We start from the raw sequence: 144,179 nt of genomic DNA, 5'->3' as shown, positions 1-144,179 counted from the left end.
AAGTCACCCGTGAGCCGGCTCACAGAGGGACACGGTGGGTTATGTTTGAGATGCGCTGGGCTTGAAAGATCTGGAAAATCCAGGGGGTCACAGCACGATGTTGGCCCTGAGTTGCAGTGGACTTTTAAAGAAGGCTCTAACCTCATCTGAGGCATCAATCCCTTTAAGCATGGTCCCTAATAAACTGTCATTCAACTTGAGGTTGGCATTTCTTAACGACAGGAACATTCCCTATCCTCTTACCAATTCTGTGGTGCCACGAACACGCCATTCATCTGCCTTTTGTTCTGATCCCAGGCGAAGCGGGCATATATTTTTGGATTCATCTCTCCCAAAATATGGAGCCGGCTGGCATGAGTGTTCTGCTCTATGTGATAGTTATAGATATCACTCTGTATTAAAAATCAAAGCTGTCATTCTGCTTTGGACAACTAAATGAAAACCATCACTTTCTGGGTGCTGTGGTCTTCTTTCTAGGTGCTAATAAAACTGTCAGGTTCACCAAGTAGTCTCAGCCTGTGACGTTGTTCTTTGGGTGACAGCCAATCAATGCCCCCGGCCTACCAACAGCCATGTCCTCTGCCTATAGCCCTTGAGCAGCCCATTCTCCCCCCCTCCGCCTGTTGCACCTCCCAGCAGCCTCGGTACTGAACACCAGGTCAGACACAAATCTTGAGGAGAAAACTGTAATCGGAACTGATTACCCTCTTTCCCCCAAAACACTCTCAACATCAACTACAAAATCCCTTAATTCTGGTTTAACCTCAGCCCACAGGAGTTCAAGTCCCTGGGCCAACCATCATCACCCAACTTGCTATCCCTAGATGGATCTGTACACCCCAAAGTTGGTTACATCTCCCATGCCTCAGTGAGCTCCCCAAACCCTTCCAGAGGGCCCTGTGGGATATATGATGTGTCATCAGCAGGTTCCCTAAATACCTCAGACTCTGCTCTGAACATTCTCTTCATTTTCTTGTTCTTTCTTGAAATGGAGAAAATCTCCAGGCGTTGCCACCTCTGCAGCCCACAGTGTTCCGTGTTTGCGTGAGAATGCGTGTTCTGTTGTTGACTGGAACGTTCACTAGGTGCCTATTAGGTCAGTTTTCTATGTCTGTGCTTAAATGGTCTATTTACGTATTGATCTACCCATTGTTGAAAGTATGGTATTTAAGTCTCCAATAATTATTGTTCAATTGTACGCTTCTCCCTTTAATTATGTCACTTTTCGATGGGGCTCCTTTATGGGGCACACATGCTCTCAGATGTTGTAACTTACTAGTTCACAGTACAGTTTCTCCATCTTTCTCCTTTCAAACTGCTTGTATCTTTGACTCTAAATTGCGTCTCCTGTAGATGTCACTTAATTGGGTTTTAGTTTTTATCCTGTCTGACAATCTCTGTCGTTTTTGTTGGAGCGTTTAACCCATTCACTTTTAATGTTACTACTGATACAGCTTGGAGTAGGTCTGCCATTTCATTTTTATTTTATTTTATTTTATTTTATTTATTTTATTTTATTTTATTTTATTTTATTTTATTTTATTTTACGGTTGTCAGTATTACAGATGTCTCCCATTTTCTCCTTTTTTTTGCCATATTTTGTTTTCTACTTTCTCATGACTTTTTGTTACTCCTCTGCTGATTTTTTTTTTGGTAAAAAAATAATTTTTTTCTAATATAACATTTTACTTCTCTTGATTTTTTTTCACCCTGTTTTGTTTTTAGTTATTTCCTTAATAGATGCTCTAAGGCTTACTACATTCATCTCAATTTACAGAATCTACATAAAATATACACCAACTAAATTCCAGTAAGACATAGAAATATTATACCTGTGTAGCTTTATCACCTCTCACACATTTTGTGTTTATTTTGTTACATATATTATATCTATACATTTTATCTAAAATTCATGGAGCTTGTCTGTAACATGGTGAGAAGCAGCATTTCTTTCCTTATGTAGAGTTATATCCAAATCATTCAGAGCCATTTTTTTTCAAATTATGTATCTTTATCTCTACAGCGCTTAATTATAACCACTTTTACAGCATGTCTCACTCGTATATTCCTCAGTCCTATTCCCAATATAATCTAATTCACTGTGGGCTAGCCAACTGTGTCAGAAATTGGAGGGTATTTCCCTCTGAGCACATGTTGTATTGTCAATTTTGTAAATTTTCAGCATGGTGAGCCACTCCAAAAATACATAAAACACTGGGCACTGACAGATATTTATTTTCTCATGCCAAACCCATTTTATTTTCACATGTAATAAAAGATGCCAATGAAAATTAGCCATTAGTTGTTATTTCTTTATTACTTATGCAAGCATCAATATTATTCTAATCCTGCCTAATTAGTTTCAATTTGTCACTCAGGATAAAAGCAATATGTAAACATTCATTTAGAAGTCATTATGTCTCTTACCCAAAGCTAGGCTACAATATGCTTAATTTTATGAAGTAAGGGCTGAATTCATACACATCCCATTTTTATGAAATATTTATTAAGATCACTGCTGTTACTGTCACTACTACTGCTGCTGCTGCTACTGAGAAAGAAATCATGTATGGGAGAGGGTATTTGCAATCATCTAGATTATTTTTCCAACTCAATATATTAACACATCCCTAGACAATTCCCAGGAGATATGTTCTTAATAGAGTGACCAACACTGACCAAGAACATTTTAGACTTCCTGTAGATTTTAGTTCCTAGAACAGTATGAATTACTTTATGGGAAATAAGTATACACATCAGGAATAATATTAGAAATAAATTAACAGAAAATACCCTAAGATTACACATAGAATACATATAAAGCAGCCCTGAAAACATATGGACTATTGTAAATATTATTCTTATTCCAAAGATAAAACAAAGCACAGTTTTAATGACCAAAGGAAGAAAGAAGATGTCAAAGGAAGAAATGACACCTCGAAGCTTTCACACCGGGAAAGACGGAAAGGGGAACTCTCCAAGTCCACACCAACACATTCGGACGGTAAAGAAAGAAAGCTACTGAATTACAAATGTTGGGATCTGCATCCCTATTGTTTGTTTGTTTGTTTTTATTCACTCTCTGAACATTACTTTTCTCATCTGAAAATTCAGGATTAAATTACGATAAATCATTAAGAATTGTTAGTCCAGTGCCTGTCATATAGTAAGAGCTCATGCAATATTTTGTAATTTATTTTATTATTTTATAACTTCTAATTTATCAACATATGTACTGTATATTTTTTCCAAAATAGAATATCCTGAAACTGGCACATTTTCTTTTTCATAAAAGTGATCAAATGAGGACACAAAATTCTATACTACATTATATAAGAAGGAGAAATTTACAGGATCTAAAAATCCCAAACACAGTTGAAATTGTCTAAAGGAAATGCTTCGACTATATTCCTGAGCAATGTGGTTGAGGTCATGGAAAAATGCTCTGCTAAAAAAGTCCATGTCATTTCATTACTACTGTGATTGAAATATTTAGATGAACAGGCCATCTCTTGAGTAACTCCTTCAATCGCTCCCCGGTAAATACAGGGTGAGATTCAAGCTTTATGGAAAGCAGCCGAGCCTCTCACCACCGGGCTCTGTCTTCCTCCATTCGTGACTCAGTCAGCGTTCCTGACACAAAGAACGACTCGCCCGCCTAAGCGCAGTCCTCCTCATACCACCTTCATGATCTCCACGCGGAAAACCCTCTTCCAAGCCTTTTTCTTACCTCTTTAGTGAACTCAAACACACTCTTCTCGACCCTTTCAGGTATTTTATTAGTTGATTTTAGAGCGTGTGTTGATCACCTACACACACTATCCCGGCATGATGACAGGTGCACCATTGAAAGGGTGAAGTTCATGCCCTTAATAACCGATGATCCGGTAACAGTCGCACATAAAGGCAAATGATTTCAATATAATGTATGTGTTTTGAGTTTTGGGTGTGCTGAGAGCAAAACAATGGCTCTGATGAGGGGCCTGTGGGCCACCCTGAAAAGTTAGGGAAGCTTCCAGGAAAGATGCTGTCTGGCATCTTAGAGGCGGGACAGCCTGAACCAAGAGGGGAAAGTACAGGCCATTCTGAAAACCATTCTCCTGTAAGTCCTTCCCCAGTAGAGCTGACTCTTCTGCTAACTGTAGCCATTAATGCATCATAAATGATCTAAGTATCTTCATTACAGTGTGTGCAGGACATACTTCCTAAAGTAACCATTACACTGTAAATCAACCTATTGATTTATGTGTCTCACCTTACTAGTCAGAGTTATGTCCTTTTAAAGTTATTATCTTCTTTTAAAACCCCAGTGATTAATATAGGCATGACCACATAGAATACATAGTAAATATTTAATTAATGCAAACGATTGAGGCCCATGGGATACTCATTCCAACAGTAAAGCAACAACCAATGTCAAAGTATAAGACCTTCACTTTAAAACGTGAGCTGGAGAGGCTATAACAGAATAGCACGTCAACATCTATACTATTTCACTGATACGGAAGGAGGCTCACCCATCATAAAGCTGGAGAGCCCTCTTAGAGCAGGGTTGTACAAACAGTGTCCACCTCTAAGGCTATTCTTTCCTGATCACAGGAAATACCACAGGTAACAAGCAAAATCAATAATCAGGACAGGAAGAAGTGCACTAAGGACACAGAAACGAGGTCTTCAGAACTGTTTTGTTTAAGAAGAACCCACATTGCAACAGGTGAACCAGGTGGTTGTCAGCAGTCATGAATAGACTTGTCTTTTCTAAGCAAAGCATTTGAGATATAACAGATTTAAATATAGTTAGAAATAGAAATATAGTTAGAAAAAACAGAAACTCAGCAGGTTCCATTCCATAAATAATGGCTTGGTTCATTCCACAGTCTAAACAAAAACAGAAACAACAATGTTAGCAGTGGTACTTGTCCTTTACTCATAAAAGAGAAATAAAAAACATATGTGAGCTGAAAGTGTGAGAACTAAAATATTTCAATGGATATACATTTTTTCTAAGACTATTTACAACGTCTTCTTTCTACAGGGTTCAACTTTTAAATGGAAAGAAATGCATCTCACTTGAAAAAAAAAGATTCTTAAAAATGTTGATTAACATATTTGATAAGTTTTAATCACACTTGAAATTAGGTAGTTTCTTTGTGATGGGGAAATAAAACTAATAAATTGACTTAAAATCTTTAAGTCCCTGAAGCAAAGCTCACTCACTACACTGAACAATCAAATCCTCGATAGCTACTTAAATAAATTTATATTATTTTTTACTATATAAGAAATATAATCGATGTAGAAAATTTGAAGCATACATTAAAATGATAAGATGTAAAAACATTTGCTCTTAACCACACCATCCAGAGAAAACCACTATAATATTTTGTGTAGTTTTTTCTACTTTCACTATTTTTGTTTTATATTTTTTTAGCTTTTTTGCTACTTGTAATCTCTATTTTTATTTTTTCAAAGTTATTTTTAAAATTTAAGTTGCAAAATTAATGCAACATTTTTATAAATATACCCTCTTTAACAATATGTCTTAGAACAATAAAATGTGATCAGTCCTTTCCAAATCATGATTGTGCAAGTTTATAGTTTTAAGATATTTCCGCCCTCCAAATTAGACAGTTTTATCATTTTTTCTATCATACAGTCAATGTTTGCCTAGGTTTATCCACACATTTCCCAATTTCATCGTGCATCACTCCATCTCAGACCTAGGAACAGTTTTCCTTCTTCCTGAAGGACATATTTCTAAAGTTCATTTACTGAAGATCAGTTGGTAGTGAAATCTCTCTGCTTTTATCTAAAAATGACTATATGTCACCTTTGATCTTTTAAAACTTGGTTTTTTTGCACTTACAATTAAAAGTAACATTTTTAGCTTCTGCATAGCAAATGAAACCATCAATAAATGAAAAGTCAATCTACTGAGAGAAAATATTTGCAAATCATATATCTGATAAGGGTTAATATGCAAAATGTATGAAGAACTCATAGAACTCAAAAGCACGCAAAAAATCCAATTGAAAAATGGGCAGAGGACCTGAATAGACATTTTTCCAAAGAAGCCATACAGGTGGCCAACAGGTACATAAAAAGATGCTCTATGTCACTAATCATCAGGGAAATGCAAATGGAAGCCTCCTTGCCTATCACCTCGCACCTGTTAGAATGGCTGTTATTAAAAAGACAAGATAAATGCTGGTCCTCGCCAGCACGTGGAGAAAAGGGAACCCTTGTGCACTGTTTGTGGGAATGCAAATTGGCGCAGCCACTGTGGAAAACAGCATGGAGGCTCCTCAAAAAATTAAAAAGAGAGCTACCTTCTGACCCAGTGATCCCACTTCTGGATATTTACCTGAAGAAAACAAAAACACTAGCTCAGAAAGATACGCGTAGCCTCATGTTCACTGCAGCACTGTTTACAACAGCCAAGACGTGGCTGAGTGTCCACAAACAGGCAAATGGATGAAGAAACGTGCTATATAATATTATTCAGCCATAAAACAAGAACGAGACCTTGCCGTCTGCAACATGATGGAACCCCAGGGCATTACGCTAAGTGCAGTGGGTCAGAGAAAGACAAACACCACACGATCTCACTTACACGTGGAACCGAACAACAAGCAACAAGAGCCACAAAAGGAGAACAAACAAAAAACCAACGACGGGAACAAGCCCACAGTTCCCGACAGCAGTCTGGGGCTGGGCTAAATGGTGAAGGAGTTAAAAGGTTCAAACCCCCGGTCATGAAATAAATAAGCTGGGGATATAATGTACAGCATGGTGACTATACTCAGTAATACCGCACTGAAGAGTTGAAAGTCGCTAAGAGAGTAAATCTTAAAAGTTCTCATCACAAGAAAAAATATTCTATAACTATGTGCGGTGATGGATGTTGACTAGACTTACTATGGAGATCATTTCACAATGTACACAAATATGGAATTATTATGGTTTACACCTGAAACTAATATAATGCTGTATGTGAATTATACCTCACTAAAAAATACATTTAAAAAACTAACTCTTTTCAGGTTTTTGAAGGTATTATTTCACTGATATCTGGCTTCTCTTGTTGTTTAGAAATCACTTGGAAATCTGTCACTCATTTATTAGATGCTACATTCATTTAGGTGGCCAGCTCCTTGTAAACTGAATCATTACTGGGTGCTATGACACTCCTTCCTCCAAATTATCCAGATAAAGTATTTATTTGAGCCTACAAAGCAGGACTCCAATTTCCATTCTCCAGAGAAAACTGCTCTCCCAACCCTGCCAACTTGTCAGCCCCCTATCTAAGCAAGGGTAGCATTCTCCTGCCCTAAGGTGCTCTCAAGGAAATAGTATGATGCCATCCAAGTCCATTCCATTTTCTAAATTCCCAACCCCATTTTTACTAACTCCCTCTTTTGACCCACACCATTTTCCCCCGCGGTTGGGGTTATCAGCACAGATGTAAGGCTTAGTCTAAGGGGCAATAACAACAGCAATCTTGCTAACGTTTCTTCTTAGCCCCAACTCCAGGCAGCTTCCATGGGATTTCACAGGTAAAGGACAAGTCGCACAGGAGCCGCCAAAGTCGCGGCCCTAATTTAGCTATTTGGAGTGAAGTTATGACCTAACCCAAAGTACCTCAAGCACAGTTCACTGTCAAATACAATGGTACTGTATATGGCATTTTGCTTGCACAAGAAAATAATTTACCCCACATCCTGAGAATATCAGGTCAGGAAAAATGAATGAAAAATGTGTAAGTAGCCCGGCCAGGCATGGCTCAGCAGTTGAGTATCAACATAGGATCCAGGAGATTGCGGTTTGATTCCTGGTCAAGGCACATGCCTGGGTTGCGGGCTTGATCTCCAGTAGGGATGTGCAGGAGGCAGTCGATCAATAACTCTCTCATCATCGATGTTTCTCTCTCTCTCCCTCTCCCTTCCTCTCTCTGAAATCAATAAAGACATATTAAAAAAAAAAAAGTATAAGTAGGTAAGGATATACAGTGTTTATTCCCATTCTCCCCTATATCCTGCAATCTCCTGATCCTAGAAAAGTTTCCAATAGATTCCTCTCATAATCAGTGCACTATTTAAACACCTACGCCAATCCTTAAAGGCTTTTTACCGGATGTTTGATTACCGAGTGTTCTGATGGCCCCCTCTGCTTGAAGGGGGTAAGGAATGGGGGTGGCTTTGCATGTCCCTCGCCCATTCTGCATGCTAGTAGCAATAAAAGGCCCAGCTCGATCAGGCGTGTTATGTCCATGTGGGCTGAATAATAGAGAATCTATTGTTCCTAACTTCTCCTTGTGTTCACCCAAGTTCCTTCTGCTACAGGGTGAGTCCGAGAGCACAGTAGGTCTCAGTCCTAGTTAACCACCATTTGCAGTTTCCTGAGGCCCCTGAGGAAGGTGGGACACAGTTCACTTGCTCAGTGTTTGCAGGCCTCCTGTCCTTGGAATCTCACTCACAGCCATTTCTAAGTGATTTCTTGCCCCGTTGCCATTGGGTTCTGTTTCCTATTACTTCAGCCATTTCATCCGGTGCAACTAAAAATGTGCTTTGACTTTGCTCATTAGTGAATGGCAGAGCCCCCAGAAACTTGCTCATTTCAAGAAACCCAGTGAGCGGCTCTGGGGACCTAACTGGCCTCTGCCCAAGCATTCCAGCTTCCCAGGGCCCTGAGTTTGCGTATTTTGTGGGCACGCACCTGACCCACTTTATTCTCTCTCTAATTCACATGGGAATTTCCATAAATAAGTGCCTCATGCAAGGGTATCTTTACAGTCTAGTTATTCGGGCTCATCTGCCTGACAATATCAGCAAGGCCATCGGCAGAGAGGAGGGGTGTCTAAATGAGGAAGATGGCCTCCTAGTCTCTGAGTCTCTTGCTTTATGGCAGGGTCTGTAGCAACTTACTTTTCACCTTCCGAGGACTGTCCCCAATTGCAGCAGCCCACATAATTCTCAGAATGTCAAAGACAGAGCTCAGCTTTGGAGTTGAGCTGGATGTATCCATCAGACTCTCTTCATCACATGGCTGACTATGTTCTTAACTCCTTTGCCTTCTTCCTCTGAGAAGCAATTCTCATGATATCATCATATATTTTACTAAGTTGCTCATAAAAGTCAAGTTCTAGTACCATCTCGTTGCATATGGCAATAGGCTGGTGACTTAAAATGTCCATGTGGCAAATCAATAACTGTATGCAGAATGCCATTACACAGGAATGCAAATCGTCCCGGGTCAATTTAGGTATTGGGATTGATTGAAAACAAGTTTGCTGGTCGCTCTGTAAGGGCAGGCCATGTGTGGGCTATTGCACTTTCTAGTCCCATGAAGTCTTTATCACAACAGGTACCATGGAAGCAATCGGTGAAACCACTTAGTTTAATCCTGGAGTGTCTATGGTCAACCTCAGGAACCATCTGCCTTAAGAAGGGGCCAGATAAGGGACAATGGATTACAGGGCTGCTGATTAATCATTTGCTTCCTAACAGTCAAAGTGCATCTTCCTACTCACAGAGCTGGAGAACACACTCTCATTTTCAAATTGCTGACATCAAAGGAAGCATTATATTGACAACATCGGGCTTAGGATTCTAAAAATATTGGCTGCATAAGCAAGATATGGCACCGCAAGTTAAAAAAAAAAAAAAAAAAAAAAAGCGTATCTCTTTTTTCTTTCTCTGCTTTTACATACATTCTACATATAATGAGGCAATTATCACTGTAGCCAGGAATAGGTTGTTGGTCCACTTTCTTAAACAAGAATTCTTAATCTATACCTTCTCACCAAAGTATTATCTCTGTCTGAGCTAAATATGTTTCAATCCTCTTAATTTCCTTCTGACTTACATCAGCAAATGTATTACTAAAAAAGTAAAGCATTTCATTCTCTTATATTTTTAAATCCTACTTAAAATATAGCTGGAAAGAAAAGAACCCATTTCTTGGCTCTGCTAAAGGATGAACCCTAACTCAGAGGAACATGCTTTGTTCTCTGGCAGGAAAAAGAACTGGGCTTCTCTGTCCAAACATAGTTATTGCTTAACGCTGGTGGCAATTTTATAAAACTAATGTGATCTAATATTCGGGGCTCCTCGCAGCTTAATGAATTGACTGAAGACAAAAACTGACACCAGGCCATCACTACTCCAGGTGCCCGGGAAGTATTTCGGGGCAGGATGTTTGTGCGTGATGTGATTTTGTAGTTAGCGTCTCTGGGGCCTAGGAAAGGGGTAAATTCAGTTTGGTTCCTTTCAGATTCATTGCTCTCTTACTTTTCCCTCTTCTCTGCGGTGTCGACAGAGTCCTCATTTCCTAAGGAGTGGTAAAATAATACCCTGTCTTTGGTTTCTGCAGACCTCCTTTTTATAGATCTGCCTTTGCGGACTGGACTCAGACGGCACTAAATTTAAAGGTGTGCACTCTATCGCACCGTAAACCAAACTGTCAAGTGGGGGAGCCCATTTAAGCACCCACGCCGCCAGGCCATTTCCCCATAAAGGAAGCGTCACGGGAGACAGTCAGACATTTATTTGGCAGAACTAATTTTACCTTCTAGTGGGAGGCTGGCAGCGTCCCGAGCATATTTGCAATGGTCTGTTATGCCCCTTCATGCAATGCTTTGGCTCCCCTTCCATTTAATTAGTTCCTAATTGTTCTCTTGTTAAAAAAAAAAAAAATAGAATTTTGATCATAGAATGACTGAAGTTGATTTTCATATAACTTTTTTATTGTCTTTCAATCTTATAGTTTTGCCTATGATTTAAAAATGAAATAATTCTTTATTGAATTTCAGGGTATCCCAGTGGAAAAAATTATAATAAATGGGTGTATATACAAAGAAAATATTTTATTCCAAATATATTCAGAGGATTTTTTCCAAAGTACCTAAGGAATCCTGAGAATAAAGACATTTTCTCCAAATATTATTTAAATTCCTTTAGAGCCATGACTACACTAGAAGAGAGGATTTTGCTGATAATGGGTGTGGCTGCTTTACTCTGATGTCTGCATTTGAAAGTGAACATCTGTGTGCCAAAGATAGAAGCATTTGCTCTATCGAATGATCTCAGGGGTCCAGAGGCAAGGTCCACACTGGCATTAAATGAAAAACCTGAGCCATGTGTGAATTAGATAATGAATTTGGAGCCTTAACCAACAGCAGCATGATGCTCCAATGATTTGATCTCGTTGGTATAGCCAACAAGGTGAATTTTGCTAGTGTCTGCAGTGAGCAGTGTGAAAGCAAGTGATAGCCATCCTAATGCAGGAATCTTACTAGAGAGAAAACGGCACCTGGGAACATAAATTAGACAGCAACATAATCTACCCATATTATTATTATTATTATTATATATATCCCCACATATTCCATAATATTTTCACTATAACTATCTTCTCCTTTCTTTCAATTGCCTTCTGGCCTTAAGTAATGAAACGGGCAGGGGCCATTCAGGTCTATATGGGCAGATTTATTCTAAGCTTTGTCCTGTATGTCAGATATTGTTACTGGAATAGACCTGGAGTAATATTATGTACCCATCCCATGCTCTTTAAGAATAATTTTAGTGTCTAGGGTATAGATATATTTTTAATGCTGTAGCTATTCTGTTAAAAATCAAAATATACTTTAAACCTCCATGAGACTGAATTGGGGGAATTTTATGACCATATATTAAACTATTTCAAACACATGAGAGGAACTTTAAAAATAATGAAAAGAATTCTTGATATAAGATGATTGAATGAATAAATAATTTACCAGATTATTCTTCCTACATGACAGGAAAAAATACACTATTTTATTCACTCACAAAATGTTAACTTTTTAATGTAATCATTAACTTTTTTATTATTTTTATTTTTTTATTTTTATTTGTTTCTTTATTATTGAAAGTACTGCAGATGTCCCCCTCCTTTCCCCCCATTGAGCCTCTCCACCAGGCATCCCCTCCTCCACCCCCAGGTCTTCCCCACACTATTGTCTGTGTCCACAGGTCATGTGTATATGCATCTAAGTTCTTTGATTAATCTCCACCCCACTCCCCGTCTTCTCTCTGAAATTCAAAATGTTTTTTTGTGTTTTTTTCAATTTTTAAATTTTTTTTAAATTTATCTTTATTGCTGAAAATGTTACAGATATCCCCTCTTTTCCCACCAACCTTTCCACCCCGCACCCACCCTCTGCCCCAGCAAAACTGATTCTTCACACTCTGTGCTGTCTCACTATTCTTTGCCTAAATAGTAAGATGCTTTGTTTTGCTTTGATGTCCAGGAAATAGTATCATTAAGACATTTTTGGTTTTCATTAAGGGACAGAAATAATGACCCTTGTAAGTAAGATCCTAAGATCTTAGTTTCTACTCACTGTCCACCCTGGTCATAAAGTTTGTTGAGTGTGAAACTTCAAGGAGGACTTCCAAGTGCTTGAGCTTCTGTCCTCAAATCTTTTCAGGGTAATCAGAAGTTATAATAATGAAACAGCAAACTCAAGAACACCCTGCCTTGCTACTTTCTTCCCAAGCCAAGATTGAACATTTCCGATGATGAGAGTAAAGAAATGTCATTCTCTTGGATGCTGACTAAGATTTGGATCTCTGAATCTTAAGCATGTTTGCTCCTCCGTCTGATCTCCCGGCACTTTGAAAGGTTATTTTAAATCTATACTAGTCTAGGACTTTCATATATTTACCTCTAAACAGGGGAGAAAACTCTTTTCCATTAAAACTCTGATGTCTCTTTGAAGTACAGCTCCAGTCAAACCATGTATACTTCAAAAAAACACATCAAAGCATCAGCCAGAATTGATACGGAATGGCTAGTTTGATATCGAAGAACTACTTTGGATTAAAATGCCCAGACAACAGAAAATGTGGGTTTAACTCTACGTACGTTTTACATAACGCACAGGCACATAAATAACATGGAATTTATGTATATATATATATGTATATATGACCTTCCCATCCACCAGGATTGTAAATAGGTGTTGTGACAATCATGATTAACATATTTCTATAAACTCCATTTAGTTTGTAAGTTTTCATGAATATGTCTTACCAGATTACTTAAGCAGCAATATTTTCCTGTATATTTTCAGGACAGCTGTATACTTGTTTCCTTTTAGCTTTTTAATGTCTGATTTTCAGGAGCTATATTCTTTTTTTTAAAAAATTATCTTTATTATTGAAAGAATTACAAATGTCCCCTTTTTTCCCCATTGACCCCTTCCACCCCACACCCACCCCCCACCCACCCCCGCCCCAGGCCCTCACCACACTATTGTCCGTGTCCATGGGTTATGCATATATGCATACAAATTCTTTGGTTAATCTCTTCCCACCCACCCACCCCCACCTTCCCTCCGAGATTCCTAAGTCTGCTCCATGCTTCTATGTCATTGGATCCATTTTGTTCATCAGTTTATTTTGTTCTTTAGATTCCACATTATGAGTGAGACCATGTGATGTTTGTCTTTCTCTGCCTGGCTTGTTTCGCTTAGCGTAATATACTTCCATCTTTATATTTGCAACCAATTTATTACCAGTAGGATGAATAAAGATTATTATTTTTAAAACTAGAAAATAAACTAATCAACAATATAGAGAGTTTGATGCCTTGCTTGAAGGACGACACTTACACTGTAAAGGTCTGTGTAATTCAGACATATGCTACTAAAGCATTCGCCCCTGCGACTGGCTTCAGTGATGACACACACCTTCCTGGTTATCCTCCTGACTCTCTCCCTTTCTCATCCCTCTCTGACCTCTAGGTATGAGAGTTCCTCAAGGCCCCATTCTGGGCTGTCATCATATTTTTGGGGGGGATAGGGGAGACTTTCTTCTAGATAATGTTATCTGTTCCCATGGCTATAACAGAATCTATATGTCAAGAACATAAAACCTAATCCGCAGTCCAATGGCCTCATCTGAATTTCAGACATATATCTAACTTTCTATTTGTAATAATATCTCCTTTGATACTGAAAAGCAGAAGAAAAACAAAAGAAAAACATACAGGAGAAATAGACCAAAAAAAAACCACCCCAAAAAACAGAACAAAACACATCCCACACAGATCAGTGTATCTTCTTGGGCAAACCCCTCTCCAGTCTTTGCTCTCTCAATAAGTGGCACCACTATCCACTAGCTGCTTAACTTGGACATTTGGAAGTCACTGCAGTATTTCTCTTTCTTTTGCCACCACAATAATGCATCACCAAGTTCTGTCGCGCCAAATTGTCTACAGTTTTTCTCACATGGCCATCTCTGCCACCACTTACCTGGTACAAACCACCACTGTCCCTCGCCTGGGCCACAGCAATAGCTTCTTGTCTTCCAACTTCCACTCTCGCTTCCCCCTCAATCGTCATTCACTGAGTGATCTTTGAAAAAGCCTCACGCCATTGCCATGCACAATGCTGTTACAACTACTCTCGGTATAGGGACCTTCCATATGGAAGGCGTGTGTCCCACCTGGGCCTTTCTACCCTCCCTACCTCTTCTCAGTCCCCTGTTGCTTCTTCCCCTGTCTCCAGTCCCAAAAACCATCTCTGCATCCCTTAGTTTCACCAAATGCATTCTCACCGCAGGGGCTTCACTTCCACATTCTCTACATGAGCACCTGAACCGCACTTCCCGGTCCCCTTCCATAAAAGACCTGCAACTGCTACTCAACTCTCAGCTCACAGCTTAAAAAGAACTTTACAAAGAACACTCTCCAGATAACCATTCTAAAGACGGATGTCCTAATTCTGCGCTGTCACCGAACCAGCACCTTTCAAATATAATTCTCCCTTATCTAATTCTCTATCATCGTCTGCCTAAAACCTATTTATGTTTTAGCTAGTATAGTCTCAACACAGAATATCCTTCTGTCCTTTTAGTAGAACTGACGGGGAAGACATTCCCCCCCCCAAAGGTTTATACTTTTTCATTCAAGAAGATAAGTTCCCATGAGAGAAAAAAATAAATTACACTGGAAGTCATTTTCAATAATCTATGTTCTTTACAAGGGAAGGAGGCAAAAGCAATTCTTTTGGAGATTAAACACTGAAGGCGATGAGCTTAATCGGAAGATCACGTCAAGGAGCTGGGAGCCCTACTCTAGAGAAATGGTACCTTTGTGCAGAGTTACAGAACGGGAGGCAATTCCCAACACCACAGGCATTCTCAATTTCAGGAGCGAAACTTCCTTATAGTCCTCTATTATGAGTTCACTTTCTTGTTAAGTAATGTGCAAAGTAAATCATAAGTAAATCTATACCTTGAGAGTTAAGGGGGAAAAAACAAAATTCGCATGGAAAAGAAATAATAAAAGTGGAATTAAAAAAAAAGAGAGAGAAATGAAAGGCACGGTCCATTTAAGTAATAAAAGAATTAGTACATTGAAAAATATGAATATTATTCAAATGCTTTCAAAAAAGATAAAGTAGAAAAAGAAAAACCGAAGCAAGGGAGTGGGAGACTTCATCAACGTAGACAGGAAGACCTAACATAACTGTTATATTACAGTTTTGAATTCTACTCTGACCTTCTTGGCAGCCAATGTGGAAAGAAAGCTGGTAACTACCCGCATAACTCCTGAACAGACAGGAGAGGGCAAGCCAGTTCCTCCAGGAAACCTGGGTTCCCGCGGCCCTTTCCTGTTGGACATCCGGCTTTACAATGAAGACGGGCATCTAGAGGACAGAGCTTGTGACACTTCATGGCAAGTAGACCCATGACCTTGAAACAGTTGCTCAGACGTGTCTTCAACGAAAACTCAGGCAGTAACAGTGGGACAATCTAACCAAGGCCACTCTGTGATCAGTGTCGGTACGAAAGCCCAGTCTGATCTAAGGCTATGATTTAAAGTATCAAGATCAGCGATTTGGCTTAGAGCCTTCAAGAAGGTTAATAAGTATTACTTCTCTCACTCTGGCTTTTTATAAGAGTTTGGTATCAACTATTCTGAGATAACAAGGGCTTATTATATAGATAAACTGCATAACAGGGCAATTCAAATTATTGTTTTTCCCCTTTCCTATCCAAGTATAGAAATTTTGCCGTCTGAAGGACAAGACCTTTACTGTAATTGGTACAGGGTACCTGTCTGCCTGGGCTGAGCAGTAGGAGATGGGCAGGTAGTGGGTAGAAAAGGTGGTGAGTGAAAGGAGAACGAGAGACAGAAGTGTAACCCAGTGACCCGGACCTCAGGAGTTACTTGATGAATTTCTTTATTCCACATTCCTATTCCATTCTGTTTACGAATTTTGCCGATTTTATTATCTTTTTTTCAATATTCTCTTTGAATATAATCATAGTATTTTAATTACTGTCTTTCTCCAGTACTTGATCTTCCCGAGCTAATCTTTTTATCTCAGCAAAACAAACAACAATCTGGAGGAGAGATTTCTGTGTACTGAGTTTGAAAATAACAAGCCTATTACTATTCAATGATTCCCTCTCCACAGTAAACACTAAGGGCCGGTCCACTGAAAGGCAGGGAATATTTCTTTTGTGGTGTTGGTTCATTTAGTCGCTGTTTAGTCACCCTGTTCATGAAAATCATTAAAATAAGACTGTCTGCTGGGCCTTAAGGTCTGTCTCATGAACGCCTGAGGCATGACTGGTTAGCACGGTCGTGCTCCATCCATCACCCCTGGTATGTGACAGCCTCTTCTCAACTGATAAACAGAAAATAGTCTCTCCTCAATACAGAGACTCCCAAGGGCCCCTATAGAAACCAGTTTTTTTTAAAGACCACAGATCTACTAAGGAAGCAAAAGGAATTAGCCAAGAAAAGGGGCAACCCCAGAGAATTTCCTGGGAATATCATGCTTTGCACATAATTGAGGCTCACTAAAAAAATACTGAACAAGAAAGAAAGAGATCATGTGGCAGTCTGGCTATCAACCAGGGAGAGAGAGATTCACCATTAGGAAGCCAGTAACCACCTGTCTAAGAAGATTGACGGAAGTTATTTTATTATTTGAGGATAAAAAGCATGCTTAATGTGTCCCTCTCACAGTAGTAAAATTATGATTTTTGTTCTTTTCAGCAACTGAGGAACACTGACATTGCAAAACTGTTCAATTGTTCAGATCAATTATTCCTTCCTGGTGCCCATGTGATTCCCATTTGTTATCTGGTCATCTGGTTACTTACATAATTTCATATGCAACTTAAGGTGCTGGCTGGAAATCCCAGGGGCAAAGTTTGGCAAAAGAAGACAAAGTTGAAAAACAAAGATCTTGTGACATTTTGGTTTCTCTTTTCGTAAAGACTGACGTGGCTGGCTTGGCACTTCATTAGGCAGATCAGCGCTGACTGCTACCACTTGAGCAAACGAAAGAGGCGTGAGAAGCAGTGGACAGCCCGGCGCAAAGGCGGTTAGTTCTAGAAATGCCAACTAACTAAAACCTCACGGGTCCAACTCAGCCTCATCACAAAGAGGGGCACCTCCTGGGACAGCTAGGAGAAAAGGCAATTCCCCGAGCACTTCTCAAGTCAGGAAATGAACACAGGCTTCTAAGAACCCTTGGGGTGTGTTTACTGTCTTTTTGCACAGGGTCCAATCCATTCCACTACAGGAGGCTTGAGGAGACGCTAAACTGACCAGAGGCACATCCGGTCTGGAGACCAGCTGGCATCTGCAGGGCGGCCTGGCAAGCTGGCACCTGGGAAGACAGAAGACGCTCTGTGCGGAAGGGCTGGCCGTGGCTACGTGGGAACAGAAGGAAGGCCACTTTCCACTCCAGGGGCATGTGGTCTAACCAAGCCTTTGCCTCCCTCAATCGGATAGGATCACAAAATCATCTTTTTAAAGTGATGTCTCAATACTGCTAAATCCTTGCTCTCTGCTTTTTTTTTTTTCCTAGACCCTGTGCTGACTGTTGCATGTTTATTACAAAAGCGTTCAGATGATGTTATGAAAGTAACTTCACCGCACGCTGTTCCATCTGGTCATCACGTCTGCACAGGACACGGTGGCCGCCTTCAGTATACACTCCAGGCTCCTCGGCATACTGACTAAGAGCCAGCGCTCAGAAGTCTGGTGCCTAGGTCTAAATTCTGATCCCACCACTCGCCAGCTTGATTAATTAAATTCCCTAACCTTCAGTCGTCCCATCTATAAATGCAAACAACAATGACACCGATCTCATATATCACTTGTGAGGACTACATAATGCGTTCATTGCAAATAACACAGTGTTTGGCACTGGCAGTAAAATTAATCATGATAATTATTAATTATTTTGCCCAATCATCATCGGCAACGTATTTTATCCCACACCTACCGCATGTTACTCAATTAGATTAGGGAGAATAGCACATTTTACAAGGGACACTGGGTCAGGGGCAGAAGCATCTGAGAGGCAGCCCCTAGTCCCGAGAAACACAAACTCAGCCGAAAGAATCCCCTCCTTACAGGTCCAGACACTTCTGACCGAGACTAAAACATATCCCTTTGTGGCTCACTGTATCTTCCTATTAAATGATACAGTTCCTTTGTTTTACTGTCAAATAACAATAACTGACAGTGTTATACTTCTAGCAACTGTTAAAAGGTTTTCAAAGCATGTAATCCAAAGAAGAAAAACACTGTTTATTTAATAGAGATATATCTCAAATAGTCACCAAGTGGAACATATAAAAAAGCAGCATGGTAATGATGAAACATTAGCATAAATAATTGCAGATAAATAACCAACATGACGTGCATATGAAGAAATACATAATATTAGATGTATGAGCCTATAAAATAACTTTAATGTGGAGATACAGTAACCAACTGCAGGTTATTATAGAAGAGAAATATACCTGACAAACAGAGAAAACCCATCAGCTTCCCCAAAAGGGGGAATTCTCTGCTTGGTTCTGATCAGAGGTACCAGTAATGAAAGATTAATACCCTGGAAGATTAATAGCATCTGAAAGTGAAGACATTCTTTGTATCCCCTTTGCCTTCCTCACCTCTAATGTAGGTGTTAATGAGTACTGAAGTGGACAAAAGGCAAGAAATGATATAAGGAAAGGGGGCAAACTGAATCTTCCCCCTTGAATAATCTGGCTTGGTCTTCAAGGCCTTCCCTTCCCGAGAACCTCAGAAAACAGATATGCTGTGACAGGAATTTTCCACGGCGATTTCTGCACAGAAAGTAAATATTCATAGAATAAGAAAAATGTTGCTTACACATTTTATAAGATGATCTCTAGGAAAAGTCTATCTGCTGCTGGCCAGCAGTGGGCACATATGAGTTGGGGAGTAGAGGGAAATATGTTCTATATTTGGAGAGAGTAGGGATATGTATATTATATCTGTATATACTGAATGTGTGTGTGTATATATATATGTTTCTATTTGACTTATATATATTATAGAGTATAAAATAACATATATGGAGGTGGACAGGTCTGCTGCTTTCATTAACTGGGACTTTCAGAGAACAATCCCCCGCTTCCCGTTGCTCATTCCCCACCGTCCACAATGACTGTTACCAAGGAAATTAAGAGCTCTGGCTCTGGAACACATTCCTGAGAAACGTGTCAGAGAAGCTAACGAGGTACAAAGAATTCCATGGGCTGATACAAAAGCCAAAACAGAAATGCCAGACAGAGATTCACCAGGCCAGGGACACAGGAAACACGCTAAAACTTCATCTTGGAAGGCAAACATCCAGAACGTATGTTATTCAACAGTTAGCTTTAAAAACTATAAAGTAAGCAGCAAACTGCTGAATAAAATATGTTACATCTTCTGACCTTGACAGGTACGTGTTTATATGTACAAAATATATAAAGCAATGTTTTTATTTGGCTAAAATTTGGGAAAACTGATATCAAAGTTGAATGCATCTAATTTGCAAGTCCCACTGCAAATATGTGTTTTACTTAAGCCCCCTAGTTGTTATAGATGATGCTCATTAAAATCTGAGAAGTCCTCAGAAAGAACACATGAAGTAACCTGAGGGGGGTACAGAAAAATGCCTCCGAGATCAAAGAAGACAAATGACCCCCCAAAAAGAGAATCACCAAAGTCCCTAAACCTGCAGGAGTGACACGGTGGTCTTCTAACTGCACCACAACAATTAAATTCAATAATGACCGGCAGCATTTCAAGCTAATAAAAGTTCTAATGCAAAAAATTCTAACTAGATCTACCTGGATTCAAGGTAACAGGTTACTTCATGCGCACAATATTCAGAGTTTCCCCAAAGAAAACAAAAGATTGCTAATTCTCATTAATGAAACTCTTCCTACGGTCTGTGAATTGTGCCCGTTTCAGAGACCTGCTTTCGCGCATCTGGGGACATGTTTTCTGACTACCTACCTACCAAATCTCCAAATCTGATATTATTGTTAAAAAGGTAACACTGGTACCATAGGTGTCACTAATCCTTTTACAAAAAGGCATTCCTATTCCCAAAATACTATCTATCATTTTCCACGTCGAATCCTTGGCTTTCCAGAAAGCATCAAATTATAAAATTTTACAAGTTACTTTCAGAATGGCATAGAGAAATATTTTAGGGAATCCTGAATTATGTTCAAAGTTTACAAATGTGCCTGGAGCTTGGACTAGAAAAAAAACCTACTCAGAGAAAGATATATTGAAGCTACTAACCAGAAACCGTACTCTCCAGGGATTGAGACTCCAGATATGCTCTTAAATGTATGTGTTGTTTTATAGTCATACCATTAACACAGACTCGAACAGGACTGGATTGGTCCTGTGGGTGGAAGTGTTAATTCTTTCAACTGAATACTTATCACCAAACAATAGTTTTTATACAGATTAATTGACCTACTGTTCTACCTCTAACAACAACAAAAAAGCATACTAAAACTACAAAAAAACCTAACATGTAAAGTAAAAGGTGATTCAATTGGCATTTCAAATAATATGACAAATCTAAGAATGTTTATGCCTCCAGTGGGACAGTTCTAGAAGAGATGGCTCACCTGCGTGCATTACAGACAAATAAATCCTACCTGTCTCTTCCAGAGAGAGAGCAATGCCAAGATTTATCTTGCATTTATTTGAAAAAAACTGGTTTCCTTCCTTAGAGACTGGCTTTCTGGCCCTCGGAGTGAAAAGCATCTCCCAGGCCTTCAACCTTTGGACTGCGGAAGTTGTTTTTATCCGAGTGTCCTTGAAGAACACCAGTGGCCCCCTGGGGTCATGCTCTCAATGACTCAGCAGGCCCAGAGTTCCTTGACAATCCAAAAAAGTTCATGTGAAAAAAATCTAGTAAACTGAGATCATTCAAGCAGAATCCACCACTTTATTGAAGCTATTTTCAAGGATATACAGAGACAAAAACCCAGCATCTTAAACCTTCCCGTCTTTGTGATGGGGTCCTATAGATGACTCTCTCCCCCCAAGTTTATGTAGTAGTCCTCTTAAAATACTGTAGGCCAGGCAAATAAATAAGAGAAGAAATCTTGTTTCCTCCTTTCGTTTGTTTTTGTTTGTTTGTTTCTGACTCTCAGCTCTTCCTATCATGAACTATGTCGAAAGAATGCATTGATTCCCTAGAGGGAAGATGATAACTTCTACTGACTTTTGCTATAATATTTCCTACTTTAAAATAATTTATGAACTAATGATTCAAAAAATTCATAGTCATCTCTGACCTCTTAATTTAACAGGCTCTCCCCAATAGCCAGTCCACCCAAATCTTACTAATCACATAGTTAATGCTAAAAGCAGCAATGATTTAAAATCTGAATTGTTCTCAACCAGCTATATGCATGTTCACTCTTTATTATTCTTCATTATCAAACTTTGGTATCATTTTTCTAGATTAATAAAATGGAAAAAATAATAGAATTGTTTTCACTTAAATGAACAAAAAGCTGTTAATATGTTCTGTATCTTATAGTTTGCTTTCCACAAAAACCTTCAATAAAATAATCTACATATCCTATAATGGGAAACTATTTAAATAAATTATAATACATTCATAAAATTCAGTATTTTACAGCCTTTATGTACCAATAATTTATACGGCACAAGTAAACGCTTTACAAAATAATGTAAATATGAACTAAATTGCATTTATGCATATTTTTATTCTATGTATGGAGAGAAAAAAAAAAATGAAAAAGATGTAGAAGAAGAGCCTACTAATGGGGAGGGAGTTTTGTTTAGTGTGATGAACATAAACTATACTTAGCTTTTGGTTATGGCCGCTCAACCGTAATGTACTTAAAAACCACTGAAGTGTATGCTTTAAGTATCCGGATATTACCGTATGCGAGGGGCATCTCAATAAAGATGTTAAAAACGTCAATACGATTATTGCAAATAATTTCATTAAAGTACAATTTACATAAAATGCCCACTTTAGGTACACAGTTTGGTAAATTGTAACAAATGTTTACACTAACAAAATCAGCATCTGCTTCCGGAAAACCCAACCTACAACATGGCCTGCACGTTCCTCCGGTCTCGCTTCTTTGGCTCGTGATTCTTTTTTGTTTTTCACTTACAGCTGCCTGAGGGACAAAGGACGAAGCCCAGCGCTGGGTTTCTTCATAACTGGTTCTAACGCGTGAACCCCAGGCCCTGACCGAAAGAATGCCCGCTGCCCATCCGTGAGATGCTGCACCAGCTGTGAACCCTGCGTTAGCAAGAGTTCCAGCTGTTACAGCTTAAACAGCACCACACTGAGACACCCCTTCGAGACACCCCCAAAGTCCCGATTGGGTTTCTTTCGAGTGCTACTCAGGGATTTCCCTCAGTGGCAAGGAAAGAGATGTAGGCCTCAACTATCAGAACAGAGCAAAAGGGCGTTGGTGCCCTTCACTTTTGACAAAGCGCAGACCCCACCCGGTGCAGAGCCCACGTGGGCACCGGCGGCTCTGGGTGCGAGGAGCCGCGGGCGGTCTGCCCTGCCTCCCCCTTGGGCTTCTGCGTCGCCCTTCCCTCCTCCCGATCCCTTGCTCAGTGCCGAGCCAGCCCCGGCCAGGCTCCCCTTGTGCACGCCCTGCGGCATCCAGAATTTGGCACTTACATCATGCACATAAAATGTCAGTGAGCATTTATATTAATAAAAATTACTTATTGCTTCTCATCATTTGCAGTCACACTGATGTGCAGAAAATCAGATCTGAAAGAACTGAGTCACAACGATTATACATAATATGTGCGGTATTTTGTATATTTATTAATTAAATGTTCCTCTACCTAGAGCATTATTTAATCTTACTAAACTCACTGTAATTGGTTTTCTACCTCCAAGCACATCCTCTGCTTCATAATTAAAGTGCCAGTCTCTCAATCTCGGCTAAATCCAGGCCATAAAACCACAGAGAGCAGGGTAGTGAAGGTCAGAGACTTTCTAGAGCCCAAGGGGCAAAAAGAAGGGATCTGAGACAATTATCAGAACTCCAATCACTGTCAACAGAAAATACAGACAAATCCAACTCCCCAAGTGCCCCCAGGTTTTCTAAATCACAGCTACGCACACAAATACACTGACACAAGCACAGAGTGTGCGCACACACGCAAGCACATGAATACACACATGATTCTCTGTATTTCTTTAACACCAAGGAAACAAGTGTCCTGAATTTGCTAGAGGGAAACTAGGATATTCAAAGGTGTTAGGAAGAGCAATAAACATGGGGAAATGTTATCCTGCAACTAAAACACACCTTTTGTTCCTTCTGCAGGGATATTAAACACACACACAGAGACAGATCGCCCCAGATACCCTTTCATAAGGGCATAAAGAGCTCTCGACACCATCACTATCCCTGCGAGCTGCTCCTTCGCACTGAATTTCCACGTGAAATTCTCTCCTTTACTCTCTCGCTGCTGAACCTCGGAGGCGAGCGGGCACTGCTGGCGTGGCCGGCACAGCGCAGTCAGTGCAAATGCTTCACCGCGCGCACTTCCCGCTCACCTTCACCCGCCTCCGGAGGGGAAGCATCTGGCAGCTTCGTTCTCCACCGTGGGCCAAGCGTTGTCCACGGCCCTGGGACTCTCTCCCTCCCTCGTGTCAGAACCCCCTCAGCAGGAGTTAACGAAGGAGGAAATAGGGCATGAGGCCCAAATATACTGCTCTCTCTCGATCCGAGGACTCAAGGCTTTGAGGCATATTGACCATGAGCAGGTAAAGAGACATTTCCTGTCACATGTCATCACTTTTGTGGCACGGATTTACACAGGGCCATTAGCCTGTGAGAACAGAGTATCTTATGCACAATATGGGTTAGACAGTGTTTTAAAAGAGAGGAAGAGACGGAGATAGAAACATCAGTGATGAGAGAGTCACTGATCGGCTGCAGCCCGCAACCCGGGCATGTGCCCTGACCGGGAATCGAACCCCGACCTCCTGGATCCTAGGTCGATGCTCAACTGCTGAGCCACGCCCAGCTGGGCCATTTTCTTGACTTTTGAACTATTATCATTGAGCACAAATAGCATGCCTATGCTATAGAAATTTCTAAAATTTGGTTATTTTACCTTTGAAAAGCATGGGGCCATTTGAACTGAAATTATGAAAGCTCCAGGCTCCCAAATGCCCTTGAGAGTAAGGATCCCAACTGGAGGCCAGCTAACCTTGGACAAAATGAATTTGTGAAACCAACAGGTTTTGAGCAGTTGCTGAAGCCTAGAAGCTGGTAGGAGATCACCTAAGGTGATCAAGGTAATCAGGAAACGCCCAGGAAAAAGCAACATGTAGACCACTTCCCTCAACAGCCCTTTCAGTTGCAAACAATGGTTGTTCTGCATGTAGCACTAGTGCCCCTGCCCTCCGACGTTCAAAGCTCCCATTATAAACATGAGGTCTTGCTGGTCGGCAAGTCAGCATCATCCGTCTCAGCAGCCCTGACTGCGATGTCATCATACTCCCACATGCAAGAGAACTGAACCCTGACCGACTTCAGGGATCTGCCCGATGACTTAGATGTCTTGGGACGAAGTGAATGGACTCAAAACTCTTAATCCATTTGACAATGAGATACCATCTTCTCCCAGGCCCCTACCACCATTACGTAGGAGGTCGAGGACCTTCTGGGACTGAGTACTAGAGACAATATGGACTTAACACTGACATTCTCCTTGGTCTTTCATATTGAACAATGCACAAATTAGCATCCTTTGTGTGGACCCAAACCAAAAGTCTGCATGGGAAGCCATCCAGTCTCTGTCTTTGTGCGCCCATAGCTCTAATGACCTCTTTGAGCCTCTAGGACTGATGACTTTGCCAACTGGGCCTTTGTAAAAAAGAGGCAGCCTCAATGCAGGGGCAACCCCTCGGTATGGCCTCGTTGTCTCCATGACATGACTGCCAGGATTATTTGTTTTGAAAGGTGGTTATTAGCTTGCCACTGGGTTCTTACTGAAACAAAATGCCTGACTTTGGTGTGGGTTATTAACAATTAGCAAGGTAGGAAGGATCCAAGGAGCCTCACTTGTCAAATAGAAATGGTACATTCAACAAAGCAGCTAGTCTGGCCTTGGCCCTCAGATCTCCTCCATTTTACTTAAAAAGTGACTATAACAACCCTGGGAGCAATTTCATCCCGCACAGTGCTGACTTATAAGAAAGCTGCTGTGTCTGTGGGGCCCTTAATTCGCAGAGGGGATCCCCTAAATGTCTGGGCCCAGTTCACTGATGGTTTCGCTAAGCTAAAAACTGATACCATTCACTGGGCTCTGCATCTGTTAACCTCAAGGCCAGCAGTGAAGAATAGAGAATGTGTGGTCGCTCTGCTCAGTGGACAGAGCTCAGGGCACTTGCGTAGCTCCGGCCAATAGGCCAATATTCACCTTGATGAAACTTGTTATAATTCCACTGAAGTTTGGGCACTTGCCAATGGCCCTGTGTTTGGTCTGCCACTTGGAAAACTACAGACTGGCAGATTAATACTCTCCTCTTTGGGGCCATGAACTGCGAAAACTAATCACAGTTACTGATCAAACCATCTGGATTTTTCATGCAAATGCCCGAGTTAAATGCCCTTTATCTGATGAGACCAACTGAACTCAAGCTGCTGTTTGAGCCTGCATCCCATAAAACACCCCCATTTCTCCCTGAGCACAGCAACACCTCCTCCCTCACAGACGGTTTCTGATGGAGACATACTCCTACTCCATGCCAGGCTCTTGACTTCTGGAAAGGGTTGACCCCTTTGTCAACTAGTGAGGGTGGCCATATTGCATGGGGTACTGCTCCTGTCTGATCCTAGCAGATTTACAGCCCCACACGTTAACCTTCTCTCGGTATTATCAACAGTTTCTTACCATAGTTGACACTTTTTCAGGTCATGGCACTGCTAGTGGGTCTGATCAGCCAACTCAGGTCACACCACTGTGGCCTGTGAATTTAATTTGTGTCATGTGTCTGGCTTAGCAAAATATCTGCAATGTGATACTGGTGCATATTTTATGATAAAGTCCACAAAGCAATGGACTTTCCATGCCTCCAACCATCAATAGGTATCTCTGCGCCTTTGCAAGCATATGGTGGTGTTGCTATTTTGATTTTAGCCACTCTGATATTTGTGTAAGGGTGCATCACTTTGGTTTTAGTTTAAATTTCCCCAATGGAATATGTTGAACATCTTTTCATGTGCTTATTTGTCATCTGTACGTCTTCTCCAGTAACATGTGTCTTCATGCTTTTTGCCCCTTTTCTAAATGACATGCTCCTTTTATTTGTTTTTTTCTTCTTGAATGTGAGATATTCCTATATCCTATATTCTATTCCTATATCCTGGATACAAACACTTCATCAGATATGTGGCTTTCAAATATTTTCTCCCATGGCAAGACTGTATTTTTATTCTCCTCACTGGGTCTTTCTGAGAGCAAAATTTTAAATTTTGGTGAGGTTCAATTTATCAATTTTTTTTTCCTTTTTGGTGTCAAGGTTTCGATAGCGCTTTGTATATTCTTAGACCCTGAAGGTTTTCTCCTATTTTGCACATAAGTTCTATAATTTTGCATATTACATATAAGTCCATAATCTATTTCCCATTAAAGTTTAGGTTGAGGTTTGCTTTTTTGCCTACAGATGACCAATCAACTGAGCACCATTTACTGAAAGACTATCCTCCTTACAATGAATTGCTTTTATGCCTCTGTCAAAAAATCTATTAGGCAGATTTGTGTTGGTATGTTACTGGGATCTGTACGATCTTTCTCTTCATGGGTTTTTAGGCTGTGTTGTTGGTAACTACACATTTAGAATTATTATATATTCCTGGTAGATTAATCATTTTATGATTGTTTTATATCCCTCTATGTCTCTAGTAACTTGCCATAAAGTAGACTTTGACCATAATATGACTGTCATTCCCCTTAAAGATACCTTATAACTGCTTCTCTCTCTCAGATACCCTTTAATCTCATGTCAAAACACCTTTATTTAAAGTAAAGTATATCCTGCTCAATATTTATACAAACAATTATTGTATTTTCCATACTAACAACTGTGAACCTACTTTTGGCCCACCCTGTGTTATTTTCTTGTCTACTGCTGCTTGGTAAGATTTCAAAGAATCAGAGAAACAAGTGTGTGCATATGTAAAGCTTAAGGGACTAAAAAAGAATCTGTATTTTCAACAGCATCACTACATTACTGACATATGCTACCACGTGGTCTGCTTGATCTCAGTCCTACATAGAGAATATCTTACTCTAGGCAAGTTATATTGAGGAAGAATGGTTATCACACTGGGATATTTGATTTTTTATTATGGTGACATTGGAGCACATCAAAAATGAGCTGTCTACTCTTAGCAATGAGACAATTAAGGTAGAAGCCAAAGGTAGGACTTGATATTTCAATTAGTAGTAATTGGTAATTGTAGCTCCAGGATAAATAATAATAAGTAATATTTATATAATACTTAGAGATTGGAAATTATGTTCATAAATTAAGTCTTCCCAGTAAATCTTTTATTATGACATTTTACAGATCAGGAAAATTAACCTTAGAGGAATTGAATAACATTTTATATCACATCAGATCATAACCTAAGCCTGAAACTGGAATGCAGATCTACTGAATGTTAACTCTGTACTGACATACAAAAGAGAAGACAGACTTCCCACCTTTCCGCAACTTCTCATGAACGTGATCAAGTTGCCACTAGATTTATATATGTCTTACTTGAAACGGGATGAGCAAACATCACTTGGCCAATCACTCTTACTATTACTAAATGTGCTGCTAGGCAAAGGTCAAAATAAAAAGTGATGAGTTTCATTTGTGAAAAATTCTTAGAGGTAAACAGCTTTATGTATCTTTAACAGTGTCAACTCAAAGGAGGTGTTAAAAAAAGAAGAAGAAGAAGAAGAAGAAGAAGCTTACTTAAAATGTTTCAGCCAAATCATAAAGGCTCACATTGCTAGGCATATGTCCTTGCCCAGAGGGAGGAGGGACAGACATAGAAGTTTCACTGTTTAGCTTAAAAAAGAAAACACAGTATGTTCTTAGCTAGTGAATTCCATGAAAACATTTCCATCTCTAGAACGTACATTATGGCCTGATAGAAAGCCTGTACCAGCTGAAGCTGTTTAAAACTGTCCTAAAGTCTTATTTATTTTCTAAGGGCTTGATTCTGTTCCCAAAAATGTGTCATACTTTTATACCATGTCTTAGCAGAATTTTTCCTAGTAGTGGCTCAATATGCACATAAAGTCTATCACTGTGCAAAACATTTAAAAATCAATTGTGTTCATGGGGTATTACTATATTAAACAACGATGCTTTACAGTTGAGTGTATTTGCTAGAAAGTAGAAAGCGAACATTTTCAAAGTTATCATTGAAATGTTAGCACTAGGCAGTGTTTTCCCATCTTAAAGCAATAGTTTAGATGAGGCTGTCTTATCACTATTAACAAAACATCTGTTGGAGGTTCAGCAATTAAGACAAATAGTTTCCTCTCTACTTGTGTGATGTGAAATGAAAGTTGGGCTATCGAGAGAAGCTCAGGCCATTCCACGTCCGAAGCTGCCGGAGGAAGGGGAGCTGAGTGCTGGCAAGCACGCTGGGCTATGGGCAGCTTAGGGCTAGGGCACCCTCTGCCAGTCACACTGAGGCAGGGTCAAGGCAAAACAGATCCCAGCTGCTCCACGGGGTTGCTACTTTAGACCACAAGGAAGCAACTGTCTCTCTTAGAAGCAGAAAATGAGCTGATATAACACTTTTCCTTGTTTCTCAGTAAACTCTGAGTAACTGCAGGATGATGGCGATGCTTGTGATGACATAAACCCTTCTAAAATTAACGTCCTGTTGGAGGTGATCCTCTCTCAGGCTTAATGATCCAAAAATGTACCTCACACATTCTTCATTCTGAATCACCGTTTGATTAAATGTTATCAATGATGTCATTCAATTATCTCAAATGATTTAAATCTTTTTTCCAATAATTTAATATACAACAGTTTTAAAAGAAAATCACTATTAAAATGTCTCATTTAAATCTTTCTACAAGAACTGTTCTACTAGCACAATGAAAATCAGGACTTTATTCTGCAATCTAATGATAGGCTTAGAAATAAGCTAGATTTCCTGCATATCCATACCAAAGTGTTGAATGTCCTTGGAAGTTGTAATGCACATCTAAGTTGGCAATGTAAAATCTCCTGACCTCTTTGTGACTTTCCTGAAGTGAACTCCTTCAATGAGACCAATGACAAGAGAAATGGTCCATGCTGGATTGATATTAAGGCTCACCTCTTTTCAATTCTTTTTTTTTCAGTAGTCTCAGAGGAGGGAAAGGATCAGACATGCTCTCTTAATTTCGTTTCCTGGCAATTAACTCCCCGAATAACACCAAATAATTACAACCATAACATTGCAGAGAAAGTTAGAGTGACGGTAAATGTTGCCAAGCTGTGAACTTTGACAAACGAGCCCCTGTCAATGGTGCAAGGCTGACTGCCACACACCCAGTGACATGCTCTTCACTGATGCTCGGAAGACTTGGCAAAGAAGACAACTCATCAAGCTGGAGGAAAATCTAACTTTTTGAGGTAGGACACTGTGTTTGGGAAGTCAAGGGCAGGAGAAATAGCACACAGAAAGAATTATTCATTAAGAGTGAAACCAGTAGTACCCCAAGTTAGATATCTATGCATTTACCTGCCTATTTGTTTCTCTATTCATTTTATTTTCTTTTAAGGGGGGAAAGAAAGAAAAAGTGGATAATCGTCCCATGTTGCTGTCCCCAAGGGTACACAGCAGGACGGCCCTGAGTTTGTGCTAGTAAATAGAAAAAGGAACATTCTGTTTGGCAAGCCGATGACTGAGTATCTCCAGGTTCTCAGTGGTCCTCAAACTCCCTCAAACACTGTCAGACAGAAAGCAACTCCTCCCACACGAGTACACCTACTCTTTCTTTCCTTCATGGGGAGAGTCTAAATTGGGTGAGTGTTTTGACCTCAGCTTTGCTCAATTCCCCTTCAATTATCCCTCTTTCTTCCATTTGGGAGGTAATGAGGTTTAGAAGAGGTCATAAGGATGGTGCACGAAGGAGGGGATTAGAGTCCTCAGAAGAATAGAAAGAGATAGACCAAAGCTCTCTCTTCACCCATATCAGCAGCTTATAAATGCCTTCCCCTCAAAGAACCCAGCATTAATATTTTAATTCAATAGTATATGGGTATTTGCATTCACTCTTTTAACATTTCTTAAGAAATTTTAGTAAAAAATGAACAGTATACCTACTATATTCAATTTTGTCTCTTTCAATAAACTAACAATTAAATTATCGTGAGACAGTCATTATTGTAGATTTGGGTAAAGTTGTGGCTATTAACGTTAACTGTAGATGTATTTTTCATTTAGAAGCAAATGTTCAACACTCAAATACTGATAAAAAGAGCAAGGATTTTTTAAATGTTGTTTTCTTGATTGTTTTAGAATTATTAAGTTTGGCTTTTAGCTGTGTCCAAAATTCAATATTATGTCTCTCTGCTTCTAACTATATTTATTTCTTGGCTGTATTTGAGCTCAGTTATTTGTTATTAATTTAAGTTTCATATATAATAACTAATAAATTATCTATATATGAAATATGTAATAAATTACAGTCTCTTTGAACAACAAAAACAACCACAATCATAAAATAATCTACCTAAACATTTCTTCATATTTTATAATGACTCCGAAGTCTTCAACAACTTCCATATTATCATTTTCTAGGAGCTAAATGATATTATGATATCTGAGATATCAATATGTTGACATTCTAACAAAGTGTAAGCACAGAAGTTAAATTTAGAATCTTTTTATATTCCTGAAATGTGCACATGAATATTTTTTACCCCAATGTTTAATTTATCCTAAACTGTGTGAGTCAGAATAATCCTGAAAACAGTGTTTTGCCCAAAAATTAATCACTGAAAACTCTATTGTTTCAATAAATTCTACATTTTTTCAATGTTCTCAAAACCTGTATTTACTTCCTTTAATCATTTCACTATTTTTTCACCATTTTCCAGACAAGAAAATAGATATAGAAAGTTTTAAATTAAATTATGTTCAGAGTCTGTGCATTTTGAACCGATAATGTTTCTCTATACTCCTATCTCTTACAATGATCCGCAGAATAATTCACTCAAAATATGCCTTGTTTCCAGGCTGAGTCCGTCATGTTTATCTTAGAGTTTCACTATTCCTTACAAATCAGATTGCTCCATACAAAAAACCCTAAATTTGAAAAGTTATTTCCATAAATTTCAAAATGACAAGCTGAGAAAAGTCTGAAAATTAATGAGTTAGAAGATGAATACAAGTTAGAATTTTGAAAAAACTTAAGAATACGGATTCCTATGTAAATGTTTTAGTTTCATTCATTTGAGATTCTACCTTTGGTATTGAAGATGGCACTTTTTAACACATTAATATTTCATGTGGTTCAAAAGCCCTCCCGAGAATTGTTTTCTAATTACATTGACTAGGGAGATCAAAGAAAGCTACAGTGTTGATAATTTTGAGAGCCTACCCCATTTTACTTTTAGTTTATAAGTTGAGAATCGTCTCCTTTATTTATCCTTGCAAGCTCAAATATTAGCTAATAGAATCAAGCAAAATAACATAGATGTAAAATGACATTAATTCAACCTAGATGCATAAACATAAGTATTTTTAAACAGAATGGTAATAACAGAATAAATGAAGTTGTAATTAAATGCCAAATATTTTTCCTGAAAATTCCATCTATACAATTAACAATAAAATTGATATTGTCTTCATTCCAGTCTACAAAAAATCCACTTCATAGCTATTGGGGAGAGAGGTAGCTACTAGAAAGTTATAGATTCATAACAGTTAATAGTTTTCAGAAAGCATAGAATCTTAAAAATTAATTTGCATAATAAAGAAAAATGTTTATCACTGAGTCATTGTGCTTAGAGGTCTTATAAAGATTTCATTATTTTATTATTGAATTTATTGGGGTGACCTTAGTCAATAAAATTATACAGGTTTCAGGTATACAATTCTACAATACATCATCTGTATGCTGTTGTGTGTTCACCACCCCAAGTCAAGTCTCTTTCCATCGCCACTTATTCCCCCTTTACCTTTTTCTAAGATTTGAGTCTAAGAAAAAAAATGTATTTTGTTGCAAAAAAAAGTTTCATGTTTGACAATTTATTTGCTCTCTTACCCAAGTATAGAATCCGACCCTAAATCTTTAATAACAGTTCATATCAACTACAACTATGTTGTCAGCCATGAATGTTCTAACATAAATCGTACATTTGCGCTTTCCACTTGATTACGTAAATAAATCTTTTACAAATATGTTTGTACCACATCTACAAGGAGTAACAAGAATTAAAATATATACCATATATTGGAAAGATACTTATTCAACTCTAATTCATCTAAAATTACATTATTCAGTAATAAGAAGGGTATTTAAACTTCATTCACGATTTTTTTTTAATTTATCTTTATTGTTGAAAGTTCAAAGTTCAGATGTCCCCCCAACACTGTTCCCTCCACCTTCCTCCCGCCGCCTCCCCAGGCTTTCACTACACTATTGTCTGTGTCCATGAGTTGTGCATATATGCATATAAGTTCTTTGGTTAATCTCTTCCCAGCATTCACTCTTATAGTGTTAAGAGCCAATTATATGTAAATGAAGTAAAATCCTGTGATAACACTCATCATGAATATTATGAGTTCAGATTTAAAATAACTGACAATTCGTTCCCAAATCCTAAGAACTGCGGGCAGATTAGCTGTGCAGCCATGCCTGACCCATTTAATTAAAGGCACAATCATACTATCCTGCATCCTAAACAACTGAAATGCTTTGGACTCTAATTATGTGTTACGTGTTACGGTGTTTTATTGTTTTATATGGTGTGTGTGTGTGTGTTTGAGATTAATATTTTCATTGTACATAAGTGCTTTACAAATAATTTTCCAAAGTCTTTCTCACACATTTAAAATAGGTGATGATTAAGAATGTAACTGATAAAGAAGCATTTTGAGAAGCAGGCATTTAAAGAACAATCCAGGTTATATAAGGAAGCTATTAAATCTAGTGATTTTTCCCACATTTATTTTTTTTCTGGTTTCACATCAGTCTTATGTACTTTAGTCACTTTATCCACTTTTAATACTTCAGGTGAAGTGTATATTCTATAATTATTTCCTTGATAGTATCCTATCCCCTTTTACTTACCAGCACATAAGCCTCAAATGACCTAGAATTTACTTCTGAAAGGCATCGTAGTACAGAAGAAAGATACAATGTGGGAGTGTTTATTCCCCATTCTGATGCTTAATGCGCATTTCAGTCATTAATTTGAAATTCTGCCTTTAGTATTCATATTAATGACTGAGATTTGATATATATGTAAAAATCAAATAATAAATCTACCCTAATTCACTGGGTCAATGTAAGTAAAAAAATTAGTGACATTGCAAATAGGAGAGACTAGCTTTAGTTTGAACTATACAGTTTTTTTCCTATTGAAACAATTACCCAACATAGCATTTATAAGGAGTTGCTTAAGTTCGAAGCACGGCACCCTGTGTTATGCCTGTAATTGAACAGGGCATATGCAGAATCTCCCTCACAAAGCTCATAAGCTCACGGTCAATGTCACTCAGGCCCATACTTAGTGCTGGACCCACAGGAAATAGAAATTGAATGTGCTATACTTGCAGCTATAGTCTGTTCTGATAAAATATATGTTTCTATTACACAAATTAGATCTTATGTGACTGTTAAATTGAGTATTTGTCAGTTTAAGTTGAGCGCTGGGTTGATCCACATACAGTTGGAAGCTAGAATCCTAGAATCGTTTGGATAGAATTCTAACCTTCGGTAGGAAAAGAAAAGGCCCTTAGGTGGCTGCAGGGCAGGCCAGAGAGCTTTTAGCTATGCAGAAGCTCTGTCCACACAGACACGCACCTTGCTGTCACCCCTGGCAGCTCACACTTTCTCCTGTACTCGGAGCTCAAAAGCTACCATTCTGACACTATATAGGGTGCCCAAAAAAAAAAAAAAAAAATGTATACACACTTTAACAGCTGATAGCTCTATTTTGAAAATAAAATGTATTTTAATAAGCACTGCCTTTATAATTATTCAAAGTGAGTGTATATGTTTTGGGGGGGTACACCCTATATTTTACTGAAGTTTAAAGCCCCGGAAACAGCACTCAGGTACCTGGCTAGACTCTCCAGGTTACTTGCTTTCGATAATATTGTGGATATGAAGCTGCATATATTTTGAGTGGTCTGGCTAGACCCTATTTTCCCATGAGACTTGTATCACAGAATGTGTGATTTCTTTTTTTCAGGAAAGCCTATATTCTTTTATTAACAAAAACTCCTATTTCCTCAATTTGGAGTAGCTTCATTAGAAAATATTTGTAAGTGTACTGTCCCAAATATAATTAAACTTATTCTCGAAATAAGAATGATCCATTTAAGTAACAAATAACTGCTACTTGCTGACTTAGGCACAGGTTTATAAAACAGGATGCTCTAGGCTTGGGTTGGGTTCCCACTCAAAGGAAGCATGGCCTTTACAAGGCCTGTTGACGGTGGGAAACAGCTCAGTAGCAGTATGTGGGTGAGAGTCAAGTCCATGTGGGTCATGTCCAAGGTCAAAATCAAAAGGGATCATGGAAGCAGGACCTTCTGGAAGGAAGGCACACAGGGAGCTGATGTGAAACAAAAACTGGAGGCCAGGGAAGCAGCTGTAAGTCTGGGCAATGGGAAGACAGGCAGAACAAGTTGAACTTAGAGAAGTTCAACGGCTCTTCTCGGAAGCAGCTGCTTTCCACCAAACTGTTTAGAATAACATCACTCCAAGTTCAGCGGGCAGGAGCTCCCAGCTTCCTCCAGCACCTGAATCTCTCTCCACGCCACGTGTCGCGTGCTCAGTTACATTCACAGTGCTACATAAATGTTTGTACACCACTTGGGTAACCAGTTACTCAACCATTGTGGCACATGGCAATGCTGTGTGAACAGCCTGGCCACCGACCATGGGACAGGGGAGACACAGACACCGGAGAGAAAATGCAAGACACTGACTCCCACAGGAGGTCTGGGGAATTGTTGTCACCAGAGAATAAGATAGATGAGGGAATTCTTGGCGTTACGACGCTCTGATAGTTGCCGACAGAGCAAAGTATTAACAGGACAGAGTTCAAGACTTATTTTCAAATATATAACATTTCCAAAAACCTTTACAGGCCATCGGCATTCTCCATGTGATTAATAATCAGGTGTATATTTCTTGGGCGGTTTAACACATGGCAATTAGTCACATGTGTGAGTAAATCTAAGATTCAGTTCACATCAGAGAAATAGCTCAGATATTAAGCAAGAAATTTGGACCATAAAAGTTACAGTACAGACTGTAAGTTCTAACATGATGTCATATCTGGTTTAATTTTTACGTTGTTTAGTTATTATTTTTCCCTTGTTGACTGAAGGCTTACTAGAGATGTTTGTTCTTTTGGCTGCATAATACCCAACTCCCCTTATATTCTATCTATTTGGAGGACATATAAGATACCTCCTGTTCATCACCCACACCTCTCTGCCAAAGGCTTAAAACACAAACGCACAAAACAAAACCTCGAGAGATTTAAGGCTACAACATGAGTTCTTGTAAGTAAAGCATGTTAACTACGGAGTAGCATTTGCCATATGTCTTCTTTCCCTGAACTCCCTTCAGGGAAATCTTTTTCTGTAATCTTAGGATAAGCAATACGGAAATTCTACTGAATTCCATCATCTACCTGTAGGCATCCAATTCCAAATGGGGTCTGTTGCTTCCAATGAGAGGAATCACCCCGGCCAGTTTCACTGGGTAACACTTCTTCTATGGGTTCTGCTCACAAATAGTTCCAAGTCTCACCGACCACTGAGGATGTTGGGATATGGTGGAGACCTAGGACTTCTAAAGTAAAATCTTGCCCTCTAGGATTGTCTACCTAAATAATGATGTCATGTGCTGACAGGGGCAAATGTGTCTGTAGGGAGCAGTGTGGTGCATCACACAAACACCCATCTTCAGGGCCAAACACTCACTCACTGAGCTGCTGGGAATATTCCTCCCCAGAAATTCCCTTCACCAAAGGAATCTGCTTTGCTTGGGGCTATAATTCTCTCCAGTACAGCCCTCATTCAATGCTTGGTTGAAGTAGGTGTACAAAGGCCTGCTCCCTTTCTTCTCTTCACAACTCAGGCGCTATGTGGACACTGTCTAGAATCAGGAAACACTCCAGGATCAGAAAATTGCCTACTTTTCAATGTTTCAGAAGAGTTTGTGTAGAAATAGTATTTCTTCCAAAGTGTTTGTTTGGTAGAATTCCCCAGTGAAGCCAGCTGGGCCTGGAGTTTTGCCTCATGGAAAGAGTCTAAACTACAAACCCAATTATTTTCGAATAAATCCTTATAGTTTCAAGGTATGGTGTTCACGTGGGTTCAGAAATAGTGTTTGTTGCTTGTGCTCCAGTGTCCTACAGGTTTTAAAGGAATAGGGTTCTTTGACTCATTTTTTTATCCAAACCCTCACCCCATTGCTCTGTTCTTTCTCTCCTGTCGGGCAAATGTGGAGAGTAGGTTCAGGACTGGCAAGCACCGATGCCATTCTATAATCATAGTTTCTTCCTTTAAAACTAATCTCTAGCCACTAGGTTAATCTTGTCACTCTTGATTGTCTCTTTCTTTAGGAAAGTTCTATTTTAGACTTAATTTCCCAGAAAACAGAGCTTGAGGTCAAACTCACATGGTCATGCTTTATTGAGAGTAGGGTTCAAAGGAAAGAATCAAGAATGCGGGGGAAAGAAATGCAGGCCATGAACAGAAAGGGTGCTAAACACAAAGCTGTAGGTATTTGAACAGGGCATACCATCGCAGGAAAATAGAGCCACTTTCCCAGTTATCCAGGATATCTTTAGGAAGGGTATGTGTGAAGAGGAAAAATGAAAAACCTTATCTTCTAGTTCCTTTATATCACTTGGTTTGAATTGGTCCCAATGTTCCCCAGAGGGAGAACCCCTATTCCAGATTGTCTTTCTCAGATTCCCTGGGACTTATCTGAGATATGCAGATGTTGTGTGTCCAATCACACTGAATCTGGAGTCAGGAGCTGCTGTGGTTCCCTCCAAAACCCAGACATTGCCACCAGGAAGGCTGCCATAGATCAGAATAGGAGGTGAGGCTGCAGTGGCTGGGTGGGACTTCATGACCCTGTGATGGCCCAAGGCTTCTCTGGGCCTCTGATCCAGGAAGCAGGGTAAGCCATCAAGACTAAAGGGGCATCTAGGGTCAAGGTTATCTGGCAGGGCAAATAAATCCAGGCTCAGGCAAGTTCACTCTGAGTGGCTTCTCACAGAAACAGGCTTCTGCTGAGCCCCAAACACCATCAGTTCCCCCTTACAGTTTCCAGATATGTCTGCCCAGAAAATAAACAAAGCTACACAGATTATGCTCAAGTCAGGAATTCCTGGCCAGAACCATATCCAAGATAGTGTGGCTCAGCAGTTGAGCATCGACGTAGGATCCAAGAGAGGGTAGTTGGGTTCCCGGTCAGGGCACATGCCCGGGTTTCAGGCTCGATCCCCGGTCAAGGGCGTGCAGGAGGCAGCCGATCAATGACTCTCATCATTGATGTTTCTTTCTCTCTCTTCCTCTCTCTGAAATCAATAAAGATTTTTTTATTTTATTTTTTTAAAGAAGAAGACAGGGTGTTGTAGCAGCTTCATAATCTCAGATAAATTAAGAGCAATGTGGCACCTTGGGTTCGGGTTTGGAATTGAAAAAAGATTTGTATTAAGTATGGTTCTTGAACGCTGAACTCTTCCATCCTTCGTAAGCTGGTTCCACAGTTATCGGAGCACTTTCCATGATTCTGAACTAAACATCAATTTAACACTATACAATGTTTTTGCTTCCCTAGTCTTATTCCACTGAAATTCTTCAGCAGAATGCTCTCTAGGACTATTCCTATCAGCACTCTAGCTAGAACTGGAAGGGGGACTATCATAACAAGACCAAGATTTTGACAAGAGTAATGTCATTTTCAACACTGATACAGATGTGTGCCCTCCGACAGAGGGCGCCCTCTGAAGCAGTAATGTAGACACTGTCCATGGGGAAACATCGATCCATCCCACCCTGGGGTGGAACAATGGAGTTCTCTTTCTCTAAACCTAACAACAACATACATTTGGATAAAGAGTCTCCCTAAGTTAGATTTTTCTGAATAGCATCTAACCTCTTTGAAAGACTATAAAACTTCCTTTGAGAATTCAAGAATTTTAGAAAAACACTCATTCCCCCTCACTTAGTCTGGCTTCAGTGAGAGTTTCTTGCTCTTTTCCAAAAGTTTATATATGCATTTTAAGGACTAAAAAAGATGGTGCAGACATAAACTTTTGCATCCATTTTTTCAATTCTTCATCTTTGCAGAAATTTCTTATGAGTGTCTAAGTAAGTCATTTTATCCTGTATGCTGAAGACAAATTCTCACTGATTCCGACAGAAATCATTGGGGTAAGTTTAATTCTGCATCCATTTTAAAAGCAGACTACACAGCTGGGACCTCTCTTAGGGGCATCTGTAACACAAACTGCCTCCTTCTCTCTGTGGACTCATCACGTCAGGCCGAAGACTCATGGCCTTTGGCTGCCACAAAAAGCTATGAATATGTAATACAAACGGAAGCTCAAGTGTCCCCAGTGAATTATGCTGTGAAACAATTTATTGCACCTACCCGAAGATTCATTCTAGAGAAATAAAAAGACCAAGTTATTACTGAGTTTTCTTTCCTCTACTCAATATTTCAAGTGAGGGGGAAATGTATAGAGTGATTGTTTCATTCTTGATAAATGATAAAAAGCTGTGAAATTCCTCCCCACACTTGATTCCAGAATTTTGGGGAGTCTATAAAAACCATGTAGAACATCTCGCATTCCATAACAAACCATCCTGAATCTTCACATCTCAAAGACAAACTCTCAAATGTTTGCCCTCCTTCTCAGTTCTCCAAAACAAAGGCAGGCTATAGATGGAATACTATTTGTTGGAAGCTGACATCTACATCCATCTGGGGGAGAGGGTTTGCATGACTGTAATTTTTTGCCATACCCATAGCTGTATGCATCAGTGAGATGTCATTAACTGAATTAAATGAAACTGCTGGGCCCAGAGGTTCTGGCTATCACCATACCTAAAACCTATGGGAAGTATGTGATTCCATTACAAACACTAGCAAAAATGTCTACAAAGAAACAAACAGCAACCAGATAAAAAGCATTGATTGAATTGCATTCAACCTGATGCAGTTAATCTTTTAACCAGCAGGCATAGGGTGGTAAGCAGTCTGAATGTATCTATTATTATTAAATTAAATTGATGCCGGCGGACAAAAGGATGTAACAAACACATAGACATAATTCAATTAACAGCCATTGAATCGGATTGTTTAGATGAACTGCTTGCCAGAAATTGTTAATTATCCATAGCTGCAGAATACCAAATCAGGAAACATCTTCTAATTAACTATTAGACATCATCTTGTTAATTCTACACTGCTTCGTATTTAGAAATGACTAAATTATATGCATATGTTTTTATGTTTTCCATTCAGTTAAATCAATATGGATTGCCATATTTATTTTAAAGATGAATCAATTCAGGAACAGTCAAAGAAAACCAACTTGTGCAAAAATATGCTTAACTGATTAGAAGACCCATGGTTCTCAACTCAGGATTACATCACCTATTGTATATCACATTAGTGATAAATAATTTTTCTTCCCTTCCTCATTTACTAGATTGTCTCTCTTCTGCATGGACTAAGACACTTGGCCAAACCCTTTATCTATGCAAAGATATTTTGTTCTTAGACCTCATACCAGAGTTGGCATCCTCACATTTCATACAGGAGCTTACATTTCATTCTTCCATCCTCAAACAAGAGTGCAACTTCCTCTGATTCCCTGCAACTATGTCTGGTTAACCCATGGAAGCAGCCAATGGAACTGTTGAAGAGTTAATACCTATCTCTATAGAGTTAGTCTAGAATTCCAGGGGAAAAAGTATTTTGTAAAAGAAGAATAAATTAATAGTAGTAACTTCTTAATGCTTTTGTAGAAAGTAATATAATTATCAAGTGTAAACATGAGGCCACTCAATTAATGCTTGCTATTTCTGTAGATGTTGTTGCTAAGGCCTATCATGAGGTTAACCCATTCCCTTACATTCTGTTCATTTATTAAAATAAGATATGTAAAACATATTACAGGTTCTCCCAAAATTATAGTTTTGAGCATAGGAGAGATATACCAGATTAGAGCTAGGAATTATTTGTTTTAAAATGTCTATGTGAGATAATAAGTATTGTTCAATTTCAGTATCTCAAGTATTACTTCTTAAAAGTAGCTGTGTCTTGGTAACCACAAGAGAGTTATAGTGGTCCCAGTGCTTCTCCTGCAATGCTGCCAGGAGCACTGAATGCCAACACACTTGCACCAGTCAATACAAAGCCAGTGCTAATTACTCACCTCCTTTCATTTTTAGGCCCCCAGGTACCATGTTTAAATTAGAGAAGAAAATTAAAACAACTGTGAAACAGAAAGACCTTCCCTAATCTTGTAATTATTCAGTTCTAGGCACTTGTCTTTTACTCCAAGATTCACTTGTTCCTTCCTACCTTTATTGACTCAATAGTTAACATTGCAACAATCATGAAGATCAGGGGGACTAAGAGATTTAGGAAAAGGAGCTAAAAAAAGCTAATAATGTGTGTGGTTGAAAGTTGTATAAGGAAAAAGTTACCCATACACTATTGATTGAAATCAGGTTAGTAAAGACATTCTGGAAGGCAACTGGCTGTAAAATAGAAATCTAAAGTATGAGTGTGTTATGAGCAATGTGTGGAAAAACAGAAACACACACACATGCATACACAGAGATTTTTTTGCTCTTGTGAGAGAATTCTAACTCCAGCTTTGGTAAAAAGAAAGATTCACTGATTTACCAAATGGAGGAATAACATCAGAAGAAAGCAAGACAACTGCTTGGAAATATAGGACACTTAGGAATAGAATGTTATTTCCAGTACATACTCTAGTCTGTCTCTCTCTCTCTTATCTGTGTGTGTGTGTGTGTGTGTGTGTGTGTGTCCCCCTCTCTCTCTCTCTCTGTCTCAATTCTCTCCTCACAGTCTCCTAAACATAGAGGAAAGCACTGCCCCTGGCAGATCCCAGCCTTTGCCGTTCGGAGCATCCACAACCAGGGAAAGAACAGGTAATTCAGAACAAGTCCCCGAAACTGCTCCAAACAACTGTGACAAGGAAATCTTGCTCTTGTAAGAAAATCGCTGATTTCAAGGTTTATATCTATATGGGGGTGGGGGTGTACAGGAGAACCTATAGAAGTAAAAAGGAAACTAGGCAGAAAACATATGTGATATATGTATTTTATGTATTAATATGTGATGTAATATATCTTACACAAAATTCAACACAATTGGATTGGAGAGCTAACCATAAAACATAAGCAAAAGCCCTCTATTAATCATATAAAGTATCTCTATGAATTTTTTTGTTCTTTCCATGAATTTTTGATAGGCAAACATTCCTTTACGTGGCACATGAAAATAGCTAACTACAAAGCTGGAAAAATTCGACTACATTAAAAGAGGATCTTCTTATATTCACGTTTGCACTTTCAGAAATTTGGGAAATTCTCTGTCATTTTCCCACTTTTGATATATATGAAAAAATAGCAAGAACAAGTGCCAGGGTGCTTACGGAAGCAAGAACTCAGAGTGAAAAAAATCAGACAAAAATGAGCACCAACAACCTCGCAGTGGTGAGAATCAACTGAAAGCAATGACAGTTTAACTCCTGATGTTTCCAATGTTGTTGCATTAAGCCAAGGAAAGCAGTTGAATGGAGGAAAATGCTCTGGTTTCCAGTGACCCAGCCTTAGAGGCATCACTGTCATGAAACAGCCTTGGGACAAGCAGGCCCACTTCAGGCTCTGCTCTTGGTAGAAAAGCACTGAGAGAACTGGATCTTGGTCATGATGTGGGGGATGGATAATGCTTTGGGGTTCCACCTGATTTTTTGCTGAGATAAGTGAATCTGAGAAATAAGCAGTTGTCAAGCCATTTTTCCATGACCAGTCACCCGATTCGCATCTATCCTCAGCTGGAAGAGCAGCGCTGGTGCCTTGAGCTTGTGCTCCCTGCTATGGGTTCATGAGTTGTGGGCACATAGCCCGCCCCTCAATGCCCTGCATTCATTCACAACACTCCAATAAACAAGCTTATTTTTAGGAGAATAGTTCTAAGTACTTAATTCTCAGGCCTATAATACTGAGTTAGAGATAAACTGGAAAGGCTATATCCATGATCCACCATTCGTCTATTCTAAATTACTCGGTGGGCAACCCAAGTAGCTTCTACTAGTTACCACTTAATAATCAAAATAACTGGCAATGATAGGAATAATCATTAAATCCCCGCCAAGATGATATTCAGTGAAGAAACCAAAACACATGAGAGTTCAGCATCGAAGCCAGAATCCGAGCACAGGCTTATTAGACTTTAGGCCCCTATTTTCATTATTATTATTATTATTATTGGAATCACCCTTTTCTCTTACATATACAACTTCTCATACATCTAGGACAATGAATAAAGAATTACTCACACTTGTTCCAAATAACTAAACCTTACATCATGAAATAAACACTTGTCATATATTAGTACCTTTTATTTTTAATATCTGTGTATGGTTCTATATAAATGTGATTTATAAGACAAATAACATTAACTGGTTACTTACAATAAGACAGGGATAAAAAGTAAATGATTACTTATTTGCATTTCCTATTTTATAGGTATTTTAAAAACACAATATTGAGTAATATCCAACTCTCCCTTATAATCTGGGGTCAATTGCCCTTCAGGTTGCTTCATCCCTGCAGGACCTGCTGACTTGAACCTGAGCTTTCTGAGATTCTTCTATTTGCTTTCCGTAGGCTCATCTTCAGGCTATTAAGCAGTTCATTCATTGCTATTCTCAGTGAGAAGCTTGTATGTCTCCCCATTCTAATTTGTTCTTTCTAATTGCCTACCATCTGAGATCTTGTATAATCTTGGTTGTTAGACTTGTGTGTAAACTGAGATAAAACAGAAGAGAGTTGTACGTTGTGTGAGAATTAGAATTATCGATTTCAAGTCTTCACTTCGACTTCTTCCAAATATTTGAGTCTGTCTGTGATATAAAGAAGCAATACAGAATTAAAATAAATGAAAGTAAATTGCAAAAGAGAGATTTAAAAAATATTGTTGGAGGTTTGCAAAAAAATTCATTAAGAATATAAACACTCACCCTGGCCAGTTTTGCTCAGTGCTTAGAGCATCGGCCTGTGGACTGAAGGGTCCCAGGTTCGACTCCAGCCAAGGGCACACACCTGGGTTGAAGGCTCGATCTCTGACCCTGGTCTGGGCATGTGCAGGAGGCAACAAATAGATGCATCTCTCTCACATCGATGTCTCTCTTTCTCTCTCTCTCCCTTCCCCCCTTCTACTCTCTCTGAAAAGCAATGGAAAAAATATCCTCAGGTGAGGGTTAAAGAAAAATATTTTAAAAATAGAATATAAACAGTCAAGTATTAAGGCAATTTTAGTAATCTCCGGGAGCTACCTCCCATTAAGGAGCAAAGCACACTCTTCGAAATGCCAGACTTCACTGCACCCCTGCGGTGCTAAGGGAGGAACCACAAAACCATTTCTTTGAGCATCAGTCTCACCTGGTCAGGATTTGTTTCTGCAAAAGGGAAGGGGTGGCCCTCCACTCCAGGAAGATGTCTCCCCATCCGCTCCTGCCATTCCCCACTCCTTTCCTTCATTTTCTCAAAATGGAGAAAACTTTCATCTAATTATTCAGACTACAGAATATATGAAGCCATATATGCTCATGTGCAGAAACCATCTGGATTCACTGGCCTCCTGCCAACATAGGAGCCTGCGACGGTCTAACTTCATGTGAGAAGACCCAAGAGGCCTCCGTATGGACGGCTTTGTCATCGCCTCTGCTCTCCCACAGAGAGAGGGAGACGCCGACCCAAGCCTACCTTTGGAAGAAGTCAAAGTGAAGACTTGAAATCAATACTAATTTTCACGCAAAGTACAACCCTCTTCTGTTGTTTCATCTCAGTTTACACACAAGTCTAGCAACCAAGGTTATACAAGCTCTCGGAAAGACACTGGGACTATTTTTTCTCCACTTGAGCACTTTCCTAGGCTGGCAGCGGGCAGTTCTTTCAGGCTCCGGGGCTACGAAGGCAACCAGAGGACTGTACTTTTCTCAAAACTGAGATTTAAACCTTAACGGAAAGAGCGGCCCGTGAAGGCCTCCAACCTCAGGCACACGCCTGGCGCTGCGCTCTAGGGTTCGGTGCTGCCCAGTTTGACAAGCTGACTCTCATTCACTCGTGTTCCTTTCCCTAAGCTCCCTTGAAGATTTCATCGCAAGAGGGGCAGCTGGTAGGACGGGACCTGAGAATTCATTCGTTCTACAGGCAAATACCATCGGACAAATCACAGCACATCCAAACCCCAGCCTCACTTCAAAAGCCTCTAAGCTTCACTGAGTATCTGCCACTGTGCCAGCAAAAATGAGTGTGAACAGGTTTAAAGCATAAACAATGAACGAAAGTTTTTATACTTGTCCATTTCGTTTAGAGAAATGATACCATTTTATTAATCTCCGCCTTAAGGAAAGATGAGAAAACCCCACAAACCACGCTCTGAATGAAACACACTATACTTTCTAATGAAGCTTGCTCGGTCCCTCTGCTTGTTCAGTTTTCCTCCATTTGTTATAAAAAATAACATTTTCATCAGCCTATTTCACAGCAAAGTCAGAAGACCTTGTGACAAAATATGTTTCCAGCTAAAGAACAACGTTCATTAAAACCCAAGTTCCCAGAAGGCGGGAACCCCGGACTCTATCTGGGGTCCATTATACTTAATGCACTTGCTTTTTGGGTACCAGTCATTTTAATGATAACGCACAGTGTCTACCAGCAAAACAGCGCTTGTCGTCACGAGGCTGCTTGGAAACCCGCAGTTGAGAGATTGTAACAGAGGCCTGTTGTCTCCTATATACTTCCAGCGGGAGATAAAAATGAATTGCGAATGTTTTCCCCACCATGATGGACTTACTATAAGAAAGGGTAAGAAATGTTTTAGATTCCAGTCACAACTGGCCAAAAGAGAACATAAAAATAGCTGCTTACATGTCACAAAGGCACAGGGCATCCAAAAAGGGACTTCTAGCCAAGAGAAAAATAAGTTGTTGTGTTAGAACCACAGTGTCCTCGAAAAGTCAAAAGTTGTTGCTCTAACTAGAACTACAACTGGAGGCGGAGAGAAGGTGCCAAAGCACAGACACGGGGCAGGTGTTACCTGTGTGCAGCTGCTGCCTAGTAATTCACAGTTTGCAGAAGCCAATTTCTCAGCGACAGAGAACTTGAGTCTACCCACGGCCAAGAAAGCTTTCTGTCATTTGAACAATTCTGGGAATGGGGGAATAGACACTGTGCCTTCTCCAATCCAGAAGGCTCCAGGGAAAACCCGAACTTATGTGAGACGGCAGGAGAGACCCGACGAGGCAAGTAGCTATGCCTAGGACGGCTGCAAACTTTGTAAGATCCAGCACAAGCTATTCCAGTTCTCTACCTCTCAGTGCCCTAATACGAGATTACAGAATTAGATAAATCACCCCAGCTTTCAGATTTTAGGATTCTAAGCCATAAAATGTGAATAAATACTGGGAAATCTTTAATATTTAATAAGTCATATCCCTCCATGCGATCTCCATGCAGTAAGTAAGGTGACTGATGTATTCAACGTACTCGGACAAACAGGTGATGGCAAGGAAGGAGACAGTCTCCCCAAATCCAAGGATTACACTTTGGAAGAACATTAATAAATTTGCTCACTGGGAAAACTAAAATTAATAACAGGAAAAGTTAAGTAGAGAAACAAAGCACAAATGAACCACGGTGCCAAGTTTCCATGGAAACTCCGGAGAGTAAGCATATATATCACAAACATCACGCTGAGAAAAAAACAAACAAGTATTATAAGCATAGGTTTTGCTAGAATTTAAAGGACTTTTAAGGTCTCTAGCCACTATCTGTCAGACAGTACTCTCTAAAAATGATTGTTCCATCAAAATTACTTGATGGCCTGTCCATTGTTTCACTGAGGTTGCGCCGATTCCTGAGCATCACACAGGCCTAGAAATGGAAGAATACCCGATTGCATGTTGCCCACTCCACCTGATGACACTTAGCATCCCTACCCACAGGCCCCTCTATGCCCCCCTTTTCTAACTGTATAGCTCATGCGTGATAATCACCTATGTTCAAAGTGTGAGATAGCAGTTTACGTGACACAGGCGGCAATGCTCAAACTAGAGATGGGATCTTACCCCCAAATCCTAGTCTCACATTTGTAATGAATCTTTTATAACCATGTGATATGGAAATTCCCTAAAAGACAAGAAAAGGCAATTAAACCATGCCCTTCTCCCCAAAAAGGAAACTCTCAGACACTCCCCATTCATGAGACTCCCATGTCCCAGGGGAGACCCCGCTGAAGAGAACATCCTCTGAGGTCAGCGGGATCCCACTGCATATTAGAGCCAACTGCTTTGACATTATTTTAAGATGAGAAGGAACAGGCTAACTCCAAAACAGATTAAAGTTAACAGAACAGATGAAAGCCCCATGCTAACCAATTTAACTTCTTACCGGACAGGAAACGGAGATGAACTCCAATGAAAGACATGTTTTAGACACAAACACTAAGCAACTCGTTGGTCTGGATTCACACACCATGCTCTCCACCAGATCAAATGGTGGATTGTTCTCTATGGTATCCAAACTCAGCGTTAAGGGACTACGGGAATTATTTACCAAACGCGCATAACAACTTCCCTCCGCCACAGAGTAGTTTCTCATATCCATAGTAGTGAGTTCTAGCTATTTTCCTTCTCTGTGCTTTGTCTCCTTAAATCTTCTTTCTCCTATTCTTTCTTTCACTTGATGAATAATCATTGAAGAGTAACCAGGGACGGCCACAGGACTAGATACTAGACAATTAAACTTCAGTAAGATATCATCCCTGCCCCAGTTAGCTTTACAGGGGCAGAGACAGACAAACATGTAAATAAAACATTCAATGGATCTGGTACATGTGCAATGATAAAAGTATAATACTGTAAAATTGAGGAGTGCCAAGGAATATCCAGGCATTGATGTCCGTGGGCAGCGTGGAGGTCAGAAAACCAAAGGGGACGGTGACCCCGGGGGCCCCAGGCTGGGAGGTGAGTTGGATGTGGGAGTGAAACACCACAGTCAGGCGATAATACAAAACTTCTGATCCTAATTACACTAAAAAGTTCTCTGCTTGTAAAATTTAATAACTGTAACAAGTAATTATTTTGGTTTCCTCTGATCCATGAATTGTTCCTTTTTTCCCCTCTCCTTTTGAAACTCCAATTACATCTACATTAGCTAGCTTGATGCTGACCCACAGATGAGACTACGTGCTGTCTTTTTGTTTTCTTTATATGCTATCATTTGAATAACATCAATTTGTCTTCAAATTCTTGGAATCCAAGTTACTGTTAATTCATCAAATGGATTCAGTAATTTCAGTGGTTCATTAATTTCCACTTCGCACTTCTTTTTAAGGCCATGAATGAATATAATTGTACGAAAACACAGGCAAGGGGCTGGAAAACTGAGTTAGAAACTTTCTGAAAAGTCAAGTATACTGATTTTTGTTTTTTTCTTTGAAAAGAAACTATTTCTACTGTAATTTCTAATGCTAACTATGGCTTCGTCTAATATTTTTTCTTCTTTTTAAGGAGGACTATATTGGCTTGCTAAACAACAACAAAATCAGAAATTTGCAAGTTTCCATCACGAGAGGCACCGCCGGGTTTAGAACAACATGACACTTGGGGATAAATACCTCATATGAAAGTACCACAATTCCTTAAACAACCCGTTTCATCTCCAGAAAAGTGAGCAACACAGGAAAGGCAGTCTTTCGTCTTTTCACGAAGTATAATTTTTAAAAGAGATTAATTAACTCAGGAAATCATGGTTTTCTACAGTAGTCCTTAGTTTGCTGATCTGGAAATAAAATACCCCATCGTTCCTTGAGCACAGTATTTAATTAACCGACCTATATAAGCAAGGAGATTACTCACATTCTGAGGCCTGGGTATTCTCCCTTCTCCCAGGTTCTGATTTGCATAAACAAAGCGGTAAGTCCTGAGCCAGCCTTTCCTGTGCCTTGGGAATGAACGATGCAGAAGTCTGTTTGAACAGAGGACTTTCCATCGCAGCCGCTGCCATTTTATCATGTAGAAACTCCCTTTTTCCCACTTTAATTAATGAAAGTCCAGTTGTTAAGAGCATGTTGTCCAACAGCTAGAACCCTTCCAGGCTGTCACTCGTCCGTGTGCCTATTCAGAAGGACTCGCCCTGTTACCCCCGGGCACCCCGGGGCCGTCCGGAATGACCTTGGCTTCGCCGCGCGCAGCTGGGCCGCCGGCTGCACCGGCAATAACGCATTCCCAAAACGCGAAGCTTCTTTACGCAGCTCTTTAACCCACGATGAGACGGGCCTGCTGTGACCCGGGGCCGCGGTGACCCGGGGCGCGCCCCCTTCGGCAGAGACCAGCCCTCCGGCCCACGGACGAGCTTTGTTCCTCTGCGGCAGGGCGCGGCCGGGACGCGCTTTCCCGCTCTTTGACCCGCAGCTGCGTCACGGGCCATCTCTGGAAGGGGCGGGAAAGCGACGAGCTTCGGGTCCCTTTCCACGGACTCACCTGCGGCTGACGCAGGCTCCACACAGTCCTCATGGAACCTCCCCGTGTCCCTCCAGCTACACTCGGAATTGGGGGTCCAGCGACTCGCAATACGTCTTCTGCGGTCGACAGGTGGACGCACCGCCTCCCTGTCGCCCCGACGCCCGCGGGGGAGCTCGCAGGCTGGGCGCCGGGTGAAGCGGCCCCCCGGTAACGCCTGCCTCGGGCTCTGCAGCCTGCCCAGCAGTGTGTCCCGGGGCAGCGGCGCCTGCGGCTGCTGCCATGTCCACCAGGCGCGGCCACTTGTTGCCCAGCTGCCACCAGGTGCCCTGAAGCTGCCCCAGGTGAGTCCACCTGCGGCTGCGGCTCCTGAGCGGCGGGGGCGTCATAGCCTCGGTGCGCATGCGCGTGCGTCGCTCCCACGCACCGCGCGCGAAGGCCCCACCCTGCGCTCGCACCTGCGCCTGGAGGTGCGCTGGCGCCTCCCCCCGCGGAGCGTCCGGCCCGCGTCCCGAGCGACCCGGCCCCGCCGCGCCCACGGTCCCCCAGGTAAGCCGCGCGCCGGGGCGAGGCTCAGCGGAAGGGGGGAAGGCTCCCCGTGGGCAGCCTGCGAGCTCCGTGCGTGGCCCCTTCCCGCGGGGGAGCCCTGGGCCTTAGCTCCGCCGCACGCCCGGAGCGCCCGGTAGGCCTCGCGCAGCCGGGGGGGGGGGGTGGGGGCAGGACGCCTGGGGCCCGGGGGCCACGCCACAGGCGGGAAAAGTGCCGCCCCGTGGGCAGCGAGGTCTTGGCAGCCGGGAGCTAGAGGCCGCGCCACGCCGCGCGGGGCCTACCCCACTGGGTGCACGTTTCCATGTGAAGCACAAAGAAGCGCGCGGTGTTGACAGCTGTGAACCGTGCAGAGGCCTCACCTGCAAACGTCTCTCTCACCCCCCGTTTCTTCCTACTTTGTATCATTTCTGCCCCTGACATTCCCAGGCAGCCACTGGGATGCTTTGCGTCGCTACAGGCTCGTTTGCGTTTTCAGGGGTGCTCTGAAAATGGGATCATGTAGTATAGAGTCTTTTTTTTTCCCCCCTGGCGTTTTTTGTTTTTGTTTGTTTTTTAACCGGAATAACCATTTTGAGATGTATGGGTATTTATCAGCAGTCTGCCCCCTCCTCCCTGCCTTTTTTTATTTGGTGTGGATGTACCAGTTTGTTCATCCGTTCATCTGACGGTGGACACTTTGTTTCCAGTTTGACACTGGTGGAATGAAGGCAGTGTGCATTTTCATGGACACATCTTTGTACACATTTTTTTTTTTAATTTCCCTTACAGTTTGCCTATGCTTAACTTTGTAAGAAACTACCAAATATTTTACCCCACGTTCAACCACTAATATTTTCACCACTAGTGCAGGAGAGTTCAAGTTGGTCCATATCCTTGACATCCAAAAACATGGTCAAGTTTCTAAAATTTATCTTAGTAACTCTAGTTGGGTTTGTAGTGCTATCTCTGAGATTTTAACTTGTGATTTCTCATAAGTAATAATACCGTGCATGTTTTCCTGTGTTCATTGGCCGTTTACATATCTTTTGTGCAGTGTCTGAGGTTTTGTTGGTGTTCTAAAATCAGGTTCGTGGTCTTATTGAAATGTAAGAGATTTTGATGTATGTCATATTTTCTCCTAATCTACGGCTTGCCTTTTATTTTCATGACGACATCTTTCAAAAACCAAAAGGTTTTATTTTCATGAAATCAAATTTATAGATATAGATATGCAATTACCTACCTATCTAGATCTTTAGATGTATATTATGGTTGGTATTATTTGTGTTCTATCTAAGAAAACATTGCCTACCCCAAATTTTTAATAATTTTATTCTAAGAATTTTATAGTTTCCGATTGAACATTTAGATCTGTGATTCATTTCAGGTTAAGGTGTGTATGGTGTGAAGTAAGGGTCAATTTGAAAAATAGCTATGATATCCAGTTGATCCAGCACAATTAACTGAAAATAATATACTTTTCTATTGAATTGCCTTGAAACCTTTATCAGCAATCAATTGGCCAGACTTTGAAACCAAGTTGAAGATGTGCAGAGTTACAGGGTGTTGTCCCTACTCTTAACAGAAGAAATTGCAAATTAACAAGTTTTGCTAAGCCATCAGAGGGTTTGGTGGAGAGGGAATTGGTTGCTTACAAAGGGACTACACAGAAGAAATTTTAGGGTTATTGAGCTGTTCTGTGTGAAACTGGAGTGTTGGTTACATGACTCTCTGCATTTATCAAAACCCATAGAGTGAACTTCCCTGTATGCGAAATTCAGAACATCAGCCACAAGGTCAAGGGAGGATTCTAACATGGATTATGGATAGTGACATATAAATCTAATGTATTACAAATGTCTGAAGGGGGTGGGGGGAGACTGACCTAAGTAACGTTAGAAACAATGCTTTTACTGAATAGCGTAAAGCTACAGACAAAAAGAACCACCTAGAAACATTGCACTCTAGCTATTAAATTGATTTCCCAAGAGAGTATGCATTAGCAATTCTGAAACTACTTTACATGTATCAGTTTTTATGAGTATCAATGTTTTCTAGTTTGCTTTTTTAAAAGCTCAAATACTCATTTTTAATATGTTTCCATAGGAAAAACAACAGTTAGGCTCCTCTTTTAAAAAATATAGATCTATTATTTTCAGAGAAATTTTCGTCCAAGAGAACTCCGAGATCTTTTCCAGAACGAAGTTGCAAGCTTTGTAATTGTTTTAGAATTGATTGCTATAGGAAATAGGCTTATGTGTTCTGACAATGTGCTAATACAATAAAAGGAATTTTTAGTAGCAAAGGAGTTACAATTTTTCATTGGTTGTAATAAGTTTGTATTTTTTTTCCAGTTTCATTGCTGTCTCTTTGTAGATAAAATGGGATTTCATAAGCTCTTGTTTTTCAACATCGGTTTCTAGGAAATTTTTTCATCGGGATGCCTGCTCAAGGCTAAATACAGCTCAGAGAAAAATACATCCAAAAAAGCCTTTAAAAGATTTATTGTGTTGTGCTTAATGGGAAATACTGTTACTGTAAAAATACATTGTAAGGTGTAACCTTGAGTGTTTGTTTACTGGGCTACTTGAGAGTAAATGTAACAGCCTTATTTTCCCAAATAGATAAGCTGCTTTTCATCTGGCATCTGTGAAATATTTTCCAAACAATTTTTCTCAGGAACTAAATACCTGCCTTAGCATCAGCAAAATGTTTTAAATTTGTACTTATCATTCAAACGTAATCTATGTAGTTTGGAATATTCATTCTCTAGTGCTAGAAACGCTTTTATTAGTTTTACATGAACTGTCCAGTTCCCAGTTTCCAAGACCCGGTGTCCCTGGTTTCTTCCTCACTTTTAATTTTAACTACAAAAGTTCCTATTTGTGAAATTTTATAGATATACAGTATGTGCACTGGAGGAAACTAGTGGCAGCCAACCTCTGATAGAGGCCACAAGTATTAGCTTATCTGAGGCCACTTTGTAGTGATAAATATGGACATAAAAACAAACTTTGGAGTGGAACCAATGTGTGAAATGAAGACTTTCTATGCGCAGTTGCTCTGCCAATGGAAAATGGTAAAGAAATGGGAAGTCTTGTGTGGTAGTCAAACCTTGTAAATATTTAGCAGTGGATGAAATAAAACCTAGTACAGGACAGGCCTGGACAAGATAAGTGCCTCAAGTTCAATTTCCTGCTTCATACCTGCTGACTGGGTGACTTAAGCATGAAATGCCTTCTGGTAGCCCTCGGCTCCCTGGGCTGTCCCTGGGCCTGCCCAGCTCAAGGCTTTCACCCCAGGCAGGGCAGAGAAGGCTCCCAAGGGTGTCTTATTAGTCCAGCAGTCTCTGCAGGGACAGACACTGGAATAGGCAGTGGGTCTATGGTTTTGAACAAAATCACATACAGCCCTTGTTTCAAATATCCTATAGTCTAGTGAGGGAGATATATAATAATTAATAGTTAATATTTGTTAATTATTAGTATTTCTAGTATAACCATTAACAATACAGTTAATATTCTTTATTATTATTTTACATAGCTAAGCTGCATTGAATTATTTTCCAGAAATATTTCAAAAGACTTTAATTCATGTAATTCTGCCATATCCCTGTGTGGTAAGTAACACCATTATCATCACCCCACAGAAAACCTGGGGCCCACGAATGTCCAGGAGCTTTGCCAATTTCCTAGTGAGCTGGGATTCACATCCAGAGCAACTCACATTACCTTTCAGTTAGTAAATAAAAACACAGATAGCTAATAGCTTGGGATTGGTTCTGAAAAGCAAGTGAATCTTGTGCGGGGAAAGGAGGTCACATGGGTGGGATGTTCAGGGTGCATGTACTTAGTTAACCAAGGATGACCCGCTGGACTTGAAGGCCGAGAAGGAAGAAGCCTCATGAGGATCAGAGGCAGAAGTGAGGACCGATAAAAGGTGCAGAAGCAGACAAGACATCACCTGTGGGAGCCATCGAAAAGAGCATTCGGCTGTGAGAAAGCGTGCCTGAGAAACGGTGATGATATTGAGTCCAAACTGGGCAGGCAGACGGCTCCCGAGACCAGTCTCTTTGCACTCGCCACACCCACCCCCCAGCCTACCTACCCTGAAAACTCGGGAGCCGTGCCGTCCTGGCGGAAGAGCGTTACGCACTTGCGTCATGTCAAGCAAAATCAGGTGCAGTCCACCGTTGGAGCCTGAAACACTCCTCTACCTGTTTCAAACCTCGGAAGCCTCTGAGTTTTGGAAAACCCAAATGTTTTCAAGATAACTCACTGATCCTGCACACGCCCCTGGAGAGTGTGACCGCATCTCACGTCCAACTGCCACTCCTACCCGCTGCCTTATCTGCCTCTAAGCCATTTCAGTCCCCCCTAAGTGCATCTGGCTTATTCCCAAGTCCACACTTTGGAGGATGCTTTCACTCACTCAGATAAACTCGTCAGTGCCTACCTGGAGCCAAGCTCCGTGCACGCCCTAGGGATGCAGAGGTGATCGGTCCCCTGCAGAAAGCGGCGGGGCCATCAGAGGTCTCCCACTGTTTGTTTCCCCACATCTCAGGGTCACAGTCCTGTCCTGTCTATTGTTCAATATCTGACGACAATTACTTAATACATTTTATTTAACTTTCTAGTTGTGACTGTGGGGGACAATTCCAGTATCAGAAGATTTGCTCTTGAAGATGATAAGAACCAAAGGATTGGGAAGATAGTTTCAGAAGAAATCTATTTTCAAAATGAAAATATATATATATGTGTGTGAAAAGTCAAAATTGGAAGTAGTAGAGATGAAGTGTGTGGGAGTAATTTTATTAAGGCCGGGCTTGACTTAGTTTTCCAAATTTCAAATAGAGACCCACATTTCCTTCTTAGGAAAACTTTTTGTTTTTTATTGGTTTATTTTTTTTAAGAGAGTAGAAGGGAGGGTGGGAGGGGGAGGAGAGGGAGAGAAATACCAATGTAAGAGAAACACGTGGGTTGGTTGCCTCCCCCGTGCATCCTGACCAGGGCCAGGGACCAAACCTGCCACCCAGGTGCCTGCCCTGGACCGGGGATCAAACCCGTGACCCCTTCGGGATGCAGACCAGTGCTCTACCCACTGAGCCACACCGGCCAGGGCCGCAGAACCTCTCTCAATGAAGTTGTCTGTAAGGTGGAACGTTCTAAAATGCGCTGAAGAGTAACAAAATAAATGGAATCAGCAAACACTAAAATCTGTAAAAGGAAAACTGAAATGGAAAGAAAAAAAAGGCCATTAATAACATGAGCCCACATTTATTTTCAGCTTTTTAATACAGAAAAAGCAAGGGTAGTATTATTCATAATAAGTCCAATATAATGTTTGGGAAGATAGGAAAAAAGAGAAATGGAAAGCGTATCTCTGATTTAGTAGGTGAAAATCAAATGTAAAAACATTGTCATTCATTGAAAGTCAAAATGAGTGTGAACTTCGTAGAGCTTTAGGACAGATTCTTTTTCTTTCTTTGTATCTCTCTGTTGTAGGAAAGGCTTTTTCATTTTCTTCTGTACAAAATTAGAGACATTCTGTTATTCATTGGAGAATCCGGATATTTCTAAGACATCCTCCCATGGAATTCCCTGTGAATACTGTTTTATTCAATGTAGTATTTTATTTATTTAGTGTAGTAGTGCTTTCTCTTTAAAAAAAAATCCCAAGTACGTGAAAAATAAAATATGTGAGGAATTAAAATATTTAAATACACAAAATGAAAATTGGGTAAGAGTCGAAACTCGGTGGTAGAGTTGGTTCCGTGGAGAATGTTTTGCACGCGTTTAAGTACGCGATTGTCAGGGGCTACAATTTTTGTTGCAACAGCAAAGCTCTGAAAATGTGGCTCCTCTAGCTGAGGATTCCCAGCTGCTCCAACCCATTCCACGTCCCAGTGGTTTTCTCCTGTTTCTGAAAATAAGAGTGGCTGAAGGCCGAACAATGTGCGGGGATAATTTAATAAATGAAGATTGCGATGATCACCCACAATCACCTCAAAGAGGCATAATTTGCAAAGCATTCGCTTTAAAAGCATGCGTAACACACTTTCCTTCCCTTCCACCTGCTTACTGCGGGACTTAAAGATCAGTGAGCACAGAGTCTGTTAGACAGTGGGAAACAGGGTCTGAGAAGGGAAACCTCCACTGAGGAAGACTGGCAGAGGGAACAGGAGAAACAGACCAAGCTAGCGAGTGTAGCTGCTCGATGGTGAAAGAAAAACTAAAGAAGGCAGAGAAAAAGAGAGGCCTGTTAACAAATAGGGAGGGTCATAAAAATCAATGAGCCATTGATAATGGGTTATAGATGGCTCTATTCTTTAAATGGAAAAATGAAGAAAATAAACTTGGGAAATGGGGGGAGAAATGACGGCCTGGTTAAAGTTGTTATTGATGAAATGCAGGCAAGAGGATGCTGGTCATGGGCCCTGAATAAGTAGCTCCCCATCCGGTCCAGGAGGAGTGTCCAGTGAGGAAGGACTAGGGTGGGTCATCGCCCTGCTCCAGGTCAACATCATTCTTAATGACCCACAGGGAGTGAACAATACACGACAGAAGATTGTACATAAATTGCTCCTTGAAATAGTGTAAATCGAACATAACCATAAACCCAATGGATTTAACAAAAGCAGGTGGAAATATGAGCCAAAATAAAACTTTCTCTGTACCCTGTTAAGGAATCCAAGAATATCAGTGGAAAAAGAAAAGCAAATATAATGCCAGATCGATAGTAGCATATAATTTGTTAGCTGATTATGTACACATTTCCTTTAGCCTTAGAAGCTTACACGGAGTAGGCCTTACAGACCCTACACGGGTCAACCCATGTCCCAATAATGATGTCTCTACACAGTGGCTATCAGGACTAGAGAAGCCCAGGTCCCGTCCTCAGCTCTAGCTCCGGGGATAACTTATCTGTTATTAAGTAAAGTATCCAAGGAACCCTAGAGCTGTATGTCCCGTAGCACTTTTTAAGAAGTGTGCAGAGGAAGAGAGATTGCCTAGGGAAAACTTTCATATGACCGGCAGAAGTGGGGAAAATCAGAGAAAGTGACAGCAAGAGCCTGAATAGGTGAGCGTTCCAGAAGGAAGCAGGACCTGTGCCAGACGATACAGAAAGGTCAGACGACTGGGAAAGAAACATTGCTATTGAGCTTGGCAATTGGGATGTCACCTAAGAGAACTGACAGATAGTTTCTGTGCAGCGGCTGACACACAAGCTGGATAGCTGTGATGGATGGGTGACTGGTGGTTAAGAAAATAGAGCAGATATAAACTGTTTTTCCAAGAACGTGAGTCCTGATGAGAAAAAGCGAAATGGGGTGGTAACAGAAGAAAGACGTAAAGGATGAAAAATGATGTTTTAAAATCAGAAGTGTTTGTTGGAAGTAAAGACTAGAGGGAGAAAGAATCTTATTACTGAACCACTAATTTTTTATGAGTCAGATCAAAAAAGACCTACTACGTGAGCTTTCTGATCACCCCCCTGACTAAGGTTCTTCTCTTCTTGCTGTGCCTTCCCGAAGGTCACACACCGCCTGGTCCATACCTCAGTCCTACCACTTTCCATAGTATATTCTAATATTTTTTGTCTACTCCACTAGATTGAGTTTCTTCAGAGCAGAGATTATGAATGCATCCTCACTTTCTATCAGAGTGGCTGTCTCGTCAGGTTTCATTAATAAAGTCTTGCCTGGCCGGCGTGGCTCAGCGGTTGAGCATCGGCCTAGGATCCAGGAGGTCACGGTTCGGTTCCCGGTCAGGGCTCATCCCTGGGTTTCAGGCTTGATCCCCAGCAGGGGGTGTGCAGGAGGCAGCCGATCAGTGACTCTCATCATTGATGTTTCTATCTCTCCCTCTTCCTTCCTCTCTTTGAAATCAATAAAATAGATTTTTTTTAAAACATTGTCTTAATAAATTAATGAACTACAGATTTCATAGGGTTTTCTAGACCATACAGAACTCTTAGCTATAACTTCATTTCACAGCAGGGCTATGGAGCCTGGCAAAGCAGTGACAAGAAACAAGCCAAAAAAGCCAAAAGAGCAATAGGGCCTCAGAAATATAAAACAGGACGTGTGAATCCAAGATTTAAAAGGGGGCCGTGGTAATGAGTAAAAACTGAAGCAAACCACCAAGAAAGTGACTGTATAAAACACACAGCCAAGGGCCTGGAGGACAGAAGCTAAATCACAAGAACTTTTGAAATTCTGAGCCTTCGTTTCCTTCGTACATCAAAACTCCCGAAATGTAGAAGGGGAGGTTCATAGGGCAGCAATTGACATAGTTCCGTTTCCAGCCTAAAGAGCTGAAAGAAACTTGCTTCTTAAATATTACATAAGTTGGAAGAGGTGTAGGGACTTACTGAGAACCTCTTTCCGACGATCCGCCAGGGAGAAGGGAAAAGTCACGGAGAGCCCCAGTGCGAGAAGCTCGTCTTTTTTTAATGTGTTAATTTATCTTTATTGTTGGAAGTGTTACAGATGTCCCTTCCCCCATGGACCCCCTGCACCCGCACCGCCCCCGGGCCTTCACCACACTGTCGTCTGTGCCCACGGGTTATGCATATACACATGTAGGTTCTTAGGGTTAACTCCCCCCACCTCACTCCCCCAGAAGCTTTTCGTGGAAAGATAAAGTTGGTAGCACTAGGAACAAAAAGATCTATAAAGCGGTTAAGATCAAGATGTTTAATAATGGACCTAATGCCAGGTCTTGTCGTCCTTTCCATTCTAGTTCATGGTAAACAGTTGGCAGCGAGGACGTTGAGGTCTCTCCTGGCGTCAGAATGTTGGACGGACTGTAGAGTCCACGCGATGTGTCTGTGGCCCTCAGGGCCGTGCGGCGTGGCTCCGTGTGCTTCAGGCGTTTATCCTCGTGGTGCAGTTGACATAACTTGGGAATTAATGGTGTCAAAGTGCAGATCAGCCGTATTGCCAGGCGAGCTGATGGTCACGGCCACGCACAGGTACAGACGTGTGCAGCCCCTTACGGGGAGTGCCACTGACACGCCACTTGACTATTAGCAGGAAAGGTGAGGTCACAGCTCTTGCTGGTCCCTGTGGCTAACGTGAAATAGAATCTGACAAAAAATTTAGCTATGCTGTGTACCTGAACAGAGACCATCAAACTTGGACTTGAACTCCAATTACTGTTTACAAGCTGGCTGCCAAATTACCGAAAGCTGTGGCCGGCCACCTCAACTGAGTGCGTGTCAGAGAAACACATTTCCTCGCCCCTTAGTTACACCCCGCTCTGACTCAGTACGTCTGTGCCAGACCTGGGCCCCTTATTTGCTTTTGCTCCAGTTCCTGCTGAGATCCTCAAAAATACCGGCCACCTCCTTTGTGACTAACCCACTCCCAGGTCTCAGGTGTTCTGCTCGCTTCTCGCGGCCACGCTCTTCCCCTCTCTCTGGATTCTGTCATTCCAGTGGGACTCTGAGACGACCTCAAACAGGCCGTGAGTGTAACGAACAGGTGACCTGCTTCCGTCATTAACACACCTCCAGCCCCTCCACAAGCCAACGGAGAGATGTGAGGATCCTTCCTGTTGTTTCATCAACATGAATACAATTTGGTTTGGAGGCTCTGGATTAATTAAAATTTAAAGAATCAGAGTAAAAATAGCAAAGTTTTTACTTTGTGTCAGGCTAAGAGCTTCCCAGTTGCTACCGATGAGGGAGGTAGCATTCCTATTCTCATTCTGGAGACGGGCACACTGGGCACAGAGATGTCAGTGATTCGTCCAAAGTCACACAGCGCTTAAGTCATAGACTTCCGAGGATTTGAACTGGGGCAGTCGGATTTCAGAGTCCTTGGGCTATTCTGTTTCTGTAGCCCACTATCGTATAGTGTCTCCAAAGTAGGATTAACATACATGCTCCTTTGCTCTAAAAACCGCCCGTCAGCTTCCTGTGGAATTGCAAGGATGTTTCCAAAACAATGTAAGGAAAACGTGTTGCGGGTGTGGAGGAGGAACCCAGGGCGATTTTGGCCTCACGATATTATGGATCCTGGTTTCTTGTTGAAAGATACGGAATTGGGTCAAGGACAGGCAAGCGGTGGATGTGGAGATGAGAGGAGGGTACATTTTCTGAAGGCAGCAGCTGTGGACCCCTGACCACTGAAGGATGGAAAGAAAGAAACATAAACCCCGGGACACCCAAATTCCTGGAGGAGACAGCCCCACAACCACCCCACCACACCCTGAGGAGCACCTGAAGTAGGAGCTGTGGGAGCACTGCCCACGGAGCACCCTTGCCCTTGAGGTGGTGGCTCGCAGGAGGCAGGCGAGATTACCTTGGAAGGAAGAGATTTTACAGCCGAGGCCTGCAGCCTCCCCCCGCACTTGGCTCTCTGCCCATCTCACCGATGTTTCCGGACAGCAGAGGGAACAGAGGTGCAGGGTAGGGAGCCTGCCTTGCCGCTGTAGGGCACAGATTTCCATCCTGAAGTCAGGAAGAACAGTGGGAAGGCCTTGAGTGGAGACTGCCTGGCCCTTCTCGGCGCACAGGCCTTGACCGTGCTCTGTCTTCCTCTCTCCCTCATCGCTCATGTCCGTGTGAGAAAAGATCTGAATTTGTTTATTTTCACTTGGTCCACTCTTTGCATAAATTCTTCACAGGGGGGTTACCATGAGAAACTGTGACGGAGGAAGTTGTTACCACTAATGGCTCTGAAAGCTGTTAACTTTAATGGATCAGAACTGGAGGCGGTTGAAACTCAGTGATTTCAGGTAGCAGGGGAATTGAGCGCAGGACTTTTTAGGGCTCTGGCTGGAACTTCAGAGTTCAAAACCCATTAATGCCATTTGATCAAATCTACGGAAAGAGCAATTCCAAGCACAAACCCTGCCATTGCCCTGCGTGCCCAGGATTCACGGGCAGGTTGACTCATCTATTTTTAAACAGGTTCAGATTTGGGAAACTCTGCTGGAAAATCAGAAGGATTCTGTCCACTGCCTGAACACTGTATATATTATGTTTTCTCAAAAATTAGCACGCAGATGGATGTTTCCGTATAAACCCTTTCTCAGCCAGGTGCCGAGGTACCCGAGGGGAGCTCCCCTTCCAAGGCCAGGCTCTGCTTCTGAGGAAGTGGCACTTGCGTCCTGATCTTGTCCGGAGCATTCAGGTCACCCGGCTCTGCCAGCTGAGCTTGACCCTGATTCCCCAGTAAAGATTTCTCCTAGGATTGTGTCAGCTTTGCAAAGGAATGTGGATTCTCCTGCATGCAAAGTATACCAAAGCATAACAAGTTCTTTGCTCACCAGAACTGTCACGGACAACCTTGGGGAGAGCAAAAGGTCACGCTTCTCATTCTGGAACTACTGAGCTGCAGTGATGAGGAAAAATGATGCCATGTTCAGGCCCAGTATTTGGCCAGGAGTACAGCCCATCAAGTCCTGCCTCGTATGTATAATCCCCCAACAGTCTGCAAGGTGGTCAGGGCCCTGGCATTCTTCCTGGGAGAAGGTCAGGGCGCTAGAGGAAGCAAGGCCCCTGAGACTGGGAGCGGAGCTGTGTAGACAGAGCTGGGGCTGAGAGCTCTGGGGCCCCCGGTCCCCTGGTCCTTCCCGCAGCAGAGCCAGCCCAGGTACCCCCGTCTGATGAAGCGCTTTTCTCTTGGTTAAGCCACCAGCCTGTGGAGCTTTGTTCTGAGGCCCTAGCAGACAAATAGAGCAGCATTCAGTATAGTAATAAATGTGAAGCCGAATGTTTTCACGCCCGTCCTGTCACCCAAGTTGAACTGACCCTTCCCGTTATTGCTGCAAGTGTGGGAAGAGGTCTCCTCAGGCTGGAAGGAGCGGGGAGTGACATCCCCAGCAGCTCTCTCAGCACCTCTCGGGACTGTTCCACCCGGGGCACTGACACAAATGCCTTCCTGCCTCCCAGGGCTCAGAGAGCGAAGTCCCACCGGGGCCAGGGCACGCGGGCCTGGACAGGCTCCTCCCGTGGCTCCCCTTGTGTTCCTTTTTCAAGTGGCTGCCTTGGGAATGGAGGGAGTATTTGTTCAAAATTTTTACATTTACTGCTTTATAAAAGCTGTGGGGCAGATCAGAAAGTCGGCTGCAAAAATGTTATAGGGAGCCCTGTAGTATCAAGAAAAAGTGTCCTATCGTAAAATCACAGTTTAAGTCGTCCATCCTTGCAAAGATGCGTGGTCATTTTCTGGGGCAGTAATAACGCACTAAAACTTTAATCACCATTCAGGAAATATAAAAACTAAGCGCTGTTAGTTCAGTTTATCACTAATGCCGTAAAGTCAATGTACTCACCGAGGAAAGAGCTTTGGATAGTGAGTCAGGAAACCTAGGCTCCGGCCTCAGTTCTGTTGCAGTTCAGGCGAGCAGCTTGACCTTTGTGGTTCTTGGGAGCCTCTTCCGTATAAAGGATGAGTTGTGAATGGTCTCGAGGTTCCCTTACTGCCTTCACAGGTTCATGTTGCCGTCTTACGCTTGTAGTTAGCACCGTTATTGAATGCTGGGTAGTTTAGCCATAAGAAGACTCCCCCTTCCTTCTCTCTGTCTCACAGAGAGGGCAGGGTTTCCTCGGACAGATCCGTCCTCACAATCTCTCGCCCCTCTGATCGGAAGGAAAACTGCATAGTGGGGAACGTGTCACACCTGAGGCGTGGCCTGTATTTTAAGTGTACTTCCCAGGTGTCTGCTAAGTCTTTATAGTTCATCCATTGATTCCTGCACTTGCTGCACTCATTCAACAGACATTTAATCAAATATTTACTGCCCACTACCTTGAATGATCAGTGCTCAGTAGAAACTGAAAGACTTGGAGACATTGTTTGGACCATGAAGACTAACAGAATAGTCAAGGGTAAAGATACAGAGGAGCGATCAACCGGGTAATCACATCAGAGTAACCGGTATTGAGTTCTGTGGTCTTTTCAGGCAAGTGACGTCACCTTTGTCGTTCTCAGGAGCCTCTTCCGCGTAAAGGATAAGTTGTGAATGGTGTAAAACAGACTGTATCAGTGGCCCGAATGGATGAGTTTAGTGCCATAAAAGCATTATGCCTGAAGGTTGGTTTGTTCAGAACTAGTCCTTGGCAGTGGGACTAGACTGCATATTTAGTGGAGATTAGCCATCCTGGATATGCCAGAACGAGATGCAGAAACGCAATGAACAGGGGAGATGGTGCTAAGGGATGCCCCAGTGGCCAGGGCCTGAATTCCCTCAATAATTTAATACCTTATAGGAGAGGTTTGGGTCATGTGATATATGTGTGTGTGTGTGTGTGGTAGCAATACTAGTCTTGGAATAAAGGGTTACACACGTGTAGGAGCAAACAAACAAAAAGAAGGGACAGTGGAAAAATTATGTTCCGCTGGAAACACAGACTTGAAGGAGGCATTGAAGAAATGATTAGACATTGTTTATCAATATAGGCCAATGGGAAAGAGTTTAAATGATGATGACGTTTAATACTATAAAATACTGAAAAACAAATCAGTTAAGAACTGAGAAGCAGCCACACAATCTTAAGAAGCACATCTTTTAAGATAAAATTTGTTTTTCATTTGTTGGAAAATGGCACTAATTTAATCATATATGTGAAGTAATACTTTCACCATAGTTCCCACTTAAAATGTGACTGGTGAATTATAATGTTTAGTTCAACTTTTATGCATAATTAGATTTATGTTTTCTATTCTCGTTGATTGGCTTACGTTTCTGGCTTTATAACTAATCAGTGCTTCAGGACCTAGCCCCTGCCTACCTCCACCTCAGTCTTAGTTTTGCCTCTATTCCTACTTCATACATGTTCTATATTCCATTAATTCAAAATTAGTTGTTATTCCCAAAAGTACGTTTCTTTTTCATACCCTCATTCTCTGTCCACCTGGAATATACTTCCCAAATTCTAAGTGTCACATAAAGCCAAGCATCACCTACCTCAGATACTTTCATAAATGCATGTGCTTTAAACACCTAATAAATATATTGCTTTAAAATTAATACTATGGTTAGCAATATATAATAATATTGTGATTATTTCCATGATTAAGATTTATTACCTTGTGTTTTCAAACACTGGGGCTTAAAGTTACTAATTAATACATAATAGTTATCTAATAAAGGGATTAGAATTTAGCTGCATCAACCCAAATGTATTACATACTCAGTAGATCACATTACATTATTGATATTATTACTGCAAAAGAGAATCTCCCTACCTAAAAAGAGTCAAAATGTGCTGAGTTCAATTCATGTGACAACTGATTTTACAGTGTTCGTCACAGTCATTTGCCATGTGCTTATGAAACACCTTCTTTAGGAGGTAAGGAGGCAATTGTATTTATCTCCTGAGAGCTAAATAAATAGCGAGAGTCATCTCAGTGAGTGTGGCACTATTCTGTGTTCGCAGAGACAAGGCACCTATTGCCAAAGCACTGATAAGGCCTGCACATGTGTACACAGCATTGCTCGTTAACACTGCCACCAAAGTAGGCTTTTCTACAAGAGACAGATAATCAGCACAACACGCCAACTCTGAAATTTTAGAATAACTTTAAATCCACATAGGAGACATGGAAAAATATTTGCAGCAACACTTATAAAAATACATACAACTCAATATGCAAATTTAAGATGCCCTTTTTAAATAATATACTTATTGAGTTTCCTCACTGACTAGTATTTGGAAGTAATAAAAGACAATAATAAATTCCATCCAAATCTCTCACTTAGCAGCTTCCCTCCTCTAAAAGGTATGTATGCAAACAGGGAGGGAGGTTATTAAAGAGAAATGTAGAATAAAGAACCCCCACAAAACAGTTTTTTACTTCTTACTATTGTTTCATTTTTCCGAAGATGTGTTGCTCCCAAAGATGCCAGCACTTACCTTGAGAGATTGATTCCTAAACTCCAGATAAAAAAGAATCAGAAGATATCAACATACTCCCCAATATTTAGTAACAGGAGGAAATATTAAAAAAATCTACTTTAGTCATCAGAAGGATCTTACTCTGGTCAGGATTCTACGACTAAGTAGCTGTGTGACCTCAAACAAGTTATTTCTCTCAGGTCCCTTATCTGGAAATTAAACTAGAATATTTCCATGTGGAGTTCTTATTTTATTTTTTTCGGTCCCAAGATCTTACCTATGCTCAGGTTCATGAACATCCTTAAGTCTCACTAAGTGTACCCCTTTATCAGCTTCCCGAATGTGACATCATCTGGAACAAACGTCCTGAGGAATTCTGCGCCGATAGGCCTGTCTCTGACCTCACACTCAGCCCCCAGCTCCCCGGGTTTAGGACGGACCGTGCCTGCTCTTCCGCGAAACCCTGAAGGTTTCCGGTTCCTTGACCCTCTCCTAACCCACCTGCGCCTGCTGGCGTCCCTTCCTTCCCTGTCCCGCTAGATCATTCATTGCCCTTCCTTCGCCTCAGGGCCCTCGGTTCCCTCGCCATTTTTATTTTGCTGCACTTTCCGAGGAAGACCCTGGCTCGGAATCGAGGCCGATGCCCGGCTTATTCGCAGATGCGGGCGGCTGAGGTTTACTGGAGGATATTGGGGCTTCATTCTGCCTACCTGTTCCGTGCTGTCATCATTCCCATCCCCCTCTAAGAACATTCCAACATGCCACAGATGTCTGGTGTTTGGTATGAAAACCCTCTACCCACAGTCACCGGCAGAAAACATTTCCTTTTTCAAATTAAAAAAAATGAGACTGTGGGAATCAATTTACACCAGCTCCCCAGTGCCCCTCCTACACGCCAGTCTGCAGCCACACCTAAGGTCTCCACTAGTCCCCTTAGCCCCCCAATTCAGCTCTTTAACTCACCCCCAGGTTGCTTCCAGAATTTCTGCTCCACCCTCTGCCAGTTACTCTAGTGCATCTTTAACATGCTCCTTTCTTCTCTTAGCCTCTAAGGGTCCTCAAGCCTCTCAGTTTATCACAGCTACTTTCATTTGTAATTAAAGAAAGCTTTGCTGCGGCGCCCAAGGCCCTGCAGGCCGCCCGCTTCCCTCTCCTGTACTGAAGCTGCTTGGGGTCCTGGGTGGTCTAATTTTGAATCAGCGGGAACATTGCTCTCTGAGCGCACTGGGCTTGCCCCCTGGCTGGGAATGCTGTTCACTCTCGGTGTCCACACCCCGTTCCCCCGTTCGCAGTACACCACGCCGTGTACCACGTTGTCTTTCAGGAGGGGGGGGCTTTCTGAGATTTTTCTCTCTATTAAGTGATTCCCCTTTTTACAAGTGTTCCAAGTTCTTGTTCTCAGAGTGGTGGTCTTTGTTTCACTGTTACTCTGACTTTGTATATTATCCGGGGCTATTTCATTTATTCTTATAGTTGAAACTACCGCAGACACATCAAAAACTCCCATATTTATTTTTCCAGCCCAGGTCTCTCCACCGAGTTTATAGCAAGACCAAGTGTCTAGCATCGACATCTAAATTAATCAGACAAATGGTCAACTTCTTATGTTTCCCTCTCAACCTACTTTTCCTTTATTTTCTTCCTTTATCACAAAGTTGTTTTTTATATTTTCTCACTTTTAAATATAATCAAAATTATTTTTTTCCCTAATTTTGCCCCAAATATTTTTAATTGTCTGCTCCTCTCCATCCTTACTAATAAGTTTAACACAGGGTGCTGTTATCTCTCACCTGGCTAATTGTGTACATTTCTAGTTGATTTTTCTGTCTCTGGTTTGGTCCCCCTCAAATCTATTCTCCACACAGTTGCTGGAGGAAATGAAAACCGAAATATGCATAAATATGTATGTCTATGAGTATGATAATCTGCATGTATTTCTGTCTGTAGCTAGAAAGGGAATTATTCAAGGTAAGAAGTTAAGCTTTATGTGTGTGTTACTAGCAGAGTATAGGGCACATAACCGAAAACACACAATAGAAAGATGTCGAATAAAACAAAAAGTAATGTTACTTTTCCTAAAAGAATATTAAAACTACCTTTCTTTGGAGGGGAGAAATATTATAATTTCAATAAATTCAACTTATTGTATCCATTCAATAAATATCTGTTGACTACCTACTCTATAGCAGACTCTGGTTGTACAACAGTGAAGACCACAAACTGTGTCTTTGAAGTTTAAATTCTTGATGCAGGATACAGATAAAAAAGGTACATGGAGGAAAATTATGCAGCTGATTATAAGGAATGTAGTGAATGGTGGTTGCAATTTTAAATATTATAGACAGGGTGTGTATTTTTTTGAAATTTTATTTTAAAATTTAAGTAAAATGAAGGAGCAGGCCTAGTTAGACAAATATTCTAGAGCACATTATTGGGGAGGGAATGAAAAAAATACTGTGACCCTGAAAATAGAGTTTTCCAGTGACTCTGAGGAAAGTTAAGGAGAGCATTGCGGTTGGAGTAGATTTAGCAAGTGACAGGAGATGTGGCCAAAGTGATAAAGGGCTTACAATCAACATTATAGGGTTTTAGGACCATAGAGAAATTACAGCCTGGAAAAAGGAGAGCAAGGAGGACATTTACCCAAATTCAGGTCCAGGGGGATGGGGGCTGAGGGAGGCAAAACAGCTTCCACCTGAGCACCTGCAGGAGCAGCAGCATCCTTAAGGGAGATTTCAGTTTCACTTAGAAATACTTGAAGGTAACTTTCTGAGAAGAGAGCATGGGAGTTTTATTTATGATGGACCATAAATTCCAGAGTGCTCACTGGAGAGGTTTTAGGAGTCAGGGAAGACGGAAGACAGGGACATCAGAGAGAATGTGCCAAGATGCATAGTGATTTAAATGTGTGCAGTGGGGGAAGCTTAGAAGCATGGGGCTCCTTCTGGTGATTGACATAAACAAGTAATGGGCTTAATGAGATTAGTTCTGGCTAATCTGGAAGTACACAGTGGTAGCTAGGCTGTGACTATTTGGAAAGGTCCCACTGCACTCCTGTGGATAGAGTTACGGAGTCTGAATGGAAGGTTCTTCTCCTGAGCATGTGGTCTTACTCCTCTGGACCCTGGTCAAGTTCTTGTTTTTGGTGATGATTTTCATAGAAAAAAATATATTTAGTTTAAGTCTGAAGATGATTAACATATCCTGTGCTCAGAATAAAATTTTGTGGAACATAAAATATTTAGAGATGCTTAATTTATTCGAAACACTGAAATATACTTTCACTAAATCCATGTTGTACTTGTTATATCTTGCATTATTTCCAAGATACGTAGACTCTCTAAAGTATACTCCCCGTTGACTGCTAAACTTTTTACTCTTCAATGCATTCTTTCTGTTTAAGTCATATTGTCAGAAAAGAGAACACCTCTATGATTCATGTATGTGGAAGTAATTTGCCCACGCCAAGATGAATAGAGATCATTGGAAGAAATAGCAGTAAGGAAAACTGAGGAAGGAGCTAGAGGAGAAGGGGAGACGTCAGCCTCCAGTGGAGATCTCACCCTGGGAAGGAGAGGAAAGGAAAGGAAGGTCTTACACTGCAGTGCAGTTTGATGAGACTCATGGAGGGTGGGGAGGACGTTTCTCCAGCCAAAGTCACCGCCCAGAGTAGTAGTATATATCGTAGGGAAGGGCCTGCCATCGTGGTATCCTCTCTACATAGTCATTGGCTGGCAAGAGCCAGGGGATGGTCACCTTGGTGAACATGCAGCGAAGGGACCAGAGCACCACAGTTGAGGCGATTTGTCAATCATGCCTGCCACAGTAGGAAACCTGAGGGGCACATTTGCTCACCTGCCACAGTAAATTAGCGTGATTTTCAAATTAGCTCAGGTAAACATCGTATTGTGAGGGGCGTGATAGTGTACTGCAAAGACACATCCCAAGGTAGAAGAAGGTTGTTGAGCTGTGGGAATCCAGAAAGCAGCAAGAAGCCTTTTGGCAAAGAATGGTGTTATCAGTTGAATTGCATCTCCCCAAAATTCATGTTAAAGCCTTAACCCACACTTCCTCAGTTACTCTATTTGGAGATAGAGCCCTTTAAAGAGGTGGTTAAGCTAAAATAAGGCCTTTAGGGTGGACTCTAACCCAATCTGGCTGGTGACCTTATAAGAAGAAGAAATTTGGACACACAAGGAGACACAAGGGATGCATGTGCTCAGAACAAAGACCAGGTGAGAAGACACAGCGAGAAGAAAGCCATCTGCGAGCCAAGGAGAGAGGCCTCGGGAGAAACCAAACCTGCCAACACCTTGATCTGAGACTTTTAGCCTTCAGAACTGTGCGAAAATAAATTTCTGTTGATTTTCATTCTTTTACTTATCAGGACAGGTCTCTGAGGAAATAATATTTGGGCAAAGACCTAATGATAGTTAAAGCTCTAGCCATGCAAAGATCCAAGGTCACAGTTATTGTAAGTAGAGGAAAAGACAAGAGCAGAGGCCCGAGGCATGGGGCGGGGAAGACTGGACGAGCGCCTGTCAGGGATGTTGCAGGAGGAATTACCACACTATCTGAGGTACTCCCAGCACCTCTCTGTGACAGCTACAGGAGTCACCATTAGGGTGAGGTCTCTTATGCCACCAGGGCTCCCAAGGAGGGTGCATGCTGGAGTTCTAGAACAAGTGTCTTGGTTAAGATCAATATGCCTGGATAGTCGTTAGAGGCCTCTCCTAATTGTATTTTGTAGAGTTTGGTTAAAATACAATTTAATGGAATCACATGGATTGGTGATTTATATCATCCTCTTAGTTAAAAAAAAAAAAAAAGTGGAAGAATGCAATTTGTGACACTATAAAGAACAGTGTTAGTAACATTTGCCGGGAAACATCTGATTCTTTCCAACTTTGCTCAAGAAGCAATGCCCTTAAACTTCCAAACTTATTAAAACAGGAATAAATATAAGATAACATACTTGAAAGGGTTCTTCCACCTAAATTAATACAAGCAAAATAGATTTAGATTTTCCCCTCTACCATGCAAACTCTGTATGAGTCTAATTAAGGACGAAGTCTGTTTTTCATACCACAAACTGGGAATTATCAAAATTAAACACCTAAGGCTCTCATTAAGTAAATAGATATAGGTCAGAAATAGCCACAACAATAACTAAGAATTTAGAAATCAGTAAGTTGAGGATATGTATGAAAAATGAGTGATAAAATTTTCGATTTTGAGAAGAATAAGCTCAAACTTACCTTTAGATTAATATATAATAGCCACTTGGTCTAACAGAAAAAACAAACCCTGATTGTCAGGGTCAGTCTGTCACTTACTGGTCAATCCTACTTTTAAACCAAACCCAGGGAGCAGTATAGTTAATTTACACTGTCACGCAGACTAAGTCTCAGTGAGTAGTAGAGTAATCTCATGGGTTAAAATACACTTTTAATTTGAGGAGAGAGAGAGGTTTCTGATCTTGCCAAAAATGAGAAATTAAAGACATGTGTGGAGTCCGTGATCCTGAAGGCGGAAAGGACATGCCGCCTGCCTAGGCCGTGTAGAGTTATGCTGAGGTTCCCTCGGGGACGCTCCGCCTGACCATCCCTTCTGCAGGGTGGCATCAGCCCGAGGGGCTGCAGGGCCTGGGCGCTGGGGGCGCGGGCAGGAGCCACGGGGCTCTGGGGGAGAGGAGGTGGGTGTTGCCCCCGCACCTCTTCCTCACTGCTTTCAGGAAAATACCACAGAATTGGTCAAGCCCAGGTTTTGGAGTTGTTGGGCTTTTTTTCCCCCCCGAAAACACACACACAAATAACAAAAAACAAATAGGCTTTATTTTAAATAAAAAAGTTTTCCCGAGTCAGAGACTTTCTTCAGAGTTGTTTGGAAACATACCGGTTCTCAAGGAAAATGATTGACATTAATTCTGCGGCAGGGAAACATGCTCATTTTAATGCAAAATCAATACGAATAAACATAAACTCGCCCTTCATTGTGTTTTCTTCCCTCCACTGTGCTAACTGCTCACGATTCCTGGAGAGCCGGCTGCATCCCAGCCTTCGCTGGGGAGCCCAGCGCTCGGCGGCCGCGGTGCAGATGCGCCGGGTTCCCACTCCAGTGAGATCTCGCTTGGGTTTTATAACTTCATTTCAGGTCTTCCCCGTGGCGTGACATCCCATAGACAACCTTCGCCTGGGAGATAGCTTCTTTCCTATTAAATTCAGGGGACTGTGCCAAGTAGGCTTTCACTAATACATGGGTAGTTCATCTTTCCCTTTGTATGATAGTATTTCTTTTTTCATAATTCAGAAACTGATATAATATTAGGACTCTAGAAATATTGAACTCAAGAACACAGAAAGTCTACTGATGGGCACTTGGGCTGCTTCCAAGTCTTGGCTGTTGTAAATAACGCTGCGGGGAACATAGGAGTGCGTGCATTCTTTGGAATCCGTGCCTCAGGTTTCTTCATATATGTCCCCAGAAGTGGGATCGCTGGGTCATAAGGCAGTTTCAGTTTAAATGTTCTGAGGCACCGCCATTCGGCTCTCCACAGGGGCTGCCCCAGTCTGCAGTCCCACCAGCGGTGTACTAGGCAGGGTTCCCCTTCCCCACACCCTCGACAGCACTTGTCATTTGTGGGTTTATTGATGGAGCCATTCTGACAGGCGTGAGGTGACACCTCATTGTGGTTTTAATTTGCATCTCTGAGATTAGTGACGTTGAGCATCTTTTCACCTGTCTGTTGGCCATCCGTATGTCCTCTTTGGGGAAGTGTCTGTTCAGGTCCTTTGCACTTTTTTTAATCGGATTGTGTGTGTTTTTGGTGTTGAGTTCTGTAAGTTCTTTATAAATTTCGGATATTAACCTTTTTTCAGATGTATCATGGGTGAATATGTTTTCCCATCAGTTAGATAAGTGAATAAAAAACATTATGGTACATTTACGCAATGGAATAGTACTCAGCCGTAAAAATAGAAGAAAATCTTACCTTTTTTGACGGCATGGGTAGACCTGGAGAACACTATGCTGAGTGAAGTAAGCCAGGCAGAGAAAGACAAATACCATATGATTTCACTTATATGTGAAATCTAAAGAACAAAATAAACTAACAAAATAGAAACAGACTCATAAATACAGAGAACAGACTGCCAGCTGTCAGAGGGGAGGCTGGCTGAGGAGCTAGGGAAAAATGTGAAGGGATTAAGCAAAACAAAACAAAAAACAAAGCATCGTAGACACAAACGACAGTATGGTGATTACTGGGGGGCATAAACGGTGATCGAAGGAGACTTCGCTCGGGTGGTGAGCACATGCAGATGATGTGTTATAGAATTGCACACCTGAAACCTATATAGTTTTATTAACCAATGTCACCCCAATAAATTCAATGACAAAAAAAGAACACAGAGAGCCCCATCATCAAAATAATGCACAGAGACAGCTTTTTGATACATCCAAGCCTTAAGTTTCTAAATAATTTAATGTGACCTTACATTCTTGGAGAATGGAGAAATTTCCTGAGGCTACCACAGCTAAAGTTGCTTGGCCTTTGTGCTATTTTTGGAGATAATAAGCTGTTCTCCCCGTGTCAGTGTCACAGACCCTGGTGTTTACACCGTATTACAGAGCCTGATGACGGACAGCACAGTGCCAGCTGGCAACATGACCTTTCTCTCCTTAGCGGATCCATACAAAGCAGGCACTTCTCTCACCCCTCCTTTTTCTACCCGCCCTCCTCATAGTCTTGGCCTCAGCTTTTGTAAAATTAGTGATTTAAATGAGATTATACATACGAGACACTGTGAAAGGCGAATAGAAGGTATTTATATTAGGTGGCTACCTAAATGATTAGCTTCCTCTCCCGATGCCTGCATTTTTTTAAAAAAAAATAATAATAATATGTGTGTATATATATATATTTCAGAGAGAAATATATATATATATATATATATATCTGAAATATATATATATATTTCAGAGAGAGGACAGGAGAGGGAGAGAGAGAGATAGATAGAAACATCAGTGATGAGAGAGTCATTGATCGAGCCTCCAACCCGGGCATGTGCCCTGACCTGGAATAGAAACCTGATCGCCTGGATCCCAGGTCGACGCTCAACCGCTGAGCCACGCCCGGCCGGGCTGCATTTTATCTTTGATTTATAGGGCAGCAAAGTGGGAATAGCGTAGGCTTGTGACAGTAGGCAGATCTGGATTTGAATTCTTGTCAAAGCACTAACTAGTAATGTGTGATGGCAAAGGGATTTGACCCCTCTGAGCGTCAGCTCCCTCATCAGTACCCTGGGGATTATCAGACCCACTTCTGATTGTATTGAATGAGTATTATGAAGTGTTAGCATCCAATAGGCTTTCAGTGCACGACTGTAGTCATGATAGTAATTACTAGGATTATTTTTCAAGAAAAATAATATTGAAGACTTTAATCTTGATAATTTCAACAATTGCTAAGAGAGTGATAGCCTGAACTATTTCATTTGTCACACTCCTGCTATAGGATGGAGAGGAAACTGTCACCAGAGACACCCTGGAATAGCGCCACGTGGAGATCTGTCCCCTGAGAGTTCCCTGGCAGGTACTCAGGGCTTTGCGTTACATGCACATCTTCCTGCCTCTCTGTGGATATCTTTGGGTTGACTCCTGCATTCATTAGAGCCTCATCAGTGGTAGAAAGAAATGAGAAAGGAAAATATTGTTACCAATCCCAGTTATAAAAAAAGACTCTAATAAAAAGAAAAATCCCTGAAAAGAAGTTTTTTGGATTGAAAAATAGAATGCAATTGTGGATTCTCAATACAAGATAAAGCCGTAGAAACATCACAGCCTTAACATCAGTCAGGACTGGATTTAAACCCAGCCCCGCGGTTCTTACCTCCCTTCCTTGATGTCAGCAATTACATGGCAAGGGTCTCCCCCATCGCAGACGGGAGAGAAATGGTAAATCTTAAAACCGAAACCTCGCGGTACACACCGGTTGGATGAAGTGCCTTCCCATGGTGGGATATCACCATGGGATTTCTTTCTCCCCTGATATCAATGCTCAAAAGCTGAGTGTGGAGCAGCGGGACAGGCTATTTCAGGCCATGCTCTGAGCAGAGCCCGTTACCAACAGCCTAAGCTCGGGCAAACTTGAAATAAAAGCCTAAATTCTTACATATTCTTTCCCGTAGCTTATAACCGGCAGAGCACTGCAGCTCAAGCAGCTGTCCCCATCCTGCTTTTAAAGCCCGAGGTGTGTGGCGGCTTGTCTGCCCTCTCACCTGGCCAGGTGAGGCAAGCAGGTGTCACCTGGATGGACCCGCAGAAACCTTGGCTTTTCATCTCAGAAGGAACAGTGTGGGGCAGGAATCTTCTCAGGATATCCGGTTCCCTGAGATAAACACACCCGTCACTTAGAAAAAAAAAATGTGTTATTATATCCCAGACACTTTCAAGTAACAAAAAAATAGTGGACTCAACAATAATACACATTAAATCTGTCAACATTTCAGCTTGCAAAGAAATATCCCTTTCTATTTTATTGCTGACTGGCAATTAAGGGCACCAGAAACTTCTAGAACAATCAAAAGGTAGGTCAAGCAGCAGTTAAAAGTAGTTTATTTTTTTAAAAACCTACAGCCTCTAGAATACATTTGTATTAAGCAGAAGGAGGAGCAATAAGCCAACAATTACAGTTGAATTTCTACCATATGGAAAGAATTACGTTAGATATGAAAAAAAATTATACCCCTTAAGTCTTTACCAGCAAAGAGCTCATCACCTAATAACTACCCTTTTAGGATCAATGCCGTGCTGGGTGTTAGTTACCTGGAAAGGATGGAAACCGGGATCTTAGACATGACGCTGGTCACATGCTGCACTGTTAAAATTATATCAGGAGCCCTTTGCTATATGCCTGAAGAAATTACTTTTGCTTACAATGAAGTCTTCTAAATGAAAATGTTATCATAAATAGTTAAAACATAAAAATACTACATGCGAAACAAGAAATAGCATGAAGAACAGCCTTCACAGCAGACGCCTGGGGATTTCATTATCTGTGCTTTCCCCTGACTAGATGTGTCTTTCGTACAGACGAGTTTATTAAGATCAGGGTAAACAAAAGGCTACTTTGCCGGCCAGGAAGAAAGTGGTTCAGCATCTTTGGGAAATGTCCAGAGACTCTATTGTTTGCCCCGATGCCGCTTCAGCGAGAGCTTTGTGGGTTATCAGGTGTAAACCTAGGTTCTCAACCAAATCACTCCTCATCACAGGTAATATCAACAATGTCAAGTGCAGCGTTGTTTCTGGGCCGTGTACCGATGCACCGAGATTCATGCAGAGTTGAAGGGAGCAGGAGCTGCTGGTAGTGGGAGCGCATTGGGTTGGCTTGTTTCTAGAGGGCAGCAGCAGTGCCTGTATATTTGACGAAAGGAGGCAGAAGAAGAGAAAGAAAAGAGCTCCTTTTCCTCTAAATCAAACGCTCAGACCACGGTAATACACAACATTGAGGAATTTTATTTTATTTTTTTTAAGATAGGAAAACAAAGAAAACAAATTGATGGGAGAAGCTACTGAACTAGTCATGATTTTAAAAATCACATAAAACTAAATGTATAATAATCATTTTAGCAGAATAAAAAACACTTATTTCAAAGTGACAAACCATCAAGTCTATGGGAAATAATAAGACCAATTCATCAGAATCAGAGCTATTAAAGAGATGCGTAGTTTTACTATTATTATTTAATGATATGTATTATAGTTCAACAGCAATGAGATAATATGGAAATCAGAGTTACATGCTGGAGATGAGCAGAAAAAATATTTACACATTCTGTGACTGTGCATAAAATATGCATTAGATGACTTGTCCAATAGCGAGTTACGGAGAGGAAAATGTGGAATAACCGTTACATGGGACACTTAAGACGGGCCTCATTACTTGCTACATTCTGCTTTTTGTTGTGATTGTGTTCTTGTCCATTTTTCTGTGAGAACCAACTGCCTGGCTAATGACATGGAGATCCTAAAGATTAAATCTAAGGAACCAATAATGTGCCATAAAGCTGGGAAGGCTTGATTTCCCAGGGGCATGAAATTATATAAAATATAGAAAGAGGGATCTGGCTGCTACTAATTATTCCCTTATTATTTATTAAATCTAATTGCTATCTGTGTCAGATTCCTTCTTATCTTTTCACATGCCCATTAAAATGAAACTATGACTCTAGGACAGCCTTATTAAAGGAGTCGGCAATAAAATATTAAGTAAAAAAAAAAAAAGCGATGTGATCTTAATTAAGGCGGTTATTTCTATTCTGCGATGCAGAGAATTCATGAGGAAACAAGGGCCGAGACCCAGGTTGAGGGGTCAGTAGAAAGCTGAGAATCTCATTTAGATGGTCTCAGAAATAGTTATGTAACTACTTTTCTTTCTTTTAAAAATAGTATTAATTTTTAATTATCTCAACTAATATATTATTTTTTAAAATATATTTTATTGATTTCAGAAAGAGGAAGGGAGAGAGAGAGAGAGAAATATCAATGATGAGAGAGTCGCTGATGGGCTGCCTCCTGCATGCCCCCTACTGGGGATCTAGCCCACAACCCGGGCATGTGCCCTGACTGGGAATCAAACTGAGATCTCCTGGATCATAGGTGGATGCCCAACCACCGAGCCACACCAGCCAGGCACAATTAATATATTATTGAATGATCCTTTTTAATCAAAGAAAGTAGTCAAGAGCCAAAGGTGGCATGGATGAAATTGTATGTCTATACATAATATACAATCTTTCCAGATAATTAGGTTTTTCTTCAATAGCCTTATCTAATTATAACATTCATACGTGTTCAATTTTGAAGATAGAGCCTCTACTACAATGCCATGTAATTTCCCTCCAGTGTTTTCTTTATTAATAGTAATTTAAATAATATTTTAGAATAGCTTTAAGTTTATAAAAATTTGTGAAAATAGTACAGAGTTCCCACATAGCCCAGACCCTGTGTCCCCTATTGTTAAAAAACTTATTTTAGGATGGTATGTTTGTCATAATTAATGAACCGATGATGAGGCATTATTATCAACCAATGTCCATGCTTTATCTTTTGCCATCTTAGCTTTCACCAGGGTCCCATCTGAGATACCGCGTTACACTCATTCGTTGTGTTTTCTTGGTCTTCTCTTCACTATGACAATTTCTAAAAAAGTTCTTGGTTTTGATATCCTATACAGTTTTAACAAATACTGTAGAATATCTCTCAATTACTATTGGCCTAATGTGTTTCTCAAGATTTTCTTGGAGTTATGGCTTTGGGAGAGAAAGACCACAGAGTTAACATGCCATTTTCATTGCATCATATGGAAGGTACATTACCATCACCATGTCATATCACTCTTCATGCTGATGCTCCAAGGTAGAATCTGCAGGGTTGTAATAGCTCTGCCTTTATTTAGGTCTTTGATTACTTTCATAAGTGTTTTATAGATTTTTACGAAGAGACCCTGCATCTATTTTGTTTATACACAAGTATTTATTTTTGTTTTCTTTGTTTTTTGGTGCTATTGTAAATGGTCACTGTTGATATACAGGAAAACATTTGGCGTTTATATGTTGACCTTTTGCCCTTTGATCTTGCTGTAATCACCGTTAAAGATGTTAGCTGTAGCTGTTGTGATAGATAACCCTCACCCAGTGGAGGAAACTCCCCTCTAGGCTTAGTTTCCTAAAAGTTTTTGTTATGGATGCATTGTATTTTGTGAAATCCTTCTTTGGAGTATCAATTGACGTAATCATCCAAGGTAGTTCTTGGTTACCCTGTAGATATAGTGATTTACATTGGTGTTTTAATGTTGGTCTAATCTTGCAAACCTGGACTAAATCCCACTTGACTGTAATGTATAATTCTTCTCATATCTTGTTGGATTAATTTTGATAATCTTTTGTTGAGGGTTTTTTTGCACCAGTGTTATGAGAGAGATTGATCCGTGGATATCCCTTCTTGTAAAGTCTTTCTCTGGCTTTGGTATCAGGGTAATGCTGGCCTCATTAGATGAGTTCACCTTCAAACAATACTATATCATTTCCCTTGCAGTCTATGCACTTGCAACAGAGAACCCTAACTTATCCCATTCTCCTACGTCTCTTCTTACACGGCTGCCATTCACTTCAATTATCTGCACAACTTAGTCATCTAATATATTTTATGTTTACTGTAAATAAGCAGACACCTTTTAGATCAATTTAGAATATGAAAAAAATGATTGGAGGGATGGATTGTTTGCAGTGAAGAAGGAACAGGGCCTCCTTCGACGTTTCCAGTAATGTCTTCATCAGAAATAGAAGAACCGAAACAGGGTTGAGAACTCATAGGAACTCCCTTGTTCTTGTTACATCTCTGACCCAGAGTATTCTGGGAACTTAAACTCCCTAATGAGATTGTGTTTGAGTAAGAAAATATGAATGTGTTTCCAAAATATCAGAGAAAGGTACACACTGTGGTGTCTTTTGTCCTGTTCATGAGATTAAAACACACTGTGGGAGTCATACGTCCACACAGATTGAAAGGTGGCCCACGGGAAAACTGGGTGTGAGTATAAAGGCCCATCATGTAGGCTATAAATACTCCTTCAGCCGCTGAAGGCCCTTTCTCTGGTTTAGTCTTTTTGGTTTTGCATGATCGCTTCCTTACCATTAGCAGTCGGTCTATTCGAATAGAAATAAAAAGTAGCACTTAAAAATGCTCTTTGGCTCTTCAAAAGGCCATCTATTAGAGAGCTAATTGGTATAGCTTTTACAGCTTTCACATTGATTTTTTCCCCATTGATTTCCCCCCCTCCTTTGAGCTGTCTTTTCATCCCACTACTACTGTGAATTCCACTCCTCAGTTCTTGGGGAAGAGCAGAGTGAAAGCGACAAGCTTCCCAAGAACCTTTGCGCCCTGTGCTGCCACATCTCAGCGTCAGGCAGGTGGAGCTAGTTGAGGGAACCCCGATTGGACTGTGCGGGGAATCGTCCTTCTTCGGAGACGCAGGGGCCTCCATGAAACCGAGACACTGTGGCAGCTGGGCCTGGGAGCCCTGAATTTCTGTAGTGCAGAGTCTCCCACCTTAAAAAATTTGTTTGAGGAATGACAAGACTTACTTTTGAAAGCTAGTTTCCTTCAACACATCATCATGAGCTAAATGAGAAACATTTTAAAATTTTGGAAATTGGAATTGTATTATATTTTCTATCACTGTCTTCAAAAATCAGTCTACATTGGAGGTCTAATTATATGGCACCTTGTTCTATTACAACTACTTTCAGTAAATTATAAATAATTATAATAACATGGGATGTTGGGTTGAGGACACGCATTGCATTTGCCTGCAGACAATTCGAAAATATATGTTAGAAATGCTTCTGAAACACAGTTGCTTCAGACGTAGTGTAAAATTGGGTGTGCTCTCCTTAATGCTGACTCCAGGGCCTGTCCACTGCCCTCTCACCCCCACATGAACTAATCCTTCCTTTTCTGTTGCCCTTGTTCTAGTCACTATTTTTACATTAAGTAAAGTACTTAGTTTTGATACATTAAAAAAAAAGTTTTTATATTTGGCCATGCTTGAAATAAGAAGATAGGTCCATTGAAGAGATATTTAAAAGTGAAAAACAATAGGCCTTGGCGATTGCTTATGGCGACAAAGGTAGAATGACTTGGCCAAGACAGTTCCCACATTTCTGGCTCAAACTGCTGTGTGGTCAGAGGTACCAATCACTATGAATCGAAACACTTGGGGAAGATGCATTGGTGGGCGAATATCATGAGCTCAGTTTGGACGTGGTGATTCCGAGGCACCTTGGAGATACCCAGTAAAGATGTCAGGTAGACAGTGGGGTTAGAAAGAGCAGAGCCTAGAAGGGAGAGCTGAACGGGGGATATCATTTCGTCAGCATCACAGCTGTTCCAGAGAGGGCTTGGAATAAAGAGAGAAAAGTGTTTAGTACTAAAATTTGAGAGACTGACGTCCACGTTTGGGTGGAGAGTAGAATAAAGAGCTGTTAAGGACACTGAGAAAGGGATCCCTTAAGGCGATTGCGCAAGTCAAGAAACGTGAGTGTTTCCACCCTGGAGGACACTGGCACAGGAGCTGGGAGGTGAACTGCGCTGTCACTACCTTTCTTCAATAATTCCTCTTCTATCACTGTAGAAATTATCAGATCCCTGCAATGCCCTTGGGTTCTTTTTTTCACTATATGTCCTTTAATTCTTGAACCATCAATATATGCTAAATATAATAATACATTTCTTTAAAACTTGCTAATTTTGTCCTAGCCGGTTGCTCAGTGGTTAGAGCATCGGCTCGTGGACTGAAGGGTCCCAGGTTTGATTCTGGCCAAGGGCACGTACCTCGGTTACAGGCGCAATACCCAGCCCTGGTCAGGGCGCATGTGGGAGGCAACCAATCGATGCGTCTCTCTCACATCGATCTCTCTCTCTCTCTGAAGAAGCAATGGAAAAAATATCCTTGGGTCAAGATTTTAAAAAAATTAATAAATACATCTTTTTTAAAAACTTGCTCATTTTATTGAAAGTTCACTTTTGTTTAACAATGTGAGCATATTTTTAAAGTACTAAGTATTTCATATAAAAAAAATAGTAGCTCCCTTCTCCAATCTTCCCAACCCCCAAGTCTGACGCCCAGAGGCATCATGTTCAACTCCTTTAGTTGTTTTCAGTAATATGCATATCCTGACATACCTTGGCTTACAAAATTCAGGTAGTATCTCGTGACCTTCACGTTGTATCCGAGGATTTATCTCCATTATGCAGTACCCCCAGGCACTTCCCTCAGTCCCATCTTTCCAATATTTTAAACCTCTTACTGGAATCTTTTTATTTTTTAGCCTTTAAAATTTCTAGTAGTTCTCTTTTTGTTCTGTAATTTTTCCTTTTTACCCTGACTTGAGGGCTATAATACCTTCGTGTATCTGAAGTTACTACGTAAATATTTTTAAAGGCTTTGGTCTGTTCCCACAACTCTTCTTTTTTCACAAACCTTGTTTTTGGTTTTGGTTTTGCTTCCCTTTCATTCTAGAAGCTTTTCCAGAATTCTGATGGCTCTTGGCTGTCTGTGGACAAATAAGAGCAAGACTCCTGCGAGGCTGGTTGCAGCTGTGTGGGGACCAGCCTGCAGCCTGGTCTCTTGCCCAGGGGCGGGGGGTGCACCGCCAGCACAGGAAAGCCTTTCCCTGGGGAGTTCAGGGTGCAGAGGGGCTTTCCTGGCTAATCCGTGGGCTTTCACTGAATCTCCTGTTTTCTTTCTTGGAGCTTGCCCCTGCCCTACACTGCGCCTGGGGCCTCGATCCCGAGAGTTGCCGACTCTCTGCAGTGGCCTCTGCGGTCGCCGACAGCCTGCCTCCTGCAGGCAGCCAGCTACCTCTCCTCCCCGACTCCTCCCTGTAAAACATGTTCACACGTGTCATCCACTGTTACTCTCAGTCCCATTTTCTCTGTCTATGAAGGTGTTTTGTTTTGATAGAGAGAAGAGAGAAATGCACATATTCACACCTCATGTAACTGGATGTTGTTCTCTCCATTTGACCATAAAATCAGTGTTTTGTCTGCAGTCCTACCATATTGTGTGCTTTGTAAAAGGCAACAAACGCATGACCTGAAGTGTATAGAACTCATGGTAGGTTTGATCAAATTAATAGATATTTTATATTTTTTAAATGTTATCTCCCCATTGCTCTGAATATTGTAACTGTGCCCTCTCCCTCTTAATTGTTCAGTAATTTCCTGGCCTTTTGAAATTATGGCCAAAAAAAATTACTTTTTATTAAGTGATATGACGCCACACCTCATTGTAGGAAATTCCCTGCTTCCCTGCGTGGTTTCTTCTATCCCATGAAGCCCTAAGAGTAGGAAGTACTTTTATCCTATGTTTTTATAATTGAACTGAACATCAGTTTTACTTTATATAACTGTCACAAAGGATCTTTAAGGGAAGAAAATCTAAAATACATCTCAAATAGAATTATCAATATGGGCAAAAATGCTTTCCAGCTATACGTAGGGGAACAAAGGACAGCAATTATTTCATGCAGCTACATCATTTTTGGATGGGAAATAGTTCTTCTAAACCCTACTTCGCATGTAAGATAAAAATCAGATCCTAAGACATGGCAGATAGATCTGTCTAATTAGTGGCTGAAAGATCCCATCTTCCAAGTTCTGCTTCAGTATTTTTCCACAGTATCATGTTACATCTAAAATCCATCCAAAGGTCTTTTAGATGCCTTGTCCCATAGTTTTATAAAAATGTTTCCTACACAACTCTGCCCTCCTCCCAGCACTCTGATTCATGAATTGGGCTTTGTATAAAGCCCTTCTCATCACTAAGACCAGTTGACCCTTTGGAGAAACTACAGATTTCAGTTAAACGTCGTTTGGACAGCATTATAAGAGCCATTTAAAAATGTTATGGCCCCACTTTTCTTTTTGATACCATGTAATCACACTGAGATATAACTTTACCCTCTCAATCCTCAATCTCTCTCTGTTCTCAGGTGAGAAGATTTGCCACTGCCTGGTAGACCCTACAAGCGTAAGTTTATATGTTCGCTTTCCCATGTCTTCCAAAGAAATGTTTAACAGATTATTGGGAGAGTAAAATATTTCGTATTCTAAATAAGGAAATATTGTGGCCAACCCAAGGTTAACAAGCGCCTCCTACTTATTACATTTTTGTCTCTACTCTAGTTTATGCTTTCAGAACAGACTGGCAATCTAATAGATATGAAGTTTAAGTCTTTAAAACTAGGATTCAGCAGGTTTTCTAACAGAAGCTGTTATATTGATACCATAGTTTCACTGATCAGCTCGAGACATCTCTCACAGTGAAGGAAAACAAGATATCCTTGGGAGGATTTTCAAACTATCTAATCTCCGAGGAAATCAGTTCATCTCTGTCTTTCCGTTTGCTCTGCTTAGTAAATGGGTGAGCAGTGTGGCTTATTTCATTAAGTTTGAAGGGTCATGGTTACATTTCTCTCAAAATATCTGGGGATTCTTGTACCTAATACCAAATTCAATAATCATGTTATCTGATGTTAAATGGGAAATGTTTAATTCAAAAGGGAAGCCATAATATTGCAATATTTTTTCAGGGTTGTTCATTGGAACTTGATCATATAGATAGGGATTACTATATATAAAAATTCATTTTGTGCTATATCTGACAAAATTACACTAATCAACTCTATTATGTATGTAAATAGCACTGCAAAGAGTATACTTTACCTGCACTAGATTATTTTGAGGCAGCGATTTCTAACCAGCGGTGCCGCAAGAATCTTTAAAACATGTAATATCTGGCTATTCAGTCAGGGGCACCGACCTCTTTCCCCTTAGACTGTCAAATAAAAAAATGACAACAGGCAACACAAAAATAGCCATCTGGTGTGAATGAATCGGTATACCTTTTTTTTTTTGGTCAGATTGGCAAAAATTACAATATATAATATGATGTGAAGCAGAATTTTAATAATCTTTATTTGCCATTAGATGAAAAAGGTTGAAAAATGCTGTTTTTAAAGCCTTCTTTTGATTATGGCAATTAATTGTATAAGGTTTATATGATACAGAAAAGGGTACAGATATAAATAGGAATCACCTGTGATCCCACATGCCACCGTGGGCACTGTTAATAGTTTGGTGAATTTCGAATTTCTCCCCTTCTGAAAGATAGAGGTAATTATATAAATATGTGTACTTGATGCTGTGTGTTTGAAACCCTTCTTTTTACATATTAATTTGTGTTCTGCTAGTCTTCTTTAATAAAGGGTGTGTTTTCCCAAGATATTAAATACTCTTTTACAACATGTTCTTCAGTATTTTGTTGCTTAAGTATGCCACAATTTATTTTGCCGAGTTTGGGGGAATACTTTAGAAGCACTGTTTTACTTCTAGTCAAACAACATGTTCATTACAAATAATTTTAACCTATTCATAAAACGATGCCCTGAAGGATCTCAGAATAGGAAGGTGGTGTTGTTTCTTGGTGGTGTTTTTATACTTGAAGATTTTCCAACTGCAGTAAATAATTAAAATGAGTCAGGCTGTTTTATTTTAAATATGTGCTTGACTAAGTCATCAAGTTAATTTGGATATGGCTTAGAAAATTATTGATGTTGTAGTCCTCTTAAGCCAGAAAATAATGTGAGTGAAATTTTGCTTTAATGGAAATTACACCAAGGTGGGTATCTGGAAAGCTACATATTTATTCTGCTGTTGTGCGCTCATGTCCTTATGTGAATATTGGGGAAATAATTATTCTCTCACTTCCAGCAGAAAACATAGAGGGAAAGAGACTGTTCCTTGGGTCTAGAGACATTTCTTGATCCATATCTCGAGTTTTATACGCAGATGTTTCCGTTTTTGTGTGGCATCTTCAACAAGCACATTTTGGGGGCAGTGATTCTGCTCAAATGATTGATTTCCTCGGAGAGTAGTCTCACTTCATATAACAGGAAGCCTGGGAGGAACCGGGCCCTCTTTGGGGGAGGGCGGTGCAGGGAAATGTTCGGAAGGGCGGGAAGTCGCTGGTTATGCTCCATGGAGTAGAAATCACTTTTCATTTAAAAAATAGATCTTTCTCCGGGAGCTGGGCTCTTCTTTCTGCTAAATAAAGCAGCTCGAATTTCTGATGAGGATTCTATAGAGCATATTCCTCTTTTGTTGACACTGAGATTCATGGGAATACTTGCCATCAACACGAATGGGAGCTGAACGCATCAGCCCTGCCCGGGAAGACTGAAGCCTCTCTTCACGGGAGCCCAGTGCATTGCTGGTAATTACGTCATGTGTCCATAGCAATCCCTTCATTCTGTAGAACACGGCTGCTTATAACAGGCATCTTACTGCGCTCCAAGGGTCATAAAAACCCATGAGAAGCATGGAGGCATTTCCTCTCAGGGCTCTGTGGGCCTTAACCTAATGACGAGAGATTTATTCACGTCTTCTTTCGTTAATACTACTTGTATCCACCTCCAGCCTGTCCATGACAGGATAAAATATTTAACACATCTATATAAAATGAAATATTTACAAGATTTATAATTTCCTCCAGAGATAATTCTCTTCTAATATGTCCCTAAAACAATTTGAAGATAATAAAGGGGTATTTTAAAAAATAGTATATTCAAATACTGCCGCCTAAAATTAGAACAACCCAAGCTTTTCCTATTGTCTTATTTTTAAAATAATAATTACTTAATGATAAATAAAGGCGACTATACTCTTTTAAAAATAATAAATTATTATTCAGTAATTTATTATACCCCTTTTATGCATATAGCCTTCTTATGAGTTATTTTAAGGATAAGTGTGTTTGATTTCCTTGAATCTATGATGTCATCAATCTTAAGACACATCCCTATATTCTGTACTATTAGACAATATATTGTTACTTGTTCAGTTATTACAAAATGCTATCTTATCACTTATTTGGCCATGTATTATTAACCATAATATATGAAGAAGAATGTTTACAGATGCACTAATATCATAGTAAAAACTAAAATAATTAACAGTAAAGTGGGAAATATATATTGTGGTATATTCATGCAAGGGGTACATTGATGTGGATGAGTGTTTACAGTAGCTTGGTTTTATAAATATTACCTTTTTATAAACAAAGTGTTCTCATAAAATATTGTTTGGTGAAAGAAAACAGATACTCATGAATACATACTGTGTGATTCCATTTCTATAAAGTTCAAAAATAGGCAAAGTTAATCAATAGTGTTAATAATTAGAATAATGGTTACTCTTGGAAGGAGGCATGAATGTATATTATATCCCTACATTCCCATAAAGTGTAAACACAGTCTAATTATTTTATTGTGTTAGAAGTCAAAGTAAGCATTGCTTTGGGGAGAACTGAGAGAAGAGAGGTTTTTCCTGATGTAGGTGATATATTTGCTTTTGAAAATTCATTGCTAAATAGCTATGATTTGTGTACTTTTCTATTAGTATGTTATACTTCAGTGCAACATTTAAAAAAATACTGTTACCTTTTCTTTTTTCTACTATTGTGCCTTTTTCATCCAACATCTGTTATTGATTATGGCAAAACAGCATGTGAAAATGTGTGAAAGTGGACTGGAGAAGGATGCTGTGTAAGTCAGAGCCCAAACTGAAACCTTTTTGTTATCAGCACTGCAGCAGAATAGACTCATTCGGTGGTGGATGTAAGAAGGTCACTTTATAAACCCACCTGAAGTAGCAGGGAAGGGAACAGCGTTGAGGCCAAATTCTAAGATGCCTTTATGTTAAAATTAATTTCAAGTTAGAGAGTGGCAGTATCCAAGCAATAACTGTTGAATTAAGGCACGACAGAACTATTTATCCAGCGTTTTTATGTCAAAATGGATTTTGCTTTTTTGCTGCCAGGGAGGGTACTTTAACGATCTGACGATTACTTCACAACTAACGAGTCCTCTTAATTTTTCAAGTTCAGAGTAGAAAGTAAAACATACTGAAAAATAATATAGAAACACTCAAATAGTCTTTCAATACAAATAGTCTTTTAATAAAATAGAGAGAGAGGGAGGGAACCAAGTATATCACCCGTTTTAAATAATAACAAGCTCAGGGAACCAAAATATTCACATTTACCAAATCCAGGGATTTTTCGATTAGCTATTGTGTGTATATGTTGACACCCTCTTTCTTGGCCCCTTTCCAACACTGAGCATCTGCCTTGTACAGTGTGTAGTCTTTTTTACAGACAATACAATATCTCCTTGAGATAGTTTATAATAACCAACTAGTCATAAATCCTTGGGATGAAACCGAAATTGCCTATTGTACTTGGCTGATATCATAGTCCAGCCGTATGTTCACAATATCATTATTAATTTCTAGCATCCTCTAAACTCTCACGTAGGAGTGGATTTTACTAGTTTAACTGCAAAAAACGTAACCTATTTCCATGTTTTATATTTTCGTTATGCAAAAAATTAAGAATAAAAAAGCATTTTCATGTATGCTTGTAATTCTTTTTATACAGCTCAAGGAAGTGTGTACATGCTTGCAGTATATTTTCTTCTTATTTTTTTTCTCTGATCAGCGTTCATAACAGATAACTTTCCTTAGCACCGTCTAGACAGAGCTCAAGCTCCTCACACATGTTCTGCGCCAGGACCCTCCGGGCTCTGGGGCTATGCTCTGAGCTAGTACATAACCTTGAATCAAGACCTTTCTTGGATGACCTGTCCTCTAGTATCCCATCTGTCTCTTCCTTAGCATCTGTGAGTAACAAATTCAACTGCTTTCTAGTTTTTGGTGGACTTTGTTTTGTTTTGTTTGCTTTTCTGCTTGCTTTTCCCCAGGGGAAAATTTTTACTATTTTAGAATATGTTATCTAAATAAAAACATGCAGAACTACATTGGAAGGAAGTGTGTATATAAGCTGTGTACATATTCCTTAAATGTCTGCGGGTGGTTAGGAGAAGCAGCAGAGCTGAGAGAAAGACCAGCGGCTAGAGGGCAGGGTGGAGGCGTGGTGGCGATGGACTCTTATCTCCAGATGGGCACCAGCCCCCGACATAGAACACAAGGCCTGTCAGAGCTGTGCTCCTGCTGACCTCTCTTCTGTACTGTACCTTTCTTTGTACCTAGAATGTGATCTCCCATCCATTACTCTTTTTATCGCCAACAGAAATTTATTTCTCACACTTTTGGGGCTGGGAAGTACAAGATCAAGGCACCAGCATGGTGAGTCCTGGTGAGGACCTTCTTCCTGGTTCACAGCCAGTGCCTGGCACCTCCTCCCTGAGTCCTCATGTGGTGTTGGGGCCATGGATCTCTGCATCCCCCTTTATAAGTTACTAATCCCATTCATGAGGGCTCCAACCTCATGACTTAGCACATTCCAAAGGCCCCACCTCCTGATACCATACCATTGGGGGATTAGAATTTCCACAGATGAATTTTGGGGGAACACTAACATTCAGACCATATAGCATCATGAAAGAAGCTTTTTTTTAAAGATAAATATTAATTGTGTAAAAATATTACATAATTACAGAACTCATGTCAGCCATTGAGCTGATGTATTTATGCATTTTAATAAAACACTGATTTTACATCCTTTTATTTTAATTTAATCATGCAACCCCGCTCATCTGTCATGTGAGGGACATCAGGTCTTTGGATCTAGGTAGCAAAGAATTGAGCTTATCAGCAAAAGTCAGAGCCAATATGTCCATTCCTAATTACCATTTTATTAAGATAAAGACTTGTCCTGATCATAAAAATACTAAAGTTCCTGGAATATTAAGATTTAACTTCCCAAATGAAATTACTGTCATTTTAAATGTATAACAGTTAAGTGAACAAATGTAGACATTAGCTATTAGTTTAAAAAGCAAAATCAGAAGAGAAAACATAACATTTGTGGGCTTGTGGTGGATGTCAATTCTTATCAATATAACTTAGAATAATTTAATTGATTATATCCAGGTTGGCTAACACAATCCTGCTCAAGCAAATTATGGGATGATTCTGCTAGTCTTCATTTAGATACTATCATGTTTATTAGTGTTTGAAAGTAGAAACTGTAATTTACCAGTAGCTCTTCTGAGAATGGCTGTGTACAAAAGGACTTTTAACAGACCCCCTATTAAAACTTGCCAGGTTCTGCTAGGGGGAAATTGAGTTGCATAGTTTTATTCCCAATGGGATGGTATTTGGGCACAGGGTCTGTGAGATGTAACATGGTCATGTGGGTGGAGCTCTCATAATGGGATTAGTGCCCTTATAAGGTGAGACTTGGAAGAGCTTGCTCCTCTCTCTCCCTTCCCCTCTCCCTCTCCATCTCCCTCTCCCCCTCTCTCCCTCTCTCTCTCTCTCCCCCTTTCCCTCTCTCCCCTCTGTGAGAACGCAAACAAGGTGTCCATCTGCAAACCAGGAAGAGGGGCCTTGCAGAACCCGACCATGCCAGCAACCTGATCTTGGATTCCCGGCGTCGGGAACTGTGAGACATGGTTTCCTGTTGTGCCACACCCAGGGATGGTATTTTGTTACAGCGCCCAGAGCTGGGTAAGACTGACTTCTCGCTCTGTAAGGCAGTGGAGCACTCGAAAGAATGGGGCTTAGAGCAAGTACAGAAGCATGAAGAAGGAAGCCTCACTATTAGTTTTTATCGATTGATTGATTTCCAAAATTATTCATTTATCGCCTAACAGGTGACAGGCGTGGTGTTCAGCACCACATTTTTGAAGGAGAAAAGTCATCCTTCTGGTGTTCAAGTACTTGACAATTTAGTGGGAGACAGACACACAGACACACACGCCATCACTGTGGACGCAGTGCCCTTTTGAAAGCTGCTTTGATAAAGTCTGACTATTGATAGCACATCAGGCTCACTCAATTTTGACCAGAGATTATAAGATAGTGAGTGACTGATTAGCACTACCTGAGATAAAAGCCTTTGTTCCATAGTCATTCTTAGGTGTCTCTCTATGTCACTTGTCACTCCAAATCCTGTTTGCCCTTTGCCTGGGCATTTCCCCCAGAATATGGAAAGCTCCTTGACATGAGACATCATGCTCATTGCATTTTTGTGCCCTCGAATCTCCCATGGCCGGTTCATAAGACATATCAACAAATCTCTGTTTATGAAATAATGAGTGAGTAAAGGGGGTAACCTAAAATAGACTCAGTAGGACCTGCAAAACTTACCTGAAATTGACATTGAAAGTGAACCTTTCCTTTTGGGCCAAGGACATGTTCTAATCCCTAATTTTAGATTTTCTTCTCTCTGGTTTTAATAACTGCTAAGAAATATGAAGATATGAATCAATGTGATAACAAAATAAGCCTCGGCTTTCTAGCCCCCTCTCCATTGTTAATGCAATTGAAGGTATAAAAACACTGGTTGGAATTAGTAGAAAGAAATGTAAACCGCTTGAGACGGAATTCGAGACAGCACGCTGAGCAATTACCAGCCCTCCTCAGAAACGATGGCTGCTGCAGGCTCCCTCCGAGTCAGGGCGTCGCAATCTGTCTGCAGCAAGCAGAGCCCGCGCTCCCAGCACACGCAGAGCTGCAGCGGGAAGGACCCTCGCAGGCTCTGCTCTTATGCTTGGGTTTTTATCAGAACAGTCTCTACGTTGAAACTTTCAGATGGATTTATTCAAAATTGCATTTATGGCACAGAGGGCAATATACCTACTATCAGTCCGAGTAATGTGAAACGATATTGCTGGGGAACGTGTGGTGTGGTTTTTTAACTCTGAAGTAAAATTCACATTTCTGATAAAAAATTTTGTTTCCCGGAGATCTTACAACCACCAAGTTATCTGGCTCCTATCACCCCTAAATATGTTGCAGAATTTATATCTGTTTTAACAACCTTCTTTGGCTGTTGATGAGAATGATTAGGATATTTTAAAGCCCCATTAATGGATCCAGATGAAGAAGTGGGTTGTTATGTGTTGTTATTTTTTGTTTTTTAAGAAGAGCTTTCCACTTGGAACATCAAAACCAGTCTTTGGGTTTGGGAAGGGCTAGGATTTTCTCAGACAGCCAGCAGAGAATAGAGAGGAAGCAGAAAGCATTAGCAACTGAGAGCAAACCTGGGTGAAGACAGATTGCCAAGCGCCTCCTCTCGAACCGGTGGCTTTGTTTTCTGGACAAACACCTCCCGGTTTGTTTGATCCGTCAGGCAAGCCATTCTTGCAAATGTAGCCCTTTTAATCCCTGTGATCTCCATGTTTGTATTTTAACAGTTAGAAAACCTTGAAAATATGCTCCCTTTCACTCGTATGCCCGTAGTTGAAAATGATGAGACTTCCATTGGTGATGGACTCAGGCTGAGGAGGGGGCAGGCTGAGGCGTTAGGAAGGCAGCTAACAGTTTGCGATCAGTCTCCCCCACCAGACAGGTCATGTTACAGAAATGTATGTTACTATTCCAACTGTCCCCCTTAGATATTGGATATTTTGTCTTCCACTCTCCTCAGAACATAGCGCCATTTCATTAAAAAATACAGCATCCGTTCTGTTACTTGAGTTAAATTAGGAGTCCATGGATCAGGCTGATGTGGCAAAGTCCATTTTTTGGTTAGTTGTCTAAGGATAAATAGGCAGATGTGACTTAAAACAGGATGTTTCGCCTGTTGTCAAAAAAAGAAGAGCAGAGCCAAAGAAAAATAAAGCACCAACCAGTTCTTCTAGTAGGTTTATTATTTAATCTGATGATAATAGTACTAGAATTGCATTTTTTAACATCCAAGCATTCTGATGTTCACTCAACAGGCTTTAATTGGTTTAATCCTTATAAAAATCCCCCAGAATAGGCATTCATATATCCTTTCGACAAATAAAGAAACTGAGGCCTAGAGATATTGCATAACTAGTGAACAGTGCCCAGTTCTCTGCTCCCCATTGATCGGACCCCAACCTATATGTGCTTATTGACAACTTTATACTTAATTTTTAAACTAATAATACAGATGGTATCAATACTGGATAATATTGATAAGTAGTATGATCTAAAATATCATAGTGATTTTAGGTGTCTGCTTTGTGCTGAGGACTGCTGAGTAATAGGATTCCTTAGGTCTCGTACCATGGAAAACTCTTTCCTAATTGTGTGGGGCAAGAAGAGAAGGTTACCATTTTTCTTTGTTTGGGGTTTTTTTTAACTATTTTTTTAGAGCAATTTTAGGTTTACAACATGTGTCCCCTGCCTCCACACATGCATATAGCTTCCATGTTATCAACGTCATTCCCCAGAATAGCACATTTTTTTAGCAGGGGTGAAACCACATTGACACATCATGATCACCCAAGTCCATGGTTTACATCAAGGTCTATGATCCATGAGGGTTATCTCGTCATTCATGTTGGAAGGAGAAACCCTCAGTCCACTTGGCACATTCTCAGCACCAGCAACTGTGGAAGCAGTTTGAACTACTTGGAGGAGTTTGGGGGAATGAGTTTCTACTCTTTTTTCGACCCTGTTCCCCACTCCAGGACACAGGAGCAGGCAGTCTGATTGATGAGAAGGACAGCAGACCAGGCAGTCTGATTGATGAGAGCATGGGCTGGGTGGGTCAGAGTCACAGGCCCAGAGCAGAAGGTCTGAGTCCAATCTCCAGTTCTGCTTACTCTTTGATACGTTGAATAACTTACCTAACATCTCAATGGCTCAGTTTTTTTATAGCAAAATAAGTTTCAACCTTGTACCTTCCTCATTGGTTTGTTGTGAGGGTTTCATGAGTCAGTAGATGGAAAGGACTTGGAACTGTGCCAGATGCTTAGCAAGCACTCAGCATGTATTAGAACACTCGTGATTGTTCTTTGACTGTGTTACTGGTGAGCATTGTTACTGTGCTTCAAAATCAACAATCAGGACAAGACCACCTCTTTGACTCTACAAAGGTAGAGCATGGTGCCTGGGCTTATCTTTTACTTCCTGAGGTCAAAAGGGAAGAATTGTGCTGATTCTGGGTAGGAGGCACAAAGAAACCACCACTATCTGTATTCTTCCCATGCTTGGTGTGGAGGGAAAAGACCAGGAGGAGGCCCAACGGAGACATTCTCTGGGATGTAAATGCTTCCTTACTAAGCCATTCCCAAGATGCCTATAATTTGATTTTCATTTAACTGCTGACATATAGATTATTATATATTATATTGGTAAAAGGCCAGAGCATAAAAGAGGACTGGATTAGGGGAGGAATTAGTCACCTGCCCTAAGGAGGTTACATAAGAAATCTGTAAAATATAGAGCATTAATTATTTATAGCTTTTTTTCTCTTAGTTTTTGGAAAAACAAAATACCCTTTGATAAGACTTAAAAGGCCATGGGGTGCTAAAGGAGAAAGGGATTGTTGTCATCAGCAAGACTAGGGATTTCCTATTTTCCGTACCATAGACCTCTTTTTCAGTATGTTTACTAACATCTTAAATGCATAACAAAATATGTAAAATTATTTAAAAATGTATTGAAATAGATTATAATTTATCTTTACTAGTGCATAAATGACAAGGTACACGAGTAGGTCTAAAACCATTGTAATTTCAAAGTTGTAATGAGCTTAAATGATTTTTTGAAAGATCTACGACATCTTAATGTGATATAAAAATATTTGTGATTTTTATTGCTTATAAAATCACAGGAATTGCTAATACCTCTGTGTTTTATTGTCTACATTAAATGGAAAGAAATGCTGCATTTCAGTTGGAAGTTCATTAAACTTCAGTAGCTGTAATTTTCTGTCTGAGATCACACTCTCCTCCTCACCCCCAAGGTCTATCCACAGGCAGCACCTTGGGGTCTGTGTACCTCAGGTTCATAACCTCTGACTCAGTCCAACATGATTCCTTAGCAGATGTGGAAACTGAGGCTCAGAGAGTAAGAGCTTGCACAAGCTCACATGTTAGTAACTATAGGCAAAGCTGACTTTAGAACTAAAATGTCCCGATTACGGATCCATTGCTCACTGTCCCATGCTATCCCGTCTGCTGCGAAACCATTTCAAATGGGCATTAGGGGAGATTGCTTTTCATTATTTTTTTAACTGTTGAACTAACTCCATTGAAAATGGAGTATTTCTAAAGACTTTGTAAAAATTGGGAACTACAGCAGACTAGAATTCAGTAAAGTCTAGTTAAAAAAAAGTTACCTCAGGAGAAGAGGAGAAGAGGATCATCTTCCTTCAGGTCTGACCTCTTATTCCGTGTAAGTGAAATTTCACCTCACCAAGTCCAAGTGAACTTTCTGTTTTCATCTGAAGACACTGAGTGCAGCCAAATTCGCCGAATTGAAAAGTGGCATGAGCTTAGAGAAGAGAACCATTTACTCTCCTAATTAACATGTTTAGTTGTGAGGGAGTATTTCCCAGAAGATATTTTTTCTTGTTTTTGTCTTTCCTACTAATGTAGCCTTTTGCTTCATTCTCTTGGACTCTCCCCATTTCTCCTACTAATCTGGTCCAATAGTTATATAATTGCTTGCATGTTCTTACTAAATGTATTAAGTAAAAAGCTTTGATTCAGAGCAGAATGTGAAGTCTTATGTTCATACAAGGAAAAGCAATTCAGGTCGTTGTAAATTAGCTAAAAGTTGAGTGTTGAACTTGATTTACTCGTAAGGATACATTCTCAGGATTTTTCTGTTAGTTTGTTTATTTGTTCAAATGAACAATGTATGAACAGGAGCACCTAATACCTATAGCATCCCCAGGTCATGCAGGGTAACAAAAGCCGCTCATACCCTATGATGGAACCCTAATGTAACAGCCCCATCCTATGGGATGTTTACAATCTGAGCTAGGATTTCATATTTGGGTAAAATTGATGATTTGAGGGCAACATTTATGTGATAGTATTTGCAGAACAGTGGTATTACTTTCTCCTAATGATTTATTTTTTCTTATAAATGCTTATAGCTTAACTCTTTAAATAAAACTACATGATAATTAACAATGGTGATAATTCCCAGAAAGCCCTTTTATTTTTACTTTTTAAAAATTTATTGATTGGTTTTAAAAAGAGAGAGGAAGTGGGGGAAAGAGAGAGATTTGTTGTTCTGCTTCTTTATGCATTCTTTGGTTGATTCTTGTATGTTCCCTGACCGGGGATTGAACTCCCAATGTTGGTATATTGGGATAATGCTCTAACCAACTGAACTACCCACCCAGGGTTCAGAAAGCCCTTTTTTAAAAAATGGCACTCTTCTTGGCCTTACATATAAAAAAAGCAACTGCACAGGAACTGGGAAAGTTACTGGGAAAGACTGAGGGAATTAAAGAGCTGTGAGCAGAAAGCCAAAGCCAAGTGTCAGGCCAACAATCTGGACGAAAGCAGCGGAACATGGATGGTAAGCAGTTGGTGAAGCAAGATGTAGAGTCATCGCCTAAATCTAGTTCTTCACCCGGAAAATGTGTTGAGATGTCTAGGACTGCCAGGCAGCCCAGCCTACCATGAACGTAAATGTTGCAAGTGTTGGAATAAAGGATGCTTGAGCAGCAGCACTTGCTGAGGTAAAGGGGGGGGAGTGTTGGCACATAAACACGTTTTTGCTAGAATGCAGTCGGTGGGCATGAAGTTGTGTCAGTTTCCCTGTCTCACTTGGTTTTTTTCCCTTCCTTTATCTCTAAACACACACTTGTTTCACGCCTAACCTCCCGAACAACAGGACACCATTCTGATGTGTATGTGTGTGGGGGGGGTGTTCTAAAATATGCATTGTCTTTTGGTAGGCAAACATTTTTAGTTTTCATTAGTACTATTATATTGAATATCTTACTATTTTCTTTACTTTTTTTTCAATAAACACTGTATTTTTAAGGTCACTTTGTGTTGTGTGTTGCTCCATGGTGTCCACCCAACAAATGTTTCCTCTCTCTTCTCTTAGTGAGGATATGATCCCAAGTTGCTTCCTCCTCAACACAGCATCCTTGTATATGTAAGCATCCTTGTATATGTGAGCATCCTTGTATATGTGAGCATCCTTGTATATGCGAACATCCTTGTATATGCGAGCATCCTTGTATATGTGAGGATCACAAGTTTTGCACAGAGGTTTGACCTATAATCTATTGCATCTGAAGCGGAGGTGTGCTTTTTCTGTGGGATTTATTCATAGTCATGGTGGGGTAAGGGGTATACTAGTAGGAGCCAAGGGGATCACCTGGGTTCAATGTGTCTTCCAAACTCTAAGGTTGCTTAAAAGCCTTTCCTCCTCTGGTTGATTGGGATCAGTTACTGCTGTCAGATGGGTGGCTCCTCTTCTTGCCTGTGGGTGTCTGGACTCAATGACTCCAATGTGCCCTGGGAGCAACCATAACTTGTAGTTCAACAGGAACTTTGACGTTTCCTATGGCTGGTGTTATGAATGGAATGGCGCTCCCCCGGATTCATAGGTTGAAACTTTAACCTCTAATGCGACTATATTTGGAGACAGGGCCTTTAAGGAGATAATTAAGATTAAATGATTTACGATCATCTATGTATTTATCACTGCTGCAATAGAGATTAAATGTTCAGATTTACTGATATGTATAAAAAAGTCATATATATTCAAATATGCATCAATACATAAATCCTCAAGTCATCTTTGAAGTCTCTTTTTTTTTTATATCCCACATTTATCCATCAGCAAGCACAGTCCCCATTCCCTTCAAAAGACATTCTGACATAAGCGCTTTCTGCTTCCTCCAGCACTAACATTGAAGCCCAGATAGCCATCATCTCCACCCAAACTGCAGTAACTTCCTCTCGTGCTGGTCCTCCCTCGCTCCCCCACAGCCTGCTCCCCACACAGCTGTGAGAATTATAAGTCGGATCATGTCGCTCTTCTGATCACATCCCCCGTGGCTTTCCATCTCAATAGGAATAAATACCTGCTATGATTTAAAAGATGTTGCGTGTGATCCTGTCCCTGGGAACTCCATTTATTTCACTTTATATAACTCTGCCCTTGCTCACTCCACTCCAGCCTCACCAGCCTCCTGCTGTTCCTCAGACACAATGAGGTTCCTTTTACAGAGGGCATTCTTGATTCAATTCCTCTAGTAGACAAGGCTTACTGAGACTCTTTATTTCTCCTTGTGTGACTTTTGGAAGTTAGTGTCTTTCAGAGAATGTTTCCATTTTATCTAAGTTATCAAATTTGTGGACAGAGAGCTGTTAGTAGTATTCTTTTATTTTTTTTTTCTTTAATGCCCTTAGGGTCAGTAGTCATGACCCTATTTTTGTTTCTGATAATAGTAATTGGTACCTTATTTCTTTATTTCTTCATTAGTCTGACTAGAGATGTATCAATTTTATTGATCTTTTCAAAGAAGCAACTTTTGATTTCATTGATTTTCTCTGTTGTTTTCCTGTCTTCAATTTCATTAATTTTTTCCCTAGTTTTTATTTCTTTTCTGTTTGTTTATACTTAAATTTATGTTCTTTCTCTAGTTTCTCAAAGTAGAAGCTCAGGCTGTAGATTTTATATTTTCATTCTTTACCAATACAAACATTTAACACTACAAATTTCTCTCTAAGCTCTGCTTTATCAGCATCTCAGAACTCATAGTTGGATTTTAATTTTTATCTAGTTCAAATTATTTTTGTATTTCTCTAAGACTTCCGCTTTGACCCACATGTTAATTAGAAATGTATTATTTAATTTCCTGCTATTAGGGGATTTTCCAGCTAACTTTTTGTTAGTGATTTCTCTTTTAGTTAAGTGTGCTTTGACAACATAATTCGTATGCTTTTTATTCTTCATTTTGTTAAGGTGTGTTTTATACAGCCTATCTTGGTGAATGCTCTTTGTGATCTTGAAAAGAATATGTATTTTTCTGCATTTTGGTGGAATATTTTGTAAATGTTAAGTAGATCAAGATGATGGATAATGCTCCTTAAAACAACTTTATTTCTGATTTTCTGCCTTCTTAATCTAGTGAATCCTGAGAGAGGTATGTTTAAGTTTCCAACCAAAAACAAAGATTTTTCTGTTTCTCCTTTCAGTTTTACTATATTTTTAATGTATTTTGATACTCTGTTAAGTGCATACACATTTAGGATTATTTTGCCTTCTCAGTATTATGACCTCTCTATTGTTAGGTAATGTCCCTTTTATCCCTGATAACTTTCCTTGTTCTGAAGTCTACTTTGTCTTACATTAATACAGTTGCTCCGGTTTTCTTTGTATTTGTGTAAGAATTGTATAAATTTCTCCACATGTTTATTTGAATTTTATATTAAAAATGTAGAGGGTTTTTGGTAGACAACATATACTTGGATCTTGTTCTTTTTTGTTTTCTTTTGTTTTTATCCATTCTGATAATCTCTGCCTTTTTTTTTTTTTTAATATATCTTTATTGATTTCAGAGAGAGGAGGGGAGAGGGAGAGAGAGATAGAAACATCAATGATGAGAGAGTCATTGGTTGAGCCCGCAACCCGGGCATGTGCCCTGATTGGGAATCGAACCCCGATCGCCTGGATCCTAGGTCGACGCTCAACCGCTGAGCCACGCCTGGCCGGACTAATCTCTGTCTTTTATTTGATGTATTTGTTCCATTCACATTTAAAGTGATTATTGATATAGTTGGACTACTATCAGCTGTATTTTAGCAGTTTTCTATTTTCTGCATTTATTCTTTCTTTTCACCCTTTTCTCTCCTTCCTGTGGGTTTAGTTGAGCATTTCATACTTCCATTTTAACTGCTCTTTTGTCATATCACTTATACTTTAAAAAATGTTCCTAATTGTCATCCTAGAGTTTTCAATATACATTTTTAGCTAAAATACCTCTACTTTCATAAAATGCTTTATCACTTCTGGGGTAATGCTACTTATTTTGTATTGCATTAAGAATTGAGGTAAACAGGTCTTTCGAGTGAGGATATGTGTCTGTATGGCTAGGGGTTGTGTTGTGTGTAATGTTTGCTGGAGCTGCAAGTATCAGAAGTTTCACGTTCTTGCAGTGTAAATTTCTCTCTCTTCTTGACTTGGGCTTCTCTAAGTACTGCTCCTCAGTAGGTTGTGTCTTGCTGTAATGCACACTTATCATACTTGAGATCTGTTTGTTTGGCGGTAATGTGTGAGAGGGGGTGATTTCTATGGTCTAATGATTAAAAATCAGTTTTAGTGGACCTATATCTCAGACTGTGACTTTTGCAGCGTTTCTCTAGTGGTGGAGCTCTTTCTCTCTGAGGTGAGGCAGGAAAGCTAGAAGAATCTAGAAGTATGTTCTTCCCCAGCTTAGGGAAGGCTTTGGTGAAGCCTTTTCTCCCAGAAAATAGGCCTTTGATATGGAGAACACCACGCTGGGTGTATTTTACAAGCTTCTTTCCAGTCTTCCCACCAGGTCCATGAGGGGACATTACTAGGATCTTCACCATAAAAACCTGTGGGATTTCCTGAAGCAACCAAGAAACTCTGTGGGCTCCCCAAGACTTCAGCTCCCTTCTTAAGGTTTCTTACCTCACACCAGCCCACATTCATCTCTCAGCACATCTTGACTTTGACTTTCTGCATTCACCTGTCTCTCCAGGTTCTGAGGAGGTGTCTCACCCTGAAACCTCAGTTTTCTGAAAGAACAAGGGAAGCCATTGATTTTTTTAATTTGTTTAGCTTGTGCTTGTTTTAGGGATAGGAGTGATGACATACAAACTTTTTATATGTCAAAACCAACATCAGAAGTCCTCAAAGTTTTATATATACTATTTCATATTCCCTCAAAAAGTTCCTGTAAGCTGTAGGGCAAATTGCATCATCTCAAGGAGGACAGGCTACTTTTTTCACAGATGTGGATCTTTTAATTTCAAAGAACTTAGTGACATTTAAGTTTATGACAAAGAAAATACTAGCATTCTGAGTTGCATATTCCATCTGTGATGTGTTTTGATTACATTCCTCTCTTCAAAGATTGTAATAAATTGGCTGAAATAGCTTGCTCTCAGTGAATCATTCATTCATTTATTCATCAAATATTTATGAAGGCTATACTATGGGCTGAGCATTGCATAAGATCCTGCAGATACCATAATAAATACGATATAATCCATGTTCTAAAAGGCCACAGGGTCTAATGGGAGGGGCATAAACCTAAACACATTGAGATAAATGGCAAAACAGAGGTCTGTCTATACAGGGTGAAATTTGAGTTTAAGGAAGGAGAATGTAAGTTTGGAAAATTAAAGTTGCTTTTCCCAAGGAATTGATGTCTCTCCTTCCCAGGAAAAGTGCCTAAGAGAGTGCCCTACACATTTTGGCACATAGCAAACATTGTGTCTGGCGCTAAAAACTCAGGGAAAAGTTTTACATCTTGGGCTGTCAGCAGAAGTACCATTTTCAGTAGCAATTTATTGCCTAAACAATAATAATTTCACTTTTTGTTAGAACTCAGAGGCCTGTCCCACTTTAGAAAGAGATTATTATGTTTTAAAGGGAGTTCAAGAGGTCTGGGTGCCCTGACACTGATATTTTTAACAACTCTTCCAAAATATATATGCTCAAGTGACTTTTTCCCCTTTTGACCCAGTAGTCACCTTCAGAAGCTATTCTGTCATTTCAGTAATATCACCATTGACCAAAATATTACTAGGCTGCCTGCCTCTCTTAGAATTGCTTTCAGACTGTAGCACAATATTTTGTGTATCTATAATGGTAGAAAATCTTCGTCATCTGAGATTGAATGTGATTTTCGAACATAACCAAAAGTCAAATGTAAACTAAAAAGTAGTTAGAATCTAAATGAATAGAATAAATTGTAGTCAGATTAAGTTCACTCAAAAATAATGATTTTAACATGGCTCATAAAACCATTAGTCTGGTACCAGACTTAAAGGGCATGGATCAAAATTTATTATACAGTAATCCTAGGAAGATTATTTTATAGGTGACATTATTTGAATTTATATATTTGAGACTTTTTAAAGCACAATTACTGTAATGATATATCAAGTTTCAACTTGCATCCAAATTAAAGTCCGAAGTTCAATACAATATTGAAAGCTGGTAAGAAAGGAGGTCTTCAATGTTGTTGCCAAAGCATGTTTAGCAGATTGTACACAAATTGGGTAGGTCATGTTATTACCCCAAAATTATAGGTTTTAATCAGTATTGGTTCAAATACTTAAAAACATAATGAAAATACTACTCTTCCTTCTTAATACTTAGTTAATATCAGAGTCCTAAATCCTTCCTTATTCTTAAAAATTTACCACAATGTTTAAAAAAGTTTATGTTTGTTGATGACAGTACTACGGATGTCCCCCTTTTCCCCCTTTGCCCCCCTCCACCCCGCTCCCACCCCACCCCCAGGCCTTCACTGCACTATTGTCTGTATCCATGGGTCGTGCAATTATGCATGTAAGAAACTCATCAGAGCCACTCAAAAAGTGAAAAAGGAAGAGAAAGCATGCCTTAACATACTAGCATATGACAAATACAGTCTATCGACCAAAGCAAAGGTGAGGGTGGAGATGGGAAGGATTAAAACATGCACTTGTTCTCACGGTCATTTCTTTCACCATGGAATAAAATTGCACTGTGAAGTCCCTGGCATCGCGCACATTGCTCTGAAATTGCATCTTGTGGGTGTCTCCATGGTCAAGGCAATAAAACGTGATGGATTCCCAGTGTCTATGGCTTCGGGTAGGATAAATTTAGGAAACAATCGGGATGTAATTGAGATCAATACCAGGTGCTGACAAACTTTACAGTGATCTCACTGATGGATGGGGAGTGAGGGTGAGCCCATGGGTAGCTGTCTCTATACCAAAATGTGTGTGTGTGTTTTCCCTCTTCAAATTAGAGGACAGCAGTGAGGGGAGGAATCAGTGACAACAGTCACCCGTGGCGTGTCAAGACTCTCAGTCACCAGGATCTGTTACAATACCTCTAAGTAGTTTAGTGCACAATGGTAGTTTAAGCTGTACGTCCAGCTGAGTAGCTTTAGGTAATGAAATGTGTTGGACAGCTTTGACTGTGACACTACTGAAAAACAGAATCATTCACAAAGAAAACCACCTTGCCGCCGAACCTGATACATCCTACCTAACATTTCTTGAGAGCTTACGACTAGCAGGCACTTATTTAACCCTCACAGCCCTAATCCTGATCACCTCATTTGTATACCCATGAGTAGATTTCAGCCCGGAGAGCTTAAACGAGTTGCCCAGCCTGTCACAGCTAATAAGCAGAGACGCTGGAAGTGAAATCCAGGCAGAGGGAGCCCCGTGCCCCGTGATTAAGATGATGCCACACCAAAAAGGCCCTGGGAGCTGGAAGAATTGCAAGGTGTCCCATGAAAGCCACGATTTGGACTCAGCAAGCAGCAGAGAGTGTTTTAATCTGCTGCGGTGTGCTCACGGGTATAAGCAAAAGCGTGTCTGCATTGGTCATGCTCAGGATGCACTTTCTTTCTCTTTCTGAACGTCGGTTCTGACCATTCCAGCGTTCCCGTGATTAGCCTCCCAGTTGCCAGGGACTGAGCTCCTCCTCCTGAACCGATTTGCTGAGTTCAAAGATCGGAAATGTAAGGCAGCGCCTTCAAAGGCCCGGTGCTGCGCATCCCGCCCCTCCTCCGCTCCCTCCTTCCCTGCACTTGTTTCTCTTTGATCTCCAGCTAAACATCAGAATCCGCCTTTAAAAAGACTTGAAGTGCCTCTCATTTTCTCTCAGCTGCCCGAGGAGCAGCAGCTTGTGCATCTCACATGAAAAAATAATTTATTTCTCTCTCAAAATGACTTTGGCTTCAAATGTCCCCTGCGAAGAGGTTGGAATAATGTATCTTGAACTCTGAGAAGACAAAAGAGGGTGATTGCGTGGGTGAGCCACTGCCTGCAGCAGGGCGGCAGGAGCCGTAGGATCCCCAGAGGAAGTCACAGAGCAGTTCCTGCCCGTGGTCCTGCTCCGCAGTCTCCTCTGGGCCATTCCCATCCCTTTTGGACCATGAACACTCTCCTCGCCAACAGATGCTCCTGGATGTGCCCTGGTGGTTTCCTTCTGTGGTTCCCTCCTTCCTCCCATTACTGCCCTAAGTGCTAGGAGCAGAAAATGCCACACAATTAATTCCCTTGTCCCTTAGCTAAAAATACACTCGCTCAGGGGGAACTGCATGTGAAAATCATAAACGATGTTTTAAATTAACAGGGTAACGTATGAAAACTTTCAAACCAAAAATGGACTCTGCCCTATGATGGACATGTATGTGCACGTGTGCCTTGACCTACCCTGCTCATGGGAGCACTTGCTATACATTATATTTAGATAGGAGTTAATAAGCTCATTTGGATTTACATTCTCTCTTCCTGCAAAAAGTCTAGAATGTTCACAGGAGCTCCATTTCTAAAACTATATGTATTTTTTTTACAATGGACTATTGTTTTCCCAAGAACGGTGTCAAGTTGAAGCCATTTTATAAAAATTCCCTTAGTCACTGAAAGCCACCAGGGTGGCTGACACCGGCTGCGGCATGTTCGCCGTTCCTGGCTGGGTTACTCCTGAGCGTCCCCGCTGCTTTTCTGCGCGCCCCCCTAGTCCTGCCTCCGCTCCCCAGTTCTTGATTTAGTTCCTCAGTGGATGGGGTCCTAGGGGGTTTCTTGAGCTTCTCACCACATTCTTCCTGAAGAAGCAATGATATAAACAGTAGTTATACTCCCACAAAACCCCATAATAAACCTGAAATACTACGTATTCTCAATAGTAATTTTTCTTGCTAATGTTCATTTCGAGGCATTTAGGCAAGTCGTTTACCTTCTGTGGGCCTCAATTTCGCCGTCTATAAAACCAGGGGCTGGGTTCTATCTATGGCCCTTTTGGCCTCAGTGATCTGTGGGACCATTTCTACTGCATTGTGAATTAGATGGGGGGGGGGGAGTGAGAGCTGGCCCGTCGTCGCCAGCCCTGCTTCAGGTTTCATTCTGTGAAAGTCTCATCGGCTTTACTTAGATAAAAGAGCCCGTTTACAAATGTGGCATTTACTCAAATCTCTTCTTTGGCTTTTAAGTTGCCATTTGTTATATAAAACTAAGGTGAGACAGGTATAGGCAGGAAGGTCAGGAGGCTACTAAGCACTGTCAGGTAGAGTCCCATTTATGTCAGAGTGAGAACGCAGAGCTGCCGTGAGCATGGCCTTCAAGGTCAGCCTGAGGTCAAGGTCCTGCATCTTCACTTATAACTGTTGGGTGATTTGGGCCAAGTTACGTACACTGAATATGCCTTGTCCACACAAGGGGGTTAAGGACAGCGCCTACATCGTAAGATTTTTATTAGGATTAAATAAGGAAATGAATTAAAATAGCTGGTGAGCACTTAATAAACTATAGCTATCGTTATCATGAAAGACAGTGCTTAGAAATTAGTATCCAGTCAAGTCAGAAATCACAATGGTCCATTATATTCTAATCTATTATCCTGATTTTTCCATGAAACTTACGCATTACAACATTTTTTTATAAACAACCTACTCTGATATCTGTCTTAGATTTAAGTATTTTTCTTAACATGAGCTTTTGTTTTTTAATTTTTCCAGCTTTATTGACATGTGATGGACATATAACATTGTGTAATTTTAAGGTGTACAATGTGATGACTTGATACATGCATAGTTTTGCAAAATGATTACTCCAGTAAGGTTAGTTGGCACCTTCATCACCTCACCTAATTACCATTTTGTTGTTATTGTTTTGGCGAAGACCTTTAAGATCTGCTCTCTTAGTAACTTTCAAGTATCAGTGTTGTTAACAGCAGGCACCATATATTAGATGCCCCAAGATATATTCCCTTTATAACTGGAAGTTTATTTCTTTAATAAGAGTAAGTGGAAGAAAATGTGCTTATCACTGTTATTATTGGGCATGGATTCATTTATTTTCAGTAAGTACACTTGATGTATACAAGTCCCATTTTCTGTTTGAATTTGAGGTGGATATAATTATTTCAAAATGAAATAAGTAGATATCTTGTTTAAAAGTAGAGAAAATTCTCATCTGTTGTCAATACATTTTCTAAAAATAAGTAGGTAATAGATGTTGATAATGGGATAACATTTTTAAATAAATGACATTTTCTCCAGTCTATTGCTTTCTTCTCGATTCCTCTAAGCGGAGCTACAGTCCAGGAGTGTGAACTTTGGGGTTTGGGGCAGTGCAGCCACTGTCAGGAAACAGAGCCTCGGCTCATGACTATAGTTTTTCCTGCTCTGCCCAGAGGACGGGGAAACGTGATCTTCCAATAATGCTGATGAATCGTGAAAATGTTGGTTATTGGTATATGTGCAGTGCTAGTCCCATTGCTGTGAAAATGTAAGAGTAACTTGTGGACTGTGCCTTTCTAGGAGACCAGACTCAAATTTTCAAGGATCAACTATAAAACATTGGAAAATAAAGACAGGAAATTAGAATCTGCCTGACAGAATGTTAGGAAAACTTCAATCTAGAATAGTGCTCTGGAACCGTATTTTGAATGAGTAGGGCAGGGGCGGCGGGGAGGGAGAAAAGGCATGACTACAAAGCAAGATAGGTCCCATATGTCACCTCACTTAATCCTTAGAACAGCCAAACTTCCAGCTTTTGGGTGAAGGAATCAGCACTTGAAAGGAGTGAAATAATTATGACCCAACAGCCCTAGCGTTAGATTGCACAGGTGGAATTTGAATAGGCTTAAAGCCGGTGATTTCCCCTATGTGTGCATCAGAGTAGGAAGCGAGAGAGAGGAGGCAGTGAGAAAATACTGCTATAAAAAATGTTGTAGCAGAAATTTTTATATAAGATGATTGACTCCCAGGGTCAGGACTTTTAGTTAACAACGATTACTGAGTATCAGGTATGTACTTTAACCCGTGCTTATGTTCTTGGAGAAGAAAATGAGAAGACTTATTATTTTTAGATTTTGTGGAGCTTACATTCTAAGTTTGCATATAAAGTAGCAACAGAGCGTTGCTATAATATTAGAGTCTGTGTGCAAATTACTGCAGAATCATGCTGGAGAGAAATTTGAATTCTACGTGGGGAATCTGGAAATAAGTTACCGAGGCAACATTTGACATAAATGTTGAAGAATGACAGTTTCAACAAATGTAGAAAGATGAACATCACAACAAAAAGTAAAAACATGAGCTAACAGGGCAAGGTATTTTCTGAGCAAAACCTAGTGTAGAAAGTCTAAGGTGGGTAGGGAATCAAGAGAAGAGCAAGAGATGCCTGGAAGCAAGGAGTTGAAGCTGGATGTGAGCAAGGGGCAGAGAGATCCTTTGAAGGTTGTTAAAAGGACTTTTCTCAATTATGATACATTCCTGAGTTAGGTAAATTATCACGGAAATTAAGAGGGAGAGGTAGAAACATTCAGAAAGCAAAATTATCTGGTTACGGTGGCAGATCAAGCAGTGCATCCGAGGGAGGAAGAAAGGGTAAGGTGACAACGCGGGAAATGTGACAACATCTGGCTTAGGAAATGGGAGAAGTGACATGGGTTGAATTGGGGATATTTGGCAGGAGGCGCCCTGTAGAAAGTTTGAAATGGAGTTCGGAGGGTAAATCTCGGACTGGGGACTTTCCAGACCAGGGTGAATTTCAAAAGAACAATCGAACGTAGGTTAAAACAGAGGCCGGCGCTCAAGTGATGCCATTCCCACCCTCTTCCCCAGGGCAGAGGGGTCAGGTGTGCCACTCACCAAGAGGGGACAGGTACGTTCATGAAGGGCCTTCGTGTTTACAGAACAAAGTCCAGAAGCTGCTGAGGCCAGATATAGACGAGGGTAGAAACAGAAAGGTTAGTTTTAGAGATGAAGAGGTGTATTTGTTTTTAGAAGATGTTATAAAGGAAATTTAGCTAGACAGACAGACAGATGATGGATGGACGGACAGACCGATGCATGAGGGGAAAGGTGATCACAACTGACTCTTCTGAATTTCAAAATAAAGCAAATAGGCTTTGGTGATAGTGATTTGTCCACATAACAGGTAAACCAATTGTGCCAGATACGCCACTCTGCAGGGAGGCTGGCACTAGAGGAGGTCATGCATGTATGGGGTCAAGGGTTGTATGGGAAATCTCTCTACTTTCCCTCGATTTTGCTGTGAACCTTAAACTGCTCTAAAAATTATAGCCTTAATTTAAAAAATAAAATGAAGTTAAGATCAGCAGCCAAGCATGTGATTGGAAGCACAATTAAAGTTATAAAATTAAAGACGTACAAAGGTGTGAAAGTATTAAAACAAATAACCCGAAATAGACACGTTGCACTGCAGAATGGAAGGAAAATGAACTTTTAAATTAAAATGACTTGTGCTCTAAACCCTAACGCTGCCTCTTAATTAGTCATAGGACTCTGGGCAAGTGATTTAACCTCCCTGAACTGACTAATAACATCCGTCTTACCAGGTGTTACTATGAGAATGATGGAGATAATATGCATAATAATATCTCAAAAAGCCTGGCCAATGATTAATAATTAATGGGCATGATTATCGCTATTATTGTAACACCCACACTATACAACATTCTCACTGCCTCAATTAATATTCTGCAGATACCTGTCTACATTTTTTGTCATACCTGGCCTCTCCCTGGGCCCTGCAGGGAAGGGTGACGGAGGTGAGACCCCTTCTGCTATTGTTACAATTGTCGAGTTCCAGCGAAGCGGGATTCCATTGAGCAAGTGGGAATGTGAGCCCATTTCCAGAACTTGATTGCAGCCTGGGAAGAGGAACAGAGCCCTGGGGCCATGAGACGGTCACACTGAGGGGAAAGTTAAGTCAGAAGGGAAACAAAAACGTGAGAAAGGTCAGGACAAAAGTGGCTTGTCGAAGGCCCCCACTCTGCCCACTTTCACCAGCAGATCACGTTGGCAAAACAGAAGAGAAGACATTGCGCACCCTGGGACTCCTGAAGGAAGCTTAGGCTCTGTTTTAAACACACACTGGTTAAATCTACTCTTTTATGCACGTCTGATGGACTGAATTAAACAACGCTTTCAGTGTGCTTGGCGCAGTCCTAGGTACCAGGTTAAATACAAAACAGATGATCTCTGCCTTAAAGTAGCTTTGAGCGTAATAGACGAAATAGAGAAAAAAGTTTAAAAAGTAGAGGTATGAAGCAAATACTAAGATACATATACTCCTCCTAACAATAACAATAGGCGGTATTTGTTAACCACCTCTATGTTACAAGCACTGTTAGACCCTTTATGTATTAGTAAGCATTTACTTTTTACAACCGCAAGTTACAAATCATCATTTTTTTTAAAAGTATATGTTTTTATTGATTTTTAGAGAGAGAGGAAGGGAGAGGGGGAGAGAGAGAAAGAAACATTGGTGAGAGAGAAACATAGATCGGCTGCCTCCTGCTGGCCTCCTGCTGGGGATTGAGCCGGAAACCCAGGTTTGTGCTCTGACCAGGAATCGAACCATCACCTCCTGGTTCATAGGTTGATGCTCAACCACTGAGCCACACTGGCCAGGCACAAATCATTATTTTTTATTGTAATGATGACTCATATGCACTAAAGGCAGATCTCAGATGCATAGGATTCTTATCAAAATAACTGGCCACGGAAGCATTTATAATCAAATACCACAAAAATCGGAGGTAGTACTTTGAATAAATGGACAGCTGCAGTTGCTTTCTAATGCGGTTTGAAACTATACAAGGAGGACAGGATAGTACTAGTTTCAATAACCCCTGGTAAAAGGAGCTTGCTTCTTTATGGGTTCATAAAAACGTGTTTATACCACCAGTAATTTAAAATAACGATGCTACACGCAACAGCTATTATTGTAATACATAATTCAAGTGGACCAATAATTAAATACCACTTCAAGTTAGTTCAACATTTCTGGCACGTATTTCTAAAATGAATTACCTTGTATCGCCGAAGCCTCACCTCTCTTCATTGTTTGGCACGTTTTCTGAGGTGAGGATTTCCAGTGAGCATGTTGTAGTGAAAATGTGGCGTATGTTTCTCTGATTCTCTTTTTCTACATCCTGGATATTAAGCAAAGCAAACAATGGTGGCATATAAAAGCAAGGCCGTCTTCCCATAGTGCAGCCATTTCAAGACCGTGAGTGATTAGCAAGGTTCCTTCTCCATCGTGTTCGGATGGAGAGAGAGTGGGCTTGGGCGATGCTTTTCACGGGGATCAGGTCTGAGCGTGGAAATGAATACAGTGGCAAGTCTGCCCATAGCATTATCATTCAAATTAGAGCTAATGCTTTAGTGATCACCTTATAAATATTAATATACTCATTAGTCCACTTTGGCAATGGTTCCTTTTCATTTTCTACCCCATGAAAGGAAAAGGAAATGCCAGTAGGTGCATCTGCATCAGACAGTCTGCTGTTCACTGAGGGTCCTCCTTCGCTATTTTACCCAGGTTTGGAGACAAAAATTTTGGAAGCAATAAATGTAAAGGAAGCAGCTTAGCTACCGAATAGAGGCTTCTTGGACCCTACACAGGATAATAGAGTTATTTAGACTCCTAAATGTTGAGCCTAAAAATAATAAAAAAGATGTGAAATTATGTGATCTCGATAATATCTGTTTTATACAAATTCAAGTAATAAACTAAAAGATAATATAAAATCAGAAAATTGGAAGGTAGGAGAGGTGAAAGAAAGGAAACATAACAAAGACCTTGAACAAAGGAGGGGACATGGACAAGATAGGCCGTTTCTCCAAGAACCATCGAAAAACACAAACATTCCTGTTTGGGTTTTTGTATTGCAAGTAACAGTTGCCCTATATTTCTGCTGTTATATATTATATCCTCAGTACTAAAATAAGGGTTTCCTTTGAAGACACTCAATGCAGTCATGCCAAACATACCTATTTGTTCATAGTTCATTGTGAAACAGACCCGAAAGGTTAGATGTGGGCCAGGAAGATGAATCTGTTTTGTGTTGAGTTTGCAGAGTCAGGGCCGTACAGCCGTGGAGAAGCACTGTGAATATCTGTCAGACTCACCAACAATTTCTTCAAGTGTCACTCGTCCTAACTCCTGGAACAAACAGTGCCAAAGCAAGAGATGGTAGAAAATGTAGGGCTCAAAGAATCATGAGTTTTTCTATTTTTTTAAAAAAATATGGTTTTTATTGATTACAGACAGAGGAAGGGAGAGGGAGAGAAAGAGAGATAGAAACATCAATGATGAGAGTCATTGATCGGCTGCCTCCTGCACACCCCCGACTGGGGATCAAGCCTGCAGCCCGGGCATGTGCCCTGACCAGGAATCAAACCGTGACCTCCTGGTTCATAGGTCCATGCTCAACCGCTGAGCCACAACGGCCAGGCACATTTCTTCCTAATTTTAATCATATTTCTTTCCAGCCTTCTGATTGACTTCAGATCGGAAATCGTAAACTTCTGATTTATGGCATGCATAGTTTCTTATGTCCCATGATAAAAAACACTTATAAGTGAAGTGATGTATTTTCAGCACTGTGGCTATTTGGAGCTCCTGGAGCCCACGCCTTTTGCTGCAGTGCTGTGTGTACTAATGTAGATGTGTGTGGGTGAGGGCATAGCTCCGAGCAAGGCATGGGGCTGGACTCCTTTGACTTTCAAATCCTCACTTCCATAACCTTCATGATATGGCACGTATCCAGCCACTCAGACATATGGCGAATGTATAGAGATGCATGCATAATTAATAGACAACCGAAGGCCTGGAAATAAATTGTTACAGCTCAGGGTAGGAAGAGCAGCCTTGTGGCAGGATGATGTTTGTGCTGCTTGCCTGGAAATTGTGCCCCTCTCAGAAGAGCGCGGTAATTTTGTAATTAATGCTCGATGCACATTACCTTTAATTACATAAGGCAGCCTCGCTCTGAGGACTCTGTGTGGAAGTGTGAGTGTGTGCATATATGTGTCTGCAGAGTGAGTTTTAGCCCCTAATGAAAGAGTACTCTTTCCCCTCACAAAGCGCCAGGCTGATCTGGTTCAAACTTCCTGCGTAATGTCAGAGTGTTGGAGAAGAAAATGAGATACAAGGGAGAGAAGTTAAATCGAAAGGTACTTTGGATGCTGTTTGGGGAGAAATAATTTTATCGGTAATGGACAGGAGAACTGACAGCATGTTGAACCCCTGCTAGAAAAGCACTCTGTTTATTGCTAGACAAATGCTCTGATAAAGGGGATGCTAGGAAGGTGTCCGTATCCAGTAAGTGATCATTAACCCTACTTTCGGGTCACTATTTGTTTTCTCTGTGAGCATTTGTCTAAGTGGCACTCTGGGTGGTTATAAATGATTGACTTTCTTGGTTTATTTTGTTTATTTCCACAATAATCTACAGCCATTCAGGCTCGATCAAAACAGCAAGTCTAAAGTAAAATTGTATAGGAGCTGTGTACATGTTCAGTGCCCATTCATTCTCTTCCAAACAATTGTCATTTCTTGCCATTTTCTGGCTTTTTTAGCACTTCCCGCTCAGCCTTTCCTGGGCCTGTCCGATTATGTGTGCTTGCTCTTGTCCGGAGCTCAGGATCTGAGATCCTGGAGGTGATCTCTAGTAGAGATTCCCAAGTATGGAGCAAAATTACACATATACTTATGAGACCTAGAAGTCACAAAGAACCCCAGGTTGACATGAATCAGTCACATGGTGCAGTTATATTTAAGACAAAGAGGTGACCTGGGTGCAATGACAGGAGTGTTGCTATGAAAGAAAGTGTCGGTCATTGGCCAGACACCTGATAAAGCAACCTGTCCAGTGTTGGTCTCTACAACTTCCAGTGGGCATCGTCAAACTGGAATGTCTGCAGGAAAACGGTATCTTTATGATTTACTTAAACAACGAAGATAGCTTCCTGTAAGGGCAGCCCATGACGTCTTGATTTCCTGGTGGTGTCTACAGATGGACCTAACCACTGGGCAGTGGCTCCCAATGACCAGCCCCAGCCCAGCCCTGTGTGTGAGTCCAGTACCTGTTCACTGTACAGCCAGCCCCGCAGTCCAGACAGGGGCCCGGAGGCATGCACGCCACCTCCGCCAGCAGGGAGAAGAAATGTCATGATTTCCTGACGCCCAGTCTCAAAGCAGCATCGCTGCTGGCTTTTTAGAAACAACAAGCAGGAGAGGCTGGCAAGCAGTGCAGCCGAGCAGGACACGGTGATTCTTCCTGTCAAAAGATGACGTATTAACTTAGAATCTGAGGCTAAACTCTCAAATACCAGCGGGCTCTCTGACTCCAACAAGCATTCTGTTTCCCAGGTTGAAAATAAGGCTTGTGTCTTTGTACTTCCAGATAGACTCCTGCAAGGAGACCAGAGTACATAACAGTCACCATCAATTCTATAGCATGTTCGCATTCCGCATGTATTAAAATGAAGTTAAACTCTACTCCCAACTATCCTGTGTTCCTGACTTTAAAACAGCCCACCTAAAACACCTGTGCACGCATCTAAATCTTAACACCCGGCCTTCTAGAAGGAACATACGAGTGTTTCTCACGCCAGCATCCCTCAGCAGTGCTCCTGGAACTGTCATTCTCAGTTGTAAATAATATAGAAAATAATTGATCAGGAATTGCTCAATTACCAAAGTTTTTAAATGGTATAGATTTTTTTAAAATAATACATCCTGCTAATTTTTATTTCAAGGGTCTGAGACTCAAAAGAATAATTCTGTCCAGTCTTTGCGCAGCCACATGCCCGGTGTCCGCATCTAGTTATATAGCAGAGGTGAGAATAACCCTTTCTGTTTGTCAGAGATAAATGGTTGAGCGCATTTGCCTAAGAGCTCCTGCCCCTTTCCATCCACGTACAAGGCCACCCCTGGACACAGTTGCCATGGTGAAAGGCTCGGCTATGATATTCCCAGGCAGTCTTGCAATATCACGAACAGCTCTGAGGAAAGATTTCGCCACGTGCCTTTGCACAGTTAGAGGTGAGCAGGGGCTATACCTGGAACCCCAGATGTTCACTAACCTTTCAGCTATTAGAGGCCTCTCGTGAGAGAGCAGCACTCACATACCTTATATTCTTGTATCCCTAGTGGCACATTGTCAAGTTTTCTCTGTTCCACCTAAGACTCTCCATGCATCACACGAGAAGGGCACCTCTACTAATTCCAGTAGATTTATTATTTTATTATTTTTATTTTTATTGACTTTACTGGGAAGCAAGCTAAGTGCCCCATCAATTGTACACCTGAAACCTGTATAATTTTATTAACCAATGTCACCCCAATAATCCCTGTAGATTTAGACTCTCTTCACTGTTAAGCCCTGCTCTGCAGGAGGACTGCCCAGGAACGCCTGCATCCCCCATCTGTCTAACTTTGCACCAGATGGGGACAGATCAGGGTGCTTTGCAAGAAGGGACTGTCACACCTGCCTCAGGAACTTTTCAGGAAGCCAATAAAGAACTTGTGATTCTTCTGTTCACCTCAGCGTTGAGTTTACCCAAGTCCTCAGTGATTACTGAGAATGCAGAGGCCGGTGTCATGCGGAGAGAAGGTGGGCAACCTGGACTTGGTGGAAGTCGAGATGGTCTAAGCCCAGTTTGTCAAGAACTGAGAGTCCACTGGGCATGTACTGCATGCTCCCACTTTGGGAAAAGAAGTCTAATGCACACTCCCTGTCCTCATGAATTTTTACATCTGGTTGGAGAGATTGGCCGAAACATATAGAAATGATGGTAAAAGAGTAATACTTCTGTCCTTCAGAGCTAAACAGCCTCAGGTCTGTAAGGTGCACATTGCAAGGACAGCCTCTGCCTCACAGCAGGTACATCAAGCAAACTGAAGGAGGTCAGAGGAGCCAGGGAGTAAATCCCCAGCTTTTCTGAGTTAAACTAGGAAGCCTCCTGGACATCTGAGGTTTGGTATCTTCAGCAGGGACCACAGTGTAGCAACTGCTCTCCGGGTGCCAATTTGTATGTAAACAGGACTCAGGGCGTCATTTACATATCACACTGACACCTCCAGCCTGCAAGCTTGTTGCTTAGCAAAGAAAATACAAATAAAGCTGGTTCAGCTCTCAGCCCCCCCCCCCCCCCCACCAGACACTGACATTAGCCTGGTAAGTGCCATTTGGTTAATTAAGCAGTGTCATGTCTTAGACGGGTTAAGGGAAGGGGCAGAGTTTAGTAAAGGGCTGTTTTTCTCTCTCACTTTTCTTCCACTTACAGCCTCCTGCCATGAGACAATGCTCTGAGCAACCAGAAGCAATGATTGTGCAAATTATTTTCTTTCAAACACTGAGGTGGTGCTGTGTTGAAGGGCGGAGTTGGCAGAAACAGAAACAAGATCAGATACACAGGTGTTTTTGTGATGCCGGAGAAAACAGCCCTAACAACTACCTAAAAGTCCAAGGGAGGCTTCCCCCAAAGAAGATGCTTTTCACTCTTTTAAAAATCTTCTGAAATCGGTTCTTATTTGATACACTTTTCTTTCCTGCATCCCATTATTTAATATATCACCTTGTCTTCCTTAGGCTATAACAGTATGCCCTATTCCTAGCATTCTGCTTGACACATAGTAGATCTCAATAAACGTTTACTAAATAAAATGGCAATTAATTAAGTCCACACAGCAGTAACTTTGGTTTAAAGTGAGATTCATTATTTATTAACATAGAGAAGGAGCAATAAAGATCTAGGAAGATCCCTTTCATCAGAATTATAAACAGCTTAATTCATATGTTAGTTCTGTCAGGTTAAGTGATTAGAAAAGAAAGAAAAACAGTGGAAGAAAGGAAGGAAGGAAGGGAGGGAGGGAGGGGAGGAAAGGAAGGAAAGGAAAGGAAGTTGGCTTATAGTTATAATGAATACGACAGAGTGCTTCCTACACACTGTTCTGATATCTTCCTGTGCATTAGCTGAGTACCACTCAGAACAATGACCATTCCCAGGAGAAAACTGAGACAGAAGCTCAGTACTTTTCCGGTGGTCACACAGATGGTAAATAGCAGAAATGGGTTGGAAATCCAGGCAGCGTCACTCAGGATGCTGGGGATGCTGTTAACCACACCCCTGAACACACACGCGCGCACACACACACACACACACACGCAGAGCTCCCTCTCATGCGACTCTAAGGTACTGCCCCTAAGGCGTGGAGGGCATTGGACTAAGTGAGAAAGGCATGCAGGTGCCTGCCTGGGGTTTTCAGGGAGCGCTTTCATCCCGCCTTGAACCCGAGCCTGCCCTGAGTCCGGCTTCATTCCTCCCTCACCTTTGCTTGCGTATCCAGAAGCGCCAGTGTGTCTCCCGCCCCCACCTTAGACCCTGCTCCAAGCAGAACTGTCTCCAGCAACTCCCCTTCTGGGCATGTACCCCCCAGGATTGAAAGCAGTCTCCAAGAGAGACCTGCACACCCACGCTGAGCAGCACTATTCACAGTAACCGAGCGTGCAAATAGGACCTGTCCGTGGACGGCCCCAGCCGGGCGGCTCAGCTGGTCAGAGCATCCGTCATCCATACGCCAAAAAGTGGTCGCAGGTTCGATCCCTGGGTGGGGCGCGGACGGGAGGCACTGATCCCTGTTTCTCTCTCACATCGATGTTTCTTTCTCTCTCTCCCCCTTTCTCTCTTCTAAAATCAATAAACACATCCTCCAGTGAGGATTAAAAAAATGCCCATGGACAAATAAAGGGATGAACAAAATGTGGTATTAGACATACAGTGGATTATTATTCAGCTTTAAAAATTAAAGAAATTCTGACTCACGCTACAACATGGGTGAACCTTAAAGACATTATGCTATGTGAAATAAGTCAGACACAACAGACACATGTCCTGTGATCCCACTTACATGAGGTACCGAGAGCAGTCAGGTTCGCAGAGACGGGACACAGAACGGTGGCGGCCGGGGCTGGAAGGGAGGGCGGAGAATGGGAGTTGTTATTTAATGGGTAGGGAATGTTCATTTCTGAAGATGAAAGGGTTGTGGTGATCGGTTGCACAACAATGGATTCACATGACTGGACTCTACACTTAAGGTGGTAAATTTTGTTACATATATTTACAACAATTATAAATAAAATAAAGAATTTTAAATGGGAGCTGGCCCAATCAAGCCCACACCGAAGCATCCTGTTTGACTAACACATAGAAGCATAGTAGGTGTTCAATAAACACGCCCAGCCCTCACTTTCAGGCTTCAGATGTTTGAAGTGTGTCCCCAGCTAACTGTCTGGGGACTTTGTTACTAGCAGCTTCGTTCAGACACTCTGATTCCAGGATACTTTGGCGGCCGCTGAGAAAAGAAAGACATAGATGATTATCCTTAGCCCGGCCACATGTCATCACAGGAAAACTCATAGCCTATGGAGATAGTTGTGTCTCCCAATGCCTGCCTTTTCTGTTCCTCTCCTCCCTGGTGTGTCATTAGCCAATGTTTTCCTGCTATTGCACAAATATTCCTTCTCCCCTGCCTTCTAACTATAACCCGTCAACTAAACTGTCCCTTATGTCCATGGATCAGGCTACCTGACAGACTAATTTGATTTAGTAAATTTGCATTATATGTGTGAATGCCACATGCCCTCTCCCAGAGTTTTATGTACATTTTAAATGTGCACACATTGGCTTATAGCCAGAGCAAAATTTCTACTCTACGGGGTTGAAGACACTATGACAAGAAAGCAGTTTAGGTGTATATATGGTTTAGAGTGATCAGAGGGCATCTCAAATGATGTCACCTGTACCACAGTCTGTTTCTCAGGGGTTGAGGAATATCCTGGAAGAATCCTAGTTTCACAGAGTCTTACATAAGAGACTTCCTAGGAGTCCTGAGGGACTTAGGTGGCTGTCATTGAGCCAGGTCTAATCCGAGCTCCACAGAGGGCCCCAGTGGCTGCTTTAAGACAAGTCTTACTTTAGAATTGTCATAAAGGGAACTGACCCTAGAACTGTACCTCCGGCTCCCCTCGCACCCTCTAAATCTAAATGACAGATTCCAGAGGCTCCAGGACATTTTCACAGTTTATGATGTCATCAAACTGCTAAAGCAGCAAATTCTCTTTCAGCAGAGCAGAAAATTATGTCCATATAGGCAATGTTTACCTGCCAAACCCAAGGACCACTGCTAATCAGACACTCAGATACAACCAGGACAAAGCAAAGGCTTGCCCAAGCAAAATAGGAGCAAGGACGGGCTTCTGGGCAATGCCCTTCATTCTGGTGACTCTCCCAGGTAATTCTCCCAGCTCCACTGAGCTCTCTACCAACTCCCGAGCCAACCTGTTCTTTTTATAACCCTAAGAGGCTGTTAAATTCAATCTCACGGTAAGGTCAATGACTAACAGACACAAACACTGCCTCAGTTAGCAAGGATCTCCAGCTTACAATCAAATAACATTAGACTTGAAAGGGACCTCAAATAGTATCTTGTTAATTTCCCACCTAAATAGAAGAATTTTCTCTACAGCTTTTCCCTCAGCACAAACCTAAAATATGTCTCACTGGAACCCTTCCAGCTATTGGCTGCCCACTGTATTACAAAAGAAATAAAAAATTCTCACTTTCTGATGGCTTTACGTATTAAAAAGTTATCTCTGAGGTTTAGCCATATTTATTCAATGTCTTCATTTCTGGCCTTTTAGTTTGTTGTGATTTCCCAAAACATCAGTTACCTCCATGCCCAAGGGCCATAAATAGAACCACAGTGTAAACCCTGAAATTCAACCACTAAAGGGTACATTCCCTTTGAATACCAAAGACTTTCAGGTGTCAGAAGAGGTTAATTAGAATGAAAATAAGGGAGGGCATTTATCATTTTCTTAGGGCCCCCATAACAAATACCAATTGGTGGCTTAAACAATAGAAATTCATTTTCTCCAACTTATGGAAGTTCTCACTCAAGGCCTGGGCAGAGCGGCACCTCCCCCACAGGCTCCGAGAGAAACCCTTTGGCCCCTTCCAGCCTCCGGTGGCTCCATGGGTTCCTTGGTTTGTAGCTTCCTAAATCCAGTCTCTGTGGGCAGAAGGCCTTCTCCTCCATCTGTGCCTTCTCCCCGGCTCTCTCTTATGCTTGTCCTTGGATTTGGGGCCCACCCACCCGGGTGATGCAGGATGATCTCATCTCAAGATCCTCACCTTAATTACATCTGCAAAGGCACTCTTTACAAATTCTTTCACATGCACAGGTTCCAGCGATGGGGACATACCCTTTGAGGGGCCACCATTCAGCACACTACAAAGGACAGATCTCAAATCTCTCTCACTCTCTCATTACCGGACTGGGTGAGGTGTACAGATTTTGCTTCTTTCCAGTGGTCGTGAATTTAAAAAATGTACCTATGATTTTCAGTATCTTACATGATACTAAACCTATTAGTTACACAGTAAAGGTTGTGAAATAAGAACATGTGAAGTAAGCAGCCTTAAGAGTCCCCTTTGCCTAGAGTATAACACCTCAGAGTCTTTCAGTCTTTTGACTTTATCTAATTTACTTCAGACACCAACATAGCTTTTGGGGGAAATGAGAGAAATGGTATCAAATTTGTCACAATACAGAGATGCCTATGTTAAAAAATAAAGTCATAAGAGTTCACAGCACTTAATAGGTATACATTTTCTACATGATATTTTATTTACTCAACTTGGTACTAATGATATCGTCACTGAAAATATGACGCTGAAAATGCTTTATGAATCTGTATTTTAACACTGACATTGTAAAAGATTTATATTATGTTACTATCATAATCCATAGTAATCGCACATATTATGTGTCGTTATTGCTTTACGAGGAATAGATCCGTGTTACTCTCATAGACTTATCAAATCATAAACAGACAGCATAAGGTATTTAAGTTTCAATGCTCCCTTGGAAATGAGACTCTGGAGCTCCTCCCCAATTTTTCTCAACAGTAAAGCGAAGTTGAGGTTGTCATCCTCCAATAAATGTCGGCATCTGCAGTGCATTAGGCTTCAAGACATCGGATCTATTATGCAGCTGTCATCAGATTGCTTCCACATGTTCTGTGCTACGCGTTATAGGCTGTTTTTCACTTGCAGAGATGATCTCTGAGACGCTGGACGAGATGATCTCTTACATCCCTTCTGGCTCTCGCTCTGAGTCCTCCCGTCTGCCATGAGCAGGAGTTATTTTTCCTGTCAGGAAAGAGTGCTGGCCCAGCCTCCTTTGGTCTCTGCATTCATCCCATGATGCATGACAGACATTTACTAGATAAGTTATCGTGATCATGGGTGCAGTCTGTGGCCTTGGAGCAGAATGAAGCTAATTGCCCTGCATGGAAATAGATCGATAATCCTGTTAACACAGCACTCCAATCAAATGTCTGTATACAGCAGGTTCAAATTCTGCGTGCAAAATGAGATAGACTGTGACGTACAAAACCAATCCAGTCCACTTCTCACTCTGCAGAGCCAACAACTTCAGTCAACGTAAAGTAGCTTAATTAACACAAATAAGCATTTCTAATGTGTGTGTGTCTAATTGAATGTAAACATTCAGCTGGTTAAATATTTATTACCTATGTAAATGATACTATTGAACAAAACAAAAGTCATCTGCGATCAATAATATTTTCTTTACATTGGATCACTTGTTGACTACTAAGCTAATAGACAGATGAGGTATAACCATATGTTCATTAATTTTATGATGTCCACCTCAAGGATTCAACATTCACTTTGATAAAGTTCAAAAGTGACATTTCAATTTTCCAGAAGCCTGGCATATATATTGCCTTCTAAAGCTCAATCTCCTACCCAAGTCCAGAGGCTTCTCCGGAGCTCAGTAATCCAAATAGCATGTCATTCCTAGAGGGCCAGACATATTGCTATTTGAACACAAAACAATCTTGAATAAGAGGCCTTTCTACGATGATATATAATAAAGTGCGGGGACTTCTGTTGACAATATAAGATATAAAGGAGCTTTCGCTCTCCAGAATGAAACCTTGTAGCACCCACAAACTCATATGAGCATGGTTTCCTTTCCTTAAGTCTGAGTCTCAGGCAGTTCTATGGACACAGCTACACAGTCCTGCAGATGGCAATTGAAATATATGACTTACATTACATCTCTCTGAGGAAGTCAGACTCATTCTATCCAAACTTATTTCCACAATACGCTGTGGGTTTCCCCAATATTTGGATATTATGCATTCCACTCACAAAGAATTCTGTATATGCTCGCAGGTTTTTGAAATTGTCTTTTGCTTTCAATCATTTCTGTTTTGATTTGAATTAAATCCTAATCTTATGATGTATTTCTGTGTGAGCTCATTTGGGGGAAAAAGCTTTCAGCTCAAGGAGGTGAATTAAAGTAGGTAGAAGAGAGAGATTTGATTATCCAAAGGCCCAAGATAAGAAGCAAGATCCATTCTTTTAAATAATCTCTTCTTTTATAATAATTTCACTCTATTATCTCAGTGCTGGCCAGTTAGCTGTGTGTGGGGTGAGGGACGGTAAATATTTATTTGGTCTGGAATTAAGGGACTATATAAAGAGGCATTTGGCACTGAGTCAGACTGCACTGAAGACCTACTCTCAGGACAGAAGGCACAGTGCTGGCTTTTCAGTGTGGGCTGGGTTTGGGGGTACAGCACCGGCTGAGACCGAGCAGGGTTCTGCAGACAGAGCCATGCTGCTACACACAGCACTGAGTCAGCTGGTCACGTGATGGCCACAGTGTCAGCTGGCCCATCCGAGAAACCTTTCTTTTCTTCTATCTCACCTTCATGACACCTGACATCTATAAGTAATACATCACTTCATTTGTAGCGTGTTATAAAGTTTTCTATAGTATATTACTGAGAGTTAGGGTGCACATGCATGTCTGTGTGTACATGTGTGTGTGTCTGTGTGTACCAAATATCAAAACTACTCAATCACTCAGGAATTTCCTTAGCAGTTAGACTATCACCATTCAAATTTAGCAGTATCTGAAGTTCCACGAGATGGGAATACCAGTTTCTTGAGCAGTGGCCATTCAACAAGACATAACCAACACTTCATATGTAGCACCTTACAATTTGATGATGGGCCTTCCTGTGCATTGTCTGGGATTCTCACACTAATCCAGTGCCACAGAAAAAATGTTATTTCCACTAAAATGCATGTGTTGTAACCTAACCCTCAGTGCAATGGTATCAAGAAGTGGGGCATCTGGGAGGTGATTAGGTCATGAGCGGGGAGCCCTCATGAATGGGATTTGTGCCCTCATATTAGAGACCTCACAGGGCTCCCTCCTCCTTCCGCCTTGTGAGGAGACAGCGAGAAGACAGCCGTCTTTGGGGAAGGGAACTCTCACCAGCCACCAAAACTGGGGGCTCCTAGATCCTAGGCTTCCAGCCTCTGAACTGTGAGAAATAAGTTTCTGCTGTTTATTAGCCACTCAGTCTATGGTATTCTGTTAGAGCAGCCTGGATGAGCTAAGACACTCGGTGAGAGGGCTGCTCTTACTTTTTGAATAGTGCAGGCAAAAAAGCAGGTTCAGGGTGAAGGCCATGCAGGGCCAAGCAGCCTAGGCCAGACCACAGTACCATTCGCAGAGCAGGCGAAGGTGCACAGAGCTGAGAAGTGGATGCAGCTGTCTTTGTGACCTTTCATTTTGGCCGCATGACTTCTTCACAGTATACTTCTTCACAGTTTTCCTGTCAGATAAAACCATATGTGTGAGGGACACAGTGGAATCAGATTTTTTAAATCCATTCACAGAAAATTTAATAAGAAATATTTTACAATTTTGCATTGTCTTTGTGGGAGGCCTGTATTAACAGCATGGTGTTGGTGCATTCATAATTTTCGGTAGGAAATGAGGCGGAGTGCAAACATTTGCTGGGATCTAAGTGCAAGTAGCATCCGTCAAAGGTGGACTTTCAGCTCAAGCTTCAGCTACTCATCTATTTAGGTTATGTCTTCCTGTTATCATCAGGTGAGAGCTCCTCTTTGTTGTACTGAATTTTACGTAATTTATTACCACCGTGAATGCCTGAAAGTAAGAGATAATGTGCTTGCGTTTCACAGATATCTGTCAATTCTATTCCACTCATATTTTTTCCATCCAGGCCTAAGCCGGGGTCAATAAATTTTATGAAATTGACAGTTCTCATCCAGGCAAAGCATTTTATTGGGGCTAATAAACAATTACACATCATAATAAAACTAAGGAACAGAAGCTTAATTAGTACATGAGCTATCGACTGTTCTCTGTTTATGAAGTTGAAACATGATATAGAATCCTGGTCTTACAATAGGGAAATCATTTGCATACTTTCCCAAGGAGGCGTGCGATGAATTTCATTAGTATTTACAAAATCTTTTGTGAGTAGCCCTAGAAGGGCTGTTTTGAGGATTAATTGTTGACTTTAAAGTGTTTATGATAACACAGAAATGCTAACTGATAACTCAGGCAGCATAGGAGTAGAAATAATGATGAGTTGACATTCTCTAGCTCTGTCGTGTGAGGGCAGGAGATTGTATAGCTTCAAAAACAATGAAGTCAGAGACATGGGTACCTGGAAGTTTGAAGTCTTTGTATCAGAAAATAGGTAACCAGCCCTAGCCTGTTTGGCTCAATGGTTAGTGCCTTGGCCCGCTGACCGAAGGGTTCTGGATTCAATTCCCAGTCAAGGGTGCTTACCTTGGTTGCAGGCTCAATCCCTGGGGTACAGGTGGGAGGCAACCAATCAATGTCTCTGTGTCCCATTGGTGTTTCTCTCTCCTTCCTCCCTCCACTCCACTCTCTCTAAAAATATCCTCAGGTGAGGATTATTAAAAAAAGAAAATAGGTAACTGGAAATCGATTTATGTATGGCTAGATGAGTGACTTGGAAATGTATAGAAACAGAATGTTAGAACAGAAAGGTGTCCTGGGGCTTCTGATAGAAATATCTTTATTTTATGGAGAGGCCAGATGTCTTATGCAGATCCTATAGGCAGTAAACATTCAGGTGTTGGATTTCTGTCTAGTTCTTCCAGTGAAACACGCTATATTGTATCTGCCCCTAGACAAGATTTAGAGGGGACATGTTTTCTTCGCTATTCTTTCCATACTTTTGTATCTCTTCTCATTTTCTTAGCCTTCCTCCCCAAAACTTCCAGGCACCGAATGTGCTCAAATGCTGATGTAGGCTCCTTCTTTGTTCACCTCAGTTCTTACCATTTCCAGGTCTCACTTTGCAGGACACCATGGGTGTTCTCACCCTCACCATTTTCTTTGGCCACCTTCAAATTCCTTTTCAGTTATTAACTCATTTATAATCCATCACTAACAGAAAATCTGCATGCTGAGGACATTTTCACTGGATGTTTGCATTTTAATAGATTTACTAATCCCAATAAATTGATTTTTGTTATGACAGTTCATTCCCCATGACAGGCAGAATAACACAGGTGTCTTTGGTGAAAGGGTCATTGGATCACCTGAAACAAATTATGTAGCATAAGGCTCCTGACACTTCCTGCATCCCTCCTTGAGGGTGAACCAGAGGATATAAACAAAGACCTCAGTTTCTCAGAAGCATGAACTTTGAATGGACTGGTTCTATTTCATTAAATAAAATGCTTCATTAATATAGACAATTTCAGAAGCATTTTCAGTAAAACACAGTAAAGCTTTTTTTTTTCCTTGGGATTTCCTATTGTGTCTAAATTTTTAAACTTATTTATTGTTATAAGTATTTAACAATTTTTTACTATTTTCTTAATCTCTATTATATCTGCAGTTACTGTCCCTAAGTCATTTGCAGTGTTTCCATATGAGCCAGAAGCAGACATCCTTGTAAAGAGCATTGTAAGATAAAGGTCTGGGAAAGTTGGTGGGGGTTAACTACAGGTGATTGCCACAGACATAGGAAAGTTATCAGGTTAGGCAGAAGTGCTGGATTTTTGCTTTTGTTTATTTTTAACTATCACAAATATCCCAGGTTTTTTATCAAAAATAAAAACCCTAGCCTTTTATTTAATAGAATAAAATTCCCTAGCCTTAAATTAAATGTAATGTTGAAATAACAACTAAGCATGGCCAGAGGTGAAATTGTATAGAAGGAAATAGCACATCTCAACATATTTGCCAACATTGAAAGATCTTTTCCATCAGCGTCTTTTTTTTTATTGCTTTATTTTCACTTTCCTTAGTGAATCATTTTATGATGGGGTCAGGTTTCGTCGATTACAAGTTAGAGCAAACATACAAATTGGAAGAATTTGAAAAACTTCGGATCTCAAAAAACCAGTTTGGAAAAAAAAAAATAAGAACAAAAAATGCAAGGGCAGAGACTCCCTTTGGCACCACATTGCGTCTGTCTCCTTGGATCACTTATATTGACTTCATCTCTCTGACATCGCAATACTCCAGAAGTGGCCGTGAGGAATTCCAAAGACCTCTGGAGGTCAAGAGATTTGTGGAGCCAGCATGGAAGCTCACGTTCAATGCCAGGCTTTGGAAACTTAATCAATCGTGTCTCCAAATAGGGCCAAGTCCCCGAGCGTTGGCTCCAGGGATGTAGAGAACAAGTCCACATTCGGCCTTTTCTATCTTTAATTTTTGTATGAAGCAGATTGAAACTACCCTTTGCCATTGCCTTTCATGGAATGTAAATGTGGAATTAGAGCTTGTATGCATTGAGAGAGAGAGAGAGCACAGGACTGACTTTCACTTGCTTCGTTTGGTCCTTTGATTGAAACCCAGCCTAATTTATTCACTCAGTGCTTCATTCATCAAAGAGTAAGTGCCAGCCCTCGCCAGGTACCGCTTCAGGCATCGCAGTGAAACAGTCAGGGAGCCTGATCACGGAGCTTACACTCTAGCGAGGAGGTAAGAAACAATAAATGTAAAAATAGATGTACTTGTTCTCTCTAAAAACAAAAGCAGGACAAGGGAATTCAGAGTCTGGAAAACGACTTTGAATTAGGTGGTCAAAAGGCCTCTCAGAGAGAAGAGATTGAAACTGATACCTGTCTAATAAAAAGATCAAACAAGTAAATACTGTATGCAAAGAGCAGGGGCCGATTCCACAAGGGAGAACGGAGGTTGGTGCGTGGGAAGGACACGGAGAAGGCAGGCGAGCCCCGAAACTAGTAAAGAGGAAGCCTGCTGCGGGACAGAGCCTGGGGCCTCTAGGCCAAGACTAGGGCCTCGGGGGCCACGGTGAGGATCTGAACTGCAGCCAAGGCGGTGGGACGCTGTGGACGGATTGCGGGCAGGGACAGCCATTGAGTCACATGGCCCCTCATTATTCCTGCAGGCCCGGGGCGTGGCAGATGTTTGGTGTGTGAACTGCCTAAACAGCGTCAGCCCATCTTTAGGTTTTATACCACATAAAGTGTGACTCCCGAGGTATAATTCATAAACTATATGATATTATTCGTATACCGTGACCTGGGGGAAGGGAAATATTCAGTGTACCAACTTCAAGTGCCTGGCTGTGAGGAGAGAATCTAATGTACTCTGGCTGGAAAGATTACAGTGCATCTTGTAAATACATCTCCGGTGTGTATTCCTCCACTCGGATGAGTTTTTACCTTGACTCCGACCTCAGTCCATTACAGCCGAAGGAAAGCGGAATACAAATTATGAGTTCTTTCGAAAATAAAGGAAAAACTCTCTTCCACAATAAAGGCAGAAGCCTGCACTCTGTCATCGTTTTTTCTTCCCGAGCTCGTCGCAGAGTGACAGCTTTGCTAACAGGGCATTTCTGGGGAAGGCCATGGTCCGCTGAAATAGAGCTATTAGGAAAACAAATGATTCTCTTTAGCTTCTTGACGTGAGCATAGGCCTTATGCAGCTATGTTATGCCGTAGCCCCCACTGACACACAGGGCCTCTTCCGGAGTGTTTTAAAGACAAGCCCGGGGCAGACGTTACGCTCTTGCCATACGAAAGACCGAGCGAGTCAGCAGGTCCCTCCACCCTCGGCTCTGACTTACCCAGCGCCGGCCGCTGATGTGTTGTTGCATCTCTCTTCAGTCATTAGAGCCATTTCTCTGATTAAGTTTATTCTACGTCTGTAATAAAAGCACTTAGCATTTCATACAGCTATGACTCCTAAAAGTTTAGCTTTTAGATCATTCTTAATACACAAATTAAGGTCTCTGCATGCTCTTTAACAAAGGAAAAATAGTCTCTCCCACTCCAGTAAGACTTACTCTAAAATCATTACATGAGCAGGGCTATTTTCAAAGGGGGGAAAAAAAAAAAAAAAAAGAAATATCCAGAATGATCTACCTTCTCAATTGGGGGATTTGAGAGAGAAATTAGTTATAACAGAGGCCAGGATTTATGAAATGGACCAGAAGCAAAAGGCTGCACTGAAGCACCCAGATTAGCTGTGGGCAACATGCATGCTCTTTACTCGCACCTCTAACCACGGCAGGTTCCAGGCTGGAGCGGGGACGGGTCAGGCCACATAGTGCTGAAGCCAAGCGAGGTTTGCCTGTGCCTGAGAAGCTCCTCATGGGAATTAGGAGACATGGCATGGCAGCCTTTCATATTGGAAAACTGTAAAAGAGCAAACGAAATACAGGTTTTCTAATTCAGAATTTCCCATGACGTTCAGGAATATGTCTTTCAGAGCACGTTCCCCAAGTGATTCTCAGTCTTTTCAAGTCATATCTGAGCTTATCCCTCTTTTAAAAAAAAAAAAAAGGTTGTCAAATGGATTTTAATGCTTTATTTTTTCTAGATAGTCTCTTGTTATCAATGCTTTGCACCATGTCTAGAATAGCCTATTGTAGGTGTCCTAAAATCCGACATTTTGGTTTTCCTATAAATATTTTCAAGATGAATCTTTCTTCCAGTCACACTTTCCTGGTGATGATTTTCCTTAGAGACCTTTAGAGATAAAGAAAATTTAGAAATAAAGAATAAATGGGAAACAAAGGCATATGGACTCTCAACTCTGAAATGCGCCCACTCGCTGCTGTTTTGTCTTTCTTACTTATTTTGTACCCGGAAAACTAAAACATATTCGTACTATAGGCCCTGAAGTTAACTATCATGAATGCAGGCCTTTTTTGTCTACTCTGAGGATCTCATAACATAGTGGTGTATGCTTCACTCGTCCTCCAAGTTGCAGCAATCTTTTGTAGACGATTTAAAAATGGTACTAGTGTAAATCAGTGCTGAACAAGGTTGCAGCAAGCTCTCTGTAGCTTTCAACATTCTGCACGCTGATGACTCAGAAACCTTCCAGTTGGGTTCCCTCAAACACAGCAGCAGGACCAACCATACAAACCCATTCCCACTTGACAGTCAGAAACACATAAAATTTCACACAGTTAATTTTGGAATGTAATTCATGGGGTTCTTTCCCAGATCCCTCAGCACAGCATCTGCTTGAAGCTGGTCCATATGACATAGTCTGGTAGCTTTTATTGCTTTCCCAAAAAGAATGTCTTAATGCTGTCAACCTCTCAGTGATCTTCTGAACAGATAAGTGCTGTCTCTGATGTCAAGCCTTGAATTGCTAGATCTGAATAATATCTGTCCCTGATTATATTTTGTAAGACATTCATTCAACAAATATTTATTGAGTGTCTACCATTTGCCTGGCACCATGCTTATGACTAGGAATAAAAGAAATTTTTTAAATGCATGGTTTCTGTCCCCAAGGAACTCTAGGCTGGTAGGTCTCAGAATCAGAACATATGGGAAAATTCACTGTTTCCATCTTTGGCTTCACACAAGAAGTTCTTCAAATTCACCTAACTCTGCCCCTCTCCTAGAGGCGTATGGTAATCCAGGAACAAAAAGGAAATTAGAATCCATTCCTCCTAACTTCCACATTGGTGCATGTTCTGCTAAACAACTCAGTAATAAAATTTACTCACTCGCATATTCATTGCAGCATTATTTACAATAGTAAGATATGGAAGCAACCCAAGTGCCCATCAGTAGATTAGTGGATAAAAAAGCTGTGGTGTATATATATAATGGAATATTACTTGGTCAAAAAAATGAAATATAACCATTTGCGATAGCACTGGTGGACCTAGAAGATATTTACTAAGTGAAATAAGCTAGACAAAGACAAATACCATATGATATTACTTGTATATGGAATCTAAAGAACATAAGAAACAAACAAAATAGAAACAGACTTACAGATACAGAGAACAAGACTGATGGATGCCAGAGGGGAGGATGTTGAGGGTAGGGTAGAAAAAGGTGAAGAGATTAAGAAGTACTAATCAGTAGTTACAAAATAGTCACAGGGATATAAAATACAGCATAAGGAATATAGTCAACAATATTGTAATAATTATCTATGGTCCCAGGTGGGCACTTGTTGAATTATCAGAGGGAACACTTTGTAACATATATGAATGTCCATTCCCTGTGCTGTACACCTGAAACTAATACAAAATAGTGTCAAATGCCAAGTGTAATAAAAAAATAAAATAATAATAAAATAAAAATTTAGTCTACCATTTAAATTAAAGTTTTTCTGCTTTCGCCCTTGTTGCAGACATCTCTCAACACCCAGAGACATAATACTTGCAATTTTTTTTAATGGCTATATAAAAGGAGATACACTCTTTTTTGTTTATGATTCAGAAAGCTTCATTACCCAGAAGAGAGTTGAAGTCACACATGTCCTCTGAGGAGCTCACCATATTTTACAGATAGCATTCAATTACTTATTGCAATGTTCCTGCGATGCATCGTTAGGAGATTACTTGTATTATGTACAGCACCTTTCCTCCTTGGGCCTTGAAGGTGCCTTTTACAGAATCTGACATAAAATAAGGTAATTCTCATAGTGCTCCAGGGAGTTGGAGAAGTATATTAAAAACCAGGGAAAGACCAAATTACTATTGGTGGCTAGGGAAATAAGAGTCACTGAGAGTTAAGGGGCTACCCAACAACTTCGGGGGAAAAAAATTTTGTTCTTACTTTTTAAAGCAACAGACCCTCCTAAAATATAGATAGAAATGCAGTGCCCTGGGAGCACGGGAGAAAACAGAAGAGTAGGAGAGGTTAAGGTTAAAAGAGAAACCCGCATTGGCTCAAAGACTTCAGGAGCCAGGCCAGGTGGGAGAAGTGGGGATGCTCTGTTGTCCTCACTTTTGTTCCTTTATTAGTTCACTCGAATATTTTCAGTGTACAGATGCTACTCAACTTATGATGGGGTTATGTATCGATAAACCCATCATAAGTTGAAAATATCAAAAAATGCATTTCATACATCTAAGCTACCGAATATTATAGCTTACCCTGGCCTGCCTTAAATGTGCTCAGAATATAAACCTACTGTTGGGAAAAGTTATTTAACACAAAGCCTTTTTATAATGAAATGTTGAAAATCTCTTGTAATTTATTATGCATATTGCTTTCGCACCATCATGACATCAAAAAGTCATCACTGGAACCATTGTAAGTCAGGGAGTATCTGTAGTGTGCTAGAAAAACAAGATGCCAGGATCAGTGGGGCAGTCCCGGGAGCATCTGTAGGTCCATGTCCTTCAGTAACAGGGCAACAAAGAAGGAGCATGTGAAATCCACAAAGGCCGTAATGTTCACAGCTGTGTCCTCAATGCAGGCACATTGTAGGCAACTATAGAAAAAATTTTATTAAGTGAATGAGTTCCCTGAAAATGTTTCAAAGGATAGAGAGGTTAAGCTTGCTGATAAAAGTCATCTTGAATGTCTTCATTTATACCAAGGGTTCAAACAGTTTTCAGTCTATAGAGGTTTCCTATAATCTGATTGAAAGACACCACACACACACACACACACACACACACACACACACACACACACACCCACCCCACCCCCCCACCCCACCCCCGTTTTGTGGATAGGAGAACTGATTTCATAAGACTTACCCAGATTCACACAGGCAGCAGAATGGAGAATTGTCTCAACCACATGTTGACATCACTCCACAATTTAGTGATTTCTGTGTTAGAAGAGATGATTGCAACTTAAATGTTCTGTTGTCCCATTCCTACTTCTGCTCCTCTCTGAGTCTTCACTGAAGCTCTGTTTCTCAGTTATCACAACCACAAAATGTGGTTGCCAGGGGCTGCTGGTCATTGTAGCCCCTGCTTCTCCAGTACCTTTGCCTCCTCTCCTGCTGCAGAGCCAGAATGAACCATCACATTCAGCTTCTACTGAGCCAACCGAATTAGTGTCTGATGAACTTTAGTGACATGTTATGCACTTAACTGAAAATTTAAATTGATTTTCAGATCTGAAATATCTTTCTTTTTAATATAGATAGGGCAGAAACTATCTCTTCTTCCATTTTTTTTCCTTTCAGGCATTTTCATAATATGTACCTGTCTTGTAGTTGTCATTGGGATTGATGCAGCAAGTTTCTTCCTCATGAAAATGTTCTTACTTTTACAGAGGTAAATATTAGCCTTCTCATTTCTGAAGAAACACCATGTGGCTATAATACCTACATTTCAAAAAAATCTGCAGATATTACCATTGCTAAACATAATGGAAAATATCCCTAGTCATAAGAACAGAAACAAGTGTCTGAGGATCTGTCAAAAGGCTTGTTCAAAGAGGATTTCTATTTTAGGAAATATCCAATGCATGTGTTTTATATAACTGGCCCTGTTAATGCCCTTTAACTTTTAAGAAGTAGAAATAAATAACATGTGAGGGGGGAAAGTAGCAAACAAATCATAAGACCAGTCAAAACTGATGTAGCCCGAAGATCAAGTTAGAGGCTCATGCAGCGTATTCATGTTGGACTTTCTTTTTGAGAATTGTAAAGATGCAACTTGTGCTGATAATTCATGCAGGCAATTTTGCAATGATGTGTATGTAAAGGGCAAGGAATATGTTTGAGAGTTTTACATGTTATCTTGACTGGATCACAGGGTACCCAGGTATCTGGCGGAACAGCATTTCTGGAGGGGTTGGCGTGAGGGTGTTTCCAAAAGGAGCTAGTGGGAAAATTGGTAGACTGAGTAAAGCAGATTGTCCTCCCCAGTATGGGCGGGCCTCATCCAATCCATTGAGGGCCCAAATAGAGCAAAATGGTGGAGGAAGGGCGAATTCTCTCTGCCCACCTGCTGATCTGGGACATCAGTCTTCTGCCCCACTTTTCCTGGTCCTCAGACCCCTAGACTCAGATTGGAATCTATGCCATCAGCCCTCCGGCTCAGGAGTTGCATTGGCAGAATTCTTGGGTCTCCAGCTCGCAGATGGCAGACTGTGGGACTTCTCAGCCTCAATAGTAGTGCGAGCCAATATCTTAAAATAATTCTCTTTCTTTCCTATTAGTTCTGTTTTTCTAGAGAACCCTGACTTATACAGTATGATTCAAGCTGTGAGTATAAATCTGTTTATTACTCATTTTAGAAAAATTATCTGGGGTAAAACATGAGCTGCTAGCTAAACTTAGAGTAATAACTCAAAACAAGAACATGTCATATATGTAAATATGTATATATGTATATATGCATATATGTATCTTTGTACATATATGTATGTATATATAAAATAAGAGATTGAAGATGACCAATAACATTACAATTTTATGTCAATAAAGAAGATACAGCATGCTTGGTGTGATGTCATTGATAATTTAAATATGAAATGATTGTGTCCAATAGCATAGCATATTTAACAACAGAAGAAGTACCAAATTATTGCCTAGTTATCCCCATTGTACAAGTGTGTATGTATGTATGAAGTATTTTCTTGACTGAAAGTATATATTTTTAAACAGATGACATTTTCAACAGAGTGTAAAATACAAAAGGGATTATTCATTGGCATAGACTTAGAAGCAGACCACTGATGTGAAAAAATAGACAAGAACACACATGGGGAATGAAAAGTTGATTTTATCAAATATTATTTTTGAGGAAAGCTCATGGAAGACCTAGCAATAAAGATAGAAAGCTATTGCCAACTTAAATAACAGGCTAGATATGACATTGCATGGGAAAAGGGAAGAAGACATTTAAGGCAGAAAAAGGGGACAGAGAAATGAAGGAGTCGGGCAGAAGAAAATGAATAGTTGGTTCTAACAATACACGTTCAGAGCTAGAAGGCAAAGTGGGACCAGGGGAAACAACTGTCCAGAAAGGGACCTGTAGAAAGCTTTCAATGGAAATTAGAATCGATGAGATTAATCTGATTAGTGACAGTTTTCACAGTTTGGCAAAAAAACTGATGAATAGTGACTATAAGAGGCTTCCTGAGGTCAGTGACATAAGCCAAGCCTGTGGGGACCCTGCTGAGGTCCAGCTCTGCCCAGGAAAATTCTATGATGGGCATGAATGTGGTCCCAGCAGCTCCACAGGCTGTCCACCATCTCGTCTCCTGAGATTCCAGCTGGGACCCGCTACATTTCTTTGATTTAATGGTCTACTTTTAAAACATTCCACACCTTTTTGATTCACCTATCAGCAAAATTCTTTTTTGTGCTCTGTCAGTGGTTTGCAGCATACATTTTTAATTTATCACAGCCGTACCCATCTCTGCAAATTGCATTTGCGCCCTTTAAAAAATTGTACACATCTCTCGTTAACATGTTCAATCTTTCCTCGAGCTTCTTGACCATATGGAATACACTCATAATTAGTGTTTACATGTTTTTGTCTACTAGCTATGCCATGGGTCATTTCTAGGTCAGTTTTGATGGATGGTTCTTTTCTTCATTGTGGAGAGTCTTTTTTCTGTCTCTTTTTTATGCCTGATAATTAATAAATAGAAGCAAGACTGTGCGTTTTACCTTGTTGGGGCGGGAGGGCTAAATATGTTTGTATTTCTAAAATGTTCCTGTACTTTCTTTTAGGATGACTGCATTACTTGGAAATGATTTGATCCTTTCAGGTCTTGCTTTTAAGATATACCCTGTGGGGATCCAAACAGCATTTGGTCTAGTGTCAAATTACCCATTACTGAGGCAAGACGCTCCTCAGTTCTTTACCCAATGTCCCATGAATTATGAGGTTTTCGGCCTGGCTGTTGAGAACTGGCCCTGCCTGGGAGCTCCTCCCTACCCTGCAGCAGGGGTACTTCCCAGGCAATAAGCAGGGCAACCAGAGAGCCCACATCATCTCTGTCTCTAAGGCTCATCTCCTTTGTTGCTTGAGGTCCAATTTCTTGAGAGCCATTGATTCATGTATTTTGTACTGTATAAAAGTAGTTGTTTCAGGTACTGGATAGATCTGCCCCTTCTAATTCTGCCTTGACTAGAACTGGGAGCCCTGAGAGCCATACCTTTAAATTTGATTTTATCTCACTAATTTTTTTGAAGAAAATTATCAGCCTTGGAATTTTTACTACCTTTTGTACCATGTTCTTCATAATGGACTATGACCCACCACTGTGTTGGGACACCATGTACCAGGGGCAATAAAGCATGTGTTGAACTAAATATCTCCTCCTGGGAGGCAGAGAAAAACAACGCTTGAAGAGGTTAGGAGTGTCTTCACACAAGTAACTATTCTTATGGACGTAGCCCTCTGACACACTGGAGGGTTAAGAATCTTACAAGGTGGTGATGGATACCTTATCACCTAGAGAGGGCTTCGGAGAGTGGTTTCCCTGGAAATATCTGGTGTTTTCCAACACTTCTCAGCCTCTAAAGATGTGGGTTCTTTGCAGTCAAGTTCACTAGGTGTTCTTGGTAAACCTCTGAGGTTGGGGAGGGTACGGACTCTGGTGAAGAGTGTGGAATTTGTCAGCTCTAGGACTTTCCCAAAGGCAAGGCAAGTGTTCAGGTGGAGTGAAGACTCAGTGATACTGAGGGAGTGCACTCTCAGACCATCTTGAATAGCAGAGTCTGTCCCAGAGAGAGCGATGTTCTAGTTGCCCTTCTCACTTCTACATTCTAGAGAGCTCCCCAAGAAAGAGGGAGGGGAAATGTCAGACAGTGGCAAAGACCAAGCTTAGAATGCATAGTAGTGGCATCCAGTGGACTTTTTGAAGTAACTTTCAGCAACAAAGCCAGTTTCAGGGCCGCAGTCTCTAATGGGAGCAGGACGTGGTTAGAATCTGTCTTATGCATCCTGGGACCATGGGACTGCTCAGAGTGCAGGTAGCAAGGCCACCAGGGAAGCCTGTCACCTGGAGACAGAGTTTCTCCAGACAGAGCGGGAACTCTCCATCTCTTCCTGAGTGGCTGATAGGAAGTCTTCTTTCAGACACTGGAGCGGGAGGGGTGGCAGCCACTGGAGGTGCTCCCATCATGATGAAGACTTCAGTAGGGGAGTTCTCAAGGTAGGACATAGGCTGGAAACTGAGAGCCTACGCCCTCGGACTGATCTGGACTTGGGTCAGCCCCATGAATATAAGACCTAGGAGTTGGTTGCAAATCATTAAAAAGAAAAGAAAATTCAGGGACTCTGTCTTTAAAAGAGAAAGGAAGAAAATAAAAAATGCAATATCAATGAAAGACTTTTGAAGGAAATTAAACTGTACTTCAAAAAGGATTTAGTCTCTGGATATATGCTTTGTGGGGATTAATTTTGGTGTCAAACAGGAATTAAGATGAGATAGCCTGTTTCTCACATTAGTAGGGGTGTGTGTGCGAGACGGCTTTCACTGTACAAGCTGGAGCAGGTCTACTCCCCGGTCGCATCTCCTTTGTCACTAAAGATACTTAGAATCATAACTTTGGATCCTTGACTTACCTAGTCCCATTCCTTTACATTTTTTTGTGGGAACCCCAGAAGGAGACATTTCCCAGGCTTTCAGACAAGAGGTATATATAGATGTAGGACAGAACTTTAGGCAGGTTGGTCAAAAAGAACTGACTTAGCTGGCAGGAGTACCCCTTGCCTCCCCTGCTACCTTTTACTGCTTCCTAGAATGCTGATGTAATGAATGGTGCTCAAGCAGCCACCTTGGAACATGTGACAACCTTGAGGATGTGCGAGGATAGCAGAGCAGAAACTAAAAGGAGCTGTGTCTCTGACAACTCCCTAAAGCTTCCATGACAACCCTGGGAGCCTGTTCCAGGCTTCCCTCATGAAATAAACCCTTGATTGTTATTTTCTTTTATTTCTCTGTGCAATTGAACCTTTTTGTGAACGATCCAAATTGCAATGCAAGAAAATGTTAAGGCTTAAAATGCTGAAAAAGTGCATACAGGATACCAGAGCCCAATTGATGGCGTCAGAGCAGAGCCAGGGTGCAGCCAGGGTCCCATCCCACAGTGAAAACATGCCAAAATCTGAAATCTGGGCAAGTCCAGACCTGAGCCACTGTCCATAGGACAGCCGGGAATCAAAAGTGCAGAGGAGAAGATTATGAAAAGAGAGCAAGAGATACCTTCTTGTGGCCTGGCCATTTAGGAAAAATTCTCAAAAATATTAGTCATAGCCCCATGCCACATTTACAGACGTGCCTTTCTGCCCCAGGGCACAATTTAATCTACTCAAAAACCTTGATTATCTGGTAGGCCAGGTTTACATCTTTCTCTGTGCGAGCTCTTATCAAACACCGCAGGGAGTGGCATCTGCAATGGTGCTGTTACCCTGCACTTTCCCAGAGGATGGAGAGGCTGAGCTCACAGCCTCGTCCTGGAGGACACTTAAATGGTCCACGGCAGACTGGGGGGCAGTAGTGAGGAGCACCTTTCAGGAAGGAGGATCGTGTCTCGTGCTACATGTTGTATCTCCTGGGACATCAACAGAGTGTCAGTTTCAAACACGGGTGAAGAGAACTCACTCATAGTGCCATTCATTGTCATGTTCTCCCTAAAAACCATCCTTTCAAATAAAATGCCTGGAGTATCACAACAAAACAAAACAAAAACATTGATTTTTTTTTTTTTAATCCAATATCTGACACTGCATTTTAAATTAAAATAATAATGATGATAATAATGAAACCTATCTTCCTTAAAGCCACCGTGTTCACAGTGAATAAATGAGTAAGGAAACGGAAGGTTATGTGAATAAAGAAAATTCATGTGCGTACGTCTAGACTGCGATAAACACAAGCGTGTGTGCGCAGGTGTGTGCATGTGTGTCTGTGTGCGTGAGTGTGTCAGTGAAAGTGACCATAAAGGCATTAAGGAAGGGCAAGGATGGTCAGAAAAGAGAAATGGAAAATGAGCAAAACCTTCACGGATGAGCCAGAGGCACGGGCAGTGAGAAGGTGTCTCCGTGGCTGATGTGATGCAGAGGAGGCTGAGAACACGGGCAGGACAGGACCAGGCAAGGAGGGGGGCGAGCGGAACGCGCAGCCTGGGAAAGGGTCAGAAGGGAAGTAATGGCCTTTACTTTGCTGTTTAGTTGGCCTCTTTCAAGGTAGAGCACCCCCTTATTTCCAGATGACTTTCCCCTCCAGTGGCAGGTGAGCAGCAGCTGGAGAAAGCCGCAGGCCCTTCTCTGCCCTCCCCGGGCCTGGCTGGCGGCGCCGGTGCCTGACGAGCACCTGAGATGTTGTCTGAGTCCTCAGAGGACGGGACCTTGTATCCTCCTGAGCTCAAATGTTCCGTGAAGATACACCGCGTGATTTATGGTTTGCTCCCTTATCATAACCCTTAGAAAGCTGATTCAGGATAAAATAAGTGGCAAGGACATGCTATTTTTTAAAATAAACAGAAGAGCCCTGGCCAGTGTGGCTCAATTGGTTGGACATCCTCCTGTGCACTGAAAAGTTGCTGGTTCTGTTCCAGGTCAGGGCGCATGCCCTGGCTTCAGGCTCCTTCACCAGTAGGCGGCACGCAGGAGGCAGCCAACTGATGTGTCAGTCTCACATCCGTGTTTCTCTCTCTCTCCCTCTCTTCCCCTCTCTGTAAAAATCAATAAAATGTTTTTAAAATATTTTTTAAAATAAAAAATAAACAGAAAATACATAATATGTATTTTTTTAATCTAGAGTTCTGCAGCATCATTCTATAACCATTAAGCATTTGTTAAAGAAAAGACACAGAGACAGAACTAAATGGGTAAGACAAGAAATAGAGAATTATACTGCCTACAGAGACCACTTCCCATTTTGAATATTTTCTGGGCCTAACTGGATGTCTGGGGCCTGGAAACCTGGCTGCTAACTGTGCTGGAGGGAGAAGAGAATAAGAGAAATAATGTGAGAGCGAGAGCAGGCAAGCGAGCAGAGAGAACACAGCTACTCCACAAGGAGTGCACCCCGCAAATTCAATTTTATCAAATTAAAAGGAAGGGAAAAGGCTGGCCAGACATTCATTCAATACCTTTGGTACATCCGGACACAACGTGGGGCTTTCAACAATTGAGAGGGTGAGAAAGAAAGAAATCATGGAAATGTAATAATTCCAAAAGTGAGCTCCAAATTATTGGTAAGGCGCAAAGGTGGAAAAGAATTTATAGCATTTGAATCTGAAAAAATAGAACATTTAATCTATTTGATTTTGTAGTCGGCTCACGGTAATATAACTGTCTGAATTATAATCATAATGTACAGAAACTCTAAAAGTAGAATAGACGAATGGGAGCCCTGATGTTTTACCTCTCTGGGTCTATAGACATTGAGCAAAGGGAAAAGAGAGTCAATAGTAATCCATAGTTAAAGCTTCCCTGGTACATGAAAATTATTGCTCTGGGCCATAAAAGCTAGGTTTTGGATAATAGAAGAGATTGGCTAGGAAAATTCAGAAAACCATGTTTTTCCCATGTGATAAATTCTGCTTTTTACTGAAATGATGAAAGAGAAGCAGGATTCAGAAACCAAAGCTATATAATTACAGTAAACGATTAACCATGTACTACTGGTCTCATAAATTATTTAAAACATTCGCGTTTATCTTATTATGAGAACCCACTTTTGTTTCTAATATATATGATTTCTTTCTTTTTTCTTTTGTACTAACTACAAGAATAAAAGAGCCTAGAATTACATTTAAAGGATTTTCACCTTCATAAAATATATCACTGGTAGACTAAATGGTAAATTGGAGAAAATTTTGCCTAGCATAAAACCACTTCTGCTCATGTTCTTATTCTGTATTTCTTTATAAAACTAGGGGCAGCATCCTCTGATCCTTCAGTGCCAATCTCCTCCTTCAGAATTCGGGTTAAAGCACTACATTGTTTTAACTCATTTGGAAGGATTTGTTGTATTTGAATGACCACCCTCGACATCCCTAAGACTACACATAAATAGCAAATGACAACCAGGCATTGAAGGGGAAAAAAGTCATGCTTGCAAATGCTGCATATTAAAGTATCATTATCGACAGTCTACGGTCTGTCACCACGGCAAGGAAAATGTGTTGCATCACATACCTTTGTTCTTCCTTTGAAGGTGAGAATCTTATGAGCTCTATGCTCCCCTTTCATCCCAAAGCACATGTGATTAAGAGGTCTGTGTGAGATGAGCAAGATAGCTGGTCGGGAACCCAGAAACTCAAGCATGACACAAAGAGGCACCTGAAGAAACCTGGAGGGAACATCTCATTAAAAAGCCAGGTAGAGAGACAATGTCAGTGCAGGACATGACTCAGCAACACACTGGGTTGCAAACTTCCTGGACAGATCTAACCCCACAGGACTTGGCAGCTCCACCCAAGTCACCACCTCCCCACCCCACCTCTACTGTGGCTCCGCTGAGACTGTCCTCGAAGCCTGAACACACCTGACCTGGTGCTTGGTGGCTCAGGGGCTGACAGCCATTACAACCACTGGAGAAGTGACCGCAGAACATGACCAACTTGAAAAGTGATTCCAGGGTGTGGTGTCTTCCTTCCCTCCCCAAGAATCAGGAAGGAATCACAACACATTCCCACTATGAGAGACATTGCCCTTTTCTCTGAACTACAGGCAATAGAAGTTGGGATTATGTTGTATGGGTCTGTGGTATGTCCAGCAGAGATTTCAGAAGGGGCACGAAGTAGCTAATGTTTAGAGAGTTCTCCCTGAGAGCACCTTGAGTTTCTTTGTTACTCAGTCTTTGCTCCTGTTCAGTGCTTTTCCTTCCTTAACTTGACTCCACACCAGCCTCTCACTTTCTTTAAAGGTAAGAGAGAAATCAGACGGTAGTCGCTTACTCTACAGTCTTGCAAAGGACACCTAAACATCCAAATGTCATCCTGTTTACCCTGCATGCTGAGGATTAATACATGCACTCTGAGCATCACATGACCTTCACAGCCAGGATCTCTGGGACAAAACCGACAGGAGGGAGCAAAGATAAGCGCGGCCAAGTCCTGGCATTCTCTTCACAAGCACAAGTCTTTCAGGATCAGAAACCCACACGGTCTTTCTGAAGCCCCTCAATGGATAGTGCCTACTGCTTATGTGGAGTCCTGCCATGACGTGGTCCCTCAGCCCCACCTTTCTTTTCTTTATCATTTACAAATGCATATTTAGATTCAATCAGTTCAAATTGTAGAGGAGGGAAACCTCTTCCTCCCTTCTAGGTTCTTTGCTGGCCTAATAATTAAATTGACATGAGACAGATAAACAGGAGAAAAGCAAATTTAATTTTATATGTGCGGAAGCTCCTAGAAATATGAGACTCAGAGGAGTGAACTAACAGGCAGCTTTTATGCCTTTTAGACAAACAATAAATTTGTGAAGAATTGACAAGGCAAAGGGGTTTAGAGCAGTAAATTAGTGAGGAAGTAAGAAGGTTTATTTATACAGCCTTCTTGGCCCTGAATTCCCTACCTCTGGTGATAGGACACCTTCTACCCCCCAGGTGTAGGGAGGGCACCCTTCACATGGGAGATTTACTTGCTGCTTTCAGGGAGACAAAGGAGATCAGAGTGTCAGCTGTTTCTTAAATAACTTTAATTCAAAATAACTAATATTTCAAAATGGCATATTATGGGGTAGCCTGACCTGAATCCCATAAAAATCATGTAAGTTGTTCAAAACACATACCTATATTTTCTTAAATTTTAAGATGCTTGATTGTTCCTTTATCTACTTAAATCTCTGTATTTGCAACAGATCATGTCAGATAACACTGACTGTTCATGACCTGAATGTCTCACAGTCTAGTAAGGCAAATACAACATGTGCATAAACAGTTCTGATACAGTGTAGGTCTGATAAGGACCACAGAAAAGGGCTGTCTGCAAAATGCTCTTATAATAGAGAAGCAGCTAAAATTGTCAGCTTCGCAGTTGATAGAGCCGGCAAAAAAGAGGGCAAAAGAAAGGAAAGTGACATTTGAGCTAGGCCAGTGGTTCTCAATCCTGGCCGAGGAGCTGTTGAAAGATACCGATGCCCAGGCCTCGGCCGCAGATTCAGTGGGGTTCACTGTGCACAGAATCACTTGTATACAGCAGGTGTGAATTATCACTGCTGTACATTTTTCATGTTTAAATAAGATGAAATTATTTCCATTCAAAACAAAATATGGTTTTTTTTGGCTACTCCACATCAAAAGGATCTCTTCTGTTCCTTGAACCACTAGCTGAAATTGACTATACTGCTATACCTACAAGGGCAAAATTTTTAAAAAGAAAATAATTTATAAAAACATTTTCAGGAATTAAATTGTTTATTTGGTAAGAAATACAGCCCCTCCCACCCTTTTTTTCAGAAACAAAAATCCCAATTGTAAAGCAAAGCAAATACAGTGATTTAGGCAAACAAGCAACCATATGTATTAAAATCTCAGTAATGTTAGTGTAATTAAAAAATATATCCAGTGATTTTATTTAAACCAATCAAATAGATTTAATGTACATTGACTACAAAATTGTTCGGATACTTGAGTATTTTTGTTTAGTTATAAGAAGATACTACTAAAACACAATAATCTACCACTTTTCAACACCAGATGTCAACGCCATTATAATCTAAGCTAACTCATCCTTTAATGTAAAGCAATGGCATATATTTTTACAAATACATAGTAATATATGATAGAAGAAACATTAAAGTACCTCGAAGTGCAAAGCTCAAATGTAAACATTAAAGGCATAAACATTCAAATTAGAAGTACTATACACTTGAAAAGGGTAGGGGTTATGTAATAAAAGACATAGCCGAGACCATTTAAGCTGTTGCTGGGCAGTTTCTTACATTTTCTGTTATTGCCTCAGACAAGGCTCTGTAGATATTCGCTATCATCCTGAGAGGCATTTTAATCTCCCTGACCTGTTCATTCTTTGTTTGGGGACAACTAGAGGGTGGAAATTGTTTTCATATTTTCACAAAAAAGAAATCTCTGTCCCTGAGGACCTTGGCACATCAAACTCCATCATTTCCAGACCCGGGTCACATTTGAAGGGCTGTGTGGGCAGAGTACAGCATCCTCAGAAATAGGCTGAAGTCCCTCTAAATCCCAGTCACTGTAACTCTCGGTGACAGATTCATGCTGCTACTAATCAGTTTCACACCAGGGAGATGCACCCAGTGAAAACATGCAGATTGGGAACGGCACAGAAGTCACTTGGAAAATGACTGAAACCAGAGCTTTCCAGCATCACCTCTCTGTGCCAAAAACACAAAAACATATGCTTCCCCCTTATTTTTTTCCTTTTTTTTTTTTTTTTTAAGTAGAGAAATTAACTCCTGTTAGACTGTTGCCTGCTCAGAGATCTACATCACTAGTAATGGTATTAAGTTTTGCCATTTATAAAAAGTGTTAGGATCCCTTACCCTTTGAGACAGCATGGTGGAACCGTCCTGGAGAGAATTATGCTAAGTGAAATCAGCCAGGCAAAGAAAGACAAGCATCACGTCATCTCATATGTGGAATCTAATGAACAAAATAAACGATGAACAAAATAGATCCAGAGGCACAGAAGCATGGAACAGACTGAGGGATCTCAGAAGGAAGGCCGGGGTGGGGGAATGGGAGGGGAGAGATTAACCAAAGAATTTATATGCATATAAGCATAACCCTAGAACACAGACAATAGTTTTGTAAAGGCCTTTGGGGTTTGGGGGGTGGAAGGGGGTCAGTGGGGGGGAAAAAGGGACATCTGTAATACTTTCACAAATAACAATAAATTAAAAAGGGGGAGGGGGAGTTAGGAAAGAAACATCAGTCTATTTGCCTATTTCCAAAAAAAAACTAGAACTGTTTTCCACTCAGTTTTCTTTCCTTCTTTCTTTAAAGTACAGTTTTCAGAGTTAAAATCAGCTTTGTGAATTATTATTATTATTGGCTATTTTAAGCTCCTAATAAAAAGGCATAGGACAGAGGTCAAGTCTTATATCTCACAGCCAAGTGGAAAACCAGAACTGCGGGATCACAGGACTAATTTGGTATCAGTTTCATGTAACATGAAGAATTTATTCCTTCGCTAGCATCATTTACATGAACAGACACTAAGACTCTTTCAAACCTATTGGTCAACATTATTTGAAATGAGTTTATCAGTAGCTGGTAGATCAAATGAGAAGCCTAGGCTTTTGAGACTCAGTACTTTTTAGGTGACTTTTCAGAGGCATGGATGAAGGAGTTTATAAGATTCACTGCTGTGCATAATGGCTGTCTGAAAATTCATTTTTCAGAGTAAGGGAAGGTGAAAACTGAAGTTAATGTCAAATGTAGCTCCACAACACAAGGGGAAAAGATTGAAATAGCCATGATCCCATATTTTTATCTGGGTGCAGTAGTAAAACAGGAGATGTCCATTGTCATTTATAATAAAAATTCTCTGGCGAAGTTGTCTCACTGTAAAAAGTAACAAAATCGTAGGCAAAACTCAATTATTGCATTTGATTTTCTTGGTTTGACTGCCTCCATCAAATAAATCAACAATGGTTTAATTATCCAACATAGGAAAGCATAACAAGGCTGCACAGAGTGCTGGCAGTGGTCTGATTAAGAAACAACTTCATATATTTGTCAGGGAAATACCAGGGACTTAATCAAGTAAATTAACAAAGGAGAGATCAATTTTTCCCACCCTCTGTCAAACTCTATGCATGAGAATTCACACTGACCAGACACTATAACCAACAGGTAGGTTTTGGTATAAGGTAGTAGGAGTGTGGGGGAACATAACTCTCTCCCTTTATTCCAATTAACTGTACCTGAGGTTACAGTCAACAAAATGTATGCTGCGAAGATTAGATTAGCTATTTCGACAATCAAACCAATAAAATTAGAGATGCATCCCTCCCCCTGAGGCCCCCAGAAATTGATCCCCCCTTATCAGAACACACAGAGCATGTCTTTCTAATGCCTCCCTCTACTTCTCTTTTTGGATCCCATGACCTCTCCTAGCTATACAGATAGCTGATTTTTTCCCCTCTATTTTAAGGGTCACCAGTGCCTTATTTTGTCCATCTGATCAATGGAGTAACCTCCAAGTTTGTTTCTCACTGTTGCTGTGCTGAGTTTTGGAGCTGAAGACAGGAAGATGTTGGAAATTCAGGAAATGTTGCTTTTCTGGGACATCACTAAAATACTGCAGAGATTTCATGGGAGCATCTTGCGTTGAGTAGTTTTAGATCAGCGACTTTCACTCTTTTCCATCTTATGGCACACATAAGCTAATTACTAAAGTTCTGTGGCACACCAAAAAATGTATCTTTTAGGTTCATTCACACCAGACAGCTAGTGTTGTGTTACCTGTTGTCATTTTTTATTTGACCATCTAAGGGAAAAGAGGTCAGTGCCCTGACTAAATAGTCAGGTATTGCATGTTTTAAAGATTCTTGCAGCACACCAGAGTGCCATGGCACACTGGTTGAAAATCGCTGTTGTAGATAAAAAAAATATTTCTATAATATTAGCAACTACTGGTCTTAATAATCCTTGAGATTGGATTTAAAATAACTGTCAGTTACTTTATTTTTGTTTTATATCAATAAAACAATGAATCCATGATACCAAAAACTATGCTGGCATACAGATTACTCAAGCAATTACTTTAAATAAAAAAGTATAACTTAAATTCTCCATGTAAAAAAGAAAAAAAAAAAAAGGTAATTAATTCAGGAATCCTATCACAGTTTAACCAAGTTGAAAGTTGTGTTTTTTGTTTTTTTTTGTAATCTAATAACTAACCTTTGTTAGTTCATGCGGTTAAGTCCCTGGTAGTTCCCTAACAAACATAGGAAGTTATTTCTTAATCAGACTCTGTGCAGACTCATATCTTTCTACGTTGAATTATTAAACCATTGCTGAATTTACTTTCATTTTAACAATTTCATCAATGCGCAAGATGTGCCTGCTGTTTTATGCGAGAGTCTAGACAGGTACGTAGGAATGCAATATATTTGGAGACTGCTGCTGATTTACAGTATATCTGCAGAAATATTAATGGTCAAATCAAAGGAATTCCTTTTACTCAGTGAATGTATTTTTGAAGAGCAAGGTCAGAAGGTAGAATTTTAAAGTGGGGTCTTAGTTCTGGCTCACGCTCTTTATTTGAAAGGGTGGTGGGTGGAAAGGGGATTAAACTGGTCCATTGAGTGACTGAGAGTCATTCAACTGTACTCTTCATTTCCCCAAGTGAACAGAAGGTTCTATAAGCACCCCATAGCTGTAAGGAGGAGCCTTGGAAGACTTGCATTGTGTTTTATTATTTTATTTTACTTTATTTTATTTGATGGCGAGGGGGTCATCTTCAGCTCCTTGCTAGGGGTTGCCAGTAAATTACCTGAACATTTATTTAAATAATTATTGCTCCAAATTGTGTTAGACACAGTTTGGATAAGAAAAACTTTGTGGCTCTCCAGTATTAAAACACACCGTAAACTCTTGATTTGAGAATGGTATATTTAGGGACATTGATCTTAAGGACTGTTAATGGAAGTGTTATCTAAATCTCATTCACATAATGAAAATTTCCCCAGTGAACAAGTGGCCCAACTGGACTTAGTGTCCTGGTCCTATGGACTCCAGTTGAATCCCTTGACCACTTCTCTCTTGAGGTCCTGAATTTGCCGTTGGTTCCCTTTTCCTCTGGGCCCTCCTCTTCTCCCTTGAACTCCTTGAAATCAAGGAAATGGGTAGGGAAGAAGGAAAGCACAGAAAGCCTGGATGTGAGGAAAATACACCCACTGCACAAGCATTCCGTGGGTAACTAGCAGAGAATTATTCATATTCTGTAAACACAAACACATCTTCTGTCTCAGAGTAAAAACATAACTAACTAGATCTTCCCTTATTTATATTCTTCTTTTG

Source organism: Miniopterus natalensis, chromosome 7, assembly GCF_054644295.1.
Source record: "Miniopterus natalensis isolate mMinNat1 chromosome 7, mMinNat1.hap1, whole genome shotgun sequence".
In the NCBI taxonomy this organism is placed as follows: Eukaryota; Metazoa; Chordata; class Mammalia; order Chiroptera; family Miniopteridae; genus Miniopterus; species Miniopterus natalensis.
This window is presented reverse-complemented; position numbering follows the sequence as displayed.